Source organism: Vulpes lagopus, chromosome 8 (genome assembly GCF_018345385.1).
Source record: "Vulpes lagopus strain Blue_001 chromosome 8, ASM1834538v1, whole genome shotgun sequence".
Taxonomy (NCBI): Eukaryota; Metazoa; Chordata; class Mammalia; order Carnivora; family Canidae; genus Vulpes; species Vulpes lagopus.
The window spans coordinates 86,586,293-86,730,471 of NC_054831.1; the positions used below are offsets into that span (position 1 = coordinate 86,586,293).

Genomic DNA, 144,179 nt, shown 5'->3' on the forward strand with positions numbered 1-144,179 from the left:
TCTCAAGAAGTATAGAATGTACGAACTCTGTCAGCTAGGATGCCTTCGACTACAAGTCATGAAAATTATCCAGCTCAAACTGGCTTTAATTATAAGAAAGATGTGTTCCGTTATGTAAAAGAAGTCTCCACGTATAGTGGCCTCAGGATTGGCTAATTAGGCAGCCCAGTGATGTCACAGTTTCCTGGGTCTCTCTCGGTCTTCTCTCTGCCATCCGGCTTTGGGCTCTTACCCTCAGATCGGCTGCCTTCATGGTACTAAGATTGCAGTTCAGTGTCCCAAAGACACTACAGTGTGTTCCTTTCTTCCTTGTTTCTCATTTTATGGGTGAAGAAACTTCCTAGAAACTCCTAGATTTTTCCTTTGCCTATCATTAGTTGTCACTGTAATCTGTGTCCATGCAGAATCAGTCATTGGCAAGGGGACTGAGGCCAACATGATTTGATTATACTTCTTAGGGTTTATGTGTGACTAGAATTATTTTTCCCTTAGTCAAACAGTGAAGGGATGGACTCTGGAAGAAACCTGGGGCAGGTCAGGCAGGGTCTTATAGTCTTTGGTAAGGAGTTGGACTTGCATTGAGTACAATGGGAAGAAATTAAAGATTTAAGAAAATTATGTGTTTTTTTTAATTTTTTTTTATTTTACGATAGTCACAGAGAGAGAGAGAGAGAGAGAGGCAGAGACATAGGCAGAGGGAGAAGCAGGCTCCATGCACCGGGAGCCTGACGTGGGATTCGATCCTGGGTCTCCAGGATCGCGCCCTGGGCCAAAGGCAGGCGCCAAACCGCTGCGCCACCCAGGGATCCCAAAAATTATGTATTAAGACTTTTTATTTTGAAACAATTTTAGCTCTATGGAAGAGTTGCAAGAATAGTACAGAAAATTCCCTATATTCTTCACCTAGCATCCCCTAATGTTAACATCTTTCTCAACCATAGTATACTGATCAAAACTGGGAAATTAACATTGGTACAATACTATATAAATTTTATTTAATTTTTCCTTTTTTCCACCATGTTGTATTTAGTGCTCATGTCTCTGCAATTTTTCAGTCTTGCTTTTCATTGCCTTGACACTTTTAAAAGAACATGAGTCAGGTATTTTGAAGTATGTCTCAATTTGGGTTTGTCTGCTGTTTTCTCGTGATTCCACTAGGCTATGAATTTGGGGGAAGAATAGGAGAGGTAAGGTGCCTTTGTTGTCACATGATTACAGGGAGTATCTGACATCAGTGTAACTTATTACTGGTGATGGTTAACTTTGATCACTCGGTCAAGGTGGCGTCTGCCAGATTTTTCTCCGCTGTGATGTTATTGTTGTTCTCTTTCCATGCTCTGTTCTTGGGAGGCAAGCCACTAAGTCCAGCCCACATTCAAGGGTGGCGAGAAACTGGAGGGTTTTAAGAAGGGCAGTGACAGGGGCAACTGGATGGCTCGGTCAGTTAGGTGTCTGCCTTTGGCTCAGGTCATGATCCCAGAGTCCTGGGATCGAGTCCTGCATGGGGCTCCCTGTTCAGTGGGGAACCTGCTTCTCCCTCTACCCTCCCCCACTGCTCGTGATCTCTCTTTCTGCTCTGTCTCTCTGAAATAAGAAGGAATTGGATAAATAAATGATGGTTACTGTGGAATACATTTCTCTAAATAGTACAGACCTGGAGCTGATGGCTCAGCGAAAGCTGTGTATGTTAAAGACAGCAGGCTTTCAGGTCCTCTCCTGTTTACTTTTGTGGTCATCTTTAAGGAGAATGTCATACCATCTAGGATTTTGTCCTTACTCAGAGATGTGCCACGTGGCAAGTCTTCTGGGAAAAGAGGAACTTCCTGTACCCGAGGAAAAGCACCAGCAGGCTGCCCTGTGTGCAGCCCCACTCCTTGCACGCACCATACACACACTCACAGGCCAGCAGGGCTCCTGTTCTTGACCACTGGCCTCCTTGGGCAGGGCCAGCAGAGGGTGTGTGTCCTGTGGTCCAGGTGAGGTTTGTGGCTGGATGTGGAAAGCAGAGCTATCACAAGGGGAGGTGGGAACAGGAATGGTAAGGCTGTAAAATGAAATGCCATGCAACACCACCTATTAAACACAAGAGTGTGGAGCTGTAGAGATGTGGAAGGAAGTCCATCCATGTGTGCTGTGTGGAAGAGTTTTCTGCAGTGTGATCCCACATACGGCTTGAAAGTTGGAAGGATAGTCTCTGCACCCTCATTGTTGAACAAATGAATGGTATACTCCAAAATGTCAAACCGAAGCTGGGAATATGGTAGGGGATTTTTTTTTCTGTTGTTTTCCTTTTGGCAAATGTCATGTTATTTTTTAAAAATATATTCGACTCTTTAAAATATTTTTGAAAAATTAAGTGCCACCTTGATTCTTGTTCCTGAAGCTATTCAATAATAATTTTTCTTATGCTGGCCTGGTCTAAGTAGTGTATGTTCGCTATTGACTGTTAACAAACACTTCTAGTAACCATACCTGTTCTAGAAAGGCCAGAAGAACCAAGTGGCATAAGTTCCTGAACTGGCTTCTTCTTTTTCCCTTTGGGGATATTCCGTCTCAGACAAATGGTGAAGGGAGCTCAGGGCTAGGAATTTACCAGATTCGTTTTTGCAAATTACTAGCCCCAGATACCTTCACAGTCCATGAGTGATTCTACAGCAGTATAGCCAGGCCGTCTTAGTTCACAGCTAGGGCTCAAGGCCTCCCCCATTCTCCTCTTCAACCACCCCCAATTAGCTGCCTAGATACCATGTTGATGCCTCTTCCCAGTGCCCATGGGTGGGCACACAGGTAGGAAGGCAGGAGTTCAGGAGTCAGGCCTGTGTGACCTTGGGCACATGACTTTAACTTCTTGAGCCTCAGTTTCTTCATCTGTAAAATGGGGGAAATAAAAGTACTAATTTGGAGTAAGGATTACAGGAAAAATGGGTAAAAAAGCACTTGATTGGTATGGTGCTAGGCATGTGATAAATACAAGAATGTCAACTGTATTAAGATGGAAACTGGTCTTATTCATATCATTATGATTATGAGATGGTACATCCTCTCACATGGCTAGCTTTAGGACAGAAAGTCTGAGGCCACTGTTCATCCGCTCCCCGCCCCCCTTTTTTAAGTAGGTTCCACTCTGGTGGAGCCCAGCCTGGGGCTAGAACTCACAACCCTGAGATCAAGACTGAGTTGAGATCAAGAGGGATGCTTAGCTGACTGAGCCGTCTAGGCGCCCCTTTTTCATTCCTTTTTAACTGTCCTCTCAGGGTATCATTAATTGATTACTACACTTGACAAATATTTATTGACTGCCCCTCGTGTGCCAGATGCTGTGCTGGAAGCTTCCCAGAGGATGTGGGATATATTGAAAAATTGATCCTCTGGATGCTCAGGACAGTGGGTGCAGCTTGAGAGAGCCCCTGGATGCCGGAGTGCTGCTGCCCATCACTGACAAGATACCTTATTGGTTTACCTGAGTGGACCATTTCTGTGTGTGCTGTGACAAAGGCCAGGCAGCACGGAAGTCACGAAAACAAGAGGCCAAGTTTATCACCCTCACAGAACACGGCCTCTAGTGGGGATGAGACATGTCATAAACAAATAGACAGGTGGTCAGGTCGCTGCATACTGCAGAAGTGGCAGGAAGAACTAAGTAAAGATCAGAGAAAGAGAGTCAGGGTAGGACAAAGTGGGCTGCTTACTGAGGGTATCATTACGGTCAAGGCCACTTTTGGGGAATTTTTTGTGGAGACACTATAGATTGGCTCATAAATACTTGAAAACAATAAACTGTTCCTCAGAGAGAAAACCCAGTTCCTATTCGTTTTATAGCTAACCTGTTGGGTGACCTTGGATAAGCCACTCAGGGTCTCCCATTCCCATCTATTTATCAGAGATGGGTGGCTTGAACCAGGGATTCTTCACATTTTAGGAGGGGCACATGCCCCTCTGAGAGACTAAGTGTCTCTCAGACAAAAAAGCACAAACATAGAGAAATTTGTCTAACAATATCAACGGGCTCCCTTTAAACTCCCCAAATCCTATGCTCCATGATGAGCCTAGATGTCCTTTCTGGGATTGACTCTGGTACCTGTGTCTGAGTGACATGCCTGCAGGGTGGGCAACCTTAGGAAGCCCTCTAGATGTGGTTTGGGATATGATTTGGGTTAAAGTGCCAAGGAGGCCAATCAGACTTGACACCAGCCAGCATCAGGAGTGGACAGCCAGGCAAGTAGTATTTAAAAAAAGAGAGAGAAAAGCAGGCTGGACTAAGGGACACCATGGTACAAACGACCCATTCCAGCAGGCATTTAAAGCAACGGGAACTGGGCAGTAGAATGGGAGGGGATGCTGTGGGAAAAGTAAGGGGACCCTGCCCAGTTTGGAAAGGGCAGTTGCCTTTCAGTTCCAGCCAGTTGTACCATGGGGAGGGGGTCTCAGAGGCACCAATTATTTTTATTTTTCTAGAGAAGTCATATCTGAGTTTGGAGACCTCTTATTTTTCAAGTGATAGCCAACAGTTATTGAAAAGACTTGGACGAGTAGTTTTTGATTTCCTCCCTCCATGGTCCAGGCTGCTGGTAAGATGGAGAAACTGAGGCTTAAGAATAGATACCTAAATTCCTCTATTCTGTGTCCTCCCACATGAGCTCCGTTTTCATCTCCAATAGTAGTAACAGCATTTATCATTTATCGAGGTTGTGCACATCCACTATCTCATCCTCCAACTGCTACTGGCAGGGCAGGCATTCTCTCAAGGTCACACTAGTAAAGATGACAGAACAGAGACCTGAGCAGTAGGGACCCTATGGCTCAGTGCTCTTCTCACCACATCACAATAAGAGAAGTGGCCTGTGGAAGTGGTAATCACTATCAGAGAACCCCAAGCCTCGTGCCCACTCTGGGGACTAGCCCTGCCTGAATAGATACCTGTTCTCTAATCAGATTAGACCTGGCATCTCCAAGAGCTTTAGTAATCTGGGGCTGGCTGGAGCACTGCCTGGAAACCAACCAAGCAATAGCAGGGGAGGGTTGGGAGGAACACTGCTTCTAACATGGGGGCCCTCTACCCTTGTCCACCCTGACTGCTTTGGCTCCCTGATCTGTGCCCCCTCTCTTTACTCCAGGACTGGCACGAAGCATGTGACTTTGCTGAGATGTGCAGAGAGGGCTGGCCTAATCCCTTACCTGTGTAGGCATCTCTCCCCATGCAGCTGCTGTGGCCGCACCACCCACGAAGCCAGCAGAACATATTTGTGAATTACATGGGGCAACTTATATATCTTCCTCTTTCCCCTGTAAGAGTTTCATGCCTGGCCACTACAGCCCAATAATTCCATAGTCTGGGTAAGTATTTCCTCTTTTGATGGCAGAAGAAATCAGGAAGGCTAGCCAGGGGCCATGTTGGGAGGGTTCTTGTAAGGTCATGTGGGAAGGAGGATCCCTCCTGAGATCAGTCTGGAGAAGTGGCCTCAAAATTGAAGTATCATGCTGTGGTGAGGTAGTTAGACCAGAATTCACATCTTTTAATTAGTCTATGTAATCTTGGTTAAAGATTACCTACTTTGCCACCTTGTACAGAAGCACCAGTGGAAGAAACCTTTCTGGGGACATAGGGAAGCATCCCAGAGGATAGGATACTTGGGTTGCATTTGGAAGTTAGAAGAAGATGGGCCCACCACTTATCAGCTGTGTAGCCTTGGGCAAATGTCTTAACCTCTCTGAGCTTCAGTGTTCTCATCTACCAGACTGATTGTGTCACCTAACTTGACTATTTTCAAGACTGTAGATGATAATGCAGCATCTTTGCTCCAATGCAGTATCTTTTGTAATGATTTCATACAGTCACTTGACTCTTATTACCCTGTTGAAAGCTTACCAGAGAAGACTGCAGGTATTCCAACTACTGATCTCAGAGTATCATCTGGAGCTCCATTATCTTGCTTTCTGGATGGCAAATTTTTCTGACCATTCCTTCCCTCACCATTCCCCAGGAAGGGGAGCCAGTCATAGGTTTACCTGAGTCTCTTCCCCTACAGAAAGGAAAAAGGCCAGACCCAAGGGAGAAGGTGGAGAGGAAGGGAACACCGGAGGGTTCCAAACCTTGCAACAGTTAAATGTTAACGTAGGTGTAGGTGTCGGCATAGGAAGTGTCTTCTAATGACAGAAGGAAACGAGGGAGTTTGTCAATCATCTCCTGCTTAACAGATACAGATGTATTCATAATTATCCCTTGCCTCAGGCCTTGAGGCCCAGGTGGGCTCCAGAAGGCCTGTGTTCCTGCCAGACAAGAGTCCTTAAGGAACATCATGTAGACAATTGGAATGCCATTTATCGTGCAAAACACAATAAAACCCTGAGCTCTCTTCCTGTCTTAGAGACCCATAAATTATGAAAATTATACCTGCCCCAGGCCATGGACATATTGTTTTATTAAAGTTCCGATGAATAAACTTCAGGCTCTTAAAAATGTCCTCTCGGCTTTCATCTAGCACACACCTCCAGCATGGAGCTGTATGCCTGGGTTCGTTTGATCACCTCACAAACATACTTTGGAAAATGGGGCTTATTTCTATTCCAAGCTCTGGGTTCAGCAGGCCGGAGGGGCCAGCTGGGGAGCTGCAGGTGTGGCTTGGGGTTTCCTGGCCATACAACAGAGTTGCCAAGGGGGTATCTTGAGGTTTGCCCCCACGTCCCCCTGAGCAGGGATACCAACCCTCCGCCTTTCTTTCTGGCAGGAGCACCAGGCTGGTGGTGACCTCTTAGGAGTGTGTGATTATCAGCGTGGAGGAGAAATTCTGCTTGTTCCTCATTTAAAAACTCAATCACTGGGGAGCCTTTTTACTCTATCTTCCGCTTCTAACCCAAAGTGAGCTAGAAGTCTTCAATTCAGTTTTCCCCACCCACTCCCAACCATGTACTGGGCATGCGGGCACATCTCTGAACCTGTGTCTGCCACATAGAGTTCAATTCAGCAAATGCTAACCCTTATTATTACCTAAAGCCACTTCATTACTGGGAGCCCAGGGGACAAAGGGCCAGTCAGGGAGGCTAGCATGGAACCTTTTCTCTGGACATCGAATTTTAAAAAAAAACAGGTGCATGTTCCTTCAAACAGCATTTGGATTAGTGAGATCCTAAGCACCCAACACCCTGCATAGGTTTTTGTTGTCTTTATTCTCCAAACCCAAGAGACAAAGTAAAACCAAGGGCAGGTCCAACATCAGGAAAACCCAAGACTGAATCAAAACCTGATATACAGCAATCAGGACTGAGAGGATTAAAAAAGTACCTGCAGTGTGACACTTACCTTGTCAGCACAGGGAAACTTTGGAGCACACATTACTCTTCACCCATCATTTGGGAATGGGACAGGTTATGTGGTCTGGCTAAGGAGGCTGGAACCTATCTTTTAAGTTAGAGAGCAGACAGGACAACACTGAGGATGAACATCCTTTGTGTCTTCTCAGGCATTGACTGGGGGGATCCTGGGAATGGGTCTGGCTCTCTCAAAGAGGAGCCTGAGACTTTAACTAAGAATTGGAAGAGGCCAGAAATTAGATTCCAGAAAAAGCAAGAACTGGAGCCAGGGCTCCTCATTTTCCCCTCCATCCCCCTTTCTGCCATCACTGTTGCTTGTGTGCCCATGCTTAATGGCAGCAGACAAAAAAAAAAAAAAAAAAAAAAAAATCAGTAATCACTCAATTCCTTTTCTTTCAGAAAACAAGAGGCATGTGTTCACATGTTCAAACTAAAGTTCCCCCAGGTACATAAACTGAAAAGTGGCCAGGTCTTTACCAGTTATTTTTGAGGGGTCAGGGTAGGGGCAGAGGAAACTCATGGAAGGTCCATTAGAAGGGCAAAGGTAAGGCACTAAATGGATGGAAGACTTCACAAGTCAAAGGAACTGCTTTTGTACAATATCCACCAACCTGATAAAAATAAGGAACCCACCAAGGGCTTTCTGTTTGCCTTCTTTCAGCACACACACAGAAATCTGTGTGCCCTGAAATCTGCTTTGGGGGCACCAGGGCTTACCAAGAGGAGTTGCAGAATTTTTCTAACCTGAGCAGGCACCTTCTCTGCCTCCTATTTTCCCTGTTTGAGTTTTGTCATCTGTCTTGTTACAAAGACACTCCTGTGTAGGCGAGGAAGATTTAGCAGCCTCTGGCAGAAGTCATCTATACAAGAAAGTGAGGCTTTCCTCTAGTGGGTAGGAGGGCGTCCCAGAGGCAGACCAAGGGACCACTGTGGCAGGAGGCCCCCTTTCCCCTTGATGTGTGTTCTTTGACAAACTCATGCGGAGTCTTGCTGGGTGAGGATGTTGGGAATGTGAACACAAACACACGAGAAACAGCAGTCCTGTGTATATTTAACAATATATATTTATATATATTTTCTAGATCAGTACATTCAGTTTTTAACTTGTTTTTTTCTTCACAAACAGAAGAACTCTTACAATAGTAGACTTTCTAAAATAAATACTATTAAAATAGAGCTTCAAAATAAATATTCTATACAAAGGAAACCTTCTGTGGTAACTTTTGTTGTGGGATGAGAAGGGGCTACATGAAGAGGGACCAGGAAGTAGGAATGTGATGAGGTGGGAACCTCGGAACAGCTTTTCTGTTTGTAACACGAAACCAGACTGTGGGGTGGTAAGAAGGAAAGCAAGAGAAGACACCACACAGACTTACCCACAGCAAAAATGGCAGCGCAAGATTAGTCATCAACTGTCACAGTAAGCAGAAGGCATGGAAGTGCTTACCGAAGGCATGAACCAGAAGGCCGGTGAAGCTTGGGAGATGCCCTAGTGAACTGGTGCAGTGCAAAGTCGTGCTGCCCAGCCTCCATCAGCCATCTCCTGGGGCAGTGTGGGAGGCTACGAAGCTTCGAGACGATGGAATCTGGATGCTTGGTTCTGACCAGTACCTTCTGCGTTGTGCAACCTTGGGCCAGTCTTTATCTAACCGGGCCCCACTTGGTGTACACTTGGGGACCCACACAGACTTCACAATGCTGAAAGATCTAGACGTATCACTGTGAAGGTCTTCCACTTCTGTTGGCTATCAAGGGGCCCATGCGAGCAACGGGGATTGGTCTTCACCTCCTTCCAGCCAGGGACTATGAGAAGCCTTGGTTGCACTCCAACATCTATCTGGAAGGTCTTGGCTACCCTAGAGCCAGTTCTCAGGGTACTTCTTGGGAGTGTTGGGCCTTCACAGACCCACCCTCAGGGTGGGAGCAGCCATGGCCCACTAGGACAGGTGTCCTGGACCCAGGCTTGTGGACCTTACCCTCTGTTCCAGGCAGAACCACCACCCATCCCAGGTTGAATGAAGTGGGAACCAGCTGGCTCTTTTCAAAAAAGGTTAAAACGAGACATAATCCAGCCAAGCAAGCCGCTGCTGACAAAAACACAATCAGCCAGAAGCACCCAGAGAAATGTGTCAGGTTTCTGAGCGTTCAGTCCCTCAGTGGCCCTTGCCTGGCCCCCAGGGCCCACAGGCAAGCCAGTCTTGTTTTCTTGCCAAGAAGCCAAGAAGAACATGCTGAGGGCTTGCCCTGCAACAGAGCTGGGAGAACCAAAGCTGCTTCACTGCTTCCCTTACCACTGAACACAGGGGGCACCAGGAGCTCGGCACACATCCATCTAGCAGGTAAATGCAAACCAAAAAGAACAAGCCAGAACAGGGGAAAGAAAAAAAGAAAAAAGAAAACCCAAACCGGAAAAATCTGTGTTTACAACTATGTACACAAAAGTCAGGGTTCATCAGGGGTCGGGAGGCTGTTTGCCAGGAAACAGGGTCTGTGTAGATAGAGGGTCGGTGGGGTCGGTGTGTAGTTTGTGTGTGTGTGTATACACAGCTTATGTAAATCAATTCTCCACAGAATGGGTGTGTAGAACACCAAGATCACCAAAGTGCAACTTGCCACTGGGTCAAGTTTCCCATGGAGACATTTGAGAAGGGCCGTGGGAAAACTTTTGAGGCCTTGCCAAGAGTGGACGCGTGCCCTTCTGTTTTGGGGGTGACCTCTGCACACCTGTTCTGAGGAAAACGTCTCCAGTCCCTTCAGTACGCATCTGATACATTCAATTAGCAAAAGTGGTTGGCCAAATGTTTTCCCTACCATTCCCTATTTGTGCAAGAACATCTATACATCCATCATGACTGTGACAAGGGTAGCTACATGAATCAGCCTTAGGAAACGCAGATGCAATATTTCATACTTTTTACAAGCTAGCAAATGTTACATAAATAAAGCCTAAAATAATAAGACCCTCCCCTCCTTTCCTCCAATCAATAAATACCTACGGTTACGATTAACTTATTCTAAATCATAAGATGTTACTAAGAGTCTTCAAGAAGGAAAAAAAAGTCCTTGAGAAGCATTGGGTGCATGCCGATCACAGCTACCTGCCTCCTTGCCTCCTGGAGGCGGTTCTGTTCCTACAGAACAAACTGGAAATGCTACACATGGTCTGCCTTCCGCAATTCCAGGTTCACCTGGGGTAGCTTTATAGACCCAGGCCACTTCCTCTCACAGGGGTGGGACGACACACAAAATATCACAGGAAGCAAAAACCCCTGCGCAATGGCTGGGGAGGAAGGACCAGACACAATACAGCTTTTGCATGCAACAAGTACCTACCCACTGGACGTGCTGCACTTTGAGTCCTTTAGCACCTTGAGAGAGAGTTGCTACGTCTTTGGGGGCTGTTGGGAGGGTTGGTGTGGCCACGCACAGAAGCAGGGCTCAATCCCAAAAAGCCCCTGGAGAATCTCCCACCTCCCTTGCTCTTCTTCCTCCCCTGCCAGGGCTTCCTAACACTAAAATAGACTCTTTTTTCATCATCTGTCTATTTACATTAAAGATACAGACACATCACTGTACACAAAAGGCTATGACAGCAAGCAGCAGAATCAGAAGAGAAGGAACCCACACCCAGCTTGGCTCTACCGTCGCTCTGCCAGTGGGAGGTGTTGCCTCTCTTCTTTGCTGTTAAAATCCTCTTCTTGGTGGGAAGGGGGACTGTGTTCCTTGAGGTTGCTTGCCCCCCAGATTTTGAAATCAGCCCTTCCTGGGGGTGGCCCAAAAGGAAGCAAATGTTTCGTTATTGTTTCTTTTAAAACACCGTTATAGCATCTGGTTTAATTGTTCTATAAAAACATAATGACTGGATCCAGAGACCACAGCCTCAGACTCATTGGCAAAATGATATTTGGTCTCGCATGTGCCGTCCCAGTCTTCTCTACCCACAAAATTTCTGGAAAGGATCTGGGTAAAGAGAACTTGGGACACATAGTGGCAGGTGAGTCTGTGACTCGGTAAGAACCGAAGGACGGTGTTATGAGCTGAACACCCCCAAGAGTTAGTGATGAAGTTGGAAGGGAGAAATGCACTGTGTAGTGGCTCCTAAATCCATTTGCGGCTTCAGGGAGGCGGAGTGGGGAAGGAGGCCTGGACACGCTGGCCAGCCTCTGCTCTTGGCAGGGGGGTGGGGGAGCGTCCCAAGTATATACAACAGGGATTGCCATGGTCTTCGCCTTCCCCAAGCTATTGGGGCAACCTGGGGGGCTGGGGGAGGAGGAAAAGTATACACGTCAGGGTTTCAAGGGTCTTCTTCAAAGGTCCCTTGGTCACTCAGTTAGTGATTCTTCCCAGGCAGCCAAAGAGAATGGAAGATAGGGAGAGAGGGGGAAGGAGGGACTGGGAAGGCATTCAAGCAGCTGCAACTTCCGGATATGTGTCCACATCTGTGTTCCGTCTTCTGAAAAAGAAAAATCCCCTCCCTCCCCCCTGCTAACCACTCCACGCTCCTGCCACTGTCTGTCTGCCATAAAGTTCCAGGACCCTGGAAAAACAAAAAAACAAAACCCAAAGTGCTTCTTCATCCTCTAGGGAAAGAGTGGGTGGGCAGTGGTGGTCTCCGTATCTTCAGAAGCTGAGGGTGGGAGTGGGCAGACCAGCAAGCAGCCCCAGGACACTGAAACCTCTGGCCTCGCCTGGCCCTGGCCCTGGTCTTCTCAGGTGTCAGAGGGAACCAGGTTTTCAGGGGGAGCGCGGGGGCTTCAGCCCACAGCGTCAGAAGGGCTTGTCAGGTCTGCCGGCCGTGGCATCCCCAGCAGCTGCCTTGCAGATGACGCTGTTCGTGTGCTTGCAGCGGCAGCCGGGGCGGCGCAGGCGGTCGTAGCCACGCTGGGCCAGCTTCACGCAGCCGGTGGCAGGCAGGTAGCAGAGCAGGCACGGCAGCACCAGGGAGAGGGCGCCCATGAAGGACCAGCGGGCGCAGCAGTTTGAGCGGGAGCAGGAGCAGGGGTGGTCCGCGCAGGAACCCTCATCGTCCTCGTTGGTACAGTGGTAGAAGACGCCTTGCACCAGGCACATGCAGGTGCCGTAGTTGACCAGGGTCTGGGCTGAGCACAGGCATTCCTGGTTGCAGACCCAGCAGGAGGGCAGTGTCCGGGGGGATGCACACTCCTTGCACTTACACTTCCCACAGGCCTCACACAGCAAGAAGTGCTTGTCCAGCTCAGGTGGCGCCGTCGGGCCCTTGAGGTCCAGTGGCTTGCAGTGGACCACCTTGGGCTGGATGCGCACAGCCCTTGGGGAGGCCTGATCAGCCACGGGTGGTGGTGCCATGTGGTCCAAGAGCCGCTGGTCGGAGGATGTGCTGCTGCTGCTGCTCACAGAGCTGGGGCGCCCGCTGAAGGAGATCCAGTGGTGGGTGATGTCCTGGTCGCAGCGGGCAGGTGTCGGGGCCAACTCTAAGGCTCCACCCCGGGTCCTCTTAGGGCCAATGGGGGGCACCAGGCCGGGGTTGTCTATGTAGTCATTCTCCACGTGGCTGGTCTTCATCTGGTCGATGGGGAGGATGGTGAGTGGGTGTTGGAGGCGGCCGTGGGGCATACGGCTGTCAAGTAGGGGCTGGACCATGACTGAGCTGGGAGTCAAGGGGACGCTCTGTGGGATCGGGGGCTCCATGGGGCTGGAGGTCCTGGACTGTGCAGAGGAACAGGCTTCTAGGGGCCCTGGGGGGGGGGGGGGGAGGAGGTAGGGAAAAGGAAGAAAGAGTGGATTCCAGCCATCAGTACTTGGCCTGTTAACACCCCCACCCCCCATCAGGTCCTGGGGGGGTCCAAATGAAATGAGAACTGGATTCTCTCAGTGAACTCTCCAGCATCAAGGCTTAGATGATTAATAATAACAATTAATAGAGTGGTAGAAATAAGACTTATTTAGCACTTAATGAGCCACGCACTCTGCTAAGCACCATATATATTACGTCATTGACTCTTCACTCTAAAATGTAACGACTATTATTATCCCTCCTCTAGTTACAGAAAAGGAATGTTCAAAGTAACTTGTCCAAAGGCACACAAAAGTCAACCGAAATCAGCAGGAGTTCAAGCCTAGCCTGTTAAAACCCATCCTTCTGAGGGCTGTGAAATATACTCTATTTTTAAGATAGATAGCTCAGTGGTTATAAACACAGGCTCTGGAATCAGATCCAGTTTGAATTCTCACTGCTGCCTGGCAGTGTGCCTTAGTTTTGTCATCCTTACAATGGGTTCTTGTGAGGATTAAATGAGAAAATGCTACCCATTACCTAGCATCATGCCTGCCAGTAATCTGTCATTGTTCTAGAGTGCATCAGCTTTTTTTTTTCCTGAACACCGAAAGGACTGTGCCAGGCATTGTGCTGAGGATGAAGTGACGGTGACAGATCGCCCCTATAAGCTCCCACAGAGTATTTCAGCTTGACAAACAAAAGCCTTTATTTCAGATAGTCACAAGAGAAGGAAGGGCTGTATGTGATGCCTGCACATCCAGGATATTAACTTATTACTACCACTTCTAAGGGCAGCAACCTCCAGTGGCTAATAACCCCTGGCTAGGTGCACTTCTGACAACTTGGATGGGAAATCCTCTCGAGGGGCACTCACATCACCCATTTCCAAGTGCTGAGCTGAACCTTCAGCCTAAATGCTATTTACTAGAATAGCTAAGCCAACTCTGGATCAGTTTCTAATTTCACCGAGAGAGTGCAATTTTAAGTTGGAATCCCGCCAGAGATTCAACTGCAATGCCTGACACGGAACCCCAGGAAGTCACTTAAATCAAAGAGCGGAAACGACTTGGTTCAAATTTAGAAAGTGCACATTGTTTTCTATTAGAAGTGCCATTTCCTCGCCTGCTGACCTTTACATTCGGAATTCGGCTGGAGATCAATTTAAAGAAATAGCAGCAGAAGGCCAAGACCTCTGCCCAAGGGGACACAATTTGGAACCCAAGAGAAAAATTAGACTCTGGGAAGAGTCCACTAGGGGGTGGGGGGTGAGACAGAACAAGGTGTGAACAGAAGGGAAAGATAATGGTCTTAAAATAGGGGAAGGACACCTTGCCCCAGGTGAGTCATCCATACTTATCAATGTCTACACTGAGGAATGAAGAGGCAGGTGAAAAAGGCATTTAGGGCAACTCCATTTTATACTCCCTTACTTGGAAACAGTATTTGATCAGAAATGGTAGAATTGTTGGGGAAGGGCTTCTTTTTTTTTTTTTTTTTTTTTTTTTTTTTTTTTTAATTTTATTTATTTATTTATTTATGATAGTCACAGAGAGAGAGAGAGAGAGGCAGAGACACAGGCAGAGGAAGAAGCAGGCTCCATGCACCGGGAGCCTGACGTGGGATTCGATCCTGGGTCTCCAGGATCGCGCCCTGGGCCAAAGGCAGGCGCCAAACCGCTGCGCCACCCAGGGATCCCATGGGGAAGGGCTTCTAATGCGAGAAAGCATCAAGTCTTTTCCATAAGGCTCATTGCTCGGTCAACTGTTATTTCCCATATGCATAGGGCAAGTGCTATTGGCTTTGCTCCCATGGCTCTACCTACTTAAAAGATGCTGGGACTTCTGTGCAGTTTTTTCCATGTTGGAGAAAGTCTGTTTAATGGCAACACCTGTCTCCTGTCTCCACATTCCCTCCAGGTGAAAGGAGAGCATCTTTTTCAAATGGGAGACTTCCCTGTGCAGGGTTAGCTTTAAGTGTCTGGTATTTCTACCACCAAGAATGGTCATTTCCCAAGGCATTCTCCTGTGGGGACCTTGTGGTCAGGGTCCAGGGCTGGATGGGGGGGATATGAAATATTCATCTATGGAGAGGAGTTGTTTCAAGAATCCAGGCAACCATGCACTGGGCATAACTTCAAGGAATGCTACCTTAGCCCATTTATTCTTTGCAGGGACTCCAAAGCTTTGCTTCTAGAAATGGGTTTAGGGTCAACAGACAAGGGTTGGGGGCCCCAGTTCCCTGCCATGGGGACTTTGCCTAGAGGAAAAGGTGTGACTGGGCAGAAGAATGGAAAATGCTGATGGAAGCATAGAAGACTCTCTGGCACCTCAGCCAGAATCCCCACCCTGGACAAAGACAACATGATTCCCTTTTCCAGAAGCTTGGGTCATGAATGCTCAGGGTCCTGTCAACAGAACTGTCAGTGGCAGTATTGCCCCATGTAGTTGGGCTTTGTCTCTTCAGACTAGGATTGGGACCTACCATGCTGTTGGAAAGAGTAAGGGGAAAGAAGAGAATTATTTGCTCCTCTTTCCCCAGTTGTATTCCTGGAATTCTTAAAAAACAGCCACATATTTTTTGTAGATAAAAGGATGGGCAGCCCGGTGACTCAGCGGTTTAGCGCCGCCTCCAGCCCAGGGCGTGATCCTGGAGTCCCGGGCTTGAGTAAGGTCAGGTGCCCTGCATGGAGCTTGCTTCTCCCTTTGCCTTTGTCTCTGCCATTCTCTCTCTCTGTGTCTCTCATGAATAAATAAATAAAACCTTAAAAAAAAAAAAAGAAAAAGGGCATGGGCAATGCTCAAGGATTTTAATATGCCCTAGAATCAGAAGGCACATTAATGGAAAAGTCCCACCAGGATGCCAGGGTGGGTGCAGCAGCTGCAGGCAATGGGATGTTTGCCTTAGCAGGTTCCCATCACCCTCCAGAAGTAGCTGTCAACATCTGGGCTTACAGTTGGGGCCAGACATGGAGGTGGGAACTTGGTCCACGATGACTTAGCTCTCTTGGGACATGCACCCAAGATGGCTCTAGCAGGCATATTCCAAAATGCATCTTCCCTATCATAACCCCGATGTCTGATTCCTTCTGGCCACCAGCTCAGCAAAAACCCATGGCTGCCTCAGAGTGGCAGTGCTCAAAACCCTCCTCAAGCCTCATTGCCTTACTTCCCCATTAGCAGGGATTTCTAGAGGAGGGTTGAATTCATTTGGCTAACAAAGAAAAACTACTTCCCGAGGAGCCTATTTGATAACCCCTCACATAGCTAAATGAAGTCTCAAAACAACAACAAAAAAAACCCCAACCCTCAGTTGGTTTTAGAAGATCAATCTCTACTCACTGGGACACACCCAGCTTCCAGTCTTAAGCAGTGCTGATGAACTTAAGTGCAGTTTAATATGTACTCTCTGCTTCCCCTGCAAGGAAGGAAGAGATTTATAATATAAATAGGAGAGAGGAGGCTTTGCCTCATTTAGGCTTTCTGGAAGACTGATAGCCAATTTGGAAGACTGTGGCCAGAGAAACAAAGCCAGCACTCCACTTAGAGAAGCACCTCTATCAAGTTTTAGGTGGCATTATTATGGATTAGCATGAGGAAAGGAAACTTTTACCTCCACTCCCAACTTCTCATAATAAATAGTAATAGTTGTGGAAGCAGCGAATATTTATGAAACAGATCTTCGAATCAGGCGGTCTGTGTTAAGCCCTCAGTGATTTTCTCATTTAATCCTCACCCATCTCACCTTGGAGAATAACACCATTATTATGCAAGGAAGAAAAGAAGAACAAAGGGTCATCCCTGCACGTAAGTGATCAGGACAAGATTCTAACCCAGACAGCAAAGGCTCCAGAGCCTGCAGCCTCAACCCCCCAGCCCTTACAGTACCCCGTGGGTATTCATGTGAAAGCAGGAAAAGCACCAATCACATTCACAGCCATGAACTCTACTAGTCTCCCCAGTCTGCCACCAGCCCTCAGGGAGCCTCTTCAGGCCATTCGCGGGGCTCTTAACCAAACCAGCAGGGGTTACAGCAGACTGGCTTGGAGGCTGGGGGTTTGAAATCGGTCATCACAGATCGGCCCAGAGCTCAAGTTACCTTTGCTTCCATTTCAGTTTTCTTTGCCATCCCTTCTGTCACCTCATACATTGCTATGTTACTACGTGTGTTCATTTTCAGTTTTTTTTTTTTAAGTCTCACTTGTAGGATCTCACCGCAAAGCAGTCTCTAAAAGGAAGCGCTGGAACGGGAGGGAGTTCCCTCCCTCTCCTACAAAGCTGAACGTAAGGGTCCCCAGGGCACATTCTCAGATGGGGCTTTCTGTCCGAGGTCTGTGGGGAAGGGAGGGAGGGGCCTGAGTACGGGGAAGCCAGAGGACAGCCCCGGAATACTGAATCAGCAGGATATTAAAAAGCCCAGAGCACATAGTCCTGTCTTGGCCGCTTGGCGGGTCTGTGGTGTTCGTACCTGTGGGAGGGGCTTAGCATCTGGATGCAGACAGGCTGGCTGAAAGAAATAAAGGGACGTGTGAAAGGCTCATGCCACCCACCCACCACTTCCCCTTAACTTCCCCTGGGAAGAGGAGTTAGGAAATACGTGGAAAACCTGACAATTGTGCTTTCAAAACTATAGGACAGCACATGACAGACCGGCAAAAGGCTCTGAATGAATGGGTCATTTCTGCACTGCTCCATTCAGTGTCGGCAGGCAGGTCCTTCCAGCTAAGGTTGCTTAACCCTTTATCAGTTCAGAAGAAAAGGCCTCTAGGCTGTCAGGGACCCCACCCACCACTACCACTTGATTCTTTGTGACACCATCCCGGGTTAGTTAATTAAACTCCAACCAAATCATGACGTATTGCTTAAAAGGTGTGTGTGGGGAGGTAGGGTGGTGGTGAGGAAAACCAGGGACCTGCCTTCCTTACACCCCACTGAGGAAGACCAACTCTGCATCTCTTCAGAGAACAGCCCCTGTGGAAAACAAAGCACTGAGGCAGCTGGATTTGTCTGAGAATCCTTGTGGCTCCCCCAGCCCTAAGGAGCTCACCTCTGGCCATAATCCGTTAGAGATCACCAAAGAAAACAGCTGCTTTTCGTCCCTTTGTCCCGTCACAATCTAGCAGTTCCCAACTCACTACTATTCTCATCCACAACTAGTCAGCTGAGCAGCAAAGCCCCAGCGCAAGCAGGGAGGAGTCTGAAAGGTCTTGCTGCACTTGGCCCTGGGCTGTTCTAACTGGCTTTAAAAGTTGGTTTCAAGATCCCCTTAAAGAGATACTAGAGGTCAAGAGGGAGGAAAGAACAGGGCTAGATGAAGCCTGTTAGTCACCAGCACCGTTTGTCCACAGTAAAGTTTGGAGGGGACCAGAAACCTAGACCCCCCAGGGTAGGGCCCCCTCTCACACCAAGATCATTTATCTCGCTACCCTCCACCATAGATTCCTAATAATAGATTTTAGCTTACTTCTGGGATGGGGCAGATGACCACTCCCTCCTTCTTCTCCTAACCAGAAAAAGAAAGACTACTGGACAAGGGAAAGCAGCACTCTTTTGCAAATGGCCACCTGCCCCAGAACAGCCTCTTCCCTTCTCCACTAGATCCAGGACATCTGTGCTCCCTCCCCAGTGCCCTTGCTTCCTCCACGGTCTGTCCTTGGAAAGAACAATCATGATCACAGCTGAATGGTGGAGCCTCTTAAACCCAGCCACATATCCGGGATATATCCCCAGCCTTGTCAGCTGTGCGGATCTGCAGGGTAGCCCCAGACCCCTGAGAGCCAAGAATACCCCGCCTCTTACATCATGTAACACCCCACACCTCCTGTGTAGGAAGTGGCTCCCTTACTACTAGGTCCTTGGATGAGGTGCCCAGCACAACACAGCCCTCTTGGGAAGCCTCTACCCACCCCACCCCTCCCCAACTCTGCAGTGGAAGAGACTAAGGTCCAAGCTTAGCAGGTTTCCTAGCTCCTCATCTGCTCTGACCTGGCCTCTAGTATGGTCTGAAAGGAGTAATACAGTTTTCTGTATGTTGCTCTTCTCATCACCGCCTCCTTTCTCCAGCTCTTTTTAAAGACCGAAAATATATCCCAGTGGGTCACTGCTTTCCCTTCTATCAGGGGGAATCAAGGTTTGCCATGAGATGGAACCTTTCCACTCTTGCTCTTCCCCCCCTTCCTTAAAAAGGCTTTCATAGTTACAATCCCAAATCCAATTTTTTCAACTGTATCCCTACGTCCAGGTTTGTGCAAGACTCCTCCTCTAAGTTCTCCTCACAAAGGAACTTCCAACGCTGTAGGATCAACATGACAGGCACTCTGGATTCAGAACCAGATTAAATGCCTTGGCTCTCTAAGAACAGTTAACTTTTTTGACTAAAGAAAGTGGGCTCCTTTCCAAACCTCCTTGGTACACGCATCTGGGTCCTACCCAAGAGGATGGCCTAAGGAAAGAAAAATGCTCTGGGGGCCCCAAGCTTGGGGTTAGATGTCACACCAAGGGGTTTAGCATCAGGAACTGGATGAGAAGTCTCCATGTGTTATCCCAAACTATTAAACTGTAGGGTGCAGTATGCCTCAAGGGCCACTTCTGAAGGTGTTAATAGGTGCTTTTTTCCCCCCTTTCTTTTTAAATCACTTACTTTCAAATTTTGCTTTGGAAAGCTGCCTTCATTGGTTATTCAAGTCAGCCAAACCTCTAGGCAGAGGCTACTGTCAGGCTTACCAGAGTGGGAATGGGATATGGAGATGGAGAAGTGGGTCCAAGAATATGCTGCACAGAGTGTGGAATTCCAAAGAGCCTCACCTCTCCACCTATTCTGGAAGGATTAAAACAAAAATGGCACCTGTAAGCTCCCAATGATCACCAGTTCCTAGTTTCTGTCCTGATTTAGCCAGGAATCATTCTAGTCTCTGTGTTCGGTCTCCTCCCACCAAGCCTAACCAAAGCTTTAAGGAAATGTTGTCATTTCAAAATGATGGTAATCTGGAAAAGGTCGTGGGAATGAGGAGGATTATCATTCCACAAAAAGAGGAATGACTTCTGAGTTCAGAATCTAAAAAAGGAGTAAGAGAGGTCTTAGGAGTCTTCCTCACCCTAACCAGGCAACATTTGTCCATCAAGATTTCAGAAATATGCCATCAAAATGCCTCTTACCAGGTACTGGCCAAATGCAGCATCTTGGTTGATCACTGTGTGCATGGCTCACATTAATGGATTTGTCTGAAGCCTGCTGGCAAATGAGGTTGCTCCCAAGGGCTGGCAAAGAGGACTATAGATTTCACTGTAGACAAGTCTACATCTTTTCCACCCTTCTGCTGAAACAGAGCTGAAGGGGTCAACTGCAGCATTCCCTTTCCTAGTCTACCCTACACTCACAGACTAAAGGAAAAAAACTGAAGATTTCAGATGTTTATGCTCCATTCGTGTGAGATCCAGAAAAATCTAAACATTGTGAAATCAGCAGTGCAATATTGGGTAGGGCCTCAGGCCAGAGTGAGCCTTACTAAGATTGATAAGGCCATATTTCTTTCAAATGCTCTAGGCCTTCACCTTCCAGCTTTTGTAGCCCCGAGAGGCTCATCAGAAAGATTGGAGAGCCTTGGTCAGCTAACCAGACAGGCATGCACTTGCTCCCGCCCCTCCCCAAACTGGAGAATCACGCCACTAATTTGGAGGCAGGAAAGTGGGGGTTCCCACTGATCTGGGCACCCCACTGAACCCACACCTTTCCTCTCAACACTAACCATGCCTGGGGGTTCCTGGAGCCTCAATGGGCCAGAACGCAGCCTCCTGCCCTCACCGAGCCTTGGCAATATGGATGCCCATCCAGCAGCTGGTGAATGAGGCAGCCAGCAGCTCTCCCCTCTAATCACCACCATCCAGCCCCTGCAGCCCAGTTTGCTTCTCCGTCCATCACTCAGCCGTCAAGCCGAGCAACCATTTTCGCCTCTCTTGCCTTCTCTGCCCACAACCCCCAGCCCCAATCAAAGAGAATTGAGAAATTGTCTTCTTGCACAAGAGCTGCTACTGTCTAAATGCTTTTTGATCGTCTTCATGGAGGGGGAACTGGGCACAGCCCTGGCCCCAGTGATGAAGCCAAGCTCCAGCTGCCCTGGCTGCCCAAACCCGCCTTTGCCCCCCTTCTTTATCCCTGTGGCCTTGGACATTCAGAATTTTCAGAACGTACCGTCTCTATCCTTCTCTCTGCTCGGTGATGTCAAGCCTGGTACCACCAAGAAGGAGGGAAAGCGGGAACCTTATCTCTCCTACGCATGTAACCTCTTTCTCCAGCTCCCACAGGCCCGGTGTTATGTAAACGCACCTTCAGCCCCCACCACAGCCCCAGCGCGGCCAGGCCCCGGGGCCTGGCACAGCTCGGTGCCCGGAGAAGGGAGGCACGAGGAGGCCGAGGAGCGTCTGGCCCTGCAGAGGCCGGGGAAGGGGAAGGCAACTGCAAGGTAGTTGCACAGCATAAAATGCAGCAGCAGAGCAAAGGTCAGACGGCGAGGAACCGCCTCGCCAGAGAAGGAGCAGAAATGCCCAGTCCCGGGCCATCCCCGTGTGACCATCGAGGGGGAGGCAGAAGGGTAGAAAACCCAGTCCTTCACGGCTCCGAAGGGAAAAGAAAAACCTACGTCGAGCATAGGCCGCTGCAGTGGGCTGGGGAGATCTGGGCAGAGCTGGCACCGTGGGCACGAAGCCCGGGGTGGGCAAGCCGCCCAAGGCAAGAGCGCCCGCCGGACCCAAGAGGTGGCTCCTGACCGAGCCTAAAGCCTCCCATTCCAGCGCTCGAGGCAGGAGGGAAGAAACCAGGCCAGAAGCAAACTCCCGGGACACGCACGGGGCTTTCGGAGTCTCGGAGTGGGGAAGCCGGGCTTGGCAATGCCCCGGGGTCGGGAAGTCCGATGCCAGGCTGTGAACACCCCCGGCGCCGAGCCGGCCCAGCCGAGGGCGTTGGGGAGCTGCGGCGCACCGCAGCGGCTCGAGGAGGCGCAGGGAGAGGGAAGGAACACTGAGGCGCGCCTAGAAATAGCGCACCATTTGCCCCAGCCGGCGGGGGAGTCGTGTCGCGACTCAGAGGGGGTACTTTCGGATCCCGAAACCGGCCAGGGACTTACTTTGAGGAGCCGCAGAACCACAAGCATTGCTCCACGCCTGTGTAAATCCCCGAAGCCGGGAGGGTCAGACGCCGCTGTTCACGCAGACGTCGGCGGGAGGAACCGATAGGACTCCTTGCGCTCCGCGCGCCAGCTCCGCGCTGTCAGCTCCTCTCGCTGCCTCCGCGGCGGTGTTGCAACCACTGCCTGGGAAAATGGCTTTTTTATGAATGGGAGGGAAGGGAGCTCCAGTGCGCACGCGCTGCATTCGCGATTCTATGAATGGGTGGGCACAAGAGACCCCGCACGCGCATGCGCCGCGCTCCTTTTTTTATGAATGGGGGGCCGGAAAAGAACTTAACCCCTGATTGCTGGGGCTGATTCTAGCTCCTCCAGAGGCCGTCGTTCTTTTACAAAAAGGGGTGGAGGTTGTTGTTGCCTTTTTTTCTTTTTAATGAATGGAGGGCGGTGGCGACTGCTGCAGCTGGCTCAGCTGCGCGGGCTGTGCCCCCTCCCAGCCTGCGAGAGGAGGTAAAGGCCACCTTCACGCCACTGCGGGCCTCGGCAGGAACCGTCAGTGTCGTTGGGGGGCGGGAGGGGGGCACTGCGGCCTCTGGATCCCGGACCGAGTGCTGGGTGGGGAGAACTCATCAAGATCTAGGGATCTCCTCCCGCCGCAGGGGGGGGAGGCGGGGCGGGAGACGGGAAGACTCCTGCTGGGGGGCCTTATCTTTCTCTAGCCTAGGGGCCTCGGGGGGAGGGGTCTTGAAGCTGCGCTTACGAAAAATTCAGGAAATGTCAAATATCCATAGCAAGGAGGGGCATTGTGGGGGTTGCTTGAGTGAATCTGGTTCCATTCCTAAGACTGAGTCTTCCTTGAGTGAGTACAGGCCACCCCACCCCCACTCCACCATTTCTTGGGTGTGGACAGCGACAGGGCCGAGGCCTCTTCATCTCCAGTAGCCCCCCCACCCTGCCCCCCGGCGGACGCTGGCTATTCAGCTTGAGGCCCGGCTATAGCCTTGCAGCGCCAGCCCCCCACCCAGCCCCGCCGCCTGCCATACCCCGGTGTAATGTCCTCAGTGCCCTGGCGCCTACCCGCCCTAGACTGCCCTGACAAGCTGCTCCCCTCTCCACCCCTTTGCGTTTCCCAACTCTCAAGGGACGTGGGCCTGAGGAGCCTCTGTACACCAAAGGCTACGGCCCTTTGCTGCAGTGGGAGCCTTTCCCCATTCACCCCCATCACCTCCCCTCCGAGAAAGCGGGAACAGCCCAGAATTGGCCAGGTGGATGGGTGGAGCCGGCCGAGCAGAGGATGCTGCCGGAGTGGCCATAGGATTAAAGAACAACAGGGTTCTTGAGCCGCGAAAGAAATGGAAGTAGCCAGGGATCCTTTCTTTGCAGTTAATGATGCTCTGTCAGGTGGGGGGTATCGCATCAGCCCAGGCCCTTGAAAAGAAAAGCCCCCGCCATTAGGCCTGACTCTGGGAAGGCGGGGAGCCCTCATAACAGCAGCAGGCCCAGCTCCGCCCAGGAACCGAGGAGACTGTAGCCTGGGGCAGGGGTGGGGGGTGGAGGGATGGGAAGTGGAGGGGGGGTGGAGGGTGGCTTTGATGCTGGGATGAGAGCTAGGCCAGGGCCTGAATCGCCCGTTAAGTTTGTCTTGCTGGTGTTCTGGCTTGACCGCGAGGTTGTGAGCTGTCTTTTTCTTTCTACGCCACCAAAGGACTGCGCTTGGCTGTTGTCAGAGGAGCCAATGAAAGGCCTCCAGTCCAGGTCAGAGGTCTGGCCTTGGGCTGGAGCTGGGACTGGGGCTCTGGGGATGGGCAGTGAAGGGACATTTTGCAAACCCAGACCAGAACCCAAAGTCACAGAGTCTCGGTCTAAAATGTCTTCGTGCTACTCAGAGGTAACTTTGCAGTGTGATTTACTTAGTTCGGGGAGGCAGAGCCCCCCTCTTCTAGAGGACCACAGTCTTTCCGGAGCTAAGACCTTATTTAAGCCAAAAGAAAAACTCTTTGTATAGATAAGTTGATAAGAATAGTAGTTGTTCAGGTCTCACCTTTGCTGGTACTGAAGTTCAGTATCATTATTCCCATTTGTCAGATGTAGAAAGAAATTGAGGGCAAGGGTCCTATACCTTGCTCAGTGGAAGATCTAGTAAATGTAGAGCTGATTTTCCAGATCTTTACAGCCAAGCTCTCTCTACTTTGCTACCACCCTTTCTCAGCATCACAGACAAAAAAAAAAACCTGTTTTTTTTTGTTAAGTCATTTAAGCACATTAAACAAGGGAAGTTGGAGTAGTGATTTTGCAGCCAGCACTCACTCTGGGACTTGCTTGAACAATTAAAAGGATGGCAGTAAATACATCCTTTCTAAACTATCAAAGGAAAGCAAGATGGTGGTGGTAGTGTGTTGTTTGCTGTTCTGTTTCCTTGATTTAGAGGAATTAGCCAAGAGACAGATGGGGTTCCATTCCGGGTCTTTTCTGAGCTTTACTGAAGGATGAGGTGAAGAAACCACAGCCCCTGATTTGTAAGCAGAATGCGATTCAGAGTGTCTGGGAGGTAAGTGAGGATTATATTATGTTTCTACTTGGAACCTAAAGAGAAGTTTGAGCAAGTGCTATGAGAAATGTGTGCACGTATTCACATACTGTTCTGTGTGGAAGCCTGCCCTGATTCTGGAGACTGGATGGTGAGAGGCAGACAGCCTTCTTGTTCCCTGCCCTTGTGAAGCTCACGATCTCTTGAGGAGACAGACAGACCGTGCAATTTGAGGCTGTGATAAGTGCTAGGAGGGGTCTGAGTTGAGACCTGAAATCTGAGAAGCGGTAAGGCTGAGGGAGGTTGAGACAGATGGGACAGAGGGAGCCTGGGTGGAAGCCCTGTGTGGGAAAGGCCTGACGTGGAAGTGCTGATGGTAGGCCTCTGCAGCCACAGCTTGGCGAACAAGGTAGAAGTTGGCCTGGTGAGGAGGTCAGATATTATCCTCTTAAGGATTTTTTTTTTTTAAGATTTTATTTATTCATTCATGAGAGACACACAGAGAGAGAGAGAGAGAGAGAGAGGCAGAAACACAGGCAGAGGGAGAACAGGCTCCTCAAGGGGAGCCCCATGTAGGACTCGATCCCCGGACTCTGGGACCACGCCCTGAGCTGAAGGCAGACGCTCAACCGCTGAGCCACCCAGGCGTCCCTCTCTTAAGGGTTTTAAGCAGCTTGTGACACATTCTGGTTTGTGTTCCAAACCTCTGTAGCAGCCTAGAGGCTGGTGGCTGGGGGTGAGGGGACAGAGTGAAAGGTGACAGGGAATGCAGAATGTTTGCTCCCTGACAGGCTGAAGGTGCCATATTTGTTCTTTTGGATTGGGTGAGCAGTAGGCCTGTGCTTTTTTTTCTTTCTACTTCATCTGACTTTGTTTACTCCTAAGGGGTTATCCCCTGCCCGGGTATAACTTTTCTGCTAGAGTCAGATCCTTACAGCCCTGCGTTTCTGCTTGTCCTAATTACAGTCCCATCACTCCAACGTCAGTGTAAACACCTTCACCCTTACCAGATCATGGCCAGGGGAGGAGAGTGGGTTCACTTCTTCTGGGCTTGGCCCTGTTAGTAAAGCTCCTGGCCTTCCCAAGACCTGGAAGCTGAGTTAGTGTGAATTGGGAGAGGCAGGAATTCTAATTCACTGACAGACATTCATGTAACGCTTACTGTGTGCCATGCCTGTGCTCAGTATGTTTTCATATGCACTGTTGCTTTAAAAAGCTGTGTTCTGAGTCTTACTCTCCCTTTTCGTCAGATAAAAAGTCAGAAGCCATGTTTTTAATTATTTATTAATTCCACCAAAAATTATTATGCACTTCCTGTGAGTCAGGCACAGTGCCAGGTGTCAGGGTTATAGTGATAAAAGAGAGAGACACGATTTTTGCCTTTTTAGAGCTCTCAGTCAGTGGTACGGGGGCCGAGGCAGGGTTGGGGGGGGGATGTGCTTTCCCCTGTAATCTTCATCAGGGGAAAGATCAGCACCTTCATGCATTTCTGTATTCACTTGACATTTCTCAACCTTATTGCACATACTAAACACTGGAAGCCAGCCCCCTCAATTCAAACAGATTACCTGCCTCCCCCTGTAGCCAAGTAGGGGACATAAGACATTAAACAAACAATTGATCGAAGACTGATTTAATTACAGTTAATATCAGTGATGCAATAGAAACTGCAGAGAGCAAAGTAGAGGGACACTGCCTACAGGCCCTGGAGAAGCTTCCCTGCAGCTCAGATCTGCAGAATGCAGTCTCTGCCAAGCTGGGCTCAGCGGCAGAAGGCTCAGAAGCAGAAGGGAGTCTCAAGGAGTGTTAGAGCAACTGATGATAGCCAGGGGTACCCTAATCCTCTGAGGAAAGGAGGGTATGTCATACCTGAGTTAGAACTGTGTTCTGGCCCTTGCTCCTAGGCTTTGTGACTCAGTGTGTTCATTTGTTTCAGCTTTGAGGGCTGGGGACCTCGAAAGACAGATGTGCAGACATTGACCACAGACTGCCGAGGTTCAATCCTACCCTTACAAATTCCATAGCCTTGGACAAGTTATCCAAACTTCATGTACCTCAGTTTCCTCCTCTGTAATATGAAAACTAATAGTAGTACTTACCACAGAGGGTTGAGTGGAACTTGAATGGAAAAATGCACACAAAACACTTAGAACAGCATTTGGCAAATTGTAAGTGCCAAATATACATTTAGGTGATTATTCAACATATGGCCATTTTGATGCAGGGAATGAGTTAGAATTTTAAGAGGAGTCCATTTCTTGGGTGTATCAAAACCTCAGAAAGAGACAAGTAATCTAAATGTAAATAGGGTTTTCATTGTCAATGAATAGTTAAAGCAATAATACTGTGGCTGTCATCACTGCTTTAACTAGTACAATTCTTGCAGGATGAAAGTTATGGTGTTTTCAGTTGTGTGGCTCGGTATCTTAAATAGTTCACCAAAGAGTTGATTTTAACCATGGCCAATATAGATGCTTGAATTTCAGTGGTAGCACATGTGTGATATAATGCTGAATGTGTGCTGAGTGATGATTCTGTTGTATTAAGCACATGATGACTTTGCATAATTCTTTAATTTTTTTTTTTTTACTTCCCATAGTTCTTAATCTCTTCAAACCTCTTGTGAAAAAGGGGTGATAGTCATGGTATCTGCTTCAGAGAGTTGTGAGCGCTGAAGGACATGATGTTTTTCAAATAACTTAGCTCAAAACCAAATGCACAGATATTTTTTGTGGTACTTGAATTAATCTGTGTAACAGGAATATTTCAAAGATTTTAACTTGGTTGTGATAATATAGGTCGCTAGCTTCCTTTGCCCCATTTTTCTGTCAAGACCCTTGGTTTTCACTGTTTGCTGAGCAGGGCAGTAGAATGGTATGAAAAAGATGCATTCCAGAAGACCTCACACAATTCAAGAATAATTTCTTCATAGCCCACTGTGAAGTCAGATTTGCATGCTATCAGTTTTGGCTACTGAGTCAAGATTTCTGTGAATATATTTCTGTGGCACACTTCAGATTTGCTTTAGTTCAAATTCACATAAAATGCAAGCACACCGTTCATTTCAGGTGTGGGAGCTAAATCTAAAGCAATCACTGAGAGCAGTGAATAGAAAGAGAAGGAAAAAAATAGCCAAGGGTAGCTCCTTTAATTTTTGCTTACAAATCACAGAAATTCCCTAGTAACATTGAAAAATCAAGTAATAGGTGGTTGGTAAATTCTGGAATAAACAGACTTAGACTTTGTCCAAAGTACTGCCACCTAATTGTTGATGGATCTCAGGTGAGTTACTAATCCTTTAGACCCTCAGTCTTATCTGTATAATGGGCACAATGATTCATTCCTACTCCGTAGAGTGGTTCAGTAAATACCTCATAAATGCCTATGTCCTTCATACAAGAGAACGGGGACCCTGGGAAAACGTCAGGATAACGTCTAGACTTGGAGGGTCAGCAGCTTTTTTGGAGACCCAATATTGTGTCATGAGGGTGATGGGGGGGCTATGTCCTTTTTTCTAACTTGGCAGTTGTGCTTTGGGCCACCTTTTCTCCCCTGCCCCCTACTGATGCCACTTCTTTTGATCATTTATTTGTTCACTAATTCACTCATTCAACCAATATTGAAACACTTTCTAGGTACCAGGTGCCATGCCAGGCCCTGAGGATACAACAGTAAGTAAGTTCTAGGAATCCCTTGTTCTAATGCAGCTTAGTCTAATGGTGGGAGCAGATAATCAAAAGTCAACACCCAAATGATAACAATTTATTTATTTATTTTTAAAAGATTTTATTTATTCATGAGAGACACACAGAGAGAGGCAAAGACACAGAGAAGCAGGCTCCCTGTGGGAAGCCCGATGCCAGATCCCGGGACCCCAGGATCACGACCTGAACCAAAGGCAGATACTCAACTACTGAGCTACTAAAGTGCCCCTAAGTAATAACAATTTTAGACGTTGGTAATATCTATAAAGGGAATTACAAAGGGATGTGACAGCAATTGGGGAGGGAGCTGGCCCCTTCAGGGAAGTTGGGGAAAGCCTCTCTGGGAAGGCTGAAGGCTAAGGAGCAGGAGCCATGGAAATGCCCAGGAAGGAGGAGGACACCTTGAGTGCAGAGACTAGGGCAGTCAAGAACTGATGTGTTCTAGGAATCCTAACACCTTGGGCCCGAGGCTGGGGTTATTCATCTCTGCTGGAGGACATTTCTGGCCTCCTCCAGCTGACTTGCATCAAACTGGGGCTGGCCCAGGCTCTGGACTCTGGAGTACACAGCCAAGTGCACCAGCCTCAGGCCCTGGGAAAGAATTTACAACCATCCTGAGCCTGTTTACCACCTGCCAAGGAGCCCTTGGAAGGCACAGGCTCTTTCTCAAAACCAGTTTTTACAGAGCTGTGTACAAACCAATTCAACCGGATAGGATTTTTTTTTCCTTAGGTAATCTCTTTTTAAAGTATAACATATTAGTTGAACCACATGAAATTGCCTCGACATTCAACCACTTCTCATGTATAAAGATGGCAATTTCATGCAATTCAACATAGATTTCATGTGATTCAACATTCATAGAACTGCATAAATCAAGTGTACAACTCAGTGAATTTTCCCAAAGTGAACACAACTATGGAACTAGTGGACAGGTCAAAAAAAGAAAACACTACCAGCATTCTGGAAGCCACATTCATGCCCTTCCCATCTCTAACCACCACCATAACCCACAACAGTATTCACGATCTTGACTTTTAGCACCATAGATTAAGGTCTATTTTTTTATCTTTCTATAAATGGAAATACATAGTAGATACTTTTTTTGTATGAGATTCATCCATGTGGTTGCCTGTAGTTGTAGTTTCTGTTTTGTTGCTATATACTATTCTGTTGTATAATTGTACTGTAGTATATTTGTTCATACTGTTTTTGATGAATATGTAGTTTCCAGTGTTTATTTTTTTTTAAAGATTTTATTTATTTGAGACAGAGACAGAGTACAGCTGGAGGTAGGGGTAGAGAGAGAGGAACAAGCAGACTCCCTCCTGAGTGTGGAGCCTGATGTGGGGCTTGATCCTGGGGCTCAGTCCCAGGACCCTGAGATAATGACCTGAGCTGAAGTCAGATACTTAACCAACTAAGCCACCCGACACCCCTCCAGTGTTTACTTTTAAGAATATTGCTTCTAGAGGGCCCCTGCTTGCTCAGTGGGTAGAGCATGTGACTCTTGATCTCAGAGTCCTGAATTCAAAACCTGCATTGGAAAAAAAAAAAAAAAAAACCTGCATTGGGCATGGACTCTACTTAAAAAGAATAAATAAATAAAAATTAAAAAATAATAATACTGCTTTTAGGGCTGCCTGGCTAGCTCAGTAGGTGGAGCATGTGACTCAAGATCTTGGGGTTGTGAGTTCAAGCACCATGTTGGGTGTAGAGATTACTTAAAAATAAAATCTTTTTTTTTTTTTTTAAGATTTTATTAATTTATTCAAGAGAGACAGAGAGGCAGAGACACAGGCAGAGGGAGAAGCAGGCTTCCTTTGGGGAACAAGAGACCTGATCCCAGGACCCAGGATCATGCCCTAAGGTGAAAGGAAGATGCTCAACCATTGAGCCACCCACCTGTCCCCAAAATAAAATCTTTAAAACAAAACAAAAAAAGAGTATTGCTTCTGTTAATAGTCCTACATGACTTATGTTGAAGACATGTTTGTGTATCTATGGATGTACAATAAAGTAAACCAGAGGACTGGTTTAGCTTTAGTGAGTACTTCAGTTATCACAAGTGGTTGTAGTAATTCACACTCTGTACTTCTTTATTATGTTTCCTTGCTGCCTAGGTCTTGGGCCAGGTTCTATGTAAAGAATGAATAGAGGGGGTTGCCTGGATGGCTCAGAGGTTGAGCATCTGCCTTTGTGATCCCGCAGCTCCAGGATGGAGTCCCACATCGGGCTCCCTGCAGGGACCCTGCTTCTCCCTCTGCCTGTGTCTCTGCCTCTCTCTCTGTGTCTCTCATGAATAAATAAATAAAATCTTTAAAAAAAAAAAATGAATAGAGGGGAGAGGTGTCTGGGTGGCACAGTTAAGAGTCTGACTCTTGGTTTCAGTTCACATTATGCTCTCAAGGCTGTGAGATCAAGCCCCACACTGGGCTTTGTGCTCAGGGCAAAGTCTGCTTGAGATTCTCTCTCCTGCCCCTCCCAATCCCTTTAAAAAAAAAAAAAAAGATTTTATTTATTTATTCATGAGAGACACAGAGAGAAAGAGAGAGAGGGGCAGAGAGACAGGCAGAGGGAGAAGCAGGCTCCACGCAGAGAGGCCGACGTGGGACTGGATACCGGGTCCCCAGGATCACGCCCTGGGCTGAAGGCGGCGCCAAACCACGGAGCCACCCAGGCTGCCCTGCCCCTCCCACTCCTGTTCTCGCTCACTCTCCCTAAAATAAATAAATCTTAAAAAAAAAAAAAATGAATGAATAGAGAGGAGATAATCATGACATGATTCATGAAATGAGTCTCTATTTGTGTAGTGATTAAGAGCACAAGTGGATTGAATTGTTACTCAGTGCTTCTATTTACCTACCATCTCTGTGATCTTGGGCAAGTCACCCAACACCACTAGGCCATAAGTTCTTTACCTATAAAATTGGTTAAGCATAGTAGTTCTTATATCTCAGAGTCTTTCACTCATTCCTTTACTTGAAAAACGTTTGTGGAATGCCTACTGTGTGCTGCTCTGTTTTGGACACTGAGAATTCAGGGGCGAAAAGATAGATGAGGCTTTGCTCTCATGGAATGCATGTATGTTCTAGTTAGAAGATGCAGATAATAATGGAACAAACAAATAATTAAGGTAATTTTAGATAGTGATACAGTCAATGGAGGCAATAAAACAGGGTGCTATGACCAAGCAATGGGGGAAGCATAGTAGCGGAGTCAGGATGGCAGTGATTGAGCTGAGATCGATGATCAGAAGGCAGCTGTAGGTGGATCCGAGGGAAGAACACTCTGCGCAGAAGGGCCAGCTGGTGCAAAGGACATGAGGTAGGGACAGGTTTGGTGTATGTGAGTTGCAGAATGAAGGTTGATCTTGCAGGAACTAACTGACTAATGGGTGGGCTCTTTGGGATACAACAGCAGAAATAGGCAGGGGCCAGGTCATGCAGGGCCTTGAAGGCTGTGGTAAGGAGTTTGCATTTTATTTATTTAAATTTTTAAATTATTTTTAAAAGGATTTATTTATTTACTTATTTATTTGAGAGAGAAAGAGGTAATGGGGAGGGAGAGAGGAGATCCCAAGCACACTCCCTGCTGAACATAGAGCCCCTAGCAATGCAGGGCTTGATCTTATAATTCTGACATCTTAACCTGAGCCAAAATCAAGAGTCAGATACTTAATTGACTGAGCTACCCAGTCGCCTCTTACTTTTTAAAATGTATCTTAAGGTTTTATTTTTTAAATTTTTATTTATTTTTTATTATTTATTTATGATAGTCACAGAGAGAGAGAGAGAGGCAGAGACATAGGCAGAGGGAGAAGTAGGCTCCCGATCGATGTGGGATTCGATCCCGGGTCTCCAGGATCGCGCCCTGGGCCAAAGGCAGGCGCTAAACCGCTGCGCCACCCAGGGATCCCGTAAGGTTATACTTTTAAATAATCTCTATACCCAACATGGGGCTCAAACTCACAACCCCAAGAACAAGAGTTGCACACTTTGCTGAGCCAGCCAGGCACTCCGCATTTTATTTTAGTATCAGTGGAAGTCATTGAAGAGTCTTAAATGGGACCACCATGAGCTACTTTATGTGAAGATTAAAAGAGATTTTATATATATAAAAATAAAACTTAACACAGAATCTGGCATGGAGTGGTGTTTGGTAAATGTCAGTAGCTGCTACTGCTATTATTATTTCTTTTATTTTAAAAATTTTTATTCACCCATGATAGTCACACAGAGAGAGAGAGAGAGAGGCAGAGACACATGCAGAGGGAGAAGCAGGCTCCATGCACCGAGAGCCTGACGTGGGATTCGATCCCGGGTCTCCAGGATTGTGCTATGGGCCAAAGGCAGGCGCCAAACTGCTGCGCCACCCAGGGATCCCCTGCTGTTATTATTATTGATGCTCTTAAAGAATCTAAAAATTTTCATCCTCATTGAGGATCAGGAAGCCAAGGCATAGAGCCATGGCAACCATGTGTAAATTCAGTCCAATCGGAGAAGAGGATATAAATTTCATTAATCAAAGGAACTGCTTTTCATCGTCTCTTTTCCAAATGGGAATTTTAAGGCAGAGGATTTTCTTTGTGGTCAGCAATTGTTTGAAGCCAACCAAACTCAACTCTTTCAGTCCCATTCTGCCAAAATGTCCAGTGTTCAGTCACTTGGGTGCCATTGGCTGTGGCCCCATCCACCATTTAGGGCTTGGAAAGGCTCATGATTGGTCATTAATCCATCTGCCTCTGCCCCGGGTCTGATGGATCAAGAATGGGGAGGGTACTCCCTGCCCTCCACCTTGGGTGGAGGTTTGCTGAGATGCTGTCCAATTGCCGGCCTTTGAAGGTAGCTGTGTTTAATTTTCTCTGAATGAACGCAAATTGTGTGATGAAACCAGGGAAAGTTTCTTAGGGTGTGGAACACTTGTTTCTGGGCAAAGTGCCCTTCTCTTAGTAAGGATGTTTTCAACCCTTTACTCATCAGTATTATTTGAGCTTGTGCTGGGTGCCAGGTGCCAGGCACTGCGTAGATGTGAATATAAAGAGTGCCATTCTTACCCTTACAGAGTTTCCAGTTTAGTGAGACATACATTCACCAAACAACTGCACCAATATAAACATAAAATGACAGCAGTGATCAGTGCTCTGCAGGAATATAATGAAGGCTGGGGCTTTGGGAAAGTTCCTCTAGTATGTAATGATACCTGAGCTGAGCCCAAAAGGATCACTGATGATAAGTGGGTTTAAAAGGTGGAGTGAGAAGTATTCCAGGCCAAGAACGGCACACACAAAGGTCCTGAGGTGGGAGGGAGCAGGCATGGTGAACCTGAGGATGAAAGAGAAAGCCACTGTGACTAAAGGATTGAAAATCCAGTAGACTCTAGGCCCAGAAATAGCTAGAGATAGGGGCGAGGGGACAGAGGCTATGGAAAGATGTGCAGTTTTATCCTTCTCAAGGACCACAAGATACTATTAAAAGTCTTGAAGCTATGGGTGTAGGAGTGTGAGTGTGTTAGAGAATATGTCATTCCATCCTAGAGGTGATAACAGAGTAGTTTTTCCCAGTTCCAGGGTGTCGCACTATCCTTGTGGCTTCCTTGAAGTCTGGCCACATGTTTGCAAATAGTTCCTTTATCAAACTCTCCTCAGATGACTGAATTTCTTCTGTTCTCTTCTGTTCGACTTTACAGAGAAATCGCATTGGCTGGATGAAGCAGGAGGAAACTTCACCAGTTACTTAAACTCACTCCTTTGTTTTACTTGTAAGAAGCACGCATTACTGGATTTTGGTTTCTAGCCAGTCTGACAAGCTCTGTCTTTTCAATGCAGAGCGGTACATTTCAGTTTTTCATGTATTTATATGAGAACTGAAAATTACTGAATTAGTTAGAGTTCTTTCTGTCTTATTTTTAGGGCTTTTTGTATTGCATATGTATATGTTGAGATTACCTTTTAGAGCAGTTTTTAGATTTTTTAAAAAGATTTTTATTTATTCGTGAGAGAGTGAGAGTGAGTGAGAGAGAAAGAGCACCAGCAGGGAGAGGGGCCAAGGGAGAGGGAGAAGCAAATACCCCACTGAGCAGGGAGCCTGATGCAGGGGCTCCATGTGGGCCTCCATCCCAGGACCCTAGGACCATGACCTGACTAGAAGGCAGGCGTTTAACCCACAGAGCCACATGCACAGCCTCCTTGTGTGCTGGTTTTTATTTTTGTTTTTCCTTCTACTTTCTCATCCTGTGGACTGAAGTGTTTTTTTTTTAAACATCCCATTCTTTCCCACTGGTTGCTGTGAAGGTTATAATGTCCGAGATACTTAAATATCAATCACAATTTTTGACCTCTTAAGCAACACAATTCAAGGACCTTAATTAACTTAAATTCTTAACTTTCCACTCCCCTTCCTCCCCCCCCTTTATATTCTGCTATTTCAATGTGTTCATTCTGTATTTATTTAATTAGTTAATTATTTATTTATTTTTCAGAAGAGATGAGACATTGTTGTTTCTTTATGTGGTCAAATACTGTTTATTGGTGGCTTACAGAACCACTCATCTCTTTGTTCACTGTTCCTTTTTATAAGTGTCTGAGATTTCTTTCTGCCTGAACTTCATCCCTCAGAGTTTCCTTCAGTGCCTGTAGTAAATTCTGTTTTCATTGGTTTGAAATTTACTTTCTTTCCTCTCATATTTGAATTCTTGGATAAATTCTTGAACAACTGTTATTTTGTCTCAGCACATTGAAGATAACCTTCTGGTTTCCATTGTGGCTACTGAGAAGCCTGTGGCCCGTCTAACTTCAGTTTCTTTGTCATCGATCTATCTTAGTCCCAGGTCCTCTGCAGTTTCACTATGATGTAAGTAGTTGTGAATATATTTTTCTTTACCCTTCTTGGGATTTCTGGGTCCGGAATTTGCTGTCTTACAACAATTTGGAAAAATTCTCAGCATGGCCGGCATCATTGTGAAGCCAGTGAAGTGCCCAGGGCACCAAATTTAAGGAGGCCCTTAATTTTTATTTTATTATTTTTTAAATTTATATTTGTGTAAATGGAGAATTGGCCCTGAGACTGAGTGTCTAAAATAAATTTTATCCCGTAGGTACCTCACTCACTTCACTCTAATTCTGGTCCTGACTCTACAAACACTCCTATTCCTTATTCTTTCCTTTATTTTCTTTGGTAAATACAATTAAATATATATTAGACCATCTTATTCTAACCTCCAGTGTCACATACATAGTTTTTGTATTCTTCATCTCTTTATATCTTTGGGTTTTTAGATTTCTTCAGATCCATTTTCTAGTAAATGAATTCTGCCTTTAACAATATCTTATCTATTTAATTTATCTTAGTTTTAATGTTTTGTTGTTGTTCAAAATTGGCTTGGTTACTTTTTATAGTCTTTTATCCCTAGTCCATCTATTTAAGGCTCACATTTATTTCTTGAAATAAGGCCACCTGGGTGGCTCATTCAGCTAAGTGTCCAACTCTTGACTTCAGCTCAGGTCATGATCTCAGGGTTGTGAGATTGAGCCCCAAGTTAGGCTTTGCACTGAGCATGGAACCTGCTTAAGATTTCCTCTCTCTGGGGATCCCTGGGTGGCTCAGCGGTTTAGCGCCTGCCTTTGGCCCAGGGCCTGATCTGGGAGTCCCGGGATCGAGTCCCACGTCGGGCTCCTGGGGTGGAGCCTGCTTCTCCCTCCTCCTGTGTCCCTCTCTCTCTCTCAATCTGTGTGTCTATCATAAATGAATACATTTTTTTAAAGATTTATTTATTTATTTATGAGAGAGAGTATAAACTCATGTGAAGGCTGGTTTGTAGGTATGAATTTTCATGGGAGATTTTATTTTTCTTTGCTCATCCAATATTAGTGTTTGCCAAACAGATTTCCTTGAGGCCCCTTCTGTGCTTTTAGATATATTTCTCATTCACGCTTACCCTGAGGTTATGACTCTTTACGGACCCCCCCCTTTTTAAAGATTTTATTTACTTATTCATGAGAGACACACAAACAGAGGCAGAGACATAGGCAGAGGGAGAAGCAGGCACCCTGAGCCAGACGTGGGACTCCATCCCGGGATTCTAAGGATCATGCCCTAGGCTGAAGGCAGATGTTCAACCGCTGAGCCACCCAGGCATCCCTTTTTTGAGGGACTTCTATTACACTTCTTACCTTGTGAGGTATTACCTTCTACTTACCTTTGTTTCCTTCTTACCTTGTATCTTCTATCTGCCTCATTCCTTGTATTAATCAGGATGGGAGCTTCATGTCACCAGGATTTTGCCAATAGAGTTAGTGTAAAGCTGTCTTGTGTACTCACTTGTGTTCCAGGGTTCCTCTCTTCTTTTCTTTTCCTTACTTTTCTTTTTGGCCTCTGCATATTTTACCTTTTTTTTATTCCAATTCAACAATGTATTTTTGAAAAAATTACATATTTTATTCACTATTTGGAATTGTTTTCATTGGGAAAGCCATCCAGGGTATTTTGACTATCATACTATAAGAAAGTGAAGCAATTCTTTTACATTCCCAGAGAAAGAGGTAGAGTGGTATAGTATGACCAGTTTGAAGGCCAGATCATACTGAGTTCAAATCCACATTTAATTCTTACAAGATCAAGGTGCCTGCTGGCTCAGTTAGTAGAGCAAGCAACTCTTGATCTCAGGGTCATGAGTTCAAGCCCCCTGTGTGTTGTAGAGTTTACTTAAAAAAAAAAAAAAATTCTTACAAGAACCCTGTGAGGTAGTTATCATTGTTGTCTTCATTTTATAGTCAAAAAGACATATTGAAAAAAAACAAAAACAAACAAACAAAAAAAAACAAAAAGACATATCGAAAGCCATAGGATAGAACCAGGAACCAAACCCATGTGAGAGACTGGAGCTTATGCTTTTACCTTCAGTGATATTCTGTCTTTCTAACACAACAGGCCACTGAGTCCTAAAAATTCAATACTTATCTAAATATAAATGCACTGAGGGATCCCTGGGTGGCGCAGCGGTTTGGCGCCTGCCTTTGGCCCAGGGCGCAATCCTGGAGACCCGGGATCGAGTCCCACGTCGGGCTCCCGGTGCATGGAGCCTGCTTCTCCCTCTGCCTGTGTCTCTGCCTCTCTCTCTCTCTCTCTGTGTGACTATCATAAATAAATAAAAATTTAAAAAAAAAAGGCCAACTTTAAAAATAAATAAATAAATAAATATAAATGCACTGAAATAGTTTATCTGTTGGGGGGACAGAGATAACAAAGATAAACAAGATAGAGCTGGGGTGCTGGCTGCTTTAGTTGGTAGAGCATGTGATTCTGGATCTTGGGATTGTAAGATTAAGCCCTATATTGAACATAGAGCTTAATTTAAAAAAAAAAAGGAGCTAAAACACTAGATAACAGACATCATGATTTTGGGATCAATTAGAAGTTCCTTGATTGGCTATGAGGGAGGAAAAGGGGCAGAGTAAAAGATTATTCCACATTTTTGAGTGACCTGATGGATGGTACCTTTAGGAATAGGGAAGTCGGAAAGAGCCAAGTTTGTTTTTGTTTTGTGCCTTAGTTTCTTCATGTGTAAAGATATGTGGTTGGACTGACCTAGAAGGATTTTGTGGTTTTAGACTACCCTTGAGGCTTCAGGATTGGCAAAACAATTCAGGAATAATTGTCTGGTAGGCAGCTGGAATTTGGGGCTGGGATCTGGATGGAAGTTCAAGTTACAGTGTATGGATATGTTGACCTGAGTGAGACATTGGGAAAGGGAGGGATGATAGTTGAGGCCATAGAGGTAGGTTAATAGAGGAGGATGGGATCTTTGGGTGATGATTGTGACATACACTACAGGGGGTGTATTAGTTTGCTAGGACTGCTGTAACAAAGTACCACAGATGAGGTAGCTTAAATGATATAAAATTATTAGCTCACAATTCTGGAGTTCACAGTTCTGGAGACTAGAAGTTGGAGGTCAAAATGGCAATAGGATTGTTTTCTTCTTAGGCCTCTTTCCTTTGCTTGTAGATGGCCATCTTCTCCCTATCTTCACATGATATTCCCTCTTCCTATGTCCTGATAAATCCACCAGTCATAGTAGATTAGGACCACCTAATCACCTTTAATTACTTTTTTTTTAGATTTATTTATTTATTCATGACAGACAAACAGAGAGAGAGAGAGAGAGGCAGAGACATAGGCAGAGGGAGAAGCAGACTCCTTGCAGAGAGCCCAATGTGGGACTCGATCCCAGATCCCAAGAACACGACCTCAGCTGAAGGCAGGCACCCAACTGCTGAGCCACCCAGGCCTCCCTCATTAATTACTTTTTAAAGACCCTGTCTCTAGGGACACCTGAATGGCTCAGTTACTTGAGCATCTGACTCTTGATTTCAGCTCAGGTCATGATCTCAGGGTCATGAGATTGAGCCCTGCATCAGGCTCTGTGCTCAGCCCAGAGTCTCCTCAAGATTCTTTCCCTCCCCTTCTGGCTCTTCCCTCACTCGTACTCATTCACTTTCTCACTCTCTTTCTCAAGTAGAAAATAAAATGTTTATAAGACCCTATCTCCAGGGACGCCTGGGTGGCTCAGAGGTTGAGTGCCCGCCTTGGGCCCAGGGTGTGACCCTGGGGTCCCAGGATCGAGTCCCACATTGGGCTCCCTGCATGGAGCCTGCTTCTCCCTCTGCCTGTGTCTCTGCCTCTCTCTGTGTCTCTCATAAATAAATAAATAAAATCTTAAAAAGAAAAAAAATTCTTAAAAAAAAAAAAAAAAGACCCTGTCTCCAGATACAGTCATATTCTGAGGTTTAGGGTGTTGGGACTATAACATAATGGATTTTGGAGAGATGCAGTTACACTCACAACACAAAGCAAGAATCAGGGGCAGAGGAGGGAGAAGGGAGGACAATGGAAGAATATGCTCACCCAGAGAAACCAAAGGAGGAGAAAGGTGCTGGGAGAGAGGTAGGTACTACCCTGGGAGTAGTCCAGAAGGGCACCTGGATTAACAGTGGGAGTACCTGAGGACTACCTACAGGAAAGGGAGGTGGGAGATCAGGCTTTGAGGGTTTGAGGCAGATGCCAGCATGGCAAGAGAGTAGAGGCAAGACCAAGCAGCAAGCTTTTGGTTTCACTTCTAGACACAATAGATATTCCACATATATAATTATTGAATGAATAAAATGGACTTTCTTTCCTCCCTCCTCTGATACTCCGTGATCCTAGGACTTAGTTTCTCTTTAGAAATCGTGAGGTTGGGGATCCCTGGGTGGCTCAGTGGTTTAGCACCTGCCTTTGGCCTAGGGTGTGATCCTGGAGTCCCGGGATTGAGTCCCACATCAGGCTCCCTGCCTGGAGCCTGCTTCTCCCTCTGCCTGTGTCTCTGCCTCTCTCTCTCTGTGTGTCTCTCATGAATAAATAAATAAAATCTTAAAAATAAATAAATGAAGGGTAAATTAAAAAAAGAAAAAAAAGAAAGAAATCCTGAGGTAATGCTGCATTCCAAGACCTTGGCCCTGAGCTTATTCTTTGATGTGGCTGGATCTTGGGGACAGGCCAAGGAGAATAGAACATCTTTTCTCTGAGGGAGGGAAGGAGGAAGGGAGAGACAGAGAGCACGAGAAAGAGAGAGAGAGAGAGAGAAAATGAATTGAGTGAACCAAACCAAACTGCATTATCAGTAAACTTCCAGATCGTGAAGAAGAGAATAGGGTGACATGAGGTTGGAGAGGTCTTCAGGGTTATTTTCCAATTTTCCTGTCTGCCCTTCAGAAATGAAGAGGTTGTTCATTCATTCATTGAAAAAAAAATTTTAATTAAGCACCTACTCTGAATTGGGCACTGAGCTAGGCAAGAGGGAGATATCAGTGAAGCAAGTATCAAAGATTTATTGACTGCTTATGTAATGCCATGTTCTTGTTAAGCACTTGGTATACCTCCTGCCTTCAAGGACAATGTAACCCAGGGACTGTTGGTGTTTCATTTACTTTTTTTTACAGATGGAGGATGGGCTAACTGAAGCTTAAGATGGTTTGATGGCTCACTGTGGGTCATAGAGTTATAAGTAAGCAACTTGGATACATCCCAGGGGCAACTTTTTCCAGCCCTAGTTTCACCTAGGCTCCTGGAGCTTCCCCCAGGGTACAGTAAGGGGCTGGCTTGGGGTCCTGCATGAGTCAGGCTGAACTGGGGATAAGCAATCAAAGTTCCTGCTGTTCCATCCTGTCCTTGGCCTGAGCAAGGACACTATGTAAAGGGACGGATGTGGGCTAGGATAATAATGCCAAGTCACTGCTGATGAAAGCCTTGTGTGTTCACCTCCCCCCAGCCACCACCTGAAGCCTTGTTGTTACACTCACATCCCTCTCAGCTCCACTGACAACAGCTGGAATTGTGGCTCATGAACCAAAGACGTGTTTCCTTCCTTCTTTGGGGCTACCTCAGGGCTACCTGAGAACACAGCTGGATTCTGAAATCTTATTCTCCAATGCCTGGGATGCCCCTCTGGTTCCAGATAAAGGGAGAAGCATAGGTTCTGTGAACTCTTTTTGAGTGGGATCATTACGAAACAGTCCAGTGATCTCTTTATTCTATTTTGAAGTGAAGAGGAAGATGGCCACACTACTGACCAGTGAGTCAGTGGGTATAGGGACTGAATACCATATTTGGGTGGAGAGTCAGGAGATAGAATGAAATTTGATGAATCACCCCCCTGTCCAATCTAATCTGGAAATCAGAGAAGCCTGAAGACTTAAGGAGTACACAGAGATGTTTATACAAGGATGTTCATCACGTTGTTTTAGTAGTAGCAACCTACATGCCCATGTGTAGAGGATTAATAAAGTCAACTTTAGTTGTTCACAAAAGAAATCTAAGGGGTGACTGGGTGGTGCAGTTGGTTGGGCATGGTTTTGGCTCAGGTTGTGATCTTCTATTTGTGGGACTGAGCTCCATGTAAGGCTCTGCGCTCAATGCAGAGTCTGCTTCAGATTCTTTCTGCCTCCCCCTTCCTCCTTCCAGCTCACTCTCTCTCTCTCTCTCTCAAATAAAGAAAAAATTTTTAAAAAGAAGTCTAAGTTGCCATTGAACAGTGTGTGGTGAAGCTATCAGGGATAGGTAGAGAAAGGTGTTCAAGACTGATAATTAAGTGAATAAAGCAAGCCACAGAAAAGTGTCTGTGTGTATGTTTCTATAGCCATGGATGTTTTCTGGAAATACACATGAAAAACTCCTAACTGGTTACTTCTGAAGAGTATGAATGGAGGTTTGAGTGAGGAGTGAGACTTTAGCTCTTTACTTTATATTCTTATGTACTTTTTTTTTTTTCAGATAATGAGCATGTATTGTTTTTGTGATATGACAATAGTGATAAAGAAAAAGTGGAAAAAAGAAAGGCTTAAGGTTGACAATCCAGGGCAGCCCGGGTGGCTCAGCGGTTTAGTGCCGCCTTCAGCCCTGGGCCTGATCCTGGAGTCCTGGGATTGAGTCCCACATCAGGCTCCCTGCATGGAGCCTGCTTCTCCCTCTGCCTGTGTCTCTGCCTCTCTCTCTCTCTCTCTCTCTCTCTCTCTCTCTCTGTGTGTGTCTCTCATGAATAAATAAATAAAATCTTTAAAAAAAAATACATATGTATTTTTTAAAAAGGTTGAAAACCCAAAGGTATTGAACAATTCAGCACTGAATTCAGTAGTGCTGAGGGCAGGAGGAACCACCATGTGGGGCCTGAGATGACTTTGCACGATGGAACTTTCTCTTAGCCACTGCTTGCAGAAAATGCTTTGACCAGCCAAGGCTGGACACAGAGGCAGGAACTGGCAGGAAATCACTATTTGCAAGGCTGGCTCAGTGACAGAAAGTCTAAAGCAAAATCAAGGCCAAAGTTCAACTCCAAGAACGGGGATTGGAGTCTCTAATAACAATAGCTGACACATACTGAGTACTTATCCTGTATCAAAACAATGTGCAAACTGCTTTACTTAGCATTATCTCATTTAAATTTTCACAACAAACCTATGAGATAGCACTATTATCCCAATTTTGTAGATGAGAATATTGAGGCTCAGAGGGTCCAAAAACACACAATTAGAATTGGTAGGATTGGGATAACCCTGGTTTGTCTGTTTCTGAAGGCAGCTCTCTTACTACCTCCTGAATATTACTCTGTGTTGAAATCTAAGGCCCTGAGATCCAAGAACAGGACATCCTTACCATCAAGGAGCAGCCAGGCTAGCTGGGGAAGATGACATTTATGCATGTGGACTATAAAGATTTTATTTATTTATTCATGAGACACGCACACACACACACACACACACACACAGGCAGAGACATAGGCAGAGGGAGAAGCAGGCTCCATGCAGGGAGCCTGACATGGGACTTGATCCCAGGTCTCCAGGATCATGCCCTGGGCTGAAGGCAGCGCTAAACTACTGAGCCACCTGGGCTGCCCTGGACTATATATTTTATATAAGGCACACATCTGGATATACCTGGGCTGCAAAGATGATAAATGCTATTTGGATCTTAAATTTAGGGAGATCTGCAAGGCCTAAAGTTGTACATAAAGGCATCTTGGAGGAGGAAAGATGTAAATCAGGTCTGGGAAGGATGGATTGAATTAAGAGAGGGGTGAGAACATTCCAGAGAAGAGAATGCATAAGTCGTGCAGAAGTCTGTTCTGTTGTTTCTGAGACAGTGAAGCATCTTGCCTAATCAGTGAGAATTGTGTATGGGTGATAAGTGGGCAGTGTGTGTGAGGAGGGAAAACAGAGCATCAGAAGTCATTCTGAAGGGTGAAAACTTGCAGAAGAGTTGTGACTTAACACAGGAGGAAGTCAAGAGCCTCTGAAGGTATTTTTGGGCAGTGAGGAGACACTGAAAAGTGATGCTTCAGAGAGATTAATCCGACAGAGGTGTCAAAATGACTTGGAATGAAGGACAGAGCCATGGGGAAACATAGGTGTGGGGTGACGGAGGTGTCAGTGGGTACTATAGGAATGAAGCAAGAGGTTCAGGGTGAGAGCTGCTGTAAAGGGAGAGAGGTAGAGGAGACAATAGAACTTGCTGATTGAAAATAAACAGACTGTAAAATCAGGGGTCCAAACCAGATAATTGTGGGACTTCAAATCCATGTGTCCAAAGAAGGGAAAGCCTATATCTGGAACAGGGATTTGGAAGAGGGTTTGCTGTTGGAGGCAGGGTGGAGACAGATGGTGAATTGTGTCTTCATTAGAGACCTCTGTTTTCCCTATGACTGTAAGACAGTGTAGGGACTTTTTCTGTTTTCTTGATCGTGTGATGCATAGGACTTCCTTTGTTTGGACCAGTTCATTAATTCAGCAGTTCTTTATTAAGCTGTCATTATGGTATGATTGTTGGGAACACAGCATTGAGAGGTCAGATCTGGTCCCTGTCCTCATGAAACGCAGATACTGAACAAGAAATTATAAGTGTTCTTACTGCACCCTTAGTATCAAGGTGGCATTTCTTCTCCTAGACCAGTCCTCCTCCCTACTCCCCCAGCATACACCAGCTGGTAAGGGCATTTTTGAAACATTTTACTGTACATCGTGTCTTGTAATAAAAAAATATCATCTGGGGCGCCTGGATGGTGCAGTTGGTTGAGTGTCTGACTTTTGGTTTTGGCTCAGTTTGTGATTTCAGGTCCTGGGATTGAATCCCATGCTGGGCTGTGTGCTCAGCATAGAGTCTGCTTGAGATTCCCCTTCTCCTTCTGCCCCTCCCGTGTGTGCTTGCATCTCCCTCCATCAAATCAATCAATCACTCAATCAATCTTAAAAAAAATATCACAACCATTCATTTTTTTCTTTTCAACAAATATTTATTGAGTGGCACTGTGGCTTTGTGTTTTTAGCCCTCATGCTCACAAACTAGTGGAGGACACAGATAAGTAAGCAGGTAGTGATAATATGTTGTAAGAATTGTACCAAGGAGTAAGTACCAGGTTGTGGGAGCAACTAGGAGGGATATGTGTCTGGGCAGATAAGTTTCCCTGACAAGAATAATGAGATGTGAGGCACCCATCTGGCTCAGTTGGTGGAGCATGTGACTCTTGATCTCAGGATTATAGGCTCCGTGCCCTATTTTGGGTGTAGACATTACTTAAAAAAAATAATAAATTCTTAAAAAAAAAGAGAACAATCAAGTATTAGTCACACAAGGGCATGGGGTGTATTTTCTATGCAAGAGGATCTTCTAGTTCAAACACCTGGATGCTGCAGAGGCCTGGGCTTGTTGGGGAATGATTTACAACCTAGATTTTTATACCTAGCAAAACTACTGGTAAAAATGTGAAGAGGGAACGAAAGGCAAGATAGATGCTGAAATGCAAGGTTTCAAAAAATTTACCTGCCGTGCGTCTCTTCCCAGGAAGCTAGTTGAGGACCTGCACCACCAAAATCAAGGAGTAAATCAAGAGCGCAAACAACATGGGAATAGCTGCATGAAGCTCAGGTAGGTAGGGGCTACATCAGAAAAGGGTTCTAAAGGCATAATGAGGACCCTGGACATGATTGTAATGACAAAATTACCTAATAGTAGAGTGATATTAAAAAATTGTTTGTTTGTTTGTTTGTTTGTTTGTTTTATCCCAAGGACCCATTTGAGCAACCTTGTGATTGGCTCCTACCACATTAAAGCGATAGTTTTTTTTTTTTTAAGATTTTTATTTATTTATTCATCACAGACACACACACAGAGGGAGAGGCAGAGACACAGGCAGAGGGAGAAGCAGGCTCCATGCAGGAAGCCTGATGTGAGACTTGATGCTGGGACTCCAGGATCACACCCTGGGCCGAAGGCAGGCGAAAAACTGCTGAGCCACCCAGGGATTCCCTAAAGCTATAGTTTTCATCTATTTTACCTTTGTGTCCTTTTGGAAAGGATTCTGCTGAGTTTTAAAGAGTTTGGAAACTATTGTACTGGTAAAACCTAAAACTGTGTATAGCTACTACTTAAGCTGCCTTGTGCAATTTGGCAGGGCTTCCAGAAGCTCCCAGGGCTGTGCATGTTTCTAGAGCAGTGCAGTGTGGGAGAGGAGAGAGTGGTACAGGGAGGTGATAAGGCACAGCTACCAAATTTCAGGAGGACTCTTTGCTGGTCATTCTTCCTTCAGCAGCAAAGGTGATCCCTAGAATACTTTTGTTTACCATTTAAGTGCTGAAGCTGCCTTCCCCAATGACTTCCAGACTGCCAACAAATAAATTTTAAAAATATAAACTTGGGGTGGGGGAAACACAGCATGACCATGACTCTTCTCCTACTGAACTTTATCACAGCTGGAATAAGGCAAGGTATGTATGAGAGGGAGTGGTGTGTGTGTGTGTGTGTGTGTGTGTGTATCTTCAGTGGCCTTGAAGAAATTTGTGGATATGTTGTATTGTAACAGGGATCCAGGTGTTCCCTAAATCTGAAGCCAAGGAGAACCTTTTCTCTCTGGATTTTATTCGATATCTGCTTCTTAAGTACTATGATAAAAGATCAGCCCACAAACCAAGCCACTTGTAATGGTGTTTATTGGTTTTGCTATCCATAAAAAGGGTATTCCTGAGTTCCCCATCAGCTAGGAGAAATCCTTATCCACCCTCTCATGACCAACCTCTTTCCCTACTCCTAAGCAAGTGAATTTTAAATACCACTCTAAAGTTGTTGGCTGGTGACCTGGAAAATTTCTTTTGCTTTTTTATCGTGTTAATGGCCCATCAGTTTAAACGTCCTACCCCCAGAAACTTTCTTTCTCCTAACTAGACTGAAGAGGGAACAGATTTAAAAAAAAAAAATGAAAGAAAGAAAGGATTCCTGTTTCTAAGGGCCTTGGGAAGATTCCAAGATGGCCAGGTCTGATTGAATGGAAGGAAGGAATTTAATTTGTCTTGATCAGTCTGTACAGCACCTAGCCGATGTAAAGGCAAATGTACATTAGGATATTATTGAATGACTTTAAAGGAAAGTGATAATTTTTTTTTAAAGATTTTATTTATTCATGAGAGACATAGAGAGAGAGAGAGGCAGAGACACAGGCAGAGGGAGAAGCAGGCTCCATGCAGGGAGCCCGATGTGGGACTTGATCCCAGGACTCTAGGATCATGCTGTGGGCCGAAGGCAGGTGCTAAACCGCTGAGCAACCCAGGGATCCCCTTAGCTCATGCTCTTAACCACAATGTTATGCTGTTTATAAACTACAAAGATCTAAGGAAGCCTAAAGTTGAAGCGGAGAGTGGCTAAACTATTCCCCTCTGGTACATGACAGTTCACCTTGTGCCAGTCATGTAGGCCAGGAAGTTGCCAAGTTATCAGGTCCTCGTTGGAGGGGTCAAGCCTGCATATTATATTATAAGCAGACACTTGCCCCTAGCCTTTTGGATCTCTGGAATAAGGTTCTGACCACAGAACACTATTCTCTTCAGGTCTTGGTCTGTCAGATTCCATTTCTCAGTTTCCAGAACAACACACAGATGCACAGGGCAATCAGAGCCTTTATTTATTTATTTATTTATTTATTTATTTATTTATTTATTATTTATTTATTCATGAGAGACACAGAGAGAGAGAGGCAGAGACACAGGCAGAGAGAGAAGCAGGCTCCCTGCAGGGAGCCCGATGTGGTACTTGATCCAGGACTTGAGCCAAAGGCAGATGCTCAGCCACTGAGCCAGGTGCCCCCAGTCAGAGCCTTTAACATCATGCTACTTCCTTCACCTATGTTTATGGGCAAGTAGCACTTTGGGCAATTTTTCTCTCCCAAATAAGCTTTGTCATCTCTTATATCAAGTCGGGCTGCTAGCTTTCAAATCCATCTTCTGTAACCCCCAAATCCCATGGGGCATTCCCTAACTGGGCAGGAAGCAGCTAACCAGGTCAGAGACTGCCATTGGAATAGCATGCTGAGGAGAGAGCAACTGTGGGAGAGCAATGGGAGTGCTACCACCAGCTGGAAAATTACCAAAGGTGACCTTGCTGGGGGACGATCCTGGATGGAATTCCCAGGGCCTAGGGTAGGCTTTTATGCTTCCTTTTAAAATTTTTATATTTATAAACAGAAGTCCCTTTATCAAAAAAAAAATTAATCCCAGTTGTTGTGAACAATTTAAATAATATGGTGATTAACAGAGAAAGTACAAGGATGCCATTAATAATACAACGCACTTCCCTGCCCCACACCTCCAACCCTATGCATCTGCATAATCACCACTAGTAACAGTTTGGAATCTGTCCTTCCAGATGGTTCTGTTAAGTTTCCTGTGTGTGTGTGCGTGTGTGTGCATGAGAGAGAGAGAGAGAGAGAGATTCACATAAGCATCAGTGAGAAGATCCTATTCTGTACCTCATGTACCATGAGCATCTTCTGAGTCCATCGTACAGCTCTCCCCGTTTTAACAGCAGTGCAGTAGTCCATTGTAAGAATAGACAATCTTGGGACACCTGGGTGGCTCAGGAGGTTGAGCGTCTGCCTTTGGCTCAGGGCATGATCCCAGGGTCTCGGAATCGAGTCCCTCATTGGGCTCCCTGCAAGGAGCCTGCTTCTCTGCCTGTGTCTCTGCCTCTCTCTCGTCTCTAATGAATAAATAAAATCTTAAAAAAAAAAAAAAAAAGAATAGACAGTCTTCCCTTTTTCCTAATTTCTCTGCTTTAACAGATCTTTCATTTCCTTGGGAACCTCAGCTCCCTAGTTAACAAGCCCAACTCTGGGTCCTGCCTCAGGTTGCTGCACAAATGGGAAGGCAGTCAAAAGGTAGGAAGGGCAGTGGTGGGGGGAATGGGGCTGGGCAAGTGTATTCCAGCCAGCCATACTGGGGTACATAGGAAGTTCTTTCTCCCCACCCCGCCAAATGGTTCCCTGCTCTGCCTAAGGTCAAACTGCACATTTTATAAAACCGATGATTTTATGGGAATCATCTTTGAAAATGACCAAGAAGATCAATGGGAAGAATCAAAAGGGTGTTTTCTTAGAGTTACACTGTATCATTTGGGACCTGCACTCTGGGCATGCACACAGGGGTCTACCAGAATGACCAGAGGCCTTTCAGGCCAATCCCCTGCCTCCATCCAAGATATGTTTGCTTGAAGCCCCCCATGTTCTCTCTTGGTGGCTCTCCTGTGTGAGCAACAACTCCATTAGGTAGACATTTGCTTCTTGTCACCGGAAAGGTGCTTCAGCTTAGAGGATCCAAGCTCTTGACCAGATTTGCTCTCTGTACCTGTTTCCTTGTTTGTAAAATGGGTATAAGAATAGTATCTATCTAATTGGTAGAGTTTTTAATCTGTAACTTAAATAAAATATACACATGGCATATTTGTCATATTATATGGTATATGGCAAGCACTCAACGCTGTGAGTGATTATACCCTAAATCCAGATATCCCTCACTGCACTTTTTTTTTTTTTTTTTCTCACTGCCCTTTAAACCTAGACTTTCGAGATCATCTAGGTCACTGGCTCTTGACCCTGGCTGCGCAGTGAAGTTAGCCAAGTCAGCCACGGAACCTTAAAAAAATGTCAGTGCTCAGGCTTCATTGGCAGAGATTCTGATTCTCTCACATGTGGAATCAGGGGGATCTCTGCTTTTGAAAATCAACCTGGAGAATTCTTGTTTGCAGCTTGGGTTAGAGTACTGAATTTAGTTCAGTATTCTGTTTCTAGGTGAAGCAACTGTGAGGCCTGGATCCAGGAAGGGACTTGTCTTTCTCAGTCTGGACACCAACCTCCAAAGGCTTTCCTTCCCAGGGAGGGAGATCTGTCCCTGGGATGCCCTTCGGGCAGTCTTGGGTATGATCCAGGGTGCTGCCCCTGCTTCTGGTCTCTTTCCGGGTAATATTGCTGGACCCCTCAACCCATTATTTGGTCACAAACTCGAGGAGGTCTCCCTATAGGAAGCCACAGTTCTAGAATACAACCCTCTTTTATTAAAGCATTTACAGCGTTTGAAATAATCCCGTGCATCCATCCATCCATTCATTTTAAGAATCTAAGCCCCCTGGGGGCAGGGGCGATGTGTGTCCTGTTCCCGGGGTACCAGGCCTAGGATGGTGACCAGCACGTGGCTTAATAATAATAATAATAATAATAATAATAATACCCATTAGATGACTGGATGAGGGAAACCCCGGGAGGGTAGTTGAGTTTTTCTTATTTTTCTGGTACTAGCCATCTGATTCTCATTACTCCTACAGCTCGGGAAGCCTCTCTGCGCTTTGGCGTTTTATAAACCTCGTGTGCGTACGTCGACATTTTAAGCATAAATCCAGAGTTTGGGGGCTGGAAGATTCGAGGCGAAGGGTTTGGGGGAGGGGGTAAGGACTACGCGGAGGTCCGAGCCTGGCCGGGGGCGGGCGCCTCCGCCCCTGCCTGCGCCCCTGCCTGCGCCCCTGCCTGCGCCCTCCGCGGGAGGTGGCCCCGGGCCGCAGCCTCCAGCGCGGGGCGCGCCGCCGCCGTCTCGGGGCCGCGGGGAGGGCCGCCGCGGGGAGGGCCGGCGGGCGGGTCGCGGCCGGGGGCGGCTCGGCCAGCAGCCCCGCGTTGCGGCCGCGCGCCCCCGGAGGTGGCGCCTTGGGGAGGCTGTGGGGGGAGCCGAGGGGGAGGGGGAGGGGCCCTGTGTGTGTCCCTTTAAGAGCCGGAGCGCTGCCCCCGCCTCGCAGGCGCCCGGAGCCTCACAAAAGAACAGGATGTTGTTGATTTGTCACCAAACCACAGAGAGGAAATGATTGTAAATTTCCTTTAAACATCCCCACCGCGCTCCGGCCGCCCCCGCTTCCTCCTCCGCCGCCCCCGCCCGGCCGGGCGCAGCGGGGCCTCGGCGCTCCCGCGGGGCGCCCGCGCCCGGCCCGGCCTCCCGGAGGCCCCAGGCCGCGGCCGGCTCCGGGCGCCCGCGGGAGGAGCCCCCCGCCCCGCCCCGCCCCCGCGCTCCCAGTTGCTTTCCTCGGGTTTTTTTTTTTTTTTTTCAACAGCTGCGGCAGAGCAAGGGCCGTGGCCTGGAAGCACCTTAGTGTGCGCCCATCCTGTTTAGCAGTAACCATTAGTTACGGTGCCCCTGGGGGAAACTGAGGCCCAGGGGGCTTCCCTGAGTAGCCGAAAGGCACCAGCTCCGGAAACCTCTAAGGGCTCTTGGAACACCCAGTCTCGGTTTGGTTCTCCCCAGAGCTGGAGTTTGTGACCAATCTGCCATAGAAATTCCCGTTCATCAAGTGTGGCAGCTTCTCCGGGCAAGTTCAAAAGCAACCAAGACTTCAGACCACGTTCTTTCTTTCTTTTTTTTTTTTTAAAAATTTTTATTTATTTATGATAGTCACAGAGAGAGAGAGAGAGAGAGAGGCAGAGACACAGGCAGAGGGAGAAGCAGGCTCCATGCACCGGGAGCCCGACGCGGGACTCGATCCCGGGTCTCCAAGATCACGCCCTGGGCCAAAGGCAGGCGCTAAACCGCTGCGGCACCCAGGGATCCCCAGACCACGTTATTTCATGAGGAGCATCCCCACCATGTCCAGCTGGGCACCCATCTTTAAGGAGCTGTTTGGGTCTGGGTTCCACCTGTGCCTTTATGTGCTTTGATGCACCTTTACCTCCCCTGGGCGGCTTCTCGTTGTTTTCAATGATTTTTGAAAGCCTCTGGTGCAGTTAACGTTTGCTTCCAAACTGCAGTCCATGGCGGAGTGGTCAAATCTGGTCTGTGGTGCTTTGGAAGGCTTCTTTTGCTGTACAGAATGTTCTTTTGGAGCAATTAATGTTTCCGATTCAGCATTGGCTGCACTGGGGTTCTTGGCTTGAATATTCAAAGCAGCAGTTAATACCCCAGGCCTGTGCATTCTCTCCTTTCATCCTTACAGTAGCCCCATAGACCTTGCTGCTCCCTTAGTACAGATGAGGATGCTGAGGTTCAGAGAGGTTGAGGAGTTGGACCAGCAGTGACAGGACTTATTTAGTGACCACTATCTGATTACTGGTGGTGTCTTTCTTTAGTACTTGAAAATTGATTATTTGGTTAGGAGAACGGGTAGGGACGGGAGCGCAGGATGCTCTTGTTGGATCCTTTGTCACCTCAACTTCCCCTGGGAACTCTAGGCCAAATCTCACCCTCTGCTGAAGGAGCACCTGAGTGACTCACACTCTCGGGCTGGAATCTTCCCTTTTGGGGTCTGATGAAATCCTGAGTGCTTAGATGAAGAGGGGGAATTATGGAGTCTGAGTTTTTTCCGTTCTACCTGACCAGGAACACGGAAACTTAAAAAAAAAAAAAAAAGAGAAAATCTAGTACTGGATTCCTAAGGCTGAATAGCCGCCTTCATGTGCAAGACCCTTAATTCTAAGCTCTAAGGGGCGGTGGGGTGGATGGGGATGGGGTGATAGAAAGTTGAGTTTGACTCCAGGTATCATCAATGTCACATAACTATAATGTTATCATGGGCCTGCTGTGTGCCCACGGACTGTTCCAGGGGCTATCTATGTGCTTTCTCATTTGATCCTAAAAAGGTCCTAGTGGATGGAAAGTCAGTACCAGAGAGGCTGTACACCTAGGAATGGTAGGTAGCTGGGTTTCGCATCCCTCTGCACAGGGTCTCTTGTGTCTACCAGTTATCTGGCGCCCCAGAAATGGGACTACGGTGCTTTCCTTCAGTCAGTGCAGAAAGCCAAGGTGATTTTGAGAGGGAAATGCAGTGGCCTTTGGCTCCTCTGTGCTGCAGCTGTCTTGCAGTTATTCAACTCTGAGCACATTTGTTGATGGATTTCCAGTGTCGCTGCAGTATCTCCACCTGTCTTTTTTGCTTTTATAGATTGCCAGTCACAGGGGCATCCGGGTCCTGAGCACTTGGGAGGGAGAGCCATCTGCTTAATTATTTCCATTCCCTAGATGAGAAACACAGGGCACCAACATGCCGAGTTGTTGTTCTGGGCAGGCTGGCTTAAAGCAGAGCAGGGCAACAGTAGTCAGGGCCTTCAGCCTCTACCCATCACTCAATTCTGGGGAAGCAGGAGCCAGAGGGTAGGTCACCTGATGCCTCTTGGCCTCTGTTTCCTAGGCTGTGCAAAACTTTGGCCTACTTGTCTCTGAGGCTCTTCCAGTCGTCCTCATCCAAAGAATAGTTTCTGTTTACTCATTCAGTTAATATTTATTAAACATCTACTATATGCCAGGCACCTCTGCTATATGGCTGGAGATACTGCAAAGAACGAAACAAAAGCTCTGTCTTCTTGGGATTTACCTTTTAGGTGGAGAACAAAAAATATTAAACACATGGATATGTAAAATGTCAGCTAGTGTCATACCACTTTGTGGTAAATAAAATAAAGAACATTAGGGGAGAATGCCGTGAGTATATGAGGGGTAGTGTTTTATTTAGGGTCGTAAGGGAAGGCCCACTGATAAAGTGGCACTTGAGAAGGAAGGGAGAGAGTGAGCCACACTGCCTTGTGAAGTTTGCTATAGGTGGTTGGACTGGCAAAGATAAGGACCAGGAGATGGGCGTGTGTTGCATAGCACTTACCATGTGTCAGGCCCTGTGTTAAATGCATTGTGTTATTTTATCCTGTTCTTGCTGAATCTTATTTGAAAAAGCTGAGACTCAGAGAGGTTTGGTGACTTGCCCACTGCCACACAGCTAGTAGGTAGTGAAGGTGAAATTCAAATGCTGGTCTTAACCTTCATGCTGCTTCCCACTCAGGGACTCTTCTTTTGGAGCTCCTGTTTAATTGATGACCTAGTTGTGATTTCTTGGGGATTAAGTGTCAACAGTGGCCATGACCTCTGGCCCCTAGGTTGCCTGGTGTTGGGGAAAGAGCTGAGGGCCTGAAGTTCCTTTTTTGTGAGGGGAAGGCAATATGTTTGATGCTGGAAAACCCCATGTAGTGTTTATGGCAGAAGGGGGAAAAACACCTCCAGATTAGCGTAAACAAGAGAAATGGGAGAATGGGGTAGCCTGGATCCCTCCACCCCCCTCCTTCGTTTTAATTTCCCCATGATGGGCTCAACGCAGCATGTTGTATTATACAGCGATAATTAAAACACTTGGATTAGTGAGTTGAGATTTATAGGGCAAACAGGAGCCAGAGGAGAAACGACAGTCATGTCTTTTATTTGCAGGCAGATATCCAAATTGCCACTTGCTTGCTTTTTCTTCCTGACACTATCACCTACTCTGCTTAATTAGATTCTTTTTTTTTTTCTGTATCATTTCCAACACCCGCTTAGCCTGCTGCTCAGCAGAGTTTAGGAAGCCAGATACTGAACCCTTTTCCACAGCCCGGGGAAGTTGAGTCTGGAATGAGGCAAAGAAGAACCAAGGAGGGTATCTTGCCATCCGGCTGTGGAACCCACCTGTCCATCAGCATCCTGGCACAGGGGCCACCGAGTGGAAGTACCACGCTTCTTACAGTCCTGCTCAGCTTTCCATGAAGCATCCTCTTTCTTGTGAGGAACAGAACAAATTCCCCAAATAGCAGACCACCCCCAACACATTCCATTTCAAAACCAATAGGGTTAAATCGTGTTCCCAAATTGTTATTGAATATTTTACTCCCTTTAAAGTGTCATCATAGACTGATGGGGGTGAGGGGTAGGCAGGACTACGATGGACAAAATGCTGTCTGAGTTTACAATCTAGTAGAAAGAAGAGTTGAAAATCACTGATGAGAGTTTTTGGCCAAGTTCATATGTTTGATTAGTATTTATGGACTATCTAGTATGTGTCAGGCCTTGTTGTAGGCGGTTACAGGACACAATAGTGGCACAGCATCCTGAAAAAAATCTCCATCCATGTGAATTTAGCAGCACTGGGGGTGGGGGACTGGCAGGGTGGTGAATTTGTCACTGAAGAGCACAAGAACTTGGAAGAAAAATTAAGTGGGGAAGGTGGCTAGGAGAGTGCTGGGGCTGGTCATTTTTAAAACCTGAAGAGGTGGGACGCCTGGGTGGCTCAGCAGTTGAGTGTCTACCTTCTGCTCAGGGTGTGATCCTGGAGTCCCAGGTTGCAGTCCCACATCGGGCTCCCTGCATGGAGCCTGCTTCTCCCTCTGCCTGTGTCTCTGCCTCTCTCTCTGTGTCTCTCATGAATAAATAAATAAAATCTTAAAAAAAATTAAAACCTGAAGAAGAAGGCGGCCCTTTATGTTTCTGTAATCAGCTGGTCTGAAACTTATTTTTCTCATCTGCACAGTAGGGCTAGTCGTAGATACTCTTAAAGGGATTAAATGAGGCAAAAACCATATGCATGTAAATAATAAATACATAATAAATAATAATAAATTATAAAAAATATATGAAACACATACTTAATTAGGGCTCTGTGAGTGCTTGCTCTTTTCAGCACTACTTGCTTATGATAAGGTGACGGGGAGCTGAAGGGACAGTGAAAGGGAAGAGTTATTATCTGTGTCCCGCTCCCCTCTTCCAGTAATCACGATTTGCCCATCCACCAGGAATGCAAAAGTGCAGGTGAGCTCTTGTGGCAGAATTAGGACCACAGAGGGTTTAGGTCGGGGTTTGGTATGTGGAGTGTAGATGGGAGTTTGAGGCTGGTCGATTTTTGCCTTCTGTCTTAAAAATTATTTTCCACATGCTTGGTGTTAACCCCGATTCTCCACAATAAATTGGGCAGGGGGGCAGGGGCTGCCCGCTTGACAAACGGGAAAACAGGCACAGGATGTGAGTGCCTGGCCAAGGTCACCTCCAGTCTCCAGAGGAGATCTCCTGCCGCCTGGAGATGAGTCATCCTGGAGTGTTGTTCCCGGGGTGAAATCACAAAGGAAGGAAGGCTTGGATTTATTGCAGGCAGCCCGGGAAGTTTCCTGTTCTTGAGAAATCTCAGAAACAGTAACTCCTCCACCTGAGGGGCTTTATTCTTCTGACGTTAGCCTACTGAGGAGCCCCCAAACCTCCAGAAGATACAGTGTCTGATATGGGGTGAAGGAGAGGGTAGAAGGCCTTTGACATAAAGAGGAGAAAAAAGGAGAAGAAAGTGTGTGGGGGTTGAGAGCTTGGGTCCTGGGGTCAGACAGGTCTGGGTTTGGTGGTTCTGCCACTTAACCAGCTTGGGTAAGGCACATGACCCCCCGTAACCCTTAGTTTCCTCGTATGTATCAGTCCATAACTCATGGGTTGTTGGAAAGTGAAATTAGATGGTGTGTGCCAAGCGTTTAGGCCAGTGCCTGGCGGCTGGAGGCTCTCGGAAAAGTGAGTTGTCATCACCGCAGCAGAAAAGGGAACAGCTGGGTAAAGGTGAGGGGGTGAGAGGGTGCCCAGGTTGTGCATCTGTCAGTGCTGGACCACTTCCATGAGGTCTTGCTGAAGTTCCTTCCACCCAAGGCTTCTGGAGTCAGTCACCCAGTAGGTGCCATCTTGGCCTTCTAGGAGTTTGTGCTGGGACCAGCAGAGCAGGGCCAGCCAAGTATCTGATGTCTTCCTGCCGCCGTTGCTCACCCCTCCCTGCGTCATGGTTCACTGGGCACGGCGGGCCTCACAGGGGCCCCCCTTGGTTCACTCTCTTCCCCTCCCTTTAACCTTTGCTTCTCTGGCTCAGACCCATTATTCGTCCTGTTGCTGTTGACTCCATATAATGAAAATAATTGAGCCTGTCTCCACCGATGACTGTCTAGGAACAAATCAAGCTGGCCCCAGTCATCCGCCTCTGATTGAACACACCCCGCCTGCTGCAAACGGTCCTGCTTGGGCTTGGGTCTTAAACCCAGGCTGCAGTGCTAGATGCAGTGCTAGATAGATGTACCCTACCGGACAGCTTCATAGTTTGTTGAAGGGTGTCTGGGGGTTCTGGGACGAAGGTGCAGAAGTTCTGAGAATACCTCTAAGCATTTATCCAAAGCCCTAATTACTGTGTTCTCCAATTATGCATCTGCCCTTCAGCTTCCAGCCTAGCTTCCTTATCACTCCCTGTCCCACTGGATGTAGAAGATTTCTAGAAAACAGATAACAGAGGGGGCTGAAGAGTTGCCTGAGCTTGGGGTGGGGAAGCTACTAAAGCTTTGGATTTTTCTGATTTTTATGTAAATAGTTCCAAAAGCAGACCTCAGAGGAGCTATACTACCCAGCAAGAGTGAGAAGGGCAGGGTTGTTGATGTATTATTCTAGTCCAAAGCCCCATTTGTGTTTGTATATTTTCTTAAGATACTATCACAGTCTTAAGTGAAAACACCGCCACCACCACCACCCTGTCTTATCTCTAGAAGGACCCTGCCCTTTTGCCTGCTATGCATTCTCCTCTTTATCCTTGCACATATGCACATATGCACATACTGTGAATTGGCTCTCTGGGACCAGGATTGTGCTAAAGCTTACATATTTTCAACCAAATTATTGTGTTTCCATTCCGCATTATAGACATTTCCCCAAGTTCCTTTTTTTAAAAAATATTTTATTTATTTATTTGAGAGAGCATAAACAGGGGGAGTGGCAGGGAGAGGGAGAAGCAGACTCCCTAGTGAGCAGGGAGCCTGATGGGGGGGCTCCATGCCAGGACCCCGAGACTAGGACCTGAGCCGAAGGCAGACACTCAACCCACTGAGCCACCCGGGTGCCCCTCCCAAAGTTCCTTTATAGTCTTCCTAATTACTGATTAAAATAGGAACCTAAGATTTCCTGCTGTAGCACGGTGGGACCATTTTCTCCTTTTGGGCATTTGTGGGCAAGAGCATCAGCTAAGGGCTGCTGCACAGCTGTAGTAGTAAAGGGCACAGTGTGGAGGGCGGAGGACTGGGCTGTGGGAAGCAGGAACAGACTGCAGCAGGGGGCAGGTGGGGGGAGCGCACGGAACTCCACTCGCTCTCATGCTGGACACTTGGGTCAGCAGTCCCTGCATTACTCGCTCTCCATTTTAGCCACATGAATTGGTGTGGGGACTGAGTCAGGGTGGCGGCAGCTGTCTGCTCAGGTGAGGGTGGTGGGGAAAGAGCCATCCTCTTGAGGTAGGTGGAAGAGGAGTTTCTATCTGCATTTTACAGAAAAGGAATCTGCGTCTCACAGACGTCAAAGGACTTGCCAAAGCATAGCTCTGAAGTAGCAAGATGCAGAACAGGGTGTTGGCATTCTGACTCCTGTGCCTTTCGCCTCCATCAGCCTGATGTTGGTTTTTCCTCCTCTGGCTGTCTCCTCCAGACTACCTTTCTTCCTGATACAGGGGTTCCTCCCCGAGAAAACCCACATATGCACATCCAGGGTAGCCACAGTTGGTACTACAGGGCTGGCCCCACGGAGGAAATGATTTCTTTCTTTTTTTTTTTTTAAGATTTTATTTATTGGGCAGCCCGGGTGGCTCAGTGGTTTTGCGCCGCCTTCAGCCTGATCCTGGAGACCCGGGATCGAGTCCCACGTTGGGCTCCCTGCATGGAACCTGTTTCTCCCTCTGCCTGTGTCTCTGCCTCTCTCTCTCTCTCTCTCTCTCTCTGTGTGTGTGTGTCTCTCATGAATAAATGGGTAGAAATTTTTTTTGTTTAAAAAAGGATTTTATTTATTTATTCATGAGAGACACACAGCTGGAGGGGCAGAGACGTAGGCAGAAGGAGAAACAAACTCCTTGCGCAAGGAGCCTGATGCTGAACTCGATCCCAGGACTCTGGGATCACGACTTGAGCCTAAGGCAGACACTCAACCATTGAGCCACCGAGGTGCCCATGGAGAAAATGATTTCTAAAGAAGGACAGAGTTGCTGGCAGGGAAAACCAGGAAATTGTTCCTTAAAAACTACCCAGGTATGGGGTCTCTTAGGGTAGTGCAGTTGGTTGGGCATCTGACTCTTGGTTTCCACTCAGGTCGTGATCTCAGGGTCTTGAGATTGAGCCCCCTTTTGGATCTGTGCTCAGCAGGAACTCTGCTTGAGATTTTTCTCTCCCTCTCTCTTTGCCCCTCCCACTCATGCTCTCTTTCTCTCTCTTTCTAAAATAAATAAATCTTAAAAAAAAAAAAAAAAAAAAACCTTCCCAGGTACAAGGTGTGTTGTTGTTGTTGTTGTTGTTGTTGTTTTGGGTTTTTGTTTTTGTTTGTTTTTGTTTTTGTTTTTGTTTTGTCTTGTTGGCCCAGGATGGAGATGTTGGCTCAAGTTCCTCCTGTAAATCTTTGGGATTTAATGCAGCCATTCAGCCTCTGTTCAGAGAAGTGTTGTGCTGCCAGAAACACCTTTTTTAAGTCCAAGCAATGATCACTGCACATTTTTCTTTCACAGTAGAAAGCCCTGAGTCTCTTAAAAGTGTTTGCAGACAGCACTGAGTCCTTAGAATAACAAGACCGTTTTAAGGGAAAAACAAAACCCATTGTTTATGTCAGCTCTGCAGCTTATCAATATGAAATGAAGATGAAGATTCATTTATGTGAAGAGACCATATTTTTGGTGGGGGGATTGTTAAAAATTCATATATCTTTGCTAATGGAATCATTTCCACACTTATCATGGAGGGAAAAAAATAACAAGGCTCATAAAATCTTTCCTGTAACAATCAGAGAAGGAGTGAGTCTCTGAAAATACAAATTTGTGGTATTATCTTTGCCTTTAGCAAAATTCTTCGAGCTTTCAAATAGCATGTTGTGGACCTAGTCTGGCTGTTACATTAGTTTAGCATCTTCATTTGTGTGGGTGCGTTTTTAAAGATTTTATTTATTTATTTGAGAGAGAGAGAGCAGAGTTAGAGAGAGGGCATGAGTGTGAGGAGGAAGGGCAGAGGGAGAAGCAGACTTCCTGCTGAGCTAGCAGATCCATGGGGGCTCAGTCCCAGGGTCCTCCGGTCAGGACATGAGCTGAAGGAAGACACTCAACCTACTGAGCCACCCAAGTGCCCCAAGCATCCTCTTTTGATTTGTCCTTTTCCTAGACCATGTTGCCCTAGACCTGCCCTCACTCTGAGCCAAGCCTATGCCAGCCCTCTTTCCATTCACTATGGCCTTGAATCCCATACCCCACCCATCTTTGAAGTAGCCAGGGTTCCTGTGTGCCTCGCTCAGTGAAAACACTATGAGAAACTAGAGTTTTGCAACATACGGGCCCAGAGCTGCAGTTATGAGTGATGACCAAGCTCTGAAAGCCTCCTAATAGGAAGTTAGTGACAGAGGTAGGATTTGAATCCAGCTCTGAATGGCTCCTAACACATACTGTTTTGCACTACCCAGTTCTGCCTTAAATTAGCAAACTGTGCTGAGCCCCTTCTGTGGAGTAAGGTGCCTTGTTAGGAAGGCACCTGGAAGGAAATGCCAAGGTGAATCAGAATCTCTTCAAGGCACTTGCAGTCTTGGGTGGGCTAAGGGTCAGCCTTCATTGTATGGAAGCATTTGTTCATTTGTAATCTTCATTATACAGATAAGGAAACTGAATCCAAGAGGTCAAATGACTTGCTCAAGGTCACACGGCTATGATGTGACAAGACTTTTATTAGGTGGTTGTAGCCAGAAGTCCACAGTCATCCAGACTTATGACTTGTGTAGCCAGAAGTCATAAGTCATCCCTTATGTAGACCATTACATTCCTACGTGCAATGCAGGCGAAGCTCAGAGCTGCACTTAAAGATCAGACAAAGGCCAAGGTGGCAAGTGTTTGGACGGTATGTGCCCAGTGCTCCTGAATGGTATAGAGATTCCAAAAGAGCTTTATCCCTGCAAGGTGCCTGGAGACTCCTGGGTCCATTGCCTTATGTGCAGGAGAACTCATGGGCTCACCCACCTCTCTCCTTATGGCAGAGTCCCTGCTTTGGCAAGCCGACTCATAGGATCTCCTATCCCCAGAGGTTTTCCAACAGGATAGAAACCACTGAGGCCTGCTGAGGTCATCTGTGCTGTATAGAAATATTTGCTTTAGGCTGTGAAAGCTGAGGAAAGCCTGGAGGAGCAGAGGAAGGAAGGCAAGCTGGGAGATGCCCTTCCCTATCAGAGAGCAATGAGGCCCCGGGCCTGGGTTTTCCAAGGCCCCACCACCAAGGGACTTCTTGAACTCTCAGCTTGTCTGCTCAGCTTAGAAATGGGCATGAAGATGATATGGACTCCCTTTCATAGTTTTGGGATGGTGGCTGGAGAACCGTCAAGTCCATTGTCAGACTCAGTGTAGACGCTTCCTACATTTCCTTCCTTCCTTATCCTTCTCTGACTGACTTCCTTCTGAATTTCTAGCCCTGTAGGGCTTTTCTACCTCCTTCACATCTGCAGTGACAGCAGATGCCCCACACTAGGCTCCTTGATGATTGTCCTACTATACATGAATTTCATTGGAGATGTGCTTATTAAGAGTGAAAGATGCTGGGGCACCCACATGTTATACCAGGTGTGGAACCAATTAAAACATTCTCTTGTTTGGCCTTTAGAATCACCCCCTATCCTGTGCTTCATGGCTATATGACCTAGGTTATATTGTTTAACGCCTCTGTGCCTCTGTTTCCATATTTGCAGAATGGAATGAGAATGGTACTTACCTCACAGAGAGGCAGGGAATATGAAACACAATAGTGCATTAGAGCCACTGGCACTGGGCATCCCCGGTGGCGCAGTGGTTTAGTGCCACCTGTGGTCCGGGTGTGATCCTGGAGACCTGGGATCGAGTCCTACATCAGGCTTCCTGTATGGAGCCTGCTTCTCCCTCTGCCTGTGTCTCTGCCTCTCCTCTCTCTCTCTCTCTCTGAATAAATAAACCTTTAAAAAAAAATGAAAAGGAGGTCCTTTAAAAAAAAAAAAAAGAGCCACTGGCACTGGAATGTGCTAGGAACTATTACCTAAAACAAACACCAAATCCGGCTGGAAGGGATTTTAGGCATCAGGGCCTACTTTTTCATTTTTTAGAATTGATTTATTTAAGTAATTGACACTAACAATAGTAAATGGCAATAGCTAATATTTTTGGGCGCTTACCACATACCGGGCACTGTGATAAGTGCTGTCGTGTGTTAAGTTGCTTACAATGTGAAGCTGCACCCAATTCTTTTCCAGAGAGGCAGCCACCATCACCAGTGGTCTGGGTATCTTTACCTGTGTCTTCTGTGCACATACAGATATTTAAATCTCTTTTTACCCCTTCATTTTTAAATATGAGAAATCTTGAGCTCATGGTGAAAAGCACAGATGGTCATAAAAGTTCTTATTCTGTGTGGGGGGCACTGCTCCAGACGCTATGTGGTTTTGAATCCTCACTATAACTCTGTAGAATTAGCTCTGTTATTTGGAATAAATGCTCTAAGCCTTAGTTTACCTCTGTGGGTTGATTGAAGATTAAGTTAAATAATCCACAGGGAAGGATTTATCAGAGTTCCTGACACATCCTAACTGCTCAGGAGATGGGGAGGGTCAAGGTTTTATAGGGGTCCAAAGCTTGTATGATTTGAAATCTGTCTTTAAGAGAAAGAATAGAGGATCCCTGGGTGGCTCAGTGGTTTAGCACCTGCCTTTGGCCCAGGGCGTGATCCTGGAGTCCTGGGATCGAGTCCCACGTCGGGCTCCCTGCATGGAGCCTGCTTCTCCCTCTGCCTGTGTCTCTGCCTCTCTCTCTCTCTCACTCTCTGTTTATCATGAATAAATAAAATGTTTTTTAAAAAAATAAGAGAAAGAATAGAGGTGCCTAGGTGGCTCAGTCGATTAAGCATCTGCCTTTGGCCCAGGTCATGATTTCGGGGTCCTAGAATGGAGCTCCATGTCAGTCTTCCTGCTCAGTTGAGAGCCTGCTTCTCCCTCTGTCTGCCCCTCCCCTTGCTTATTCTCTTTCTCTCTCTCTTTCTCAAATAAACACATAAAAAATATTTTTAAAAAATTTGGGATTCCTGGATGGCTCAGTTGGTTAAGCCTCTGCCTTTGGCTCAGGTCGTGATCCTGGGTTCCTGGGATCAAGCCCCACCCATATCAGGCTCCCTGCTTCACAGAGAGTCTGCTTCTCCCTATGCCCCTCCTCCTGCTCATTCTCTCTCTCTCTCTCTCTCTCTCTCAAATAAACAAAATCTTTAAAAAATTAGAAAATTTAGGAGAAAAATAAAAATTAGGAATCCGATATTAAGAATGCAAGTGACTGGAGCACCTGGGTGTCTCAGTGGTTGAGCCTCTGCCTTCTGCTCAGGGTGTGATCCCAGTCTGGGGATCGAGTCCTGCATTGGTCTCCCTGTGAGGAACCTGCTTATCCCTCTGCCTATGTCTCTGCCTCGCTCTCTGTCTCTCATGAATAAATAAAATCTTAAAAAAAAAAAAAAGAATGTAAATGATTAATTTAGAGGGAAAAAATATAGTATTGTATGTCAGCTATGCTTACAAGTTTTAAAAGTAGAAAAAAAATAAAGAGCTCTAAATAGTTTGTATATTTTAAAAACTAACAAATACCTCAAACACTATAAAATCCCAAAGAATAACATTTTTCTTAATCAACCGCCTGACACACCTCTATTATCCTTTGTATCCCTACATTTTCTAGCTTCATATTCTTTGATCATTTCTTCATATGACAATAATTTTATTTCTTTTTTTTTAAGATTTTATTTATTTATTCATAGAGAGAGAGAGAGGCAGAGACACAGGCAGAGGGAGAAGCAGGCATCATACAGAAAGCCTGATGTGGGACTCGATCCAGGGTCTCCAGGATCACGCCCTGGGCTGCAGGCGGCGCTAAACCGCTGAGCCACCGGGGCTGCCCGGCAATAATTTTCTAAAATAGTTTTCTGTAGAGAGAATAAAAGAAAATTCATCCTTTTTTCTAGCATGGTTGATCAAAATTTGTCTTTTTTTTTGGATAATCTTATGGTTTTATTAACACACATATGACATGCATATCAGCTGTCTATTCGTTTTTTCACTGTGCAGCCTGGCATTAGGATTGGCGATTCTGACGGCCACCTAGGCTGTTCCTCCCACAATGGCTTTGCAGTTCTTGGAGGAGAGAGACATTGTGAGCAGCACTTTAGGCTCCTTGACCTCATGGACTAGGCACTTCTGGAAGCCACTGGACAGCATGCACTTTGCTTTCTTGTTGCTCACGTAACCACTGTTGGGCATCAAGATCTGGCCCTTGAATCTTCTGTGCACCCTACAGCTAGTACCTCTGGGTTTCCACCACTTGTGCTTCATTTTGACATCTGGCTGGTGCTGGATGAACTTCTTGGTCCCCTTTTTAACAATCGTGGGCTTCACCAGAGGTCTGAGGATGGCCATGATGCCAAATAAGAGATGGCTGCCAAAATTTGTCTTTTATTATTAATGGTTCAGATGCAGAAAATAGGTGAATTTACATAGACCCACACACTGTAGCATTACTACATGTTCATGTCTCATAAACAGGAATTTTGGTAAATTCTATATTGTGTGATTCCATCAAAAATGAAAAAGGTGGGGCACTTGGGTAGTGCAGTTGATTGAGCATCTGATGCTTGGTTTTAGCTTGGGTTGTGGTCTTGGGGTTGTGAGATGGAGCCCTATGTCAGGCTCCATGCTCAGCGAGGAGTCTCCTTAGATTCTCTCTTCTCCCTCTACAACCTCCCACTCATACTCTCTTTCTCTCTCAAAAATAAATGAATTAATCTTAAAAAATATAAGAAAAGAAAAGAAAAAAGAAACTAGGGGCATTATAACTGTATGATCAAGTATATTTCTGACAAGAGAATTTCCCCTTTGACCATGGGAGCTGAATTCTCCACTTACAAAAACACAGGTCTCCTAATTGGAAGCATTTCTCCCAGGTTGGTGTCTGACTCTGTACATTTTAAACCCTTCTCTTTCCTCCGTACCACATACTTCAATGTTGGGCAATGTAGGACATGTTCATGTGGTCTCACCTGCTGAGGTGGTGTAGGGAACTGGTAGGTGGGTATAGGAGTATTCTTGGGAGTTCTGGAGGGTTTGCAGTAATTCATCATATGCGGGGATGACTGTGAACCACATAAATATATCCTGCTAGAAACTCAGTGTCCTGGGACACCTGAGTGGTTCAGTCGGTTGGGTGTCTGCCTTTGGCTCCGGTCATGATCTCAGGGTCCTGGAATGGAGCCCTGCATCAGGCTCCCAGCTCAGCTGGGAGCCTGCTTCTCCCTCTCCTATCTGCTCATGCTCTCTTGCGTGCTCTCTCTCTCTCTCTCTCTCAAATAAATAAATACGTAAATAAATACATAAATACATAAAATCTTAAAAAAAAAAAAAAAAGAAAGTAAGAAACTCAGCATCTCACCAGTTTGACTCCTGCTCAGGTGTTCCCGGAATGCCAGGCCACTATAACATCACACAGCAGGAGGGCAGGCATAACAGAAGGGAAACTGGAATGGGGAGAAACAGTGCTCTTTCCACTTGTGGTGGAAACTTGACTTTGGCAGAGCTTAGAGAAACCCAAGACCATGTGCACATGTTTCTTTCCGGGGCCTTGGAAGGGGCTGCTGTGAGCAAGGACTCTGAAGCTTGAGCTCTGTGAGCTTCACAGTGACCTGGTTAAGCTGTTGTTTGTATTTGTGGTTACAGAGGGCCATGCAGCCATTTAGGAGTGGTGTGACCTTGTCTCTTCATAAACCTGGGTTCCTCAGTAGTAAGCATGATACTATTACTAGTATTTACTTCTTGGGAACATAAACATGAGGGCAGGCATGGGTCTGATTGTTTATTGCTGTCTCCATGGTGTCTAGAACACATAGCCCGCACTCAACAAATACCTATTTTGTGGATGTCATGTGAAAAGCAGGATGTTGGGTGTTTAGGTCCAGGCTCTCAGAGAAAAAGAAACTGAGGCACAGTGAGGTTTCCTGTGCTGTGCACTGCCGCTGGTTAGACTCAAGGGAGACCCTGGGTCTGTGGGCCTCCTTTCTTCCCCCTGACCCTCCCACATGTGCTGTATAGGAAAGGGAAGCTTAACTCACTTCCGAGTGCCTGAGATAGTCATCTGAGTTGTTCCCTGTGTTATGGACATGAGCCAGGGTATCTGGGTCTCATCCCTTGAATTTGCTCTGATCCACAGAATCCACTGTTGTAGAGGCTCCCCTGCCTTCTCCTCCTCCCTGACCTGACCTGGGTCTCTGGAAATGGTGGGAGGCAAGCAGACAGTTGAAAGAACAAAGGTGAATGGTTTTGAGCCATAAAATAGTGAGCCTGAAAAACAAGTTTAGAAGATGAATGGCTTTGGGCTTGCAGAGCTTAGCAGGGGCAACCCTTAGAATTGTTGACATTCCCGCCTAAGAACTCCAGGAGGCCCTGTGTGGGCCAGAGCCCATCTATGCACAGCTCCCCTATGTTCTGATAGGTCTAGCAAAACTAGAAGTCGCCCTATGAAGTAAAATATTGGAGATGTGGCCAGAGGGGGGCCTCATCAGTCAGTGGTCATCTTGTCAGTACGTGACTGGAGCTGTGGTCTAAGGAGCCAGGTGGCTGCAGGTGGTCACTCTGCCAGACATGCAGAGCCGGTGACAGAACTGCAGTCTGGGCCCTATAGATGGATTGCACCTCTTTGCCCTACTTCTCTGCCTGCTATGGATTTCCAGCCAAGCTCTGCACCAGTTCCCACCTGTTGTATTTTAATTTAATTTAATTTTTAAAAGATTTTATTTATTTATTCATGAAAAACACAGAGAGGCAGAGACACAGGCAGAGGGAGAAGCAGGCTCCTCACAGGGACCCTGATACAGGGACTTGATCCCAGGACCCCAGGATCACAACCAGAGCCAAAGACAGATGCTCAACCACTGAGCCACCCAGGTGTTCCCCCCACCCCACCCCCGTTGTAGTACAAGCTGCCCTGATGGTGTGGGCCCAGCCTGGGATGCTTCCCCTTTCTATAGGGAGCTCAGACAAAGGATGAGGGTGCTCACTGCTCTTGTATACACCCCTCCCCCCATTAACAAGACAACTGGGATGTTGCAGCCTCTGCTTCCAGCCCGATTCTCCCTCCAGCCCTTGGATAATATTTATATACAAAAGCTGGCTCTGATCTCTACCCAGGAAAACACCAGCTGCTATTGAAAATCTTTTTTTGCATGTGATAGAGAGCAGAGCACTGGGCCTCACGTGGGCCCCTTTGAGCTTCTCTGAGGGTGTTAGGGAACAGCAAGTGCGTTTTATTTATGTTTTTCAAAGTCATCCCAGGGCTGTGTCCAGGCAACTGAAGGCCTGTCAGAGCCAAAAACGCTTCATTTCTTTTTAGAAAAGACAAAGGGATTAGGTGTCCTGGGGACTTTAACAAATGCATTGTTTGTGGATTTGATTGAGGTTTCATTGAGGAAAGGCAAATGCAGAAATGAGGATTGCCAAAGATCCAGGCTGCCACTGTTGTGAAGATGCCTAGAGACAGGCATATATAAACTATTGGCCATGATGTCAATTAGTGCAGCCTCTTGGAGAGAAATTTGGCAACATCTTTCATAAAAGATGAGTATGACCTTTGATGCAGCAATTCCATTCCTTGGAAACTATCCTAGAGTGGTGTTTACCCATGTATACAAAGATCTATGTTCAGAAATGCAAAAAATAGGAAATCACCAATGTGTCTCTCACCAGGGGACAGGCTTAATAAATTATAGTTCATCCAAATGATGGAACACTGAGCATTAAGGAAGAGAACAAAGCAAATGTAGTAGATGCCCCCCACCCCTACCATTCAAAGTTTTCCTTTTCAGAGTTCTAGATACAGCAGATGACCCTCCTGAAGAATCTGCAGAAGGTCCAAAGTAGCCTAACGCTATGCCATGGTGCCTGTATTGTTCACCTCACCTCATCTCATCATGGAGGCATTTAATCATCCACTTCATCACAGAAAGGAAGATGAGTACAGTAAATAAAATATTTTGACAGAAAGGAAGAGAACACATTCACCTAAATTTTATTACAGTATACTGTTATAATTGTTCTATTTTATTATTGGTTACTATTGTTAATCTGTTACTGTTCCAGATTCTTTTTTTTTTTAAAGATTTTATTTATTTATTCATGAGAAAGGGAGAGAGAGAGGCGGAGACACAGGCAGAGGAGAAGCAGGCTTCTGCAGGGAGCCGGACACGGGACTTGATCCTGGGACTCCAGGATCACGCCCTGGGCCAAAGGCAGGCACTAAACTGCTGAGCCACCCAGGGATTCCTACTGTGCCAGATTCTTAAGTTAAAATTTATCATAGGTATGTATGTAGGAAAAAACATGGTATATATAGGACTTGGAATGATCCATGGTTTCTGGCATCCATGGGGTGTCGTGGAATGTACTGCCTGTGGATAAACAGCTCTACTACAATGAGACAACCCACATATAGTACTTACTCTACAAACTATACTAAGTGCTTTATGTATTTTATATCTACATATTTACAATACAACTCATTCATTCTTCACAGTAGTCCTTTGGTTACTATTAGAATATTTTTTTGAATGGGGAAAAAGATATTAAATAATTTGCCTAAGATCAATAACTAGTAATTGAGGGAGCTGAATGGCCCCGAGGTCTAGAACCACCACACAAATGCCTGTAAGTCCAGATAAAGAAAGATGCCATTGGGTTATTCTCAAGTGAAAAATTCAAGTAGTAGAGAGTGTGATCTTATTTGTATAAAAATAATTTGTGTGTGCACACACATGCGTGCATATGTGAATCTGTCACATGTATATGTAAAATTCTGGTGTGGAAGGATGCATACCCAGGAGCAGTTCCCTGCAAGGACAGATAGGAGATGGCATGTGGAAAGAGGATTTTTTGGAAGATTTAAAAATTAGGGGATCCCTGGGTGGCTCAGCGGTTTAGCTCCTGCCTTCGGCCCAGGGCGTGATCCTGGAGACCCAGGATCGAGTCCCATGTCAGGCTCCCTGCATGGAGATTTAAGGATTTAAAATCTTTAAAAAAAAAAAAAAAACATTTAAAAGTTTTTTTTACTATTAACTAGATATGGTTTTGTGTTTTCTGGAATAAATGCTTTAGGAATTGTAATCTTGACCACGCTATCAAGGTAATAATAATAAGATAATCATACTTTATGTTTTTCTATTTTTAAAAAAATTTTTATTTATTTATTCATGAGAGACACAGAGGGAGAGAGAGGCAGAGACACAGGCAGAGGGAGACGTGGGACTCGATCCCGGGTCTCCAGGATCACACCCTGGGCTGAAGGCGGCACTAAACTGCTGAGCTACCCGGGCTGCCCAGTTTTTCTATTTCTAAATAGTCCTTAGAAAAAAGAGACTTTCCATAATTGTGGGCTCAGAGTAACCCTTGTGATTAACTCCAAAATAAAAAAATTAAGAGCCAAGCCTAATAGGACTAGTGATAAATTAGGTGAAGGTAGTCTAAGGAGTTGTTCTTCTGATTGGCTGAAAGGCATCCTGAGATAATTATCCTTATTCTCATTACCCTTCAAAGTTTTGCCTCCTCCTGGAAACCTTTGCCCAGACAGTGGGAGACTCTGGTGATTGTTTTTGACATATAGCCCCTCTGCATTCCATCTTTGCTTTCCTGCCCCCTGGATTTAATATGTTCATGTAATGCATTATTATACCTCATATAAATACTCTAGGTATTTGGGCCTTTGTTCCATCATTGTCCCTTTGGGGTCATCCCATCCAAATGCACTCATGATGTATTACAATTTTCTATACTTTGCAATTTGCAAATCTTATTCCCATTTCATTATTTCAATTAACTGGGCATAGTGCCATGTCACTGTAATGCACTTCATACAATGTCTTTTATAGAGGTAAAGCAGGGACTTAGGAGAGGGTCTGATAAGAAACATGAGAGCTCTCAAAATTTTGACCCCATTTTAAAGTCTCATTGTTTAACTATTGATTTGTGAAATGTGACCCATCACAGAGAATAGAGAAAAATAACCAAAACAGCTCTACTTATCGTGTCAGGTTGGAATGTACCCAGTGTTAACGCGTTTTAATTAATTAATTAATTAATTAATTAATTAATTAATTAATAGATTTTATTTATTTATTCATGAGCGACAGAGAGAAAGAGGCAGAGACACAGGCAGAGGGAGAAGCAGGCTCCATGCAGGGAGCCCGACATGGAACTCGATTCCGGGTCTCCAGGATCACACCCCAGGCTGCAAGCGGCGCTATACCGCTGCGCCACCAGGGCCGCCCCGCGTTTTAATTGTTGAATTAAGTTTAGGTGGTAATTTTTATCTTCTATTATCCCCATAAGGAACTGAGGCTCAGGGAGGTTACATGAAGTCCTCAAATTTGTACATGTGGAGGGGCACTTGGGTGGCTCAATTGGTTAAACGTCTGACTTCATCTCAGCTCAGGTCTTGATCTCAGTGTTGTGAGCTCAAACCCTGGGTTGGGCTCCACACTGAGCATGGAGCCTACTTTAAAAAAAAAAATTGTACCTGTGGGAAGTGGGAGATTGATTTCTCACCCAGGTCTGTCCGTTCTTCCCCAAAATCCAAGTACTGAGCCCTCAACAGAGAAATAATAAAAAAGTTTCACTGAAGGGGTGGGTGCCTTGGTGGCTCAGTTGGTTAAGTTTCCAATATTTGATTTTGGCTCAGGTTGGGATCTCGGGTCCTGGGATCATACCCCACTTAGAGCTCCACTCTCAGCAGGGAGTCTGCTAATCATCATTGCCCTCTGCTCCCCCCCCCCCCCCTTTCTGGTGCACATCCACTTTCTCTTTCTCTCTCTTTTAAATAAATATTTTTTAAAACCTGCAAGGTCAAGAGAGAGAGAGAGAGAGAGAGAGAGAGATGTTTCACTTAAATAACATCTCCGTAACATACTGTCAATAATTTAGTTTTATTTCCTTAGTTTTATCTATACTAGAAAAATACAAACTTGGTAATTTGAGGAGATGTAAAATGTTTATACCGTTTTCCTTTTTCACTAACATCATCAGAACTATCTTCCTTGTTGCTTCATAGTGTCATTTTAAATAATTGCATACTTCTTAAAACTCAGTAGTAAAAATCCTAATTGAACCGATTAAAGTGGGCTAGGGCTTAAGAGGACATTTCTCTAAAGAGGACAAAGAGGCTGACAGGTATATGAAAAAATGATCTATGTCACTAATTATCAGGGAAATGCAAATCAAACTGCAATGAGATATCACCTCACACCTGTCAAGATGGCTATTATAAAAGAAAAAAAGTGTTGGCAAAGATACGGAGAAATTCGAACCCTTGCACACTGTTGGTAGGAATGCAAAATGGTGCAGCTGCTTTGGAAAACAGTATTTTCTTCAAAAAAAAATAGAAATACCCTATGATCTAGTAATCCCACTTCTGGGTATTTACACAAAAATATTAAAATCAGGATATCAAAGAGAACACTCCTGTGTTCATTGTAGCACTATTCACAACAGCCAAGATGTGAAAACAACCTAAGTGTCCGTCAGCAGATGAATGGATAAAGAAACTGGCATATACATATAATGGAATACTATTGAGCCTTAAAAATGAAGGACATTCTTCAATATGTGACAACATGGATGAACCTTAAGGACATCATGCTAAGTGAAATAAGCTGATCACAGAAAGACAAATAGTGCATGTTTCCACTTATGAGGTATGTAGAGTAGTCTTCATAGAATCAGAGTGGAGTGGTGATATTAGGGGTGAAGGTAAGGAGAAATGGGAATTACTAGTCAGTGGGCATAAAGTCTTAAACAAGATGAGTAAGTTCTAGAGATCTGCTATACAACAGTGTACCTACAAGTCATCAGTAATGTATTATACACTTAAAAAATTGTTAAGAGGATAGATCTGATGTTAAGTATTCTTACCACAGTTGAAAAAGAAAGGGGAATACCTGGGTGGTTCAGTTGGTTAAGTGTGGTGAAATCCAGCCCTACTTCGGACTCCACGCTCATCCAGGAGTCTACTTGGGATTCTCTCTCCCTGTCTTCCACCTCTGCCCTTCCCCTCATTTGTGCTCGTGCTCTCTTTCTCTCTCTCAAATCAATAGATAAAATCTTAAAAAGAAAAAAAAAAGATGCATAGATACTATTCCACAAGAGGGCTATTCTTGGGAGGGGTTCCTACACATGGAATTGGTAGGTCTTAGAATAAAGATGTTTTTATGATTTTTGATAATCACTGCTAAATTGCTTTTCAGAAAGGCTATATTGGGATCCCTGGGTGGCTTAGCAGTTGAGTACCTGCCTTTGGCCCAGGGTGTGATCCTGGAGTCCTGGAATTGAGTCCCACATCGGGCTCCCTGCATGGAGCCTGCTTCTCCCTCTGCCTGTGTCTTTGCCTCTCTCTCTCTCTCTCTCTCTCTCTTTCTCTTATGAATTAAAAAAAAAAAAAAAGGCTGTATTTATTTGCAGTTTGATCAATAATTTTGAGGGTCATTTTCTTCACATTCTTGTTAGGCATAAGTTACTGTTAAAAAACGAAAACACACAGACAAAAAGTTGGACTTGTTTGCTAATATGTACCAGGCCCTTCACACTGGTTAGTCTGGAGAAGTAGCATGAGGCCGGTGGTGGAGCTGGAGGGACAGTGAAGGGGGATGTCTGATCTCTTTTCTTTCTTTAGTTTTTTTAAGATTTATTTATTTATTTTAGAAAGAGGAAGGGTATGGACGTGAGTAAGGGAGAGGGATAGATGGAGAGGGAGAGAAGGAATCCAAGCAGACTCCATTCAGCACAGAGCCTCACACAGGTTCGATCTCACAACCCTGAGATCATGACATGGGCAGAAACCAAGACCCGAGAGACAGAGAGAGAGAGAAGCAGAGACATAGGCAGAGGTAGAAGCAGGCTCCCTGTGGGGAGCTGGATGTGGGACTCAATCCAGGGTCTTTGGGATCACGCCCTGGGCCGAAGGCAGGCGCTCAACCGCTGAGCCACCCAGGCATCCCTAAAAATATTTCATTATAAGCACAGACTCCTTTTGTAATACATATATTTTAAATTTTTTATTCTGAATATAATTTATGTTATAAAAAAGTTGCAAAAATAATACAAAAAATTCCCTGTATAGTCTTTGCCATATATATATATACATATATATATATATATTTTTTTTTATTTTTTTTTTTTAAGCTGAAGTAATTAGAAATGTTCCCCAAATGTCAGTCCTTACATCTGCATGATGCTGTATGTCAGGGTTTCTTAGCAGGTAGGATCCCATAGCAACTTGGAGAAAATGCTCAATAAAAGACAGACTCTTGGGCTTGAGCGGGATCTATGAAATCAGAATGTTTGTGGGTGAGCCTGAGAAATCAGTATTTAAACAGCCTCTCAAAAAAATAAAAAAATAAAAAAATAAACAGCCTCTCGCCCAGGCGGTTCTCATACCCCTCAAAGGCTGAGAAACACTGTTGAAAGTTTCTTCCTTTTCATTTTATTTTCTCCAGCAATATTATGGCTTCCTTACTTGGAAAGCTCTCCAATGTGCTAAAGATTGGGAAAAGTGAGTGAAATATGAGCATCTTTGTTGCAACTTTTCACACTTTGTGTTGCTACTGCTCTGCCGTAGCCAAGCTGTCTTGTAATTTGTTTTCTCAAAAGCCTTCTTTCTCCCTCCAACTAGAAAAAAACATCCCAAGGGTGCAGGTCCAGAATGGCCATCTGGATGGTGGTGGTCCTATTAGTCCTTGCTACTTATATCCTGGATGTCCCAGGGAGTGGTGGTTCAAGGCCTTCCTGTCTCCTGGCTTTGTTGGAGCAGCAGCCGGTCGGTCCTAAAACAGTGAGAGTGGCAAGCAGGCCAGAGGTGGATGGGGTAGGGAGGTGGGATCCCATCAGATCCTGGCTCCTGGACTTCCTGCTATTTCTTTTGTTTATCGCTGAAGCTTTTCCATGCACGCTTTGTCTCTCTTGGATACTGTGGGCATGTCCTTTCCACATGTGTGTTATGCACTGGCCATGTCCCAGGTCATCTCCATAGAGATGCCCCTACCACTTCCACCTGCCTCTCTACCTTTTTCCACCTCAGAGTTGTTCTTTCCAAACTGTAGATCTGACCAGGTCCCATAATAGCTTAGTGACTTAACAACTATGAAAAAGGTATGTGGGAAATGTGGCCAGAAGGACAGCCGAGAGCCAAACTGTGGAGAATTTAAGATGAAGCAAGTCTTGTTGTGAAATGTTTGATTCTAAGTTTATCGTTTCCTACGTTAAAAAAGTAATACAACATACCAAGTGTTATAAGCCTGGATTACCTTTGAAATGGAAAAAAAAAAAAGTTTAAACAGTGTCATCATGGTTAAGATAGACAATTTGGAAAATAACATGGAAAATCGAGGGAAACAGTTGCCAGCAGCTTACCAGCTGGCAAATCAAGCTTACTGTGTGCCCCTGGGTATGAAATAGTGTGGAGAATGAGGGCTCAGGCCCCGAATCAGGCAGATCTGAGCTCAGATCCTTTTTTCCTCCCTGTTAGGTGTGGGCAACTCTTGGGCAGCTTAATTATTTTCTTGGAGCTTGGAGTTTCTCATTGTTAAAGGGAGGATCAAAATAGTGCCTCACTTGTCATGATGGTTAGGTGAGATAGGAATGTAAAGCCGTTTGTTAGCAGGATGCTTACTTAGTAAGTGCAAGTTCTCCTTCATGGCATTCATTTCCTTTTGGTCCTTTCCCTGCAAGTAGTGTTTTGTTTTCACATAGTTGTGATCACACTGTCTTTATAATTTTATTTCCTGCTTGTTATGCTTAACATGGTAGCCCAAGCATTTTCCATGCTGTTTTTGACTCATTAACATACATTTTAGTGGCTCCATAATATCCAATTGAGTGGATATATCAGATACACCATAGTTTAGTCAACCATTTCTTTGTTGTTAGTCATAGGAATTATTCCAGATTCCGTGTTCCATATAACCCTATGTATGAACACTTTTGATGTAAAACGTTGTCCTCCTACCAGTTAAAAACCATTTCCTTGGGGAAAAGTCTTAGAAGGGAGACTGTAAAGTCAAAGGGCCTGTACTTGTATCAAGGTTTATGACCTGTGCTGCCAAATTGGTTCCTGTAGAGTCAGCCTTCACTTCTATTTTCAGGGCAACAGAAGAGATACGGGCTAAAGGACCCAGATTTATTTTTATTTATTTATTTATTTATTTATTTATTTATTTATTTATTTATTTATTTATCTATTTATTTATAAAAGATTTTATTTATTTGAGAGTGAGAGAGAGAGTGTGCATGAGCATGGGGAAGGGTAGAGGGAAAAACAGACTCCTCACTGACCAAGGAGCCCAATGAGGGGCTTGATTCCTGGATCCTGAGATCATGACCTGAGCTGAAGGCAGACACTTAAAGGAGTAAGCCACCAGGCACCTGGACCTGGCTTTTATTATGCAGTGTAGTTGTTGACATGCCAGATAGGGTTGGAGGTTGGGGAAGCTGTAGTGATGAACCGCCCATCCTGGGATGCTCAGTCATCCTAGCATGATGGTAAAGTTGTCCAACAGAAAGAGAACCAAAATCTGGAGTATTTGAGAAGTATTGTCTTTTCCTTTAGTTACTGTTTGACAAACCCTCTTAGACACTCACTTCACTTGGAACTTCTTGGGATGAATTGGCTGTGAGAAAGGAGACACACCTACCTGGGGTAGGGTGGCTGATAATTAAGTGCCTCCCAGGAAGCAGGGGCCCAGAAGCTTTAGTATCTTCCCAGACTCCGGTAAGTGAAGTGAAGGTTGTGTATAGTGCTCACCCTTTTTCCAATCCTGGCTGATTGATCTGCTCTCCAGAAGCTCTCTTTCTTGGCAGGAAGGAGTTGGTAGCCCTCAGAGGACAGCTGTTGGTTCCCCCTTCTGCCCCCGGCGGCTTCCTAGGCCTGGGTCTTTCTCTGCACTGTACCCCTGACACAGAGGCCTTGGGAAGGGAAAGTGACAGTGCTTAGGCTGCAGGCTAGTGGAGGGGGTCAGAGACTGTACTTCCTCTTCCAGCCCTTTCAAAGCATTTTTAATCCGATTAGGTTTTCAACAAATACTTGAAGATTTGCCCTCCTCAGAGAGGCTCACAGGGCTGAGGAAGAGCTTTCCTCTGTTTGCTTTTCCTTTATGTGGAAACCTACTTGGGCGGTTTCTACAATCAGCTCCCCGCCCGCCCCCCCACCCCCCCACCCCCGCCCCGTTCCACCCCCTCATGCTACCACCGCCTCCTACTCATCCCTCTCTCACCTCGGAGATTCCAAGCAGGCTGGAATTTACCAACCTCAGGGTTCTGGCCGCCCCTGGCTTTCTGGGCCTAATGAACTCTCATGCCCTTCAGGAGCACCACTTTGAGCCGTGGGCTTAAGGCCACTGCTCTGACCTCTCCTGGCCTTGTAAGTGTGGTAGACTAACCTCCCTCTTGCAGGGCAGCCAGCAGTATTGCATCTTGCCTCCTGTGGATGGAGAAAGCCAGGAAGATGGGGGCCAAGCTGGGCTTGGTTTTGGAGAGCAGAGACCTGGCTCTCAGCTCCTTACTACTATTCTTCCTCCCCCTTTTAATTATTTAGTAAGCTCTATGCCCAACCTGGGGCTTGAACTCACTAGGGGTTAGGCAGTGTAAATGTGCTGGGAGGAGGACACACACACACACACACACACACACACACACACAGAGCTATGTGTCTGGCTGTATATATGGAGCAAACACTGGAAGTGGGGTGATGTGGAAGGGAAGGAGGGCAGATGGTCAAGCAAATTAAATATACATATTAATGTATATGTTAATATACATATTAAACCAGAGAATAAATCCTTGGTGAATTCAGTACAGGATCAAGCCTTGGAAGATTCCAGAATGACTTCCCAGAGGAGGTGGCAGATAAATGGACAAGTGTCTCTTGCAAAAGACAAGTGCAAGGAACTAGATTTGTTCATCCAACAAATATTTGTTGAGCATCTGCTGGATGTCAGATACTGCTCTAGAGGCTAGGAGGCTAGTGGAGAGCAGAACACATACAGACCCTGCCAGTCCAATGGGGAGAGACAGATGAATGAAAAGATAATGTGTTAGGTGGCATTGAAGAAAATTTACTGTGACACAGGTTAAAATGCTTAGGAAGATTTAATTCAGGACTTTTTTAGTGGGAAAAAGAGAGTGAGTTCAACTCAATATAGCAGACAGCTGGATATCTGTAACAAACAAAGTAAAGGGGGTCTGGGGATGGAAGAGACATCAAGGGTGTGGGAATTCTTGTTAAATCATCAGGATTCTTTTTTTTTTTTAATGATTTTATTTATTTATGAGAGACAGAGGGAAGCAGAGACAAGGGCAGAGGGAGAAGCAGGTTTCCTGCAAAGAGCCTGATGCAGGATTCAATCCCAGGACCCCAGGATCACAACCTGAGCTCAACCACTGAGCCACCCAGCTTCCCCAATCATCAGGATTCTTGCAGAAGGCAGGCCAAGCAGTTAAATATCACAGGTGGGTTAGAGGAGTTTGATCAGATAACACAAGAGTAGGGGCTGACTTAGGACTCTTTGTTAAGGACAGGCCAAGTGGAGGCCTAGTTGAGAAGGGCTCAGAAGCGTCTCACACAGGTTTGGTCAAGGAGAGTATTCGGTGGTGTCGAAAAGTGCTGTAGGGCAGCCCGGATGGCTCAGCGGTTTAGCGCCGTCTTCAGCCCAGGGCGTGATCCTGGGGCCCCGGGATCGAGTCCCACGTCAGGCTCTCTGCATGGAGCCTGCTTCTCCCTCTGCCTCTCTCTCTCTCTGTCTCTCATAAATAAATAAAAATTAAGAATAAAAAAAAAGTGCTGTAAATTAAAATAAACGTGTGGGAGAGAGCAGCTAGAATGAGATGGGGGCTGCTTTTTTATTAGAGGCTGTTAGCAAGGCCTCTTGAGGAAGGTAATTTCCCAGCAGAAATCTAGATGGTGTCAGGGAGCCAGACCTTCAGACAACTCCAGGAGGTGTCCCAGGTTGAGGAAACAGCAAGTGGGAAGGCCCTGACAGGTGGTTTGGTGTGTTTGAGCAACCATGAGTAAGAAGAAGTCTATAGGGGAAAAGTGGTAGGAAAGAAGATCAGAAGGGGTGTGTGTGTATGTGAGGGGGTGTTGGGGGAGGGAGGGGTGTGTGTATAGATCCTACAAGGTTCTTGTAGGATGTGGTAAGAAGGGGTGAGGGAATGGAGAGAGGGATAGTCTGCGCCCAAGGTAAGAGGGAGTTTTGCCCACCTAGAGGGCTGCAAGGGGTCGTGTGTTGCCCGGGCATAAAAAAGGATCATGTGCCAAGGAGAGTGCCTGGGGAGGCCAGGAAGGTGGAGGTGGAGATGGTTGGGGGGCAGAGGGGAGGAAGACTGAGAGCTGAAGGAAAGGGGTAGACCATGCCTGTCTTTCACATCTTTTCAATCAGGGCTTCTCAGTCATTTTAATGAGAGACTCCTTCCCTGAGTAAAAATCAGGCAATAAAGGGAGGAATGCCTCCCCATTTAACTTGACCGAGAACTGCAGAAGACGAAAGGAGGGTTGGTTGAAACAAAGTTAGAGCTGGCCTAGTTTGGCTGGCTGCCGTTCCTATAAATATCACCCTCCTGGTCCTGGAAAGGCATCAGTGACGGCTGTTGGAGCTACTGGGGAACATCCTTCCTGTTCAGATGTCCAGGAGTTGGCTGTGTGTGGACATCCACGTGCAAAGTGCCTGGAAGCAGGGGGTGAGCACGCAGAACAAGAAGTTCAGGATTCTGAGCCCACCTCTCTTAAGGGCTCACTTCCTTGGGGCCGGCCCCACTTCCTCTGGGGGCCCAGGCATCCCTCTGGCAAGTGTTCAGCTAAGAAATATGCAGAAGTCATTGGCCAGACTTAGAACTAATCCTTTGTGCCAAAGGGGTTGGTGGAGGGGAGGGCGCTTTGCCAGAACCAGGATGTTCCTTGCTAGTGGTGAACCCTACTGCCTCCCAGCCATCCCGCTGATTTTCTTTTTAGAAGTGGGGGAAATGGGATTGAGGGCCCAGTGTAATTCGGCAACATGTGAGTTAAAAAGCAGATGAAAACCCACAGAGTAACCAGACATTCTTCTCTTTGCATGCAAGATCCTGCTGAATGTTGGAAGAGGAAGGAATATTTTTCTTCCTTTTCAGACATTACATCCTGTAAGGAGAAGATTTGGAACAGATGGGGGCCATGGGGACCTCACTGTATTTGCTTATATCCCCCTACCCCCTCCCACAACCAGAAATGGTTCATTTATTTTTTTCCTAGTGAAGTTAAATTTTTTTCCTTTTTCTTTTCTTTCTTTCTTACTGTCTTTTTTTTTTTTTTTTTTTTTTAAGAGAGAGTAGGAAAGTAAGATGTCAGGGGTCAGGGAGAAAAATCCACAAGGTTCCAGAAAAAAAAATCTACTTTTTATCACAGAGGCTTCTTCAAAGTCTAAATATAGATAATGAACTCAAAATTTCATTTTAGGTTTAATCGCTGTCCCAGTGACTTCTGCATTAAGGAGAAGGCAAGATAAAGGATCCCTTACCAGGTGGAGAAAGAGGCTTTCTGAGTAGTGAAAGGTAAGGCATGTTTCTGAAATTGTGGGTACACGATGTGGGAAAAAAAAAATTGGTAGTGCTTTATGGGGGCAGCTCAGGTGTTTGAACGATTTGTAGCCCCCCTTCTGTTGGAGTGCTTGCGTTAGAGAAAACGATGGGAGTGGTGGTATCATGGGCCTTGGTGCACGTGACTGGCTGCAGCAGGGTCTCTGATGGGGTGGGGTCCTTGGCATGGTTGTCGGCAGCTGGATGCGTGGTGTGTGTTAGTCTCCAAACCACAGCCGGTCCTTTTTGCTAAGAGTGTCCAAGGCACAGTTCTCCTTCCCCTGAACCCTGAAGGGGGCTCTGCCAATGGAGTCTGATGGCAGGAATTAGCCAGGGGGGGCCAGCCAAACTGCCTGCTGCTGTTTTATCGGTTCCTGGAAGGGAACAGGGGGTGGTTGCATGTGAAAAGGGAAGGGCAGGAGGAAGAGCACACGGCCTCTGTGTTTTCCTTTATTGTCCTTCCTTTCTGATTCCCTGGAGCCTATGTCGGGGCTGTCTCTTACTTTGGGTGGGATTGTGAGTGCCCAGGTCTAGTCCACCGCCTGCCTCTGGCATGCCGTTTCTGAAGGATGTTCTGGAGAGTCGGTTTACTGAGTCAACATCCACAGCAAGCTGATTCGGGAAGGGGAAGGGGGAAGTGCTAATGGCTATAAGCTCAGTTTCTTAGTGGATACGGAGAGCTACTGCTTTGGACTCTCTTCCCTGCCTCTAAGATACATCTTGCTAAGGTCAAGAAAGACCTAATTTAAAAATCAGTTGACAGGAGAGCAATATGGCCCACATGCCTAGAATAGGATCTCCCATCTTGATTCTTCATTCTTAACTTCTAGAACTAGATAATGTGGTAGATGATGTGCAATGGGAGCAATCGATTCTGCTTCCCTGTCTGTTAGTCTGGCTATTGGAGAGGATGCTGGAAGAGCAGCACCTGGTGCTGGAGCACCATGCATTGCCTACTGGGCACCGCAGTTAGGACTTCAGGGGGCACACCAGTGCATAAAATACAGGTCGTGCTTTCCCAGAACCCAAATGCAAATTTAAGAATATTTAATTCACGGTGGAGGGAGGGGGGTGGAGGTGGGGGTGACTGGGTGACAGGCACTAAGGGGGGCACTTGATGGGATGTGCACCCGGTGTTATTCTATATGTTGGCAAATTGAACTCCAATAAAAATAAAATAAAATAAAATAAAATAAAATAAAATAAAATAAGAATAATTCATGGTGGAGTCACCAGGGTTAGGCAAGCATATACACAGGAGACTGAATAATTTCAGTTAGCAAGTACTAATCAAGCACCTGCCATTTGTGAGACCCTGTGGATACAGCAAAGGATGGGACAGAGTCCCCACCTTGTTGGAACTACAGTCCCATGTGATGGATGACCTAGTCAAAGGCTCTGGAGCTACACTCTGGGAATTGCTGTATTAGAGGACACAAGGGGGGCTGGAGGTCCATCAGGCAGACTTGGGGAACTGAGAATGGCCTCCTGGAGAAGTGACGTTTAAGTTAATCCATGAATAAGAAGACCTAACATTTGTTGAGTGTTTACTCTTATTAGTGGACATGGTACAGTCCTTTAGTCCTGGCATCATTTTTATTTGTTCCCTCTTTTATTCTGAGAAGTGTTGTGTTGGGATGGTGAATAGTATGGAAATCTGCTATATGCCCAACACAGCTGTCAGAGCTCCACTACTAGAGTAGTGCCGGCTCATACTAAGTGCTCAAAAATGGGGATCCCTGGGTGGATCAGTGGTTTAGCGCCTGCCTTCGGTCCAGGGCGTGATCCTGGAGTCACGGGTTCGAGTCCCACATTGGGCTCCCTGCATGGATCCTGCTTCTCCCTCTGCCTATGTCTCCCCCGCCCCCCTCTCTGTGTCTCATGAATAAATAAATAAAATCTTTAAAAAAAAATAGTAAGTGCTCAAAAATGACCTATTTCCTGGTCACTTGACTTAGCTCATTTAACCCTCATAACAACTCTGGACTGGGTAGTAGTTTACTGGTTAGGGGTTGCTTTTGGTTGCAATAAGAGAAACCTTTTGTAACAGTGGTTGTAGTCACAATGGCATTTATTGTGGATGAAACAAAGAATATAGGCTTTGGTGGTCTGCAGGTTGGCAGTGGCTCACCATTGACATTAAGACTCAGATTCTTTTTTTTTTTTTTTTTAAGATTTTATTTATTTATTCACGAGAGAGGCAGAGACACAGGCAGAGACATGGGCAGAGGGAGAAGGAGGCTCCATGCAGGGAACCTGATACGGAACTTGATTCCGGGACCCCAGGATCACCCTCTGAGTCAAAGGCAGACGCTCAACCACTGAGCCACCCAGGCGTCCCAAGGACTCAGATTCTTGTTCTCTTTCTACTCCACCATCAGGGTTGGCTATATAATTTATGGGGCCCAGTGCAAATGAAAATATGAGATTTCTTGTTTAAAAAGCAGGAAAAATTGGCAGGCCAGGTGGCTCAGCGGTTTAGTGCCTGCCTTCAGCCCAGGGTGTGATCCTGGAGTCCCGGGATTGAGTCCCGCATCGGGCTCCCTGCATGGAGCCTGCTTCTCCCTCTGTCTGTGTCTCTTGTGCCCCACTGCCCCCTCTCTGTGTGTTGCTCATGAATGAATAAATAAAATCTTAAAAAAAAAAAGCTGGAAAAAAGTGCCATTTAAGGTACTAAAATGTAAAGCTTTTTACTTTCTTGGTAATCTTTCTTTTGAGTATGGCAGTTTATTTGCTACTTAACATTCTAAAAAAAGAAATTACAATATTAAATTATTACCTAGAATTTTACTGTTTATCTTTATATTGTACAGTGCTGGTTTTAAATGCAAGCATAAGAGCATTTAACTGGTATGCAAAATTATGCAATTATATTCAAATGAGATAATGTTCAAATTATATTTTTTTACCAAGCCATTTTTCTTCTAAAATGCTCACATTTATCGATGAAAAGTAAAAAGCAAAATACAATTGATAATTAGTGTTAAATGAGATACCACCTCACACCAGTGAGAATGGTGAAAATTAACAAGGCAGGAAACAACAAATGTTGGAGAGGATGTGGAGAAAGGGGAACCCTCTTGCACTGTTGGTGGGAATGTAAACTGGTGCAGCCACTCTGGAAAACTGCGTGGAGGTTCCTCAAAGAGTTAAAAATAGAGCTACCCCACGACCCAGCAGTTGCACTGCTGGGGATTTACCCCAAAGATACAGATGCAGTGAAAAGCCGAGACACCTGCACCCCGATGTTTATAGCAGCAATGTCCACAATAGCCAAACTGTGGAAGGAGCCTCGGTGTCCATCAAAAGATGAACGGATGTTTGAAAGTTAAATATTAGCGTGGCAGGATACAAAATCAATGCCCAGAAATCAATGGCATTTCTATACACTAACAATGAGACTGAAGAAAGAGAAATTAAGGAGTCAATCCCATTTACAATTGCACCCAAAAGCATAAGATACCTAGGAATAAACCTAACCAAAGAGGTAAAAGATCTATACCCTAAAAACTATAGAACACTTCTGAAAGAAATTGAGGAAGACACAAAGAGATGGAAAAATATTCCATGCTCATGGATTGGCAGAATTAATATTGTAAAAATGTCAATGTTACCCAGGGCAATTTACACATTTAATGCAATCCCTATCAAAATACCATGGACTTTCTTCAGAGAGTTAGAACAAATTATTTTAAGATTTGTGTGGAATCAGAAAAGACCCCGAATAGCCAGGGGAATTTTAAAAAAGAAAACCATAGCTGGGGGCATCACAATGCCAGATTTCAGGTGTACTCTAAAGCTGTCGTCATCAAGACAGTGTGGTACTGGCACAAAAACAGACACATAGATCAATGGAACAGAATAGACAATCCAGAAGTAGACCCTGAACTTTATGGTCATCTAATATTCGATAAAGGAGGAAAGACTATCCATTGGAAGAAAGACAGTCTCTTCAATAAATGGTGCTGGGAAAATTGGACATCCACATGCAGAAGAATGAAACTGGACCACTCTCTTTCACCATACACAAAGATAAACTCAAAATGGATGAGAGATCTAAATGTGAGACAGGAGTCCATCAAAATAATAGAAGAGAACACAGGGAACACCCTCTTTGAACTCGGCCACAGTAACTTCTTGCAAGATACATCCACAAAGGCAAAAGAAACAAAAGCAAAAATGAACTATTGGGACTTCATCAAGATAAGAAGCTTTTGCACAGCAAAGGATACAGTCAACAAAACTAAAAGACAACCTACAGAATGGGAGAAGATATTTGCAAATGACATATCAGATAAAGGGCTCGTTTCCAAAATCTATAAAGAACTTATTAAACTCAACACCAAAGAAACAAACAATCCAATCATGAAATGGGCAAAAGACATGAAGAGAAATCTCACAGAGGAAGACATGGACATGGCCAACATGCACATGAGAAAATGCTCTGCATCACTTGCCATCAGGGAAATACAAATCAAAACCACAATGAGATACCACCTCACACCAGTGAGAATGGGGAAAATTAACAAGGCAGGAAACCACAAATGTTGGAGAGGATGCGGAGAAAAGGGAACCCTCTTACACTGTTGGTGGGAATGTGAACTGGTGCAGCCACTCTGGAAAACTGTGTGGAGGTTCCTCAAAGAGTTAAAAATAGACCTGCCCTACGACCCAGCAATTGCACTGTTGGGGATTTACCCCAAAGATTCAGATGCAATGAAACGTCGGGACACCTGCATCCCGATGTTTCTATCAGCAATGGCCACAATAGCCAAACTGTGGAAGGAGCCTCGGTGTCCATCGAAAGATGAATGGATAAAGAAGATGTGGTTTATGTATACAATGGAATATTACTCAGCTATTAGAAACGACAAATACCCACCATTTGCTTCAACGTGGGTGGAACTGGAGGGTATTATGCTGAGTGAAATAAGTCAATCGGAGAAGGACAAACAGTGTATGTTCTCATTCATTTGGGGAATATGAATAATAGTGAAAGGGAATATAAAGGAAGGGAAAAGAAATGTTGGGAAATATCAGGAAGGGAGACAGAACATAAAGACTCCTAACTCGGGAAAACGAACTAGGGGTGGTGGAAGGGGAGGAGGGCGGGTGTTGGAGGGGAATGGGTGACGGGCACTGAGGTGGACACTTGATGGGATGAGCACTGGGTGTTTTTCTGTATGTTGGTAAATTGAACACCAATAAAAATTAATTTAAAAAAAAGTTAAATATTAGGTTTTTTTAAGAATTTAATATCTGTGATTACAGTGCTCAGCTTCCATTTCATTTGCAAAATAAAGATTTAGTATTAGGCTTCGTGCATGCTCTGTTCATAGGTATGTGGGAAGAGTATTTGCATGTATGATACACATATATGCAATAGGATGTAATTTTGCTAAGTGTTTTTCAACCACTATGTGCAAATGGTGTTAATATAGCTCTGATTTGTGACTACCTCTGGAACCATGAATAGGAACAGAAGCAAGAAAATGGATATTCAGGACTCTTGAGTTCCTATCCTTCCTTTGGCAAGAAGTACTGCCTTTGTGCTGAGAGGCAGGACCCATCAAGCTCATTTGTCCTCTCTCTTCCATGAGGGCTCCTGCCACCCAGGTCCTCCTCACTTTCAGAGCTGTGTTGGTCTCTCATGGTAGCCAAGGCACAATACACAACTCTCTCATTTGGGATGTAGCTCTCTCTCTTCTTTTTTTTTTTTTTTTTTTTGAGGACGTAGGGCAAGAGGGGGGGAAGTGCTGCTGTGGCATCTGAATGGTGCTAGTCATCCCAGCAGATGTTGAAGGTTATAAGTCATTCTGTGTGACCCTCAGGGACAGAGATGCCCATATGTTCTTTAACTTGTAAATGTGATTTTATGATAGATGAGACCTTCTAAAGCACAGGGCGCAGCGCTCTCTTGCCTGGTTCTAAGAGTAGTGCTGTGTTTCCAGAAGTCCTCAGCTGACTTCTTTTTAAGTTGTATTGACCTGGATTAATCACTGGCAAAAGGAAGATGGGTTTCTATAACTTACTTAAACCAATCATGGTAAGTTCCCTGGAATGAGCATGTGGCCTCTGGACAAAACTGGGGTTCTGTTAGTAAGGCAGAAGAGAGAGAGCTGGGTACTCAGCCAATGATGTGTCCTCAATTATTCTCATTTTTCTGAAAGGGAATTCAAAGTTTGGAAAGGTTAAAGTCACACCTTTAACCTTTAACCTAAAGAGGTGGATCTCTGGTTGGAACTCAAGAAGCCTAACTTGGAGTATGTCTTGACCATCGTCCTTACTGCTTCCTGTGGCTTTTGAGCAGGAGGTAGTCTTGTTGGCAAGTGAGGCAGGAAAGAGGGCTGGAAGGAGCCTTCCAGGCAGAGGAAATAGCAGGTGTAGGAAGCCCAGAGGGAGAAAGAGATGGTATGGTCTAGGTGAGAATTAAAAGACATCATGAGAACCTTGAGCATATTGTGTGAAGGGGAGCCCTGGGGGATGAGGCAGGAGAATGGACAAAGCTAAGGCTGTTGGGTGGAGGCAGGAGGTGGCAAGATTAGGATCAGACATGGGCCAGGAGGTTGTTGAAAGATTCTAGTAGGGCAGACCTAGTAGTGACTGAGACAGGGGAGGGAGGAGGTAATGTGTGCGATCAAAAGATACTTAGAAAGTAGAATTGATAAGGTCTGGTGATATAAAGGTGAAAAAGAAGGAAGAATCAAGGATGACACCTGAATTTATGGCTTGGAACTGGGTTGGTGGACCTGCCATTCAGATACAGAAAACAGGAGGTGGTGCTGGGGAAGAGTGTGGAGGAGAATGAGTACCCCCACCTTTTTTTAAAGTCTGATGTTGGACATGTTAAGTTCGGGGACATACAGTAGAGCTGTCCTGTAGACCTTAGAGTCTGCAACTCAGGATAGAAGGCTATACTAGAGAGATGTGGGCTTCTTCATATATAGCCTTTGGATTCCACTGTGGGTGAATGTATAACATGTGCAAAGGGAGTCTAGGACAAGCCTCAGAATCCCAGGATATAAGGAAAGCAGGTCTACAGGGGAAACTGAGTAGTTGTTGCCTCTAATAGAAGAGTTCAGGAGAACTTGGTATTATTAAAACCAAGGAAAGAAGCTTTAAGGAGGATAAGGTAAGGCCTGAGTACTGAGGAAATTGACAACTGTGGTAAGGGGTGTGTCAGGCCACAGCTTGATAAGCAGGAAGTTGACAGGACACTGGGATGTGGGAGAGTAGAGGGGATGTGGATGGAAGGGTAGTGGTAGCTACAGAGTGATGGGAGGATCCAAGGAAGGTTAAAAAAAAAACAAAAACAAAAAACCCACAACAGGGAAGACTTGGGCATCTTGACTGCTGGTGAGAAGTAGCTTTCTGGTAGACCAGAAGCTGCAGAGACAGAGAGGAGGTGGGTAATGAATAGTGCAAGCACCTGCGGGGGCAGGAGGGGTTGGAATTCAGGGCTCAGATGGGATAGGTACTCTGCCCATTGGAACAAGTGGGGAAGAGGCAAGGAGGATGCCCATGTGGGAGAGTGTGTGGGACCAAGAATTTGAATTTCCATTTGGATGGTTTGCTCTGTAAGGCAGCGGAAAGAGGAGGCGGTAGGTCAGATGTTTAGGAAGGCTGAGCTCTGAATTCTCTCCCATAAAGACAAGAGAACTGACCAGCAAGAAGGGGAGCCCCTCTATTGTGTGCAACCAGCATAGCCACACATGTCCTTGTACTTGGAAGGATTTCATGCTTTAATGCTCTGCTGCCACTATCTTGAAGTTCTTAATTATTAAATAAAGAGCCCCTCATTTTCATTTTTTTGTATAAATATATTCCATGTAATATTTGGGTCATGCTTACATTAAAAATTATTCATTGTGGCTGCACTAGTTCACTCTGAAAAACTGTGTGGAGGTTCCTCAAAGAGTTAAAAATAGATCTGCCCTATGACCCAGCAATTGCACTGCTGGGGATTTACCCCAAAGACACAGATGCAATGAAACACCAGGACACCTGCACCCCGATGTTTATAGCAGCAACATCCACAATAGCCAAACTGTGGAAGGAGCCTCGGTGTCCATCGAAAGATGAATGGATAAAGAAGATGTGGTTTATGTATACAGTGGAATATTACTCAGCCATTAGAGACGACAAATAGCCACCATTTGCTTCGATGTGGATAGAACTGGAGGGTATTATGCTGAGTGAAGTAAGTCAATCGGAGAAGGACAAACATTATATGTTCTCATTCATTTGGGGAATATAAAAAATAGTGAAAGGGAATAGAAGGGAAGGGAGAGGAAATGGGTGGGAAATATCAGAAAGGGAGACAGAACATGAGAGACTCCTAACTCTGGGAAACGAACTAGGGGTGGTGGAAAGGGAGGTGGGCGGGGGGTGGGGGTGACTGGGTGACGGGCACTGAAGGGGGCACTTGATGGGATGGGCACTGGGTGTTATTCTATATGTTGGCAAATTGAAAACCAATAAAAAATAAATTTATAAAAAAAAACAAAAGAAAAAATTATTCATTGTGCATCTGACATTCAGATTCCACTATATTTTATCGGGTGACCTTACGTGAAACTGGAAAATTATGTGGCTGGTCCTGCTGGGAGGCTGAGGATAATAGTGGTGGTGTCGCAGGTCCCAGGAGGTCTCCTCTGTGAAGCGCCAAGTGGTGGTGGGGTGGGGTGGAGACTGGATGTGTTGTCGATGTTACTTAGAGGCTGTGTAACCGTTTCCTGAGATTCTAACCACCTGAAAGTCTGTGTGGAGGAGGCAAATGGTAGAAGGCATCTAGACTCCGTAATTTCCCATCTCATTTGGGTGAAACCCAAAGGCCTTATCTTGGTTTGTGAGGCTCTACCTCCCCTTCCATTTCATTTCCCACCCTTGCTGTGCTCACTGTAGCCTCTGATCAGCTTGCTGCTCCTCAACACTCGAAGCTGGGTTAGCCCCAGGCCTCTGCTGTGGTGGTTCGTTCTGCCTGGAAGGTTCTTTGTGTAAGTAACTTCAAGGCTTATGGTCCTTGTTCTCTCTGGATCCCTCAGAGGCTTTCCCTGACCACTTCTTTACAACAGTACCACCCCCTCCATCTTTTGTGTTGTTCTGTTTTGCCTCATATCATTTCTCACCTCCTGATATACATTTATTTTGTCTCTTTTCTTTAAAATGAAAGCACCATGGGAGTAAAGACTTTATCTCGCTTACTGATGTAACCCATGTTCCTAGGCACACAGAAGAAACTTAAACTTTTGTTGAGGGGCACCTGGGTGGCTCAGTTAAGTATCTGCTTTTGACTTGGGTCATGATCCCAGAGTCCTGGGATCGAGCCCTGAGTCAGGCTCCCTGTTCAGTGGGGAGTCTGCTTCTCCTTCTTCCTCTGCCTGCCAATCCTCCTGCTTGTGCTCTCTTTGTCAAATAAATAAATAAAATCGTAAAAAAAAAAAAATCAAACATTTGTTGAAGTAATATATAAAATACTACATCTTATCAGTATTTTAGATCAAGTATTTTTATTTTTTATTATTTATTTATTTTTAAAAGATTTTATTTATTTATTCATGAGAGACCCACAGAGAGAGAGGTAGAGACACAGGCAGAGGGAGAAGCAGGCTCCATGCAGGGAGCCTTACGTGGGACATGGGACTCGATCCCGAGAATCTAGGATCATGCCCTGAGCTGAAGGCAGACGCTCAATAGCTGAGCCACCCAGGCGTCCCAGATAAAGTATTTTTAAAGGAGAATTTTTAAAAATCTTGGGATATCTAGCTAGCTAGCTAGCTAGCTTAATGGTGCTCAACAATAAAAGGAATGAACTAATGCTGTATACACCAACATTAATAAATCTGAAATGCATTATAAGTGGAAAAAGCCAGAGTCAAAAGGCTACACACTGAATAACTTCATGATATTCTAGAAAAGGCACAGTTATAAGGACATAAATCAGAGGTTGCCAGCGGCTGAGAATGGGGGGAGGGGTTGGCACAAAGTACCTGTTTGGGGTGATAGAAATGTCCTCCATCTTGACTGTGGTGGAGGTTCCATAACTCTGTGCCTTTATGAAAATTGTTAGCTCTTTACTACAAGGATGAATTCTACTGTATGTAAATCATACCTTAGTATTAACTAAAAGATACCCTGTTCTCATCTGGGTTTATGTTATAGTATTTGAGCATTTCTTGTGAGAGTTAGCTAATAATTGACTTTGCCTGGTGGCAAAGTGATCCCAGCCGTACGGTGTCACTTCTGCTTACTGCTCCTGGTAAATGCCTGTGCCAAGAAACTGACTTGTTCTTAAAGTGGGAGAGATTTGTTTAGGTGGAAGTCAGTTGTGGATTTCATTCCCAGGATCTCCCACTCCCTTCTAGGAAGAGAACACCTTTTCCTGTGTAGTTGGGTGGTGCTGACCTTTGCCTTGTGTCCCTAGGAGTGTTTATATGATCTGAGCCACTTGAGTCCTCTCTGGCACTTTGCCGCCAGAGCTCTTGAGTGAGATGGTGGTCTATTTTTGCTGAAATTGGTAGGACATGATTGTGAGGCTTTTAGTGGATATCTTGTTCACCAAATAGAGAAAGCAGGACAGATAGAACACTGATTATTTGAGCTTCTGGATCTAGCCATGCCTGAAGCTAGATATGCACCCTGGACTCTCCAATGACATGAGCTAATAAATTTCACTTTCCCCTCACTTAAGCCAGGCTGACTTTGGTGACTTCTAGCAATCACAGCTGAGCAAGTTCAGACTCACAGTATTCTGGTTGAAAATGAGAAATAGGAGAGTGGAAGATTAGCCCATTTTAACTAAATTAATGAGTTGTGAGAGGAAGTTCTAATTTCCCTGAACCTTTTTATTATGGAAGCAGGAGAGGGGACAGAAGGTTGAGATGGTGATGAATGAGGGAGACTGAACAATGAGCAGACATTGGCCTCTGGCCAAATGGGGCTGGGGACACTCGGGTGGCATCCCTTCTTAGCAGGGGTTCCCTGGTTGGTTGAGGAGGGCCTGGAATCATCAGGCAGAGGGATTGGGATAGCCCTGGGCTATAAGCCAGCTCCAGGCTCTTGCCTTCAACTTGGTAAATCTCAGTGCTGATGACCTGCTCACTTCAAGGGTTATGAAAGACTAAAGGAGGTAACAGCCTCCTTTTGGTGACACGGTTATGAAAACCATCAGCACTCTATAGCTTCATTTGCTTGAAGGTAGAAGGCAAAGACTGAAGAATCACTCAGTGTCTCTTATGGACTTTGGGCTTTGATCTGACTTGCATGAATGGCAGATGACAGATCATCTTGGGTAAAAGAGGGTGAGGGGAAGGAAGCATAAAAGTAGGGCCTAGGGACTGAGAGTTCCTTAAGGGTCAGAGATAGGGTTGTAGAAGAAGATTTCTGAATGCTAACCTGAGCAAGGGGCCTGGGGCAGGCTTCTAGCTGGAGTTGTTCAGTGCCTTTACATGTTTTGGAAAGAATGAAAGACTCCCCTTTTCAAAAATCTGTTTCTTTTTCAAAATAATGTAGACTTTTTCTGAATACAAAGTAATCACTTATCTGTTTAAGAATTTTTTAAAAATAGCATAGTATGCAAAAGGAAACACAGTCACCTATGATCATGATACTTCCAGAGAGAATACAGTTTGCATTTTTGTGTATTTCTTTCCAATATTGATTTAAGTGTGGCTGTGTGTATTTTTAAATATATGAGAGAGAGAGAGACTATAAATAAAATTTGACTCTACTGTATATATAGGTTTAGATTCTGTGTTTTTTCACTTAATGTATGATAGAAACATTTTCCTATATATTTTTACATCTTTTTTATAGCCTGATTTTTTTTAGGCATTACAGTCCACCATTTAAATGTATTCCTTTTATGAGGTAGAAGACTGTTTCTAATTTTTTAGTATTATAAAACAATATTGTGGTTAGATCTGTACAGATACCTTTGTGTTCATCCTTAAATAATTTTGTAGGACAGAGCTTTAAAAGTGCGGGGAAGGTCAAATGGGTTATCTACTTAAGAATTTATGTCTTTATCTGGCCAGCTTACCCCTGATAAGTTAGGTGGTGCTTAGGGCTTTAGAATTCTCAGAATCTGGCCCTTGCTGATTATTACTGGATTTTGAGGAACTTGCCAATTGATAGGTGGGAAAAGCTCTTTCAATTTTATTTTAATGTGCCCTTTTTTCTGGTTACAGTAAGGCTGAACTTTTTTTTTTTTTTCATAGAATTGATAACTATGTGTTTGGTTTAGCGTGTGTGTGTGTGTGTGTGTGTGTGTATGTGTGTGCGTGAATTGCTCCTTACAGCCCTTTATTCGTTTTCCTGTTGGAGTGCTCATATTTTTCTTACTGATTTATAAGAACTCTGTTTATAGTAAAAATATTAGCCATTTGTGGTTACCGATATATTTTTAAGAGTGTGGTGAAATGTTTTAATAATAGATCTTTTATTGAGGTCAAGGTAGAATGCTTGATCGGGGCGGGAGAGGGAAATCTGATGCTGCCCACCTCCTTTTCTATGTGGTATAAATCCAGAAATATATAGTACCTTAGGATGTTAAAATGTCCTAGAGCACAGCCTCGTTTCGCCTGGAGGGCTAACTGGCTCAAGCCCAGGAGGCTCTGGCCACATGCAGAGCTGAGGCCTGAGCTCCAGCACCACTTTGTATTGCCTGGGCTTCTGGATCTTTTCTGCCAGGCTTCCAAACCCTCCCTGTAGGCATTTGGTGCCCAGATGATGAGTGTCTCTATACAAGCCACTCTATTCGAAAGCAAAATCTTTTTGAAAGCTGTTACAGGTTTTTCCAGAAGTTCCAGTTTTTCAGAATTCACCTGCTCCCTTTGCCCCCAGCAATTAACATTTGAATTTCCCAATCTGCAGCTTCCTTTGTACTTACTGGGCAGTGACTGAGTCCAAACGGACCTTCTGCCAGGAGATTTAGCTCCGTGGGCTGGGTGGTGGAGCCCTTCCCCTGACCTGGGGCTGGGCTGCTCAGGAGAGCTCCTTCTCCACCCTCATTCTGTGAGGTAGCAGCTGGTCACTTAGGATGTGGATTCTCTCTGCCTCTCAAAGGTTCTTTCATATAAATATGTTCATACATTCTCCTGCTGCTCTTTTTCCTGAAAGAGTGAAGTTCGAGGCTTCAGTTGCTAAATTTAGCTCTTGCTGACGCACTGGCTCTCTCCTAGCAGTCTCCTCGTATCTCAGTGTTGCCGTTAGCCTCACTCTTTTGCGGGGAGACGAACACCATCACATCCTACATAATACTTAGCTCTGAGGCATTTCCAGCTGGGAAATGCATTTCTGTATTTTCATAGCTGTGTTCTCTGCATGAATGGACTGTCGTGAAGCCAGGCTGACAGCCAGGGGGGCAGGTCGTGGGCTGGCAGCCAGCCTATGGGAGACAAAGATCCCCTGGGTTGTGGCAAGGAAACCAATGCAGTCCTGGCCACAGGTCTGCTTGCGGTCAGGTAGAGAGAGCGATGGCTCTTGGAGGAGATCTGAGGGTGGTATTTGACTGGGATGGGAATGGAGAATTTTCACGAAGGTAAAGCCTTACTCCTTGAAGCAAATTGTTAAAATAATTCTGACACTTGTTAAAATAAGGCGGATTTTTTTCAGGGCTCTCACAAAAAGGGTATTGCATTAGGGGAGAAAGATGGGGCTCAGCTCTGAATACAAGGACCTGTGGGGATTGATGGCCAAGGAGCAGAATGAGAGGCTTAGTGGATGTAAAATGGCTAAAAGGAGATCTCAAGGATCGGGGAGACTGACACATCGAAGGCAGGGGATTCTCTCTAAACCAGGGGAGCAGATTCTGGCCAACTGGGTGGTGCAGGCCCAGAGGAATGAGGGCAACATCGAGGTCCGGTAGAGAAGAGGACTCAGAGAAGCCTGACTCAAGTTTGGCAGGGAAAGAGTCTTGGTCAGTCCCTCCTGTGTTTAAGGACAAAAGAGACCCTGTTCAGTTTTCCTCAAAATGATCTAAGTTCATTTCTCGTTCTGTTGCCTTTTGTTCGTTGAGTACCAGCAGAGCCATCTGTTAGGCCTTGTGGTAGAAGGCATTTGCTGGATGGTGCAAACAGTTTAAACGAAGAGGGAAGAGGACTCGGGATCTGCAGTGGTGAGGAGTCCTTTGAAGTTTTTATCAGGTCATCCAGCTTCAGCCTGCCAGGCTTCTTTAGATCTTGGCAGAGAAGGCCGGCTACGACCCTCCCTAGAGTTCTCATGAGCAACTGAGTAGTCAGGTGGTAGTTCTCTCTCAGTGAAGCTAGGTTAGAAGAGTGGGAGAAAAATGGGAAACAACAAGAATTGAGAACTTGGTAAGGAGTGAGAAAATGTGCAAGATGGCAGGATGTAGTTCAGTTGACAGGTAGGTAACAAAGTAAAAAGTAATTTTTAAAAAAGATTTTCTTTATTCATGAAAGACACACGTAGGGAGACAGAGGAAGAAGGAGGCTCCCTGTGGAGAGCCTGATGTGGGACTTGATCCCGGGACCCTGGGATCACGCCCTTAGCCAAGGGCTAAGGCTCAACCACTGAGCCACCCAGGCGCCCCATAAAAAGTAATTTTACCAAGAGATGATAAATAGCTCCAGGACAGCGAACCAGACCAGAATTTGATACCCACAGAGCTGTGCTATAGTTTCCTATTTTTTAAAAAAAGATTTTATTTATTTATTCATAAACACAGAGAGGGGCAGAGACACAGACAGAGGGAGAAGCAGGCTCCACGCAGGGAGCCCGATGCGGTACTCGATCCCAGGTCCCCAGGATCACACCCCAGGCTACAGGCAGCGCCAAACCGCTGCGCCACCGGGGCTGCCCTATAGTTTCCTATTGAGAGGTAAAATTTCTCCAGGGTCTAACAATGGTCATTGGGTGAAACATAAGCATGGAAGGTGGCCTGGTGTCAGGCAGGCCTGGGTTCAAATCCCTGCACCAGTTGTGAGACGTTGGACACACTGGTTTAATAAATCATGTAGTTTGTCCACAGGTGATACTGACATGCAAGTAGAGATCAGAACTCATGTACTTAAATGGGTTTGGTGCTTGGTAGGTGCTGGTGGAGTGCGTGCACTCTGTCCTTTTTGGTGGAGGAGGGCCCTCCTGTGCGGCAGAAGGGGAGCCTCTGTTCTAGGCCTCAGTGGCCACTAGGCAGGACCCAGCTGGAAGAAGTGCAAGGCTAGCTGTGGCCAATAGAGGCTTGGTCCTCGGATGCTATGGACCTCAAATCACAGCTTGTGAACGTGTGCACTCAATTGCTATGTGTTTTGGTCACTTTTCCCATCTCACCATCTCAGTTAGGTATCCTTCATCCTACTATGCAAATGAAACTGAAGCTTCAAGAAGGTAAGCACCTGCTCAGCCACACAGGAAGTGGCAAGGTGGGGATTTGAGCCTAGGTCAGTCTGGCCCAGAGCCCAGGTTCTCTGTCCTCTTGGGCACCATTGATGACCAGGGAGGCAGACCCATGCTAGGGAGAATATTGTGGGCAATGGTGTGGACTTTGAAATCAGACAGACTGGGGTTGAAATCCTGACAATGATTGTACTTTTAGCTGTGCGAACGTGGGAAATGACTTAACCTCTGCGATCTTTGGTTCTTCCTCTGTAAAATGAGGGAGCTGTGAGGATGTCATGAGAGAAGGTCTGCCAACCTTGGCACAGGCCCTGGGGTGTGATGAGCATTCAGTCAACAATGGCTGGCTGCTGGCTGCTGTGGTTTATATGGGGGGTGCTGAGCCCTTTCTCATTCCATTGATCTTTTTTTTTTTTTAAGATTTTTAAAAATTTATTTATTTATAGAGACACACAGAGAGAGAGAGGCAGAGACACAGGCAGAGGGAAAAGCAGGCTCCATGCAGGCAGCCCGATGCGGGACTCCATCCCAGTTCTCCAGGATCACACCCCAGGCTGCAAGCAGCACTAAACCGCTGCACCACCAGGGCTGCCCTTCCATTGATCTTCTTGTTTGGTCCTTGGGAAGGGTAGACTCTAGAGAGCAAGTCTGTCAGGCATAGGAGTGACCTTTGGCATTCTTGTCGGTCTTGGCATGTGTTGCTGGGAGCTGTTTATCAGAAACATAACCTGATGGACAGGTTGGAAGGACAAGGAGGTTGGAAGGACAAGAAGAGTAGCTGGGTAAGGTGTGCCCAGAGTGGTCCAGTTCTGCTTTTCCTAGTGATGGTCCAAAAGGAGAGACAGGAATAGGGGCTCATTTGGACCTAGTGGGCCCTCCTGAGGGAACCCAGCCTGGCAGATGTTTGCAGGATCTGGAGCTCCTGGGGCAAGAGGGACTGTCGGTGTCCCTGTCAGTCTCTACTTGAACCTTTCATATCAGCTTGACCTACAGTAGGGCCTATTTTCTTAGACCCTGCCCTCCAGAGATGTTTGCGTGCTACCAGTAAACCACTGGCTGACATCATCTCAGCACCTGCCTCATAAGGATGTGCCAAGAATCAAGTGTGGATGGACATAATGCTCAATTCCTCACGCTTTGCATGTGAGGAATGCCTACCCTCTATCTGTAGCTCATTCATAGTTGGTTGATTCTGGCACTGTTTTGGGTTCAAAGGTCACAGTGATAAACAAAAAAAATCCACACACTCACAAGGGGTCATATTCTAGTAGGGAGGACAGACAGGAAACATGTAAGCACAGAGACTTGAATGCGGTATCGGGGGATGAAGAACAAAAAAGCAGTGGAAGGAGACAGAGGAGTATTTCAGGGTGACCAGGAAGGGGACCTGGGTAAGCAGAGACCCTAGTGAAGTAAGGGTGCCAGTCATGAGCATGTTGTGGGGGGCATTCAAGGCGGAGGCCCGGTGGTGGAACGAACCCTGGGACAGCAAGTAGGCTGTAGGAGAGGGAGCAAGGGAGGTGGGAAATGAGCTACTAGATGACGTTGGCCTTCTCACCATTTGCAACAGCCATTATTTCCAGGTCTTGGGGAGGATTTAGCCGCTCCTTTGCTTTCTGCATCATATGTGCTGTTGTGGCAGTTGTCACGCAGGGTAAGAGTGTCGGTCTGTTTTATCCCCTGCCGTGAGCTCTTCAGGCCGAGAACCAAGTCTCTCTTGCTGATGCCTAACACCTAGGGTAGAACGTGCACTTCACATAGTGAAAAATGAATTTGAGTAACTGGAGTGCTATCTGATAGGGTTTTCTCTGTGCCAGTCACTGCGGGAAGAGCTTTGTAATATTTGTCATCCCATTTAATCAGTAGCCTCTCCCCCAGGCATTGCCCCAGCTTTACCCAGAGGATACACCCCAAGGACCTCCTGAGCTGGGATTTGCAGTCAGGAGTGGAAGGGCCACGCTTTCAACTATGCTAAAGCCTGAGGGTTGGCTGCCTGCAGGGGTGCGGCTGTGACGGCCCTGCGCGGGGATGGGGACTGGTGTGTGCTGCTCGGGGGCCTTCTTGGACCGGAGGAGACAGCTGACCCTGCGTTCTTGGAGCATCCCATGGGGCCTGCACGGTAGCCCTTAGACCCCCTCTCGGCTTTGTAGTCCACGACTGGGGAAGTGGCACTTAAAACGAATTTATTCAGGTGGGACCAGCGTAAGACGTGGAAATAAGGCTTTTGAGCTGCTGCACATAAACTGGAGTGTAAATGAAAAGCCTTTTATTTGGTTTCCGAGCCAGACTCTGAGAAGCCAGTGGGCCGTGTGGTCTGGAAGCGCACGGCGCGGGCCGTGGTCGGAGCAGGGGCCACCGTGACGGACGAGGGGACGATCGCGGTCGCGCAGCTGGAAGGGCCCGGAAACGCAGTGGGGACCAGAAAGCCGTTTCCCAAGACATGCAAGGCGGGGAGGAGAGGAAAGGCAGCGCCCCCGTCCCGGCGCATTTGAGAAGGAAAATGCTTGAGGTAACCCGTGTTGGCAGCTTTTATAGCTTCCTCCCAGGCCTGTGCCGGCGCCCCTGCACGGCCTGCTGTTTTCTCTCCTGTGAGGCGGCCGCTCTCCAGCCGCCAGCCGTGGCGGGGAGCCCCAGGGCGGGCCGCGGCCCCTCAGGAGGACGCCCCCGTTCGGCCGGCGGTCCGGGCCTCCAAGCCGAGGCCGGCTGTGGTGGGTGCCAAAGAGGGAGGCGGCCGCCCGGAGGGCAGGCCCGCCGCGGCCCCTGCGCCTTTGGTTGCCGCTTGCCGGGCCCTTCCGTGACCGGCTTTAACCTGCATTTATAATCTCTTCTCTTTGGTAATAGGTGCACGTGTGTGAGGTGTATTTGGACACTGGATGACGTGTGTGGTGAAAAAGACGTCTCTATCACTCTGGCGACCCACGTGGGCGTGCTTTGGGAGGAGGCCCCGGCTCGCTGCTCTGGGATCCTAGGAAGCCCAGACACGTCCCTGAGGTGAGGTACGACCTGCTGCTTGATGTTCTCGCTAGACTCCGTCTCCCTGTTTTCTTTCAGGTGATTATACAGAAACCCAAATACATATCTTAAAAATTTTTTAAAGATTTTTTTTTATCCTAAGAATTTCAGGTTTGTTTTTTAACTTGTATTGATTAAGAAAAAATAGAACATTAGCAAAAATAAGGAGATAAAAGTCCTTTGCATTCCTGTCATTCAGGATAATTGCTGCTGCTCTATTGGTGTTTATGTTATTCTAGACTTTTTCCTGATGAGTATATATCAATGTAAAGTAAAATCTAGGGGTACGTGGATGGCTCACTGGTTGAGCGTCTGCCTTTGGCACAGGGCCTGATCCTGTGGTCCTAGGATCGAGTCCCACATTGGGCTCCCCAAGTGGAGCCTGCTTCTCTCCCTTTGCCTAAATCTCTGTTCTGTCTCTGTCTCTGTCTCTGTGTGTGTGTCTCATGAATAAGTAAATAGAATCTTTAAAAATAATAATAATAATAAAAATAAAATCTAGTAAGTAATGGTGGCTTACATTTGAATGTTACTATTTGCTAGCACTTTACATGCACAGGCTAATTTAATCCTCAAGAATCCATTTGGTTTCAGGGATCCCTGGGTGGCTGAGCGGTTTAGCCACTGCCTTCAGCCCAGGGCCTGATCCTGGGGTCCCGGGATCAAGTCCCACCTCGGGCTCCTTGCATGGAGCCTGCTTCTCCCTCTGCCTGTGTCTGTGCCTCTCTCTCAGTCTGTCTCTCATGAATAAAAATCTAAAAAAAAAAAAAAAAAAGAATCCATTTGGTTTTTATTATTAAACCCATTGTATGGGTGAGAAAGCTGAGACCTAGAATGATTAGGTACCTTAAGATCACAAAGGTAAATAGCCAACCTGGGATCTGAACTCTGGCAATCTGGTTCCATAGCCAGTGCTCTTAGGTACACACTATGATAATTTGCAAAAGAAAAGATAGGGGTGTGGGATCCCCTGGGTGGTTCAGTGGTTTAGCGCCTGCCTTTGGCCCAGGGCGTGATCCTGGAGTCCCAGGATCCTGGAGTCCCAGGATCGAGTCCCACATCAGGCTCCCGGCATGGAGCCTGCTTCTCCCTCCTCCTGTGTCTCTGCCTCTCTCTCTCTCTCTCTCTCTCTCTCTCTGTCTATCATGAATAAATAAATCTTTAAAAAAAAAAAAGAAAGAAAAGAAAATATAGGGGTGGTTGGCTGGCTCTGTTGATAAAGCATGTGACTCTTGATCTTGGAGTTGTAAATTCAAGCCCCACACTGGGTATAGAGATTACCTAAAAATAAAATCTGAAAAAAAAAAAAAGTATAGGATAAAACTATTTATAACAATTTGTAACTTGCTTTTTTTCATTTAATGTGTTATGAACCCTTTTTGATGTCAATACCTTTTTTTTTTTAATTTTTATTTATGATAGTCACACACACACACACACACACACAGAGGCAGAGACACAGGCAGAGGGAGAAGCAGGCTCCATGCACCGGGAGCCCGACGTGGGATTCGATCCCGGGTCTCCAGGATCGCACCCTGGGCCAAAGGCAGGCGCCAAACCACTGCGCCACCCAGGGATCCCTTGATGTCAATAACTTTACATTCACAGCATCATTCAAAATGAGCAGACTGGGACCCCTAGGTGGCTCAGTGGTTGAGCATCTGCCTTTCACTCAGGGCATGATCCCAGTTTGGAGATCAAGTCCCACATTGGGTTCCCTGTGAGGAACCTGCTTCTCCCTCTGCCTATGTCTCTGCCTCTCTCTCTCTGTGTCTCTCATGAATAAATAAATAAATAAAAATTTAAAAACAAAACAAAATGAGCAAGCTGTGAAGCATGCATTGCAAAAACGGAATGCTATTTTCTTACGTAGCCATTTTAGGTAATAGTAATTATCATATTTAAACATTGATATCAGGGGATCCCTGGGTGGCTCAGCGGTTTAACGCTTGCCTTTGGCCCATGGCACGATCCTGGAGTCCTGGGATCGAGTCCCACGTTGGGCTCCTGGCATGGAGCCTGCTTCTCCCTTCTCCTGTGTCTCTGCCACTCTCTTTCTCTCTGTGTCTATCATAAAGAAGTAAATAAATAAATCTTTAAAAAAATAAAAAAATAAACATTGACATCAGGGCCTCTGGGTGGCTCAGTCCATTGACCGTGCAACTCTTGACTTTGGTTCAGGTCCTGATCTCAGAGTTGTGGGATTAAGCCCTGGCTCCAGTGCTGGGGGGGAGCCTGCTTAGATGCTGTATCTCTCTCTCTCTCTCTCTCTCTCTCTCTCTTTCTCTCTCTCTCTGCCCCTCCGCCCTGCTGGAGCATGTGCTCTGTATCTCCCTCTCTAAAATAATAAAAATAGCAGGCATCAAGGCTCTGCCTCATGCTGTACTAAGAGCTGTGTGTATATTATCTAATTTAAGCCTCATGCAACTAGGGCTTCTTACAGGGGAACAAGAAGGGTCAGGGGTAGATTTTGCAGGGTGTATCTCATTTCCATGAAGCCTCAAATTTAGACTTTTTTTTAAGGTAGCCTCCATGCCCAAAATGGGGCTCGAACTCAAGACCCCAAGATTATGAGTCACATACACTGACTGAGTCAGCTAGGCGTCCCTCAAATTTAGATTTTTGACTTTATCTTCAAATAAATTTATACATACAGTAATAATATTTTTGAGTGTTAATTTTAAAAACAACTTATTTCGAAATAGTTTGACTCAGAGGAAGTTGCAAAAATAGTACAGAGAATTTCTGTATATACTTCACCCTGCTTCCCCCAATGATAATATCTTCCATAACTGTAATATGCTGTCAGAACCAGGAAGTTGATGTTAGCATCTTCTATTAGCTCAGGTTCTCTGTTTGTTATTAAAGTTAATTTTTAAAAAAATAAGTACAAAATACATCACACTTGATAATCTAGTTTGGTAGTTCTTTATTGTTAAATATATAGGAGTCTCTAAGTGGTGAAGGCTGGGACCTCTCTCCTGGCTCACAGAGGTGAACCGTGGTAATTAGCTCAACAGGTAAGGGACGGGGATCAAATTTTTTTTAAAAAAAAATTTATTTATTTATGATAGTTACACACACACACACACACACACACAGAGAGGCAGAGACACAGGCAGAGGGAGAAGCAGGCTCCATGCACCGGGAGCCTGACATGGGATTCGATCCCGGGGATGGGGATCAGAGAGGGCAAGACACTTGTATGAAGTCACACAGCTGTAATAAGCTTCATAGCTGAGGCTTAACCTCTCTGATTTTAAGATCCACTCTTGAGCCCCCACACTTCCCAGCATCTCTTCTGATTTGCTGCTGTTCAGGGCAAGTCCCTGAGTGTAAGTATGTATATTTACCTGCATCCATGCATGCATATGCACATGCACAGATTTTTTTTTTCTACCATTCTCCAGAGTTCCTTCTCTGAGACTAGAGAATGCCAGAGCTAAAGAGGACCTTGAGTTGGGCATGTAGCGCAATGCCTCATTTAATAGAGAACAGTCATGCTAGCATGGGGGCCCATGTGCTGTGTCTCAGGTTGGCCCAGATCCTAGGGCTACAGGCCACATTCTTCCATAAACCCAGTCATTTTGTTGGTTATCTTTGCAACTCTAACCCAGTTGCTCATTTCCACATTTGCTGACTTCCAACTTTTTTGGATTTTATGGGTAGAGCCATGGGAGTGCAGAAAGGATTGTTCTAGACCTTCCACCTACCCCACTTCAGAAATCTCAGGTGCACCTTGCACATTTAGTTGACCTGATGTGTGTGTGTGTGTGTGTGTGTGCGCGCGTGTGTGTGTGTGCGCATATACACGTGAACCTGTGTAGGTATGAGAGAGCATCTGGTGGTCTGCATGAATCTTCTGAGCAGTTGGGACCAAGCCCTCGCTGGCTGAAGCTTTAGGCCACATCTGGTGGAGAAGTGATCCTGGGATCAGGGCTGCACCTACTAGGGGCCAGGATGGGAGGGGATGCATTCACAGGAGTGCTGTCTGAAAATGCCACAAAAGCTAGTCTTTAAGTTACACAAGGCTTTCTGAGTGGCATCACTACCCTAACTTCATTAGTTTTGGGGCCTGTCCCTGCCATCTTCACAGCCATACCAAGAGACTGTGTTTCCTCACCTGAAGCCTCTACCGCCTGAGGAGGGAGGGAAGAGGGGATTAACTTGCCTCACCTTCGGACCTGCCCAAAGCTTAGTTTGCAGTTGAGACTTCTGGTATTTAGGAGTGAACAGCTATCCTCCCTAAACATAGGTGTGGGCTACTGAGAGAACAATCTTGGCCAACAGGTGCCTGCCAGAGAAGGTCTTTGTGAAGGGTAACTAAATGATAGAAACAACGGTATTGGGCAGCCCAGGTGCCTCAGCGGCTTAGCACCGACTTCAGCCCAGGACATGATCCTGGAGTCCGGGGATTGAGTCCCATGTCGGGCTCCCTGCATGGAGCCTGCTTCTCCCTCTGCCTGTGTCTCTGCCTCTCTCTCTTTCTCTCTCTCCTCTCTCTGTGTTTCTCATTAATAAATAAATAAAATCTTAAAAAAAAGAAACAATGGTATTTCACTTGCCCTAGTTTTAAAAGTAGATTCCAACATTTTAATATTGATTCATTCTTCCAACTTTGTACCATGCAAAGTATAATACAAATGTGAGTAAGATAATCTCTATCTTAAGGGATGAGCTAGCAGCATCAACAGCCCCTGAGAACCTGTTAGAAATGCAGAGTCCCAGGGCTCATCCCAGCTTACTGAAGCACAACTGGCATTGATTGTCACAGGAATAGATTGTCTCCAGGTCTCCTGGTACTGCACATGCCTGTTAGAGTCCACATGCTCTGCCCCTCCTGATTCCTCCACCTGTAACACATCACTCATTGATCAAATAATTTTTCACTAACTATATATTGGAGTTGGCACGTGTGATGAAATCTCTTTGTCATCTCTGTTGGAGTAGGAGAGAATTCAATAAAAAATAATTTCAGTACAGTGTGATCAGTTTACTAAGTGGGGTATATAGGCTGTGGGCTACAAAACTTTCTCATTCTCTTGGTAAAGATTTGCTACATACCATGTGCCTGGAGCTCTGCTAACAGAAGGGTGTAGTGTAAGGTCAGACAAGCTAACTGCCCTGAGGAGCTTAAATTCCGTGGGAAGAGTGAATGATAAACAGTAAAGAAACATACAAATAAGGTAACCTCCATGGTGATAAAATGCTTTGCAGGGAATAAATGGGGTGATAGGAGAGAGCGATGGTACATAGGGCAGTCGGGGAGTTGAGGATCACGGGAGGTAACTCCTGGACAGCACATGAGACGTACTTGATAAGGTTATTATTCTTCCTACAATGGTGAACATTTGATCTACTAACCCTCTGGTTCTTAATTTGCAGCGGTACACACGATGCATTTCTGTCCCCAGACAAAACCTGTCTTTCCTCTTTATGTGTGCAGCAGCCTAATATTTGTCTTACCGCAGTGATGGTCAGTGGACTTCCCAGCCTCTCATCACAGAGTCCACCTATGCTGTCTTCTCTGCCCAAGACAAGATTCTAAACTAAGCAGACAGGATTTCAAAGCGCTCCAGTGCTCCTCCAGGTTCTGTAATCAGCTCTCTCCTAGAGTGGTCTCTGGTGCCTGAGTTAACCTAGCTCTTTGCTTTGGAGGAATGACATCTTTTCCTTTTGTTACATGCCCTTCCTATCTTCCTTTAGAATCCAGATCTCCTTCTCCCTTTCGAATTGGACACATATCTCATTTGACCATCTTTATTGCCATACCTGATCACACTAGTGCCTGGGAGTCTTTCTCGTCCCTGATCTCCTACTTATCTGTTGAGTGCTTGCTCTTTGCCAGGTCCAGCCCTTGGTGCATGGAGGAAGGCCATGGGTGAAGGGACATGATCCCCACCCCTGGAGTGCCGGCGAGTAGACTAATAAGACTCTGGTCACTGCCTCAAACACAACAAAGGAAAATGGTCTTGGGACCTAGGCTGGGAAGGAGACAGGTTACTTGAGAGTCTATGGTGAGGGGATCTGGCCTTGTTGGGGAGGGGTTCCTAGGAGAAAGAACCAAGGTCAAGGTGCTAAGTAGACCTCAACTCAAAATGGGGCAAAGCAGCAGCATATGCAAAGGTGCGGTGTTGAGAGAACTTGTGGAAAAGAGAGGGATGAAAGCCTTCTGGGCTCATGAGAGATCCCTGTCTCCATGCCTTACGGCTCCCACATAGCCTGGCTGCTTTCCCCATTTCTAGCCTCTGTGGTCAGATTCAATGGTCATTCTCAAGCCTTGTCTTACTTGACTCATCAGCAGCATTTGGCACAACGGATTATATCCTTCTCCTTGAAATGGTTTTTCGCTTGACTCCCTGGAAACTGTTTTCCTGATGGTCTTCCTGCCTGCCTCATGATTCCTTCTCAGACCCCTTGCTTGTCCCTCTTCGTTCTGAGCTTCCCTGTTGAGGCATCCCAGGCTTTTGTCTTTGGATCTTTTATCTCTTTCCTCACGCTAGCTGTAAATACCATCTCTGAGTTCATCGTCTGCAGCTCTGACCTGTCTCCTATCAGACTCGTGTATCCATCTACCTGCTTAGCACCCTCCCTCAATATCCATTAGACATTGTAAAATTAATAAGGCCCAATCAAATTTGCCTGCTTCTTCCCCACCTCCTCTCCCCGCAGATTTGTTCTTCTCAGTCCTCCCTCACTCTACTAAATAGTTATTCAAGCCAAGGTGCATTCAAGCTGTAAACCTTGGAATCATCCTTGACCTCTGTCCTCTGATCACTCCCATTCAATGCTTCAGCAAATCCTGTCTTCTCAGCCTTCAGCATATATCTGCATTCTTTGCACTTCTCATGACCTCCATTGCTACCTGTGGTCTGAACCACCACTGTTTCTTGCCCAGACCATTGTGGCCAACTCCTCACTGCGCTTCTGTTACCGACCCTGCCATTCTCAGCATGACAGCCAGAATGGTCCTTCCCTAGTAGAGTCAGGTCATGCCACTCTCTGCTCAAAATCCTTCAAAAGCTGTACCATGTCACTAGGGTAAAAGCCAAAGTCTTTACAATGACCCATTTCCTTCTTCCCTTAGACAGTGTTGCACTGTGTATAATGCATATTCTCTTTTATGCATTCTTAAAAAATGTGTATAGTTAATTTGTATGCAAGTTTCTCAAAATTTTAGTTCTATAATTATAATATTTTAATATATGAATGGTATGGTTATAGATGTCATTCTGATTATTTTTTTCACTCAGCTCAATGTTTTTAATCTCCTCTTGTTGCTAATGTATGACAATAGAACCAGCTACACACATGAGATAAAACATTAATGCCATAATTGAATTAAAAAGGAGAAATGAAAGGAAATTAGCGTATAATAAAAGATGTAATTTGATATGCAAATGCACAGGCACAGATATGCTAGAAGACAGAATGAAATATGCACTTTTAAGGAAAAACTCTAGATTTAAGAGAAGGAAAGATTTAAGTACTCTTGTGGAAACTTTCTGTAAAGCTTTTGACATTTTCTTTTTTTTTTTTTAATTTTTTTTTTCTTATTATTTATTTATGATAGTCACAGAGAGAGAGAGAGAGAGGCAGAGACATAGGCAGAGGGAGAAGCAGGCTCCATGCGCCGGGAGCCCGATGTGAGATTCGATCCCGGGTCTCCAGGATCGCGCCCTGGGCCAAAGGCAGGTGCCGAACTGCTGCGCCACCCAGGGATCCCCAGCTTTTGGCATTTTTAAGTAAGAGGTAAATAGATACCCATGTGACAAACAGTTTTCATGTGAATGTTTAGCAAGACATTTGACAGTTCTACGGGGCATGTGTGTGTTTCCAGAGCATTGTGGGACCTCTACTATTCCTGTCCCATTCTCAACTGCGACACACAAAAGTGCCCCCACCGGTGTACAGAATACCTCCTGGAAGTGGATCACAGTCCTAAATCTAAAGCCTGAAACCATAACATTTCTCAAAATACAGGAGAAAAATATTTGTGACCTTTGTTTAGGAAAAAAAAAAAAAAAAAGCTGCAACACTAGAAGATGAGTCATAAAACCAGAAATGGATAAATTGGACTTCACCAAAACTAAAACGTTTTGCTTTTCAAAAGGCAGTTTTGTTTTTGTTTTAAAGATTTCATTTATTTGTGAGAGACGCAGAGAGAGAGGCAGAGACATGGGCAGAGGGAAAAGCAGGCTCTCTATGGGGAGCCCGATGCAGGACTTGATCCAAGGACCCTGGATCCATGACCTAAGCCAAAAGCAGACACTCAACCACTGCGCCACCCAGGTGCCCCTCAAAAGGCAGTGTCAAGAGAAGGAAAGGATAAGCCACAGAGTAAGAAAAAATATTTGCAAAGCATATTTCTGGTAAAGGACTTACATCTAGAATATATAAAGAACTCTTAAAACCAAGTAATAAGAAAACTACCCAATTTTTAAAAATGATGAAATGACATGAAAAAATATTTCATCAAAGATGTATGGGAAGCAAATAAGCACATGAAAAGATGTTAAACAGCATTAGTCACTAAGGAAATGCAAAATAAAACTACAGTGAGATACCAGCAGCACCTGTTGTAATTTCTATAGTTAGGAAGACTGTCCACATACCAAGTGTTGGCAAAGGTGTGGGTTCCAGAACTCTGACGCACTGTTATTGAGATGGTAAACTGGCACAGCCACTTTGGAATACAGTTTGGTAGTTTTTTACAAAGCTAGGCATATATCTCCTATGTGATCTATCCATTGTTCTCCTAGGTATTCACCCAAGAGAAAAGTAAGCTGACTTGTATACCAACATTCATAGCATGATTATTTGTAATATAGTTGACCCTTGAACTGCACAGGTCCAACTAGACAAGGATTTTTTAAAAAGATTTTTTAAAATTTATTCATGAGAGACACAGAGAGGCAGAGACACAGGCAGAGGGAAAAGCAGGCTCCCTGTGGGGAGCCCAATGCGGGACTTGATCCCAGGATCACAACCTGAACCAAAGGCAGACACTCAACCACTGGGCCACCTGGGTGTCCCTAGACATGGATTTTTTAAGATATTGTATTAAATAAAAATTTTTATATTAAATTAACATGGGTTAATTAAACATGAACTTTTAAAGATACTGTATTGCAATAAAATACAGTCTAGTGAGGTAAATGTGTTTCCCCTTATGGTCTTCTTAACTTTTACAGTTGGTGGGATAAACACATTGTAATATATCCAGAATTCCTCTGGTAGGGGTGTTTCCCCTCTGACAACCTAAAGTCCAGATTTCTGACCTTCATGATCGAGGCCCTTCAACATCGATTTCCTTTCCACCTTTTCTCCTGATGTTCCCCTCCTCTATACCCTGTACATTGAGCCCTCTAAGTGCTCTACATACTCTCTGTATGCCGTTAAAGGTGAAGCTTTGCAACTGCAGCTATTATGTCTTGGCTGTACTGTATTTTGGGGTTCTTCATTTCTTTCTTTCAGTTTATGTATGTATGTATGTAATGTCTACACACCATATAGGGCTTCATCTCACGACCCCAAGATCAAGAGTCGCATGTTCCACTGAGTGAACTAGGCAGGTGCCCCTATTTTGGCTTTCTTATCCTGTCAGACCCCTCCTGAAGGCACGTTTATATCCTCCAGAGTTAGATGCTCCTTGTAAACCTAGCAGGACTCCTAAAGAAGTTACAGAATTCATTTATGAGTATGTCTGCCCCCTGACTTGTCATTTCCTCAAGGCCAGGAAATGAGACTTAGTCGTTTGGTTTTTTTCATCCTTGGCACTTAGTACAGAGCTTGGTAGACCACAAATGCTTGAATGAATGAGTGAGTGAGTAAAAGAATGAATTGGTGTTCAGTTCTGCTTTTACTATTGAAAGTAGTAATCTCGGGCAGCCCGGGTGGCTCAGCGGTTTAGCTCTGCCTTCGGCCCAGGATATGATCCTGGAGACCCGGGACCGAGTCCCACGTTGGGCTCCCTGCATGGAACCTGCTTCTCCCTCTGCCTGCGTCTCTGCCTCTCTCTTTGTGTCTCTCATAAATAAATAAATAATAAAATCTTAAAAAAAAATAGTAATCTCAGCAGCTGGGATGGTTTTACATGGTGACTGGTATCTTTCCTTTAACTGAAGGGAAGCTCCATTTCCCCACCAATACCAAAGATGTAACCCTAATCATCTCATAGGTCACTAGGACATGTACCATCAACCAGAGACTCTTAAAATGAGCATGACTGTTGCAGCACCAAAAATAATAACAACCCAAAAATTCTTCAACAAGGAACTGATTAAATAAATCTCAGTTTCATATAATGCAGTTCTTAGTGTTGGTTTAAAAAAAAAAACAACTCAGGTCTTTTCAAACAAATGTGGAGATATGTAAATAAATACAATTTTGAATACAAAGTTTCAAAACTGTAGGATAGGATCCTGATTTTGAGAAAGAAAACTGTATATGCATATAGATCTCTATATATACCATGTCAGTATGTTCTTAGCAAAACCTGGAAAGATAGGGTAGCCTGGGTGGCTCAGCGGTTTAGCGCTGCCTTCAGCCCAAGGCATGATCCTGGAGTTCCTGGATCGAGTTCCATGTCAGGCTCCCTGCATGGAGCCTGTTTCTCCCTCTGCCTGTGTCTCTGCCTCTCTCTGTGTGTCTCTCATGAATAAATAAATAAAATCTTAAAAAAAAAAAACCTGGAAAGATATTCACTCAGAGAGTTAGGACATGATAGGAAAACAATCTCCCTTTAACTTTATATGCTTCAGTATTATTTGAATGTATTATGAGCATGGTTTGTTTTAATAATTAAAAAGCCCACACAGATTAAAAACATATACCTGACTAGTAATACTTACTGTTAGGAATTTATTTCACATACCTCCAAACATTAACTCTTAGGATAATTCTAACATTTTAGATTTACATAGCATCTTCCTAAATTGCAAGGTGTATTACCTTGTGATCTTATTTTCACCTTCAGATGTCTTTGGGGAGGTGGAGAGAGGAGGGAACTCCCATGTGGGAAGGGTGGATGCTCTATCCAGCTGGAGTGTGGACCACAGTTCCCTTCTGCTCCTAGCCCAGTATGCTTTTTAGGAAAGCTTAGCTACCACCTGGATTAAATAGAGAGATTGAATTCCTTGGATCGGGCTTTGCGGTCACAGATCTTTTTTGACCTCTACTTTTGATGCCTATTAGCTATGTGACTTTGACTGAGCATCTTAACAGCTTTGAGTTTGGTTTCCTGGTCTTCAGCATCAGGATGCCTATTAGCTATGTGACTTTGACTGAGCATCTTAACAGCTTTGAGTTTGGTTTCCTGGTCTTCAGCATCAGGATGCCTATTAGCTATGTGACTTTGACTGAGCATCTTAACAGCTTTGAGTTTGGTTTCCTGGTCTTCAGCATCAGGATCAGGACACATTAGGATATGTGTCCTAGGGTGGTGGTGAGGCTTGGGTGCAAAGTGTCACAAACAAACTCAACAAAGGTTTGCTTTTGTTATTCTGATTATTGTATGAAGGAAAATCTATTGCCTGAGAGAAATGAGGCCAGATTAAAGGAAAACACGTGACAAAAAAAGGACAATTAAAAAAAAAGATTATATTTACTTATTCATGAGAGAGAAAGGCAGAGGCAGAGGCAGAAGAAGCAGGCTCCCCGCAGAGCAGGGAGCTCGACACAGGACTCATCCCAGGACCCCGGGATCAGGACATGAGCCAAAGGCTTAACCAACTGAGAGCCACCACCCAAGCACCCAAAAAAGGACAATTTTTTTGGAAGAGTATTTTATGTATTTACTTGAGAGTGTGTGTGTGAGTGTGAGCAGAGTGAGGGTCACAGGGAGAGAGGGAGAGGCAGCAGGATGAGAGGCTGAGTGCAGTCCGTTGGGGGCTCGATCCCAGGACCCCAAGGTCATGGTCTGGGCCAAAATCAGGAGTCAGCTGCTTAACCCACTGAACCACCCAGGTACCCCAAAAAGATAATTTTTAATATGGGCTGAAAATAGAACTTGATTTCTGTTATTCTTCCCTGCCTTCCTTTGTAAAAATTAAGCCTTCGCAGGGTGCCTAGGTGGTTCAGTTGTTTAAGCATCTGCCTTTGGCTGAGGTCATGATCTCAGAGCCCTGGGATTCGAGCCCCAGTTGGGGCTCTCTGCTCAGCGGGGAGTCTGCTTCTCCCTCTCCTGTGTTCTCTCTCTCTCTCCCCCCACCCCTTGCTTTCTCTCAAATAAATAATATTTTTTAAAAATAAAAAAATAAAATAAAAATTAAGCCTTTGCTAAGTGCTAGCAGATGCATCACTGCTAGCTCAGTAGGAATTGTAGGAAGGCCTGAAGCAAATATTTTGTACTGTGAGCTAGGTTGAGAGAATTACATGGACTGCTGAAAAGCATTTATAGGCCAAGAGGCTTGGAAACCCTCTTTTGCAGTGCTGCAGTAACCTAGAAAGCCAGATCCACTCCTGTACACCCAGTGGGGTGACTGGTCAGCAAAAATTTTATTAGTGAGACTGGTGCATTAGACCCGGGGCTAAAAGCTCCAAGAATTCCCAGGCAGGGTCAAGCTTTCCAGTACCCAAAACATCTCCTTTGGGTACCCAAAACATCTCTGTGACTCCAAGTGCTTCTGCAAAATGGTCCTCAGCTACTCTGTCTGCCTGGCAGAGCCATCTCAGCCTGCTGTCACTGTGGAGACAGAGGAGATGACTAAGGAGAGGCAGTTGACATGCCATTAATGTGTCAGTACCCCCAGTAGTCTTTGGATCTTGCTGTGTGGTATCCCTGGGTCTCTTGGGCTGGCAGATGCAAGCACAGGGCCTTCTAACCCAACCTTTACAACCATGTGAGGCTGAGATGTGTGGCTACACAACATAGGGACCAGCAAGGTGTTGGCTAATAGAGGGACCCTCTTAAGAGAAATGTTTCGTTTGTTATAGGTCATGTTTGCAAAAGTGATCATGGCAATAGCTAAACTTTACATATTGCTTACTGTACACCAGTCACTGTTATAATTACATGTGAATTTTATGTAGCTATACATAGAATTGCTGTATATTACATAAATTATATATTAAAATTCAAATATATCTTTTATTCCTCACACTAGCCCTATGAAATAGGCACTAGTATTATCTCTCATGGTAGCGGTTTTTCAATTGGAGAACATGAGGCATGAAGAGGCTTATTAGTAAGTTTCCAAGGTCACATGCAGGTAAATGGCAGAACTGGGACTCAAAATACAGCTGCTCTGGCTCAAGACCCCAAGCTCCTCTTAATACTCTGTTGCAGCTTAATTTGTTTGGGCCAATATTTCAAAACTGGGAAATTTCATATCAAAATCTAGAGAGCTGACTTCTATAGAATGAAGAACTGGGGACACAGGGCTGCATCCCCTGTGGTAACAGCTGACTGGTAACCAGTCACGTTTGCCTCTTATGTGGTCTCTGCTTTACCCCTGTTTGCGCCTGCCTAACTCTGAGTCCTGTTCTTTTAACCCAGTTCCCATCCTTATTTGTATTGGTGTACTTGCAGATACTTTCATTTTCAAGCCCTGCGTTAAGGTTGTGTAGTATTCACAGATAGGGACCTTTATAAAAATGTCAAGCATTTTTCCTCCAAGATAGGGACCGTTTTCATCCTCGTTTTCTGTGCAGGGTCCTAGCAGCATGGAGAGGGCAAATACTGTGAAATAGTGCAGATAGAGTTTGAGCTTTGCCTTGACTCAGAGTCTGTGCTTTGGTAACTGTATTAAGCCTTGTTCCCTTAAGGTCTGGGGGTTTCTCCCCCTATGTTAGAAATTCTGGGGTAAAATTGGTAATTAGAGCAGAAGAAATTGTGGTACTGTAGAAACCAAGTATGAAAAAGTCAACCTAACAGCCCATGTCTGTTTCTGTCTGTACACAGAGTGGATAGCTATCGAGCATAATCATTTCTCTAGACCTATGTATGGGCTGGAAAATAGAACAAAGAGAGTTGGTTTATTTAAGTAAACTGTACGCCCAATGTGCGGCTAGAACTGAAAACCCCGAGATCAGGAATTACACACTGCCCTGACTGGAGCCAGCCAGGCACTCCAGAAAGAGTTATTCTTGAAGAGAGAAATCTGAGAACAGTTCGAGAAATGAATTGGCCCCTAGTATATGTTTAAAAAATTTTAATTTACCGAACCTTTTCCCTTCACCTTTATTATGGGACGAAATGGCCTTTTTCTAGCCAGGTATCACTGAGGAATTTTTTTTTTTTTTTTGTAAGAAAATGATACAATCCTGGCCCATTTCTAGGAAAGTTTATTTTAAAGTTCCCAGAATTCTCTTTAAGTGGTTTGAAATTTGGAGCTAGTGATAGCAAGCACAGCTGAGAAATGAGGTTTTGGCCTGGTTATTGTCTAACCAGGTGGGCTGGGGTCCTTGAACTTTAAGAAGCTTTTGTGTTTCCAGCTGTACCAGGGGATTAGTGGCTTAGTCCCACCTCATGGGAGCAAGTTTTATTGTTACCTCTTATAAGGCTGAAACCATAATGCTATGGTTTTTTACACAGCACCATCTGCTTCAGGATCTCAACATGCTTACTTAGAGTTTTTTTTGTCCCCCCCGAGTCCTTCTCTCCAAATAAGTTCAGTATCTGGAAGAGTGAATTCACTTTGGACATAACAACAGATGTGCCTGGTAATATGTAAAATGCAATCAGTTGGTTATCAATCAATTATGTGGTCATTGAGCATCTAATACAGGCCAGGCAGTGTGCTAGAGTATGCAGCAGAAAGATAATTGAAATGTGGCGCCTACCTTAGGGAACCTGGCTGGACATGTCAGACAAAAGCATACAAAAAGTATGACAGCCACAGAAAGTAAAATAAAACGTAGTAAGGGTAAGAGAGCATGCAGCCATGATTCATTTCCAAAGGAAGGCTGCTGGTGTGAAGTGCCGGAGGTCTGAGTTCTCTCTGCTAAGGTCCCTCCGTGAGCAGCAGCAGAGCCCAGAAGGAGTGTGTGCAGTGCAGTTAGAGGGGCACTTCGAGGAGGAACAAAGCTGCCTGTGTAAGCGTGAGGGGGAGTGCTTGTCTCTCTAGCGAGGTCCGGAAATTCATTCTGTAACAAAGAACTGTAATTCCAAGTCAATGACACCTTCTAAATCCTCTCAGACTATGCCCAAAATTATAGAGAAGGAATGGCGAGTTAGTTCTGTTCAGCCAGAACTGGATAGCTGTGTACTTTGCTTAAATGCCTGGGATCTAATGGAGATGGGACAGCAGCCAGGAGATAGAGCAAGTCAATACAGGACCGGGAGAACTCTGATGCTGGAACAGATAATGAGGAAGGGCCAGGGTTTGAAAGCGTGACCTCCAAGTCTTCCTGTGTAATGAACAGAATATAATGGAGGGCTGAGATCTGAGACCCGGGAGCACCTGTGTCTGTAGCTCCCCAGCCTGGCTGCATCTTTGCATAACTTGAATAAGCTCTGTGGGAACCCAGCAGCCTTCAGGGCACATTTAGAGCTTACTGAAAAGAGTAGATGGCAAGAGATCTTCTCTAAAGTAGATAGGTGTGTGGCTTATTGGTTAAGGACTTGAACGTCAGTGTCAAGACCTGGCTCCTCCATTTACTTAGCTGTGTGGTTTTGAGTAAGTCACTTACCCTTTCTGAGCCTCAGAAATCACCCATAAAATGGGGAGAAAAAAGATGATAGTACCTATAGGATTATTGTGAAAACTAAGTAAGGTGGAGGATAAGAAACCACTTAGTGTATATGGCGCATGCGAATGCACAGTAAATCAAATCTTGTATTATTAAAGGAGATAATCATGAAGATAAATATTTTATTTTATTTTAAAATATTTTATTTATTTATTCATGAGAGACACAGAGACAGAGAGAGGCAGAGACACAGGCAGAGGGAGAAGCAGGCTCCATGCAGGGAGCCTGATGTAGGACCCAATCCCGGGTCTCCAGGATCACGCCCTGGGCTGAAGGGGGCACTAAACCGCTGAGCCACCCGGACTGCCCTGAAGATAAATATTTTAAATGGCTTTTTCCTTCTCTGAATTCTGGACCTGGACTAAAGACAAAGTAGGAATTATTCCGTTCTTCTCCCTTGATTCTCATCTCAGTCTTTGAGAAGATAAGTAACTCATGCAGTGCAGTAGGGGGAGGGATGAGGACTTAGAGAAAGGCCTTTGACTCTGCCCTCAAAACCCATAGAAGATCCATAAAAACCATAGAAGATCAACTGTCCGAAGACTTGAGTGGAAGACTGCTGCTGAAGTATCAGAATAGTTTATTTTTTGCACCTTAGAGAATCTTAGAAATCCTAGAGCAATATTTCTTAAACACTGACGTGCATAGGAGTCACCTGAGATTCTGCATTTCTTTTTTTTTTTTTTAATTTTTATTTATTTATGATAGTCACACACAGAGAGAGAGAGAGAGAGAGAGAGAGGCAGAGACACAGGCAGAGGGAGAAGCAGGCTCCATGCACCGGGAGCCTGACCTGGGATTCAATCCTGGGTCTCTAGGATCGCGCCCTGGGCCAAAGGCAGGCGCCAAACCGCTGCGCCACCCAGGGATCCCAGATTCTGCATTTCTAACAAGTTCCCAGGTGATGTTGCTGGCCCTCAGACCACATTTTAAGTTGCAAAGGCCTGAGTTCTCAAGTCCTGTAGCATGGTTGAAACCTCTCTACAGCATTTTGGTGAAACTGCTCATTCAATTCCTGCTTGAATACTTCTAAAGATGACAAGCTCTTTCTGTATCCAGATGGCAGGCATGATGAGAATGTGTATCTTTTACTGGGCTGATAGAGCCATCCATTGATCCTCATTCATTACTTTGACAGCATTAGGGGTGGGGACATGACACAGATAATGCCTAATCCTGAGGAGGCTTTTAACCTGGTTTTGTCTTCTATGGGGGAAGTCCATGGATGGGCTTCCACAGGGCGGTGGGAGGTCAGGGCAGCACCCGCCTGAGAATATCTATAGAATTTTGTTTGCATGTACATTTTCCTGGGGAGAGTTTCCATAGTTCTCAGTGGTATTTCAAGGGTGTCTGTTTGTTCTCTCTAGAAGATTAAGAATCATTGGATTCTTTTTCATAGAATGTTGTATCTCTCACAAATCTGTTTGGAAGGCTAGACCTTCAGTCTCCATATCTCTTGTCTCTTTTTAAATGTGTTTTACTTGTGGCACCTGGGTGGCTCAATCATTGAACGTCTGTCTTTGGCTCAGGTCATGATCCCGGAATCCCGGGATGAGCCCTACATCCGGCTCCCTGCTTGGTGTGGAGCCTGCTTCTCCCTCTCCCTCTGCCTGTAGTGCCCCCCTGCTTACTCTCTCTTTCTCTCTGTTAAATAAATAAATAATCTTAAAAAAAAAAAAAAAAGACCATAGTCCTGATTGTACCGTCTCCTCCTCAGTCTCCCAGTCCTGTTTAGGATCATCTTCAAATCTGATCAGTGTGCCACCAAATTAAGGATGTTGAACCAGATTAAGTTCAAGGCCAGGGCCACAGCATGCCCCCCAGATGCTCCTGCCAGTGTTGATGTTATATACCTTTGAATGTGGATGAGCATATCTCAGAGTGCATTCTGAGGGACTCTAGTCTGTAGGATGGCCCTCAAAAATGGACTCCTATAATCAATCAGATTTGGATATGCTACGTACCTTTATCAAGGACCCACGATGCTTAGCAGTATATTAAAAATTCTGATGGAAGAAAGTGTTAGTTTTCCAACTGTATGTGACCATGAAATTCTCCTCCCCTGCCCTGCTATGTTACTCCTAGTAATTGTAAACGTATGTTCTAGAGAGCACAGTCAAACGTTCGTGTAGATGTTCCAATGATCAGTTATTTGTTTTATCATCTGGCCCAGATCCTTCCATTCATTGTTGACCACAAGGTTAAAATGAAAGACGTTGTAAGTAGCCTTGCTGAAAACCAGTTGATCTTGACGGTCTATCACCCATTCAGAAGGGAGATTATTCTCAACTGAACACTGTTTCCCTGGGGGCTGCCCTCATCCTAAATAGGTGAAGTGAAACCTGAGTGCCTTGAATGGGTATTTTTCAGGTGTTTTGGTAAAAGCAGAATCCAGATGTACTTGAGGGTGCTCTGGGAAACCCAAAGCCAGGGGGAAGATAGCCTATCATCATTCACAATAAGTGATTGAAAAGACTAGTAATAATAACTCACACTTCTGAACGTTTACTTTGTGCCCAGCACATCACTTGGTGCTTCTTCTGTCATACCTTGCTTTTTCCTCAGAGGAACCGTATGTGAGTTGGGAAATACTGTTGTCTCTATTTTATGAATGAAGGGTCTAAACCATCAAGAGCATGGAAGACTTATTAATGTGGACACAGCAAACGAGGGACGGAGCTGGGCATCAAACCCACCATTGACTGACCCCAGAGAGTCTGTGTGCTCAACCATTCACTGTTTTGTTTTTTTTCATAGTTATGTAGTTTATTAAATGTTGACTTTGTTACAGCATCGTATTTGGCGAAATTGAAGTCATAGTCCATTCCCTTAAGGGAGTGACACTTTATTTGGGGGAGGTTTTGCACTTTAATGAACAGAATACTTACTAGGCAAATGAAATCCAATGCTTGAAAGTAGAATGCCAGCTGCCACATTAGTGGCCTGCTCAGACCCTGACAGCCAGATCTCTACAGCTTGCTTTTGGAAATCCACTTGCCCATGAATGTCTCCCTGCCATTCTTCTCCTTTACCCGTTGTCACAAATTCCCTTCTTGGTCTTCATCTTCCCCTTGTCCCCTTGACCTCTGCTTATCCCCGGGGGAAACAGCTGACCTCTTGGCCTCTTGGTTCTTGGTCTGTGCGAATTCCCAGCTGACATTCACAGCACTTGGAGGTGACCTAGTTTGAGTGAAATGCTGGCTTTTCAGTTATATCTTCAATAGGCTGAGTTGGCAGCTTGTCAGTAGGCTTATGTCACCTAATGACTGTGTCAATTCCCTTCTTGTCTGGCTTCCTGTTAGTAAATATCTTCAGGATGCTCTTGGAACCCAGAAGGTATAGGAGGCCTGGTCAGGGAGCCAAAAAGAAAAGAGGGAAAAGAAAGGGGGAGAAAAACCGAGAAAGACCCATCTTTCCCTGGGGGAAATTTTTTTTACAAATACAAACACAGTAAGTACACTAGGAAAAAAATTCTTTAAAACAGAGGGAGACTCACTTGCCAAGGGGTGTGTCTCCACACAGAACAATTTTTGCTCCCAGAGGAGTTTATTTCTTTAATATTTTTTTTTTACCTGCTCTGATCTCATTTATCTCCTCCCCCTACCCCCCCATCCCCCAGGCTCTTCCTTCCTGTTTGGCACTTTTAAAATGGTATTACTTCTCTTCCACAATAGTGACCTGCTGGGAGTAATAGCAGAGACATTTCCTCTCCTGTGGCTTTAGTTGTCTTTTTAATAACAATTTGTATCCCACCCCCTTCCCCTCTGCTGCTCTTCATAAACATTTTCCTAAGGCTGGGTGGAAAAGCTTCAGGTGTGCCCATTATGTCTTGGAAAGGTTAGCTCTGTTTGAGGCTTGAGCCACCCAACCCCCCTCCCTCCGTGGGCTCTTTCCTGGGGGTGAGGGGGGGTGGCAGCCTCCAGATTTCTGCACTGTGACCTCCTTTTTGCACCGTGAACTGTAGCTTTGGGTTTGGATGGTACACGCTCATAAGTTAGGTTTGAGGGTTAATGGTGATTCTGTGAGCTCATTCTCATGGGAGTTGATCTAGGGATTCTAGACCCTTCCGACCCTGTGGAGTTGGATTACATGTTTCAAGCAACAGTGGGGATGCTTGCCTGTTGAGCCTTGCCTGAGGCCATACAAGGTCATCTTTGGAGGCCCGGGAAACTCCATGATCCTAAGGACTGTGTCTCTGCAGAATGCAAAGTTCATGTTTGCACAAACCCCCAGAACAGATGAACTGGAGAGAGTTCTCCCTATGTCACTTCTTCCAAAACAATGGATTCATAATCCTGAATTTTAGTCTCAAATTGTTCTACCAAGGGCAGCCCGGGTGGCTCAGCAGTTTAGTGCCACCTTCAGCCCGGGTCGTGATCCTGGAGACCTGGGATCGAGTCCCACTTCAGGCTCCCTGCATGGAGCCTGCTTCTCCCTCTGCCTGTGTCTCTGCCTCTCTCTCTCTCTCTCTCTCTGTCTCATGAATAAATAAATAAAAATCTTTATTAAAAATGACTGTTCTACCAAAATGCCGCTATTTTAATGAATCTATCTTTCCCAGAGTTGAAAGACCCAAGGTGGCAATTCTTCCCTTCCTTTCTTTGGTTAATTAGTTCATTCTTTAATTCATCCATTTGTTTCTTTATTTAATAGGTATTTCTTGGACACTTCATTGCCAAATGCTGAGTGAACAAAACAGAACAGTTCCTGCCTTCATGATGCTTACTGTGCCATCAGGGAGACAGACAATCAAGATGTGGAAAGCAATCCAACCACTGAGAATCCTGCCGTGGATAGAATGGTGGGGTTGCTGGGACAGAGAAGCAAAGGGAGACCCCAAGAGGGTTGCCAGGCCAGGCCCACCGGAGATAGTGATGTGTGAGCCCAGATGGGAAGGGTAAGGAGCTGCCAACTGGAGAGCTGGCAGGGTCTGTAAAGCATTGTCAGTAGAGGGGTGGGTATGTGTGGAGTTTCCTTGGCAGAAATAAACTTGGCACTTTCCAGAAACAGAGGGATCCAGAGTAGAGTAGAGAGGGAGGTGGAGAAGAGTTTGGAAGGGTAAGCAAGGTTTGAATGTTGAAGTCTTGTATTTTCTGAAAAGCATACAAAATATAGACCTAACTCCATTGTCTTTTTCTATAAAGTGGCTTTAAGGACATGTGCAGAAGCCTGGGATATAGTCAATACTCAGTAAACGTTAGCTATTTAAAGGAAATTTTAAAGTATTAAATTGATTGTGCAAATGCCATTTTGAGATGGATAGTCCCTGGCTAGAGTGGCTGGGACAGCTGACCAAGCTTGGGGCAGGTTCATGAATAACAGTGGTTTCCCCCTCAGGTGATACTTGGGTATCCTCCTGTTGCTCTGAACTTCTAGGCCCAGGGAACCCTAGGGCCACGTGTGGGCTCCAACAACTGGGAAACTTTCTGTTTTTTTCTTTCCTTAGATGGAGTGGGCTCTCAGCTGAACTCCCCATTGTGGTTCTCTTTGGGGATTGAAGTTTGTTTCAATACAGCAAATATTTATTGGACATCTCCAATGTTTAGGCACTGTGCTAGGTGTTGGGGAGCCATACAGGATCAGCCCACTCATTCCCCCAGGGAAGGAACTGTCTAGTTGAGGACTCAGGCTGAGGTACCCACAGCTCCACTTTAATGTAGTTAAGCTGGGTTCTATGAGACCAGAGGAAGGGTCATTAGCTCAAACTGGGGCTTCAGAGAGAATATTCTAGAGGCAGTGATGCCTGAATGACTCGTGAAGATAATAAGAATTAACCAAGGATGGGAAGAACTTTCCAGGAGGGAGGAAGAGTTAGTAAGGGCTTGGGAGTGGGGGAACCACAAGCAGTTTGATATGAGGGAGGAATGTACCATGTGGGGGCTGAAACTGCAGAATGAGACAGGGCTGGTTTGCCTTCCTGGGGAGTGTGGGATGGAGCCTGTGGGCCGTGGGGGTCACTGAAGGATTTCAGCAAGGGAGTTCTGTGGTCTGATCTGGGGTGGGGGGTGGGGTAATGGCATATCACACAAAGGAAGACTGTCAGGAGGCTAGGAGGCTGTTGCTCCCATCTAGATGAAAGATAATGAGGGCAAACAGTAGGGCTGTGGTGGTTGGTGTGGAAAGGAGGGGATTGATGAGAGAAGTGCTTGATGGAGAAAGGCTCCATGGGGGACAGATCCCATGGGAGGTGGACTTTCAGGGATGCTGAAACACTGCGGACATAGGCACTATTCCATGACCTTGGCATTGACTCGACCCACCCACCCTCACTCTGATGTGTCCTGAGTTCTGAGTTCGGTTCAGGAACCAAGAGAGCCTCATGTAGGCAACATTTCCTTAAACAGAAACACAAAGCCCTAGGGGCTAAATTCTGGGTTGCTGATGTATGCTGGTGTGTGTGTTTCTAAACAGACAGTGATAGGCAAAAAATCAGTCTTTTCAACTTGCTGGGACCTTGAGGGAAGAGCATCACCTTGTCAACTGCTGGGCTTGTGAAAACCCGGGGCCCAGGAAGGAGGAGGGGGATGAGAAAAAGATATGCAGCCTCTGCCCTCACCCTGTGTACCACCTACAGGGGAGAGTTCTTGTGTGGAGTCCTTGTGGGAAGGGATAGACAGTGAAAAATCACTCCTCAGTCAAATCCACAAAATCCAAAATAATTTGCATCCTGCAAATCTTATGCCCCTACCTCAGCCCGTGAAGCCCATTCTGTTTGTCCCACCCTGGTGAGACTCCAGATACGACCCTTGGGCTGAAATGACTGAATAGACTGAGCAGTGTGTATTGTGTTGTTATTATTTAATAAAGCGTGTGTTGTTCTCTGCTTGGCATTGTGGCCAAGTTGCTGTTCTAGCAGGTGGTGGGTAACTGGACCCAAGCCCCCTGATCTTCACTCAGGAACTCCCTGGTCCAGCCTTTGATATCAGAACAAGAGGAGAAAACAGTGACACAGGACACTTCCTGTCCCAAAGGGGATGTGTGATACAGGACACCTGAAACAACAGGCAAAAGGAAAGCTTCACTAGAGCTGTTTTGGGAGAGCTGGCCGCAGCCTGCACTCCGCAAGTCAGCTAAGATCTGGTCAGCAGCAGGTTGGGCCAGCTGTTGCAGTAGAGTTCAGCTCAGTGGCTTATCATGTGTTCTGTATGGGTTGGGCACAGGCTCGGCAGACATCCCAACTCCTGCCCTTGTGAAGGCTATGGTCCAGGGATGAAGTTGGATAAGCAAGCAGACAATAAAAATAAGTGTGATGAGATTTAGTTTTTCCTAGAGAACGGAGAGGGGTTGAGGAAGCCGAGGTGAAATGCTCCTAAACTGTCCTGGAAAAGTCCAGGAAGGCTTCCTGGAGGAAGCAGAATCTAGGCTGGGACTTGAAGGATGAATAGGAGTTGAACCACACACAGGCTTCAAATGCCTAGGTTGAAAAGAAAATGGAAATTTAAGCTTAATATTTTTGATAAAAATAGAAAATTAAAACTTTGGTACTAGACTCCCTTCCTGCTCCCCATAATTCTCTAGATCACTGTTGATAGAGTTGTTATTCATAGAGCATGTGGTGGAGTCAGGTGGAAAGTTCTGATATTTGGTTGTCTCAGGTCTAGATGTATGCACACCAGAAAGCTTTTATCTTGTAAGGTGAAATGCCTGGAAGTCAAAGTCCCGGGGGCTCCTGGAGGGCTCAATCGGTTAAGCTTGCTTCTGCCTTTAGCTCAAGTCATGATCTCATGATCTTGTGGTCCTGGGTCGTAGCTTCTCATCAGGCTCTCTGCTCAGCAGAGTCTGCTTCTCCCTCTTCCTCTGCATTCTTTCCCTCTCTTGTTCTTTCTCAAATAAATAAATAAAATCTTTTCTCTTAAAAAAAGTTCCAGATTAAAATTACCTAGGATTGTTTTGATTTTTTTTAAGTTGATTGTGCATATCTAACTAGTAATATAATTCAGGGCCCTGAAAGTTACTTTTTTGAAATTGTCAGAAGTCCACCAGGTGAGTCATTTTATGTAATGAAAATTCAAAAAGTCTGGGACTTTGGAATATTGGTTATCGTCTCCATTGCCAGAGGTTATCCACATGATCTTGGATATATCACAGCCCTTCAATGAAAAATAAGTAGAACTTTTTTTGCTTATTTAAGCTGTCTATTATTTGCCTTCATGGCCCTAACTTTTTATTTTTTAAAAAATCTAAAACCTGTGGGGAAAACCATAAGACTAGAACAATATCATATGTAGGTATATGTAGACACAGACACACACACACACACTGATTTTTGCTGAACAGTGTGAGAGTAAGCTGCAGATAGCATGACATTTCCATCCTAACGTACTGTAACACACATCTTTGTGTCTTCTCTAACAGTGGCGGAATCATCAAACTCAGGAAATCTAGCTCTGAATCTCTTCTCTCACATACAGTTCAGATTAAAATGGTTCTACTGTCTCAGTCATGTCCTTTATTATTAGTATTTTTTATTTCCAATCATCCATTCAAGGACACTTACTGCATTAAATTGTCATCCTTCTTTGGTGTCCTTTCATGAAGAGGGGGTCCCCAGCCTTCTTCCTTCCTTCATGAGCCGATGTTTTTGAGGAGTCCAAGCCAGACATCTTGCAGATGATCCAGCTTATTCATTGAGGTTAGCAGTGATTGCACACCACGTGGGGGCCAGTGCTGGGGATAGGACAATATTGTGAACAAGGTGGATATGGTCATTTCCCTTTTGGAGCTCACAGTTTAGTGGGAGAGCCTGATGATGCACAAGCAAGTTACAGAAAAGTGAAAAGTGCTGTGAGGGACTAAGAAGAGTTCCTGGTTAGACTATCTGTTCTAAAAAATGAAGAAATAAAATAGACCTGACATAAGACAGAGAGGAAAGAATGTTGATGAATGATGGAGGGAGGGCATCTCTTTGAGGTAGTGATATTTAAGTTGAGAGCTGAAGGATGAGGAGGTACCAACGAAGAAGAAGGTGTAGAGTGTTGGTGACACGCTGCCTGGAAGAGGGAACAGCATGTGCAAAGGCCTGGCAGCTGGGAAGTGTGTGGCTTGGTTGAGGAACTTAGAAGAAGCATTTTACCTGCAGAGTGGTGAGCAGGGGGAAGGAGTTATGACATGGGGTTGACCCTGTGGGTAGGGGCTGGTGGAACTAAATTTAGATGCTATGGGAAGTCCCTGGAGAGTTGATAACAGAGGAGCATCCTGAAATGAAGTATTCTTTCCTTCTTTGTTTTTTTAAAAGATTTTATTTATTCATTTGGTACAGAGAGAGGGAGGGAGAGTGAGTGCATGAGCACATGGGAGAGGTTGAGGGAGAAGCAGACTCCCTGCTGAGCCAGGAGCCTGATGTGGGGCTCAATCCCAGGACCCAGAGATCATAACTTGAGCGGAAGACAGATGCTTAATTATCTGAGCCACTCAGGTGCCCTAAAGTATTCTGCTTTTGAAGCACCTCAAGGGTCACTGCCAGGTTGGGATAAAATCTCTTCTACAAGTTAATGAGGGTATTATACATTCAGGGTATTGTTTGCAAGTATTTAGAGGTATCACGAAGGAAGATTTAAAATTTAAAATTTATTTTTATAATTGAAATTATAATTAGGCATGCACTTGGCCTTTTGGAGAGGTTGGCGGAGCCATGTCTTATTTCCTTATTTGCCTTTGGTTTGTCAGTTAATAGAGCCAACATTATTATGCTCTAGAAACAACCTAGTGGTCCTGTCACCTGCTAGGTACCTTGTAATTTGGTGGTGGGCTAGCATCTCTGGGGAGTCCTGCCACCCTTGTCTATGGGGCCCCTGCCTCCCACTGGCTCCCCCGACCCATGTTTTCTCGGGTCCTTCAAGTTGATCACACTGCAACTGGAGCAAAGCTTCAGAAGAAACCCAACAGCAAGGTACCCACCTGTTCTTGGGCAGGCCCAGAGCAGCCAGAAGCTCCATGTCAGTGGTGCCAGGTGCCAGGAGCCACAAGAACCTGGCAACCAGCTCAAAGCTTCAGAGACAGAGAGAAAAGAATCCTTCTCTGTAGAAGATGGTCTCCGGGGTTTAGTCGCACTAAAGTTAAAGTTACCTTTACCATCAGCTCTTGACATAAGACAGAGAGCCGCTCATACCGGCTTTATGCTGGATATCCAGTTTTATGCTGGATATTTAATTCACAGATGTGCGTTAATTCCTCTCCTCATGTGCCCTCCACAAAGTCTGTCCTCAGTGTTGATTTTCTATACTCATTCTGTTTGTCCCTACTCTGGACTGAGGACTGTGTTAGGAGCTCGGGGAGGTCACTGAAGAATGAGCATTAACTCAGAATCTGGGGCTGGTTAGAACAGCTAAAGTTGAATTATAGGCAGGGAGGGGTCTATCAGCTGTAGAACCTACCCCCTGGCCTGTCAGATGAAGGGCTCCCCCACCTCCCATAGCCACACTCAACTGTAGTAGTCATGTCTCAGGTCTTGGAACATTCCATGCTCCCTACTTATTTAGACTCTTGGCACCTGCTCTTCCCACTGCTAGAATACTTTCCTGCCCCACCCCTTCAACCAGCCAACTCCTACCCTGGGAAGTCTTCCTTTTCTGACCACCCTATGTCTGATGGATTGATCATATGCGTCCACGGGACTGCTTACTTCAGAGTACATTGTTCTGTTTGGTTTGTTTTATTTAATTTTAATTTTTATTTATTTTTTAAATATTTTATTTATTTATTCATGAGAGGCACAGAGAGGCAGAGACATAGGCAAAGGGAGAAGCAGACTCCCTGCAGGGAGCCCAATGTAGGACTCGATCCCAGGATCCCAGGATCATGATCCAACCCAAAGGCAGAAGTTCAATCACTGAGCCACCCAGGTGCCCATTTTATTTTTATTTATTTATTTATTTATCTATTTATTTATTTATTTATTTATGTATTTATTTTTTAAATTATTTATTTATTCATGAGAGAGAGAGAGAGAGAGAGAGAGAGAGGCAGAGGGAGAAACAGGCTCCATGCAGGGAGCCTGACGTGGGACTCAATCCCGGGACTCCAGGATCATGCCCTGGGCCGAAGGCAGGCGCTAAACTGCCAAGCCACCCAGGGATCCCCTTTATTTTATTTTTAAAGTAATCTTTGTGCCCAATGTGGGTCTTAGCTCAGGACCCCGAGAACAAGAGTTGCATGCTCTAACAAGTGAGCCAGCCAGGTGCCTCCATAGTTCTGTTTTGAATAACACATGCATATATGCGTGTGATTATTTCATTACTATTTGTCTTCCCTACTTGACTGTAAACTCTGACTGTGGCGGGAACATGTCTATGGTTGCTCATCATGTAACCCCAGTGTAACCCATGCTTAACCCTTTAGTGATTGAGCTCTCCAGAGAGCTGCTAATTGCTGGTGCTTATGCAGATGCTTAGGGATTGTGTGCACGGTGGGCAGCTCCTGAGGGCTGCAGGGTAGGGCTTTCTGTTCAACCGGTATGAGCGGCTCTGTTGTCACAACCTCTGCAGATATGAAAGAATCCAGTCCGATGGAAATGAGAAAGGGCTGAAATGCTGAACAGGAGAAATTGGGCATTTCCTGACTCTCTAAACAGCAAGAACTCAGGCCCCCCGAAATGGTAGCTACCCATTTACCTTCAGAGAAGGCCACAAGGCACTTTGTTTCACTGATGTCTCAACCCCATCACCTTCTACGTGTTGGCTCCCCTTGCCCATAGTAGGATTTTCTAGGGAGGAGCAAGGGGCATGCTTCACTTTTCTGCTCCATGCCAAGTCTCAGCGAGGGGAAGGAAGCTCTGTAATCAGATGTGTTTTCTCTCCTTGGCTCTTTTGTTAGGATACTGCTCTGAAAGAATGTCCCATTTCATTGAATACCCAAGCGAGCTTCAGCATGAGCCTTTGAATTGTATTTATTCCCAAACGGTTCTGGGCAAATACACTTCTGTGACCCCACTGCCCTGGGATGTCCTTTTGAACATTGTGAATTAAGTCTTAGAATCTGTGTGGCAACAGGTGAATAACTCAGGAATTGGGTGGAGATAGGGTGATTGTAACACGGAAAAAGAGACTGTTGTTGAGTGGTCCCAAGCTGGGTGTCAAGCACGGGCCCAACTGGCCCTTCTCCTTTACCATCTAATACAAATAAATTATCAACAGTGCACAGGCTCAGTGAGAGACTCAAATGACTATAAGGACTCAGGTAGATAGACCTCTCCTGCAGGTGAAGAGTGTATTCTCCTGTTCAGCATACCCCCCCTCCCACGCCCCTACTCCCATTTGTCCCTAAGATTAAAAATGACTGCCTGTTTTGAAGGAACCAACTTCTTAGGTGGTCACACATCTTAGTTTCTATTTTGGTTGTTAGATGCTTGGGGTGGAGACTATGGTGAACTAGAAAGCTTGTGGTTACTCAAGAGGGCTGCTGCTTTTCAGCTGAGATTAGGGACCCATGTCACCAGATGATTTAGGTTTTCAGAAAAACTTGATATCTGGATTTGTATATAAAATTTTCTAATTTGGGGCAGCCCAGGTGGCTCAGTGGTTTAGCACCGCCTTTAGCCGAGGGAGTGATCCTGGAGGCCCCGGGATCAAGTCCCATGTCGGGCTCCCTGCATGGAGCCTGCTTCTCCCTCTGCCTGTGTCTCTGCCTCTCTCTCTCTCTTCTCTGTGTATTCTCATGAATAAATAAAAAAAATATTAAAAAAATAAAAATAAAAATACAATTTTCTAATTTTTAAGTGTTGACAACAAACCCGTGGTGTGGTTCAAAAAGAACTTATCTGGGAGTTAGGTTTTGCCCAAGAGTTAGCAGTCCCTGGGCCAGGGCAGGGTGAGTCATTGGAAAGGCGCCACTTCTTCAGATAGCAGAATACAAGCAAATGGATATAAATGAGAGAAGGATTTTAGCCAAAAAGCTGCAGGGAAGCTGCATGGGGTTGTGGAGGGAGATGGACTTTGGCCCAAGGGGTGCCATGCACGAGCGTGTGAATGGCCCAGCCACTCCACCTCCTTGAATCTCACCTTTCCAAAGTGGGAAATGGGAAGGTAACATTTGTTTCTTAGAGCCCATCAAGGTGCCCTGCATAGTGCCCAGTGGCTGTCACTCCAGCAGGCCTCACCTGCAACATGATCAAACAGAACTGGTCGTGGCGCCCAGTCTTCCTGCTGGTTGTTCAACAGCCCCACACTCCTAGTCACCAGATTTGACTCTGCCTTCTTCCTTGACCTCTAGGCCTTGTCCTGGTTCTGTCCCCATTTTACCACTATCCCTTAAATTCCTTCCCTCCTCTTTACATTTCCTGCCATCATTCCCTTGAGGTACTCATTACCTTTTACCTGGATTATGTGTTTCCATACCACCAGTCCTGCTTCCTCCTGAATCACCTGACAAAGGTCTCCAGACCGCCTTCCTGAGGTGTAGCTCTGCTTATGATGGAAGTCTTTAGTTCCCCATGACCAATGGGTAGAGGTTTCCTAGCCTGGCCTTAGGAGCTCCCCACAACCTGGCTGCATCACTTGCTTCATCTTCTCACCAGCCTGTCCAGACTCCTCTCCTCTTATCCCTGCTTCCCTCCTCTCATGTACTGCCCCAGGCCCCTTTGGTCTCTTTCACTTCCTCATGTCTGCCATGTTCTTTCTAGGATCCTGATACTTGGCATGTTGGTGTCCCTTTTCTTCACTCAGCTAACCCTTAAATATTTCTGCCTCAAATGAGATTTCTCTAGTCAACCCCTTATCTGCTCATTGCACCTAAGACTTTTCGGCTTTTACTCCAGCAATAATGAATTATTTGTGTGTGTGTCTGTTTCTGGCTTTCTTTTTGCACTGAAGTGCTGGGAAGATTGGTACCAGGCAAAAAAAAAAAAAAAAGATGGTACCAGGCCTGGCTGTTCTGTGTATGTCTCATGTTTACTGAATGACTGTAGCCTCTTCACTATTTGAGCTGCTGCAGAGAAATGGAATGGCTCACTGGTCCATGCACACACATTAGAGTCTTTAAATGCATGGACTCTGGCATTGTCTACCTTGTTTAAATCCTCTCTCTACCCATTATGGGCTGTACCATGTTGGACAGGTCACTTTACTTCTTTGTATTCTTCATTTCTTCAACTGTAAAATGGGGCTGGTAATAGTATCTACTTGGCATCATCCCTGCCTCACCTTGTATTAGCCGTGTTCCCCTGAGCCAAGTAACCTCCCTAAGCTTGGATGTCCCCTTAAGTAAAATGTGGGTGGTGATGGTAATACCCTCATCCCCATTCAAATCCTTTGTAGGGAGATGCAGTGAGGGAATATACAGGAAACATAGAGTGCTACTCAGGGAAGGATCATTGCTGTCATGATTATTATTAGTCTCGTGGTGGATCTGGCACAAATTTGAGAGACCTGTGTTTCTGGTAATGCTGTTGGGCCATCTGTGGGGAGAAGTAGACATTCCTGCACTGTTACGTGAGTTAGTGGTGGCAAGGGAGCATTACAAGGAAAGACATTTGGTTCAGTACTTCTCCTCTTACCTGATTCTAATGCTTTACTTACTCTTGTGGGCCTATTTTTTGACCTTGAAAATAAAGCATTAGCAAGATAACCTATTGATCATGACTGGTACAGACTGGGGCCATCTGTCACTTCTTGGGGGCAGCTTCCTTGACCATCCTATCTGAGGTGCTTCTCCATCCTTACTCCTTCTCCATGCTGTCCCTTGGTTTGTTTTCCATCATAGGATTTTTCCTCACTCCTCACATTATGTATGGTCTGTTTTCTTCCTTCCTAGACTGGAAGTTCCATGAAGTCAGAGATTTTGTATGGCTCTCTTCAGGGAGAGGGGTAAAAGAAAACCCGGTTAAAAGTTGAGGATTTTATGGGTGGCTCAGAGATTTAGTGCCACCTTCGGCTCAGGGCATTATTATGGAGACCCAGGATTGAGTCCCACATTGGGCTCCCTTGCATGAGCCTGCTTCTCCCTCTACCTGTGCCTCTCTCTCTCTCTCTGTCTTTCATGATTAAATAAATATATATATTTTTTAAGTTGAGGATTTTAATCAGGTTTCACATCTGATTTGTGAGTTGGAAACTGTCAGAAATTGAGGCAGGCTGCTCAGTGTGGTTTGACTCGGTCATGAATGGAGTCTCCTAATTTCACACAGAACTTTCCATCTGTGTGGCCTATCAATCTCCAAGAAGGAGACAGAGCCTTCTCATCCCATTCTAATTCCAGTAGAGGATGTCTTTCTCCTTAGGCAGCTGGTCACCACTCAGAGCCTGCTGGCTTGGCTGTACCCAGCTCATCTCTGGATAACCTGGATCAGGGTGGGGACAGAACAATAGTAGAAATAGTAGCAACCAGCATTCATCTGCAACCATTTTTCCATGTGCCAGTAACTCAGTAAGTGCTCTTATTGCCTCCATTCTACAGAGGAAGAAACAGGCTTACCCTGGATAGCCAGAGGAATATTGAAGAAGAAAACCAATGCTGGGGACATCACAATGCCGGGTTTCAAGCTGTATTACAAAGCTGTGATCATCAAGACAGTATGGTACTGGCATAAAAACAGGCACATAGATCAATGGAACAGAATTGAGAACCCAGAAATGGACCCTCAACTCCATGGTCAACTCATCTTAGACAAAGGAGGAAAAAATATCCACTAGAAAAAGGACAGTCTCTTCAATAAATGGTGTTGGGAAAATTGGACAGCCACATGCAGAAGAATGAGATTAGACCATCTCTTACACCATACACAAAGATAAACTCAAAATGGTTGAAAGATCTAAATGTAAGACAAGAATCCATCAAAATCCTAGAGGAGAACATAGGCAACAACCGTTTTGAACTTGGCCACAGCAACTTCTTGCAAGATACATACGGCAAGGGAAACAAAGGCAAAAATGAACTATTGAGACTTGAGATAAAAAGTTTCTACACAGCAAAAGAAAGTCAACAAAACTAAAACATAACCTACAGAATGGGAGAAGATATTTGCAAATAACATATCAGATAAAGTGCTAGTATCCAAGATCTATAAAGAACTTATCAAACTCAATACCTAAGAAATAATCCAGTCATGAAATGAGCAGAAGACATGAACATACATTTCTCCAAGGAAGACCTACAGATGGCCAACAAGCATATGAAAAAATGCTCCACATCACTTGCCATCAGGGAATTACAAATAAAAACTACAATGAGATACTACCTCACCCCAGTGAGAATGGTGAAAAAAAATTTTTTTAAAGATTTTATTTATTCATAAACACATAGAGAGAGAGGCAGAGACACAGGCAGAGGGAGAAGCAGGCTCCATGGAGGGAGCCCGATGCGGGACCCGATCCCGGGTCTCCAGGATCACACCCCAGGCTGCAGGCGGCGCCAAACTGCTGCACCACTGGGGCTGCCCAGAATGGTGAAAATTAACAAGACAGGAAACAACAAATGTTGGAGAGGATGTGGAGAAGGGGAACCCTCTTGCACCGTTGGTGGGAATGCAAGCTGGTACAGCCACTCTAGAAAACTGTGGAGGTTCCTCAAAGAGTTAAAAATAGAGCTACCCTACAACCCAGCAATTGTACTACTGGGTGTTTACCCCAAAGATACTGATGTACTGAAACACTGGGACACCTGCACCCCAATGTTTATAGCAGCAATGTCCACAATAGCTAAACTGTGGAAGGAGCCACTATGTCCTTCAACAGATGAATGAATAAAGAAGATGTGGTCTATATAGACAATGGAATATTACTCAGCCATTAAAAAGGATGAATACCCACATTTGCTTTGACATAGATGGAACTGGAGGGTATTATGCTGAGTGAAGTAAGTCAATCAGAGAATGACAATCATCATATGTTTTCACTCATATGTGGAATATAAGAAATAGTGAAAAGGATTATAAGGGAAAGGAGGGGAACTGAGTGGGAAAAATTAGAGAGAGAGACAAACCATGAGAGACTCCTACTTTGGGAAACAAACAAAGGGTTGCAGAAGGGGAGGTAGGTGAGGGGAGGTGTAACTGGGTGACGGGCGCTAAGGAGGGCACTTGATGGGATAAGCACTGGGTGTTATACTATATGTTGGCAAATTGAATTTAAATTAAAAAAAAAAAGAAACAGTCTTGAAGAGCACAAGTTATTCACATAAATCATAAAACACATAAGTAGCAGGGCCAATGTTCAAGCCGTGTCATCTGTTGTAAAAGCAACTGCTTCACTGCAGTGCTACTGAGCTGTGGAAGACTTGATGTCCTTCAAGTTTGTCTTTGAAATCCATTGTGGGCAGGTAGAGAGAGGGAGAAGGGGAAGGAAGTGCTGTAGATTTATCCTGCTAATTTTACTAGGCTTAGGCTAATACTAAAATTATTTTGAGCGCTCCACTGACAAAGGAGGAAGAGAGAACCCAGTTCAATATTAAATATTTGCAATGGAAAATTCACAAAGTCTTTTTGAATGGAAGATATTTCCGAGTCATTCCCATGGGACTAATTCAGCCAGTTGTTCCTTCTGCAGCATGCTTCCTGTGGTTGCTTCACTGTTCTCAGAAATGAACATTCCTGACTTTGAAGTCCTGGGGTTACGCCGGGCTAGAGGCTGAACTCTGCCTTGGTTTCCCTGGCAATGAGTGAATCAAGGGGAGAGGGCTGTGCATTGCGTTTAATTGCCTGTGCTGTAATTCTGTGATACATAAAAATTACACTAAGCCAGGCGCCTTGAGTCAGGCAAGCAGGATATATCACAGTCATAATAACCATGGTTGTGATGCTGAGTGAGCATTTGCCGTGTGCTGCACAGAGTGCTCAGCACTTCACATGCCCTCACTCTTTTAATCCTAACAACTACCCTGTAGTCAAGGTCCAATTAACTCTCTTTTATAGATCAAGGATCAGGATTACAGAGGTTAAGTTCTGGGCCCAGCTGGCAAGTGGCAGAGTTGAGACAAGAAGCCAGGACTGCTTGACTCAAAAATGCCATGCTGCCAGTCATGATGCTCTGTATGAGAATGATCTGCAGAACTTAGAACTGGTCAGTGGAGAAGCTCAGAATCATGCCAGGCCCCTTGCCATGGTGAGCCAGAATTACCACCAGCACAGAGGGTAGATGATGCCCATGTCTGCTTTGGTTGCCCTGTAGCCTGCTGCATTCCTTGGTGATCTTGGTCTGGTGTACCTCCGAGCAGGTGAGGAATGAGAGTAGCTGTTCCTTTTAAGTTTGGAGGCACACTCTGTGAGCCCTTCAAATGAGAAAACCCTGGAACATGTGAAGTAGCCCTGTCCTTTCCTCCTCATGGCCATGTAGCCTGAATTAGTGGGAACTCTGCTAGAATCTGGTTTCTGAAGAGGTAACATCTGGTAGGAAAACTCTAGGAGGACAGGGACTTTGTGAATGGTGTTTAGTGCTGTGTTGCCATTACTGAGAAGAGCATCTGGCATGTTGGGAGGTGTATTACACATTTGTTCAATCCTTACTCCTAACTGGTCCCTGGCTTCTGCTGTTGACCCTTCCTGTTTCCCCTTGACCTAGACCTTCTCATATGCTTTTGCATTAAATGCTGTTCCAACTGCATTACATAGTGTTCTCTGCTCTTTCCCTGCTGAGCTTACTGTCCCCTTCAGGTCTCAGCTTAGATGTCACTCCTTTAGACGGGCCTTCCCAGATCTCTGTGGAACCTAACCCCCATGTCCACATGCTGTCTCTCTGCTAAATGTTCTCATAACACCCTATTTATACTCTTCCTTCAAGGCATATGCCAATTTATAATTACACATAAATAGGTGGAACTGTTCAAGGTCTGACCTCTCATTAAACTGTTAGCTGCACGAGGGCAGAGACCCCATCGCTTTTGCTCACTCTTGCACTCCCGCTCCCAGAGCTTATCAGGCTGTCGCTAACATTTATGAATGAGTGAGTGAGTTCTTCACCCTCCTCATGACAGTAGAATCCTCCAGAGTGATAGGTTCTAACGTGTTTAGTATTTATAAGTGGATGAAGGCTTTTCTCTTCACCCTGACCCTCATAACTTCTTCTTTGGCACAACTCAGACTCACTGCATCATGGCAGGGAGCGGTTTATTTTCCCTTTGGATCTAGGAACACTCAGGTTCAGGGAAAATTCTTGTCTGCCTTCACCATAGTTACCCTACCCCAGGTCTGGGGAGTCATGGCTGCTGCTTTGAGGGCCATGGCTATTTCCTGAGTATTTTAGGGTTCTCGAGAGTCCTATAGAGTCTTAGTTCTCAACCATTTATTTCGTGGGCAAGGAAAAGAAAGGCATGCCTGTGGGCCTGCTTGTTTGCTTTTTCTCTCTCTCCTTCCTTTCCCTGCCTCATGGTATCTTGTTAGCATTGAAATGAATGAATCTTTTGATAGGGAAAATGGGAAAAGTTGGGAAAAAATAAAAACTGATAGTACTTTTCATCTAGGGGAAGCTGGGTTATTGCAGTCCTGGGGTTAGCAGAGAGCTCTTGTGTTTGAGGCCAGAGCTGGAGGGAAGCCTCCGAACAAAACATTTTGCAGGCTGTGAACTGTTACTGGGCTGTGGTACCTTGGCCTTTCTCACAGGTGGACACCTTTGAAGGGTAGGGCATACAGGCAAGACCAGAAATTCTGCTTGGTCCCTTCTGGTTTCATTCTTTCCTTCATTCTCCTTTCTTGTTATTGACAAATGCACCTTGGGCTCATCCTCACTCGGCCCTTCCTCATCAGTGTTGGCTTTCAGCTCGCCTGCCTGACATCCTGTGGACGCTGCAGTTCAGACAAACAGCAAGATCATCAAAGAAAAGAGCATGAATGAAAAACTGCTTTATGACATGCCTTCAAAGTGTCTTTTTAGAAGTTCAAAGGATGTGGAGAGGAGGCAGGGGAATCAAAGACGATGGGGGAGAGTGATGAACTCTCCAAGGGATCACTGGGTTTTTCATTGTATATTTTCTGTGACGCTTGTGATGTAAAAATCAAATGTAATCTCAGCTCTCAAGGGCTGTGTGTGTGTGTGTGTGTGTGTGTGTGTGTATCTGATGCAAAGAAGGAGAAAACTCATCTTGCTGGTAGAAGGCTTTACTCTGGCATCCTAAGTCACACGTTTGCATCTGCATTTCCTATTTGGACCTCGATCGAATATTTTGATCTGGGAAGACTGTGTCCAGAGATGGAGATTGAATGCTGCTTATGTGGTTCGATGAAGATGAATAATTTAGTCTGTGCAGAAGTTCCCCATTACCTTTTCCTTTTAAAGACAAATAAGAGTTCACTTGTAGCAGTGGATGTACAGAGCTCAGAAAAGATGTGGCATAGATCATAAGATCCCAGAGACTTCTGTTCTGACAGAACAGAGATTCCACTCAAGGTGGGAGCGGGACCTAATTGATATACTCATGGAAACACCATTGATACTTTGATACTTTAGAATGCTTTATGCCCAGTCCACCCAGAGTGTTTGGACAACTAACTAGTGCCTGGCACATGGCGGATGCTTGGATGAAATGAATGAATGATGGAACAGATGAACAACTTTGTTTTGTAACCCTAGAGTAGATTCCTTTATGAGAATGTTTCCTGTTGTTGTCCTTGGGCCATTGATGTCCAGAATATGAGGATAGTCTTTTTTTTTTTTTTTAATTTTTATTTATTTATGATAGTCACAGAGAGAGAGAGAGAGAGAGAGAGAGAGAGGCAGAGACACAGACAGAGGGAGAAGCAGGCTCCATGCACCGGGAGCCTGATGTGGGATTCGATCCCGGGTCTCCAGGATCGCGCCCTAGGCCAAAGGCAGGCGCCAAACCGCTGCGCCACCCAGGGATCCCCGAGGATAGTCTTTAGGATAAGATCTGAATTGCTATGTTAGGCAAGCCTTTGAGTCTGGAAGGTATTTCATCTCAAGAGACAGATACCTCAACTCAAACTGGACTGAGATAGAAGGAATTTTGTTGATGAAAATATTCAAAACTTCAAAGGTAGATTTGGCTTCTGGTTTGACTGATGAAATAGACTAAATATGTCCCTGTAAAATTCATACATGACAACAATCCTAACACTCAGTGTGATGGTATTAGGAGACGGGCCCTTTGGGATGTGATTAGGTCATGAGGGTGGAACCCTTCTGAATGGGATTAGTACTGTTACCCAGGGACCTTTCTAGTCCCTTCTGCCCTTGGAGGTTACAGGGAGAAGATGGCTGTTAGTAGACTAGGAAACCCTCACCAGACATTAAATTTGCCAGCACCTTGATCCTGGACTTCCCATCCTCAGAGCTGTGAGAAATAAATTTCTGTTGGTTATATGCCACTCAGTCTATGGTGTTTTTGTCATAGCAGCAAGAACGGACTAAGACAGCGGATTCAAGGGCTCTGACAGTGTCTGCAGGACTCTGTTCTAACCTGTCCAACTCTCAGGTCTGCTTTGTGCGTGTTCTTTGTTTTTGGCCAGACTCTTCCCTAAGGTGCTGGAGCGTAGGAAGTATTGTTTCACAGTTTAAAATACAGTCTCAGAGCCAGAAGCAGCCTTGATTCAAATCCCCAGTCCATCACTTACTAGCTGTACAACCTTAGATTAGTTTCTTAACATCTCTGTGCCTTATTTTCCTCGTCTTTATGCTGGAGATGATGATGGTGATGGTGGTAGTCATAGTTAAAATTTACGAACACTTGGTGTGTGCCTGGTATTCTTCTAAAGACTGCAAAGAGATAAACTGACTAATCTTTACAACAACCTATGAGATGTAGGTACTGTTATTAGCTCCATTATATAGATGGGGAAACTGAGGTATAGAAGGTTTAAATAACTTGCCTATTACCCAACTAATACATGATGTAGCCAGAATTCAAGTGCATTACTATTGACCTCCAAACTGTGCTCCTCATATAATAGAACTTACAACTCCAGGGACTGATGTAGGAATTAAATGAGGTAATAATATATAGAGAGAGACACTTAAAACAGTTCTTGGCACTTAGAGTTATTTAACTTAGAAAACAGCTGCCAGTAACTTTAGGCCTCTATACGGTGTTCTCAGTAACCTCAGCAGAGACTGATTCTCCTAAGAGTCCCACAGAACTCTCAGAACTGGGTCTTGTTGATTCTTTTCAGTTCACGTATCCATTGTCAGTTATGGTGGCCAAGAGATGGTGATGTTCCGACAAGCCAGGCAGGTTCATATGTGCCTACCCTGGGGCTAGAAGTAGAGTTGGCATTGCCTGAACCATATCAACTGAAAAGTGAAGAAAGGTTGTTTCTTCAGAGCAAAAAAGTAGAGTTACCCAAAGTAATAGAGAAATGACACTGAGTGTCCATACTGACAGTAGAAGCTATCTGGATTGCTTGGGAAGAAGAACATTGCAACTGATAAAAGAAATGAGAAGGTGGTCAGAGGCCCCACCCCTAAGTCCTATTGAATCCTTTAGCATGGAATAGTAAGGGAAGAGGGATGAATAGTTTTGGGAGGCACCATCTTTAAGGCACTCACTAGCATTCAGGGCAACACTAAGAGAGGTTAAGTCCGGAAGTCAAGTACTAGTTCTTCTGGATCTACAGGAAGGTAAATAGGACATAATTATCCAGATGGCATGTGGGCAGGCCCTGAGGCCACCTTGGGAGAAGTGCTAAGCAAGCATTCACAACCACTAATGATGCCCCTCAAGGCCCTGGTACTGCTCAGAGATGGCGCCACCAACCCCGAAGTACCCATTCCCATGGTCCTGGGTGAGTCAGGCCATGCTGTAGTGGGGCCCCTGCCTGATTCACCAGTCCCACTTCCTCCACTTCCCGGTGGTCCCACCCACACAACCACCACACCCAGGTTATTAGCACTGACCAGTAGGACCAAAATTAGCATCTGAGGCAAAATGCGAATCTTGGTCTAAGGTCCTGTGGGTGGTAGATAAATTACAAAGGGACCCAGGGGCATGGATACCAGTTTACCAGTTTCCGTTTAGGTCCCTACCACATTCCACCTCCTGGGCCATCTCTTGTCTACAGTAGACATTAAGAGACTTTTCTTTGAGTGGCCAAGTTTGAGCCACTAACTCCAGGGAACCATTTCAGAGTTAGCTTGGAAATGTGAGTGTGTGGTAGATTACCATTGCCATAAAAATAACTTCATGATAGAAGCTCAGCTGCTTTCTTACAACTAATTATCTACACATGTGTATGGGTCTCGTCAGTTTACATATTATTGGCCGTGCTGGTTCTTCTAAAGACTCCCATCCCAGATTCTTCCATGCATTGATGACCTTGCTTAATAGTTTATTAATGAATGAGACCATCAAGTTGATAACCTTCCTGTCCCTCTGTTCTGCCCAGAGGCCCCAGAACCATCTCTTTCTGCAAACTGTGGTTATTTTATCCACAATTTTTTTCTTCTCTCTCTCCCCCTACTGTATTATTGATTTATTTTTTCTGACTTCTTTTGTTAAACCTATGTTGAAATGACTCATTCTGCAAATAATCACCTTCTATAACTCTCTACTATGCCTGTGGCTATACCCTTTCCACAAAATCTCTAGAAAGAGAAATCTGCTTATTATCCCCAGCTTTCTTTTTTTTTTTTTTTTTTTTAAGATTTTATTTATTTATTCATGAGAAACAGAGAGACAGAGAGGTAGAGACCCAGGCAGAGGGAGAAGCAGGCTCCATGCAGGAAGCCTGACGTGGGACTTGATCCCAGGTCTCCAGGATTATGCCTGGGCTGAAGGTGGCACTAAACTGCTGAGCTACCCAGGCTGCCCAACCTATCCCCACTTTTCTTTTCTTTTCTTTTTTTTTTCTTTAATCCCCACTTTTCAAAAGCAGTTACAATTTGGTTTCTGTTTCTACCGCATTACTGAAATTGCCCTTCTAGGCTTACAACAACTCAAAGGTCTCCAAATGTTTTTATTATTATTAGTTGTAGTAGTACTAGTAATAGTAGTAGTAGTAGGTTGCTCCAGTTTGGAGCCCAACATGGAACTTGAACTCGTGACCCTGAGATTAAGACCTGAGCTGAGATCGAGAGTCGGAGGCTTAACTGACAAAGCCATCCAGGCACCTCTTTCCAAATGTTTTTTTTTTTTTTTTTCCTTTTTTTTTTTTTCCAAATGTTTTAAATGGTTAATCCCTATCAATGAAAAAAAAATTGAGTATGTGTCTCAGTGTATGAATATTCATTTATAGATTATATACATATGCTAGTATAAAACATATATACTCTAAAATATAAATCAAAACAAATGACTTAAAAGATGATTTAAATGTAGAAGGTCAAATATTTTCCCTAAGAGGATAGTCTCCTGCATGCTTTGGTCTCATTACTGATTCCAATTTATTTTATTTGATTTTGTTGTCAACTTTATTGAGGTATAAATAAGTAAATAAGATGAATTTTAAGTGTACAATTCATGTAAATTCAGTGAGTTTATTTTTTAAAAGATTTTATTTATTTATTCATGAGAGACACACACACACAGAGGCAGAGACACAGGCAGAGGGAGAAGCAGGCTCCATGCAGGGAGCCCGAAGTGGGACTCGATCTGGGGACTCCAGGGTCATGCCCTGGGCCGAAGGCAGGCGTTAAACTGCTGAGCCACCCAGGGATGCCCAAATTCAGTGAGTTTAGGTAAGTGTATGCAGTCTTAAAACCACTAGCCCATTCATAATACAAAATATTATACCACCTCAGAAAGATTCCATATTCCTCTTTCTTAGTTTCTCCTTTCCCTGTTACCCTGGCTCCTGGCAACCACTGACCTGCTTTTTATTGCCCGAATTTTGCCCTTTCTAGAATTTCATATAAGTTAAATTGCATAGTAGGTAGTTTTCTGCATATCTGGCTCCTTACATTTGCCCTGATGCTTTTGAGATTCAGCCATGCTGCTGCAAGTGTTAGCAGGTCATTCATTTTCTTTCTTTCTTTATTTTTATGTTCACATTTTAAAAAATATCTATTTATTTAGTCATCTCTACACCCAACATGGGGCTCAAACTCATGACCTAAAGATCAAGAGTTGCATGCTCCTCCGACTGAGCCAGCTAGGTGCCCCCGGTAGTTGATTCATTTTAATGGCTAAGTAGTTACCACTATATGAATACCACAATGTGTTTATCCATTTACCTGTTGATGAGCACTTAAATGGTCTCTAGTGTTTGGCTATGAAGGCTAAAGCTGCTATGAGAATTGACATGTTAAGTGTTTATTTAGATACCTGTTTTGGTTTTTCTTGGATAAATATGAAGGAGTAGAATTCCTGGGTTGTCTGCTAAGTATATGCTTAACTTTATAAGAAACTGTCAAATTTCGTAAAGTGGCTGTACCATTTTTCATCCTGATTAGCAAGGTATGAGACATCTAGTTGCTCGCATATCCTTGTCAACACTTGATACTGTCAGTCCTTTTTTTTTAAGTAAGCACCACACCCAGCGTGGAGACCCTTAGACTCATGGCCCTGAGATCAAGACCTGAGTGGAGATCAAGAGTTGCACACTCCACCAACTGAGCCAGACAGGTGCCTCAGATTTTTAGAGAACTTAGTTATACAACCATCACTACAATCTAGTTCTAAAATATCTCTGACACCCCAGAAGGATCTCTTGTGCCTATTTGCAGTCAATATAATTCCTTTTTTATCTCCTTTACTGGTTTAATCAGCTGTATTTGTTTTTATTTTCTTAGAGGTACCTGTAGGGTTTACTAAATCCACTTTTAACTTACTACAGTCTTTCTTCAAGTAATATACATTTAGTGTAAGAATCGTATGAAAGTATATTTCCACCCCTTCCTCTCTTCCCTCCTTTTTTGTGCTCTTGTTACTCATTTGTTTCTCCATGTGCTATGAACCAACCCCTCAAAGCATTCTTGATATTTTTTCCTTTGAACAGTCACTTCTTTTTTTTTTTTTTAAGATTTTATTTATTTATTCATAGAGACACACACAGAGAGAGAGGCAGAGACACAGGCAGAGGGAGAAGCAGGCTCCATGCAGAGAGCCCGACTTGGGACTCGATCCAGGGTCTCCAGGATCACGCCCTGGGCTGCAGGCGGCGCCAAACCGCTACGCCACCGGGGCTGCCCTGAACAGTCACTTCTTAAAAGAGATTTTTTTAAAAGTTTTTATTTTAAATCTAGTTAGTTAGCATACAGTGTTATATTAGTTTCAGGTGTACGGTATAGTGACTCAGTACTTCCATACGTCACCCAGTGCTCATCATGACAAGTGCCCTCCTTCATCCTCATCACCTCTTTCACCCATCCCCTCCACCTCCCGTCTGGTAACCATCAGTTTGTTCTCCATAGTTATGAGTCTGTTTCTTGGTTTCCCCCCCCTCCGGCCCCCCCACGCCCATCTATTTTTTTTGTCCCTTTGCTCCATTGTTTTGTTTTTTAAATTCCACATATGAGAGAATTTATTTATTTATTAGAGAGAGAGACCAAGAGAGCATGAGTGGTGGGAAGGGACAGAGGGAGAAGGAGAAGCAGACTCTTCTCGGAGCCCTTCTTGGGACTCCATACTAGGACACTGGGATCATGACCTGAGCCAAAGGCAGACGCTTAACCGACTGAGCCACCCAGGCACCTTGAGAGATTTTTTTTTTTAAGTAATAAGAAAGTATATTTACCCATATACATTTTATGTGTGGTGTTCTTGTTCCTTTGTGTAGACCTCACATTTCCATTTCCTATCACTAACCTTTAGTCTCAAAGACTTGCTTTAACATTTCTCATAGTAGAGATCTGTTTATGACGATTTTTTTCATTCTGTGTTCAAAAGTGTCTTTATTTCACCTTTGCTTTTGTAAAATATTTTTGCTAGGTACACAATTCTGGGTTAAGAGTTCTGTTTTTATTTAGCACTTTAGAGGTATTACTATCTTCTGGATTGCATTATTTCTGACAAGAAGTCCGCCATCAATCTTTATTCCCTTTTGTCTTTTTCCTCTGGCTATTTAAAAAATTTTCTCTTTATTATCAGTTATAAGCAATGTGATTCTGATATGCCTTCTGTTTGAGATTTCCTGAGTTTATGCATCTGTAGGTTTATAGGTTTCATCAAATTTGGAAACCTCTTGGCCAGTATTTCTTCAAATATATATGCAAAATATTTATAAAATATTATTAAAATGTTTATAAGATTAAAACATTTGTACTTAAGTAAGCTCCACACCCAATGTGTGGGGCTTGAACTCACAACTCTGAGATCAAGAGTTGTGTGTTACACAACTGAGCCAGCTAGGCATCTTCTCTTCAAATACATACATACACACACACACACACACACACACACATATATATATATATAAGATTTTATTTATTTATTCATGAGAGACACACAGAGAGAGAGGCAGAGACATAGGCAGAGAGAGAAGCAGGCTCCATATAGGGAGCCCAATGTGGGACTCAAACATGGGACTCCAGGATCACACCCTGGGTTGAAGGCAGATGCTCAACTGCTGACCACCCAGGCGTGTATCTGGTGGATTTTTCTTCCCTGTCAGTATTTCACTTTGGATGGTTTCTATCACTCTGTCTTTAAATTAATTATTTTTTTTCCTTCAATGTCTGATCTTATTGATTCCATCCAGTTTGTTTCACATCTCAGATACTGTATTTTTCATTTCTAGAAGTTAGACTTAACTTTTTCTATCTTTCATGTTTCTTCTTAACATGCTCAGGCTTTCCTTTAACTTCCTGGACCTTACATAGTTATAATAATGTTTGAATGTTTTGTATGCTTTTTCTGATTATCTGTGATGTTCCTTGTGATTGATTTTTTCCCCTTCCTCATAATGGAGTATATTTTCACTTCTTTGCATGACTAGTGATTGGATTCCAGATACTGTGTATTTCATATTGTTGAGTGTTGGATGGAGTTCTTTGCATTCTTTATATATTGTTGGGCTTTGTTGCTCTGGGATGCAGTTAAGGTCCTTGGAATTAGTTTGATTCTTTTGAGGCTTCTTCACCAGCTTTGTTAGGGTGAGTCCAGAAGACTGGCTTTAGTGTAAGCCAGGGGTTGGCAAACTGTGGCCCACAGGCCAGCTGCCTGTTTTGGGAAATAAAATCTTATTGGAACACAGCCACTCGCGTTTGTTTACATATTGTTGGTGGCTGCTTTTGTGTTCCAGCTGTAGACCTGAATAGTTGTGGCAGAGGCTGTAAGGCCTATAAATCTAAAATATGTAGTGTCTGATCCTTTAAGAAAAAGTTGGCAGTATCTGTTTTAAGCTAATTTGGGCTCAATTTTGAAACAGTATCCTCTTGCCCCACCTGATGCTCCATATATCAGGAGGTCTTTTCATTTTCCCTGGTTGCACTGTGGACTGTGTTTCTAACCTACTGGTTTGTCTGCAGCAGTGCATCTGACTTGCCTATCCTGATTTTGTAATTATTCTACTTCCACAATAATATCTTCTTCATCTGTGATCTATTTCTTCTCTTCTTCTTTGCTGCCTCTGCCTCTTTTTCCTGCCTTGAGGGTTATGTTAGCTAGTAGTGCTAATTTCTTCCATCCTCCCCTAACTTGAACCACCATCTGGATGGGGATGCAATAAATGCTTAGGCATCCAGAGTATGGAGTTGTTCAGGCCTGGCTAGAAGCCTCATTTCGACTATTTGTTTTGATGTGGGGGAACTCAAATTTTGGGGGAGTTAATAGGAATAGTTTCTAACATTTTTTTGGTCTTCTTATGATATACCTGGTGATGTGCCAAGTACTCAATACATATCATCTCTAATTTTCCACACAGTTCTATGAGGGAGATATTGGGGGAATTGTTATATTCATTTTATAAATGTGGAAATTGAGGTTATAAGAAATTTAGCCACTTTTACCCTGTTACACAAGCGTGATTTGGGGCCCAGGTCAGGCTGATAGGACTAGACTGACCAACTGCCCTGTTTTCCTGAGATTTTCCTGGTATTAGTACTGGCAGTCCTGCTCACTAGGAAACCCCTCAGTCCTGGGCAAACCAGCATGGTTGGCTACCCTCATAAATTGCTCTGCCCTCCCTCCACCTCTTCTTTCTAAATACTCACTTTATACTTTATAGTTCAAACTCTGAATGCATGTTAACCATATTATATGGTGCTTGACACATGGTAAGTGCTTTAAAGTAGGAGCTGTTATTACCAGTCCTGTTTCTGACCCTTCTGAATATATTGTAGCAGACATTTGTTATCCTGTCGGTCTTCTCAGCATCCAAGCATCATTCCTCTATGTTGAATGTCCCCTGTCTTATGAGGCAGGACTTATTTCACACTCCACACACAGCCAGTGGCAGAGACTCCTCCCCAATGCCATCCCCAACCTGACAGCTAGAGCCTGTGGCCTGATTCAGATTAGAAGCAGGGCCCATACAAAATCCATCCTTGTAAGGATGGTAGTGATGGACACATCTAGGCTTCTTGGTGGGGCAGCAGCCATTTTCTAGAAGCAGAGGCCTGGGTCAGAACTGTGAACTACAGTGTCTATTTCCAGAGGTATCAACAAGGGATCCTTCCCTGGACTAGATCCAGAATGAATTTGGTGCTTGTTCCTGGCAGCAGAGGTGGTGGCCTTGGTTCTTTAGCTGTTACAGAAATTCTGTGAATTGTCAGATATCCTTTAATAAGTTCTTTGCTTGAATTCTCCAGAATTGCTTTCTTGTCTCTACAGCTCAGAGCACCGATTGATATATATATATATACCATCTGGATGTTGTGGGCACTTTAGACTTAATGGGTTCCAAAAAAGACTCATTACCTTCCTTCAGATACCTACATCATTTTACTCTGAAACTCACAGTTCTTCACTACTTCCTGGGGATGTGTAACTTCAGTCAGCTTCAGTTTCATCTTCTACACTCCCAGCCCTCCAGCATTTACCAAGCAAGGGTCTGCCTCCTCTGCTGTTGCTCTTAGACTTCTCTGCTGCTGGCTTCCCTCAGGTTCCATTGGCTCCTGCTCTGATCACTCACAGCCTCAGATCCCATCTTTAATCAAGGTTCTCAGGGCAGGAAGCAGAGGGTGTCCAGTGTGGTTTCTGAGGCAATGAGGAAGAAACGGGACAGTAAGGGAGGTAGATAAGGGCAGATTCACACCCTACAGTATTCGTGCCTTGGATGGGAGAGAGAAAAGAAACTGTCTTTAAGAGTTTGAGAAAGGGATCCCTGGGTGGCGCAGTGGTTTAGCGCCTGCCTTTGGCCCAGGGCGCGATCCTGGAGGCCCAGGATCGAATCCCACATCGGGCTCCTGGTGCATGGAGCCTGCTTCTCCCTCTGCCTATGTCTCTGCCCCTCTCTCTCTCATTCTCTTTGTGACTATCATAAATAAATAAAAATTAAAAAAAAAAAGTTTGAAAAGGAGGGATGCCTGGGTGGCTCAGTGGTTGAGTGTTTTCCTTTGGCCCAGGGTGTGATCCTGGAGTCCCGGGATCAAGTACCCCCTTGGGTTCCCTGCTTGGAGCCTGCTTGTCCCTCTGCCTATGTCTCTGCCTCTCTCTCTCTCTCTCTCATGAATTAATTAAACAAACGAACAAACAAAAAAAGAGTTTGAAAAGGATAAAGATGACAAAATACCGTCAATTCTCATTATTCACAGGTTCCATAGTTGTTTGCCTACTTGCTAAAATTTGTTTGTAACCTGAAAATCAGTACTGGTGATGCTTTTGTGGTCATGTGTGGACATGCCCTGAGTGGCACAAGTTTGAGTTCTGTGATGTGTGCTTTCTTGGCCGAGGTGGATGGAAGGGATGCTCTGCCTTCTAGGTTCAGCCCTTGTGTGCTGCAAGCAAGTATCCTTTTCATTGTTAGTTTTATGACACATTTTTCTTGTATTTTTTTGTTGGCGAATTCACTATTTGAAATGGCCCCCAGATGTAGTGCTGAAGGGCTGTCTAGTGTTCCTAAGTATACAAAGGCTGTGATGTGCCTTACAGAGAAAATACTTATGTCAGATAAGCTTCCTGCAGGCATCATTAACAATGCTCCTAACCATGGGTTCAATGCGAATGAATCAACAATATGTATTAATTAAGGTCTTTGAATAGAAATACACATAAAACAAAGTTAGTTAGGCATTGATGAGTTGATGAAAATGTGGCCAGAGGCTTGCAGGAACCTAACCCTGTATTTCTGCCTAGGAGCTATAGGTCACTATTTGTAAATTCAGTGTTTGTGGTCACTTTATGGAAGAAAAGCCTATGGATAGTGAGAACTGACTGTGTTCTGGGACTCACCTTCAGACCTTCAATCTGCAACAGTGTTTGATCTGGAAAAGGGAAAGTGACTTCGTGGTACCCCCATGTTAGCCCTCCTGAGAAATGATTCTATCAGTCAAGATTCAACCAGAGAAGCAAAACCAGCAGGGGGTATCTATTTTAAAATATGTATTACAAAGAATTGACATACATAAATGTGGAGGGTGGCTAAGTGAGCCCAGAATCTGTGGGGCAGCCCATTAGGAAGGGGGAAGATCGCAAGCCAACTGGAATCTATGGAAACTGTTGTCCAC

General features: G+C 45.1%; 2 protein-coding genes and 1 long non-coding RNA gene across 3 annotated transcripts; 1 reads left to right on the plus strand and 2 right to left on the minus strand.

Annotated features, from left to right (window-relative positions):
* Positions 1-8,354: 8,354 nt before the first annotated feature.
* SPRY4 (sprouty RTK signaling antagonist 4) lies at positions 8,355-22,374 on the minus strand. The gene is made up of 2 exons (XM_041766915.1): positions 22,179-22,374; positions 8,355-13,022 (listed from the first exon to the last, which is right to left on the minus strand). Exon 2 carries the CDS (start codon positions 12,973-12,975, stop codon positions 12,076-12,078), a length of 900 nt encoding a protein of 299 aa, XP_041622849.1. The 5' UTR covers positions 12,976-13,022; positions 22,179-22,374; the 3' UTR covers positions 8,355-12,075.
* A 1,422-nt stretch (positions 22,375-23,796) lies between these two features.
* LOC121496851 lies at positions 23,797-118,650 on the plus strand. The gene is made up of 7 exons (XR_005989357.1): positions 23,797-23,933; positions 24,604-24,726; positions 44,777-44,860; positions 78,587-78,681; positions 96,346-96,568; positions 96,901-97,050; positions 117,418-118,650. It is a non-coding gene; the product is annotated as an uncharacterized LOC121496851 (long non-coding RNA).
* On the minus strand, positions 63,181-63,495 carry LOC121496850 (putative 60S ribosomal protein L32'). Its single transcript, XM_041765627.1, has one exon. The coding sequence runs from the start codon at positions 63,493-63,495 to the stop codon at positions 63,181-63,183; it is 315 nt and encodes a 104-aa protein (XP_041621561.1).
* Positions 118,651-144,179: the final 25,529 nt, after the last annotated feature.

Coding starts and splice junctions, on each gene's coding strand:
- SPRY4 (XM_041766915.1), bottom strand. CDS start 12,975: ATGGAGCCCCCGATCCCACAGAGCGTCCCCTTGACTCCCAGCTCAGTC.
- LOC121496850 (XM_041765627.1), bottom strand. CDS start 63,495: ATGGCCATCCTCAGACCTCTGGTGAAGCCCACGATTGTTAAAAAGGGG.